At 41.8% G+C, this 144,179-nt stretch overlaps 2 protein-coding genes across 3 annotated transcripts in view; both read left to right on the forward strand.

Moving 5' to 3' along the window:
• Positions 1-10,851: 10,851 nt before the first annotated feature.
• On the forward strand, positions 10,852-60,095 carry LOC126234707 (glutathione S-transferase D5-like). The gene is made up of 6 exons (XM_049943452.1): positions 10,852-10,911; positions 35,059-35,210; positions 43,668-43,726; positions 44,936-45,074; positions 58,077-58,238; positions 59,597-60,095. The coding sequence occupies exons 2-6, from the start codon at positions 35,067-35,069 to the stop codon at positions 59,735-59,737; spliced, it is 645 nt and encodes a 214-aa protein (XP_049799409.1). The 5' UTR covers positions 10,852-10,911; positions 35,059-35,066; the 3' UTR covers positions 59,738-60,095.
• Positions 60,096-102,101: 42,006 nt separating this feature from the next.
• The window catches only part of LOC126234706 (glutathione S-transferase D5-like), a 49,895-nt gene continuing 7,817 nt past the window's right edge, over positions 102,102-144,179 (forward strand). The window contains exons 1-4 of one of the 2 annotated variants that reach the window (XM_049943451.1): positions 102,102-102,155; positions 128,603-128,754; positions 140,139-140,197; positions 141,351-141,489. In XM_049943451.1, coding sequence (XP_049799408.1) covers positions 128,611-128,754; positions 140,139-140,197; positions 141,351-141,489 — 342 coding nt within the window. In that variant the 5' untranslated portion in view covers positions 102,102-102,155; positions 128,603-128,610. Of the gene's footprint in view, positions 102,156-114,315; positions 114,365-128,602; positions 128,755-140,138; positions 140,198-141,350; positions 141,490-144,179 lie in introns of those variants that run through there. The other variant, XM_049943450.1, reaches the window with a different exon arrangement.

Genomic DNA, 144,179 nt, shown 5'->3' on the forward strand with positions numbered 1-144,179 from the left:
GGCATTTTCTTGTGGCATTCGCGACATCATTCCCCATACATCTGTGGAAAAGATATCTATTTGCGTAAGATAGCTGGCCAGCTGATTCTAGTAAGTCTGCATTACTTATCATTAGCTATTATCCGAACTAGCCGCCAGTATAATAATTGTCTTGTGATTTGTTTATTTGCCTTTTATGCCGAGAAGATTTTTGTATTTTTGGTCGGTTATCTCCATTGTTTGCTTTCATGTAATCTCTGAAACTAAGCGTTTGCCTCGATTTGCTGTTTTATATTGAAGTTTCGAGATACAATGGAGCTGGTTTCTTCTAATTCCCTCTTAAATAAATCCAAGCAACACCGTCTAGGAGTGGCATTTAGTATGAATTCAAACTGATATTTGGCTATTCTGCCGTAAAGTTCAGTGTGTTTGTAAGCCTGATAACCTGCCTGCCCATGGATGAGTGTTCAGACGTAAGCATAAAATCCTTCAAAATAGTTATTAATGGATTCCTTGGATTTTAAACACATTTCATTTAAATCCTGAAGCACCTTCCCCAGTTGTAAAATTTGTTCACATGGCCGCTGGCCGTAAATTTAGTAACGCTCTATCTATCTCAAAAACTATTGAAGTTCCTTGTAGTCAAATTCTGTTCACTTAAGATGGGACACTGTTGAGTTCGTTTCTGATAATAAATTGGTGTTGGTGTATATTTCATTTTATGGTCCAAGTACCTTATCACGCCGCAACCAGCTCTCCACCGCTTCACAGACACTTTGTGCAAAATGAAACTTGCTTACACGTGACAGCTGGTTGACTGAGACAAAACAAAAAGTTACAGAGGCACATAAAGGGAGATACCTCCCTCAACATTTGCTACTGACTGCATACTTCTTTCCAGTTTCAAGAGTTACCTGATTGACGTTACGCAAACTCACAAATTCCGCAGCAGAGCTGCAGAAAATTTTCCAGTAACTGTGACATGCACGTGATAACTCCCAGTCAAAAATGTGGCAGCAATAAGAAAGCCGTTTTGCTGGAACAGCCACTTGACAACATGACCTCAATGAGTCACGTCCCGTTCCGGTACGGAATCCCTATAATACGAGATATAACTGGGATAAAGTGATCTACTATTACAGAATATAGGTCCAGACATCAAACCATGATAAAACCACTTCAGATCCACTCGCGTAACGCAAATTGATTGGTTTTCCACAGTAATTACAAATACTGAAGAAATAATGTGAACTGTGGACTTTTTGGTGTGCTGTGTTCGTTTTTCCACTTTTTCCTGGAGACAATAGTAAAGTTAATCATTCTGAAACGAATATTAAATCTAAGAGGAAAAGTAAGAGTTATGCCTTAGGTCTCCATCACAGTCGCAAGGGTCTGTAGACTGGGAATATGCATAAGGTTTTACGCAGCACGCCAAGTTGGATTCTTCCTGAGACTATTTATAATTCTATGCATTTCTGCCGGAGGCTGGCTCTGGTTCTGAAGATGTAGGTCGAGTACTCTCCTTACAAGGTCATTCTTAGCGCTGATGGAAGAACGTTATGAGAATTAAGAAGTTCACAGTTGTATTTTACGTATAATATACCCCATAGTTGCTGTTACTATCACTATAGTAGTCGTCTAATGTTAATAGCTTCCTAGTTCTACGTATTAAATTTACTACAGATGTAAAAATAGAGCTTCTTTCCTCCGTCGATTATATCGCAATTTATGTGAGTCTTGGAGAGCATATGGAGGCCAATGAGCGTAAGAGCTACACGCGCATAATTTCGTCCCCGAACATTTCACTTTCTTTATCTCACATTCCCTCTCTACAAACACTCATTGCTAGCTATTGCTCCATATTCTGTACCCGTGGGGTCCTAAGTAAGTCATTGGCGACTCCTTTTCTTATAATCTGCTAACAGCCTGCTTTAGATATTTTGTTAATTATACACCACACTCGGAAGTCTGTTACAACCGCATATAAACTGGGTTTAAAACAGAGCGGTTTGCCTCAACTTCTCAAACAACGCTTCATGGAAGACAACGCGTTCTAGATTTCCTTCGTGGCCACAATAGCAAACGACTCTCTGCTTAACCTTGAGTCATTCAGGATGAGTGGGATAAGCACTGTGTCCTACCAAAAGATCCAAAATATGTAGCATGATTCGAAGAAAACTGAAATTGCATATTTTCAACGTTTCTCGGGTTGTCAGGAAGAGGAAGTAACCCCGTCGGCTCTGAGTGTTATCCTATCGACTCTGTCAAGTAACAAACCTCCAGTCTTTTAAGTGGAGCTTATTGGTGATCCTGAAGAATGTTTTCTCTGAGAATTTTATAGATTTTTGTTCCTTGGCCAAAATCATAATGCACTGTACCTAACAGTGACGTCTGTTAGGTACATTCAGAGAAACACGTATAGTTATATCGTTGCATTGGTTCGGAGCGTCCCACATGCACGGGACCCTGTACTCGACACACAGCTACGCTATGCCCCTCGGAGCACAGTCGGTGTGCCAATTCTTTGACTCCAAAACTGACTGTCGCTATCAATATGGCACTGTCACTAGCTTTCACAGCGCTAAGTAGCATCCTTAAATTTGTAGTTCCTGTACTTGTTATGTTGTGCATTATGTTATACGGCATGTCAAGTATAGTTCAGAACTGGGCACTGTAATTATGTTTCTAATTAATTAGTACCCTAGTGTATGTGTAGATGTTTTCTAGCTATTAAACTGTTGCCTAATTAAAGAGTCAGAATTTGTGTTAGCAATGAAGTACATTTAAACAGTAGGTAAACAATTTTGTTCGCTGCATTCGTCAGTTTCTTTCCTTCACACCACTTCATAACACACTTAGATAAACTAGTGACTATTTTGAAAAACCACGCTTGAGTTGGCGATACGATCGTCAATGTGCGTTAGACCCAGTTAAGGTCAGGGTCCCCATCCATTAAAACTGAGGATGGATTCTATTGGTAGATACACATACTGACCTCTCAGAACATTCCTTCATGACTACTTGAATACTTTCCGGTAACCGCAGCCCATTCTACTGCTAGTCCCTGCCAGTAATAACGGAAGATATAGCAGAGTGATGCTGGCAGATGTATATACCTTCTTGTCAAATTTACGAGCAACGCAAGCTAAAATAAAAAGAATAAAAATTATCAGCGGACCTTACGCTGTCGATCATAACTGACGTTGCGTATTTCCGAGAGGGTTCGTTTACTATGTCAAGTGAGTCGTCTATCCATCCATCTTGCTTTAAAGCCAGCTACGTTTATGAAGGTCCCTGTGTTCTTGGAGTCAATGATACAGGAGGCACTCATGGATCATAGCTAGAGTATTTAAAAGGGAAGCAGACGTGTGGTACTTTTTAATTTCGATGGGTTCTTAAATTCGAATTTTTTGATAATCAGCGTTCTCGCTAACTTCCACGAATCAGCTACAACGTAGTACTGGACCCTGTGGGCTTATGACATGATGACACAGAAAGTATTGATAAATGATAAAATTTAAATGACGAAAACATTTATTGGGAATAAGAAATGTAACCAATGGAGAGAAAAAAACTTATCAGTTACATATGCTGGCTGTCACAATGCTCTAGAGCCTAGACCGAAGCTGTAAGAAACGACGCCACGAAATGGGACATTTATCAGGCACCAGATGCAACCCAGTGTTTCGTTCGTAACTACTTTACATACGGTACTGTCTGATGCATGACTTCAGCGTGAATACCGTCAAGTTCGAGTACTTTCTATTTCTTTAACTCCGCCAGTACCCTTTCAACCTGCTCTTGAGAGTGAACTTTGTCCATGGTCTCCCTAATTTATGTGCGTTGATTGCAGGTAAGTCATCGTCGGAGAGGAGTTGTTACATCAGACATTCCGCTGTACCTCTGTTCCCTTGTGACATTACTGTCATTCTGAAGTAGTGCTTAAGTGTTTTGCTCCAGTTAGCCAGTTCATAGTGACCCATATACACGGATCCTGCCAACTGTTTTTAGCAGAAATTAAAAAAAAATTATTTACGACATGACTATTAACTTTTTAAAATACTCTCCATGAGCACTTGTAAATTTTTCCATCGCTTGAAACCACTTCGAAAATGGCCCAGTACTAGCTCCTTTAGCGAAGTCACTTAGTGAAAGGTTGTAAGCTGTGATAGCCTCGTTACCATATGAAATACCGTGCCCACAATTTTTTTCTTCGTCTTTGGAAATAGGAAGAAGTCACAAAGGGCTATATCAGGTGAGTGTATTGGATGCGGTAGCACTTGCACCTTATCTTTCTGTAAGAAGTCCACTACCCTGGCAGTTGTGTGTGCTGAGGTATAGTCGTAATGCAGAAGAAGGTGCCCACTTTTAGACTTCGGGTGCTATGACCTTCATGTGGTACTGACTTTCGTCAATCATTTAGTCACATATAACTCACCATTGACTGTGCAAATCGTGCCCACATTCACAGACCCATCTTGGTGACGAAAGTGGCCACCGTCTTCTTTCTGGAGATCTTTCTTCTCTAAACGGAAACTCAAAAGCACCGTCCTGAAGTCTGCGTTTCCATTTCGCGGTCATAATGGCACACCGAAGTTTCGTCACCTGTGGTGATATTGTGAGTGTCTTTGCAGGGCATTTAGTCGAGTTTTTTGAGCACAAAACGACGCCACTCCTTTCTTGTGTATTTTTCGGCTTCTGTTAGGGAATGTGGCACCCAGCTGGCACATATCTTGGTTAGGTCTAAGATCGTGAACGATGGTGTGCGCCACAGCTATTCCAATATTTAGGGTCATTGCAACGTTACAGTATACTAGATGAGGATCACCTTCTATTATTTGCCTCAGAGCATCAATGTTTTTTTGGGCCACTTCCGTTATCGGGTGACCGGCAGGCCGTTCGTCTTCAAGATACTCTCGACCCTCTGAAAATTCACAAAACTAATTTCCAGCGGTGGCCCTAGAAGGGGTGGAGCTATCAAAAACGCGTACCACAGAAGATTTGCGTTCTTCTGCACTTAACGCTTTTTTTGTAGTCATAAAACATCGCACAAAAATCGCGGCTAACAGGCTCGTCTTTCACTGCGTCTGACTCAGCACTAACTTCGTCTTCACTCCTCATTCGCAGCGTGTAGTGAAATCCAGAGTTGGGGTAACAGCCGCGCGCATTCCCCAACGTCGAAAAGCAACGTTCCTTCAATCTGAAATAATTCCATTATCGACGGACTTACGGTGCAACAGCTGCTAAAAGCTGTCGGTACAGTCGTCCTATACGAGGCTAACCAGAACTCCATCAATAAACTTTCAGTTGTTCAGGGAAAGCTACAAAGAACTGTGATATTAAAGACTCAAAGCCTCCAGCGGCTCGTTACAGAGTTAATAGCGTTCTTACAATTTATTCGGCTTGTTACGTCAGGGACACTTGGTCTGTGAATATACCTTCACAGAAGTGGAGAAGCCAGTAACGTGCAACAAACAACTCAGAGTAATGAAACACACGAGTGCCGACTATGTGGATGCGACAGGGATCGAACACCACATACATATCTTGAGGGTGCGCCGCACCCACAAAATTTTTAGTTTGATAAAAACAAAATAAAATAAATATTTCTCACTTGCCTTTATCAAAAGGTAATGAATTATTGAAGCACTGAGATGGAAGTTAAAATTTCTGACCTCTAAAACAAATGTTTGTTTCAGATGTCTTTGTGCAAAGGCAATCAAGCAACACACTGCCCCATTCCTTGCCTTTCTCTGGCCAAGTCAAAGGCAACGCCCAGTCGCACAGTACTGTCAATGGAATCCCATCTATTCCGCTTGCATTCATATTTCCTGACAACTGATACCCGCTCCATTCCCCAACAATTGTTTTAAACTATCTGCTTGCCAATACTGAGCAATTATTATTTGTTATAGACTACCACAACAGCTATTTTTTAATAATAGCGGTGTGGTTTTTAAATTTCAGTGACATTGTTTTCACGTAACCTGGAGTGTTATCGTTCTGTTGGTTGAGACAATGGCCTTGAAGGACGTGGGAGCTTACATTATGAACTGTTTGGATGTTACCGCATTAATTGCACAAAGAAGAGGAGCTACTAACGGGAGGCGTGGCGCAAAAGCTCTTCGCGAGCAACAATTTTCGCAGTTTTCAAATGTTCAGTGGCTAATGGACGAGTGTCAAAAGCCGAAACACAATATTGAGTTTTGCTTCTATACACACTTTCGAATTCGAAAAGTTTCCTAGTCGCTATGGATAAATTCGTCATATGTTTGTCATCAAGAAACCGTCAAGCACGTCACACCATTAAGGATGGAAAAACACAATTCCTTTGATTTATTACGACGAAGAATTGGACGAAGCGTTCCTTAGCGTTTCAGATCAATGCACAAAATTTTACCTGTTTTTAACTATTCCCGTTGCTGTTTCTTCGGCTGGCCGTAGTGGCCGAGCGGTTCTAGGCGCTTCAGTCTGGAACCGCGCGACCGCTACGGTTGCAGGTTCGAATCCTGCCTCGGGCATGGATGTCTGTGATGTCCTTAGGTTAGTTAGGTTTAAGAAGTTCTAAGTTCTAGGGGACTGATGACATCAGACGTTAAGTCCCATAGTGCTCAGAGCCATTTGAACCATTTGAACCTGTTTCTTCGGCTGAACGCTTATTTTTGGAGCTCATACTTATTATTACTTATTATGTGGAATTCTATGACGCAAAACAAGGTTAGTTAACCCAGCCTCCACAGTATCCAACGTCACCTATTGATGCCAATGAAATAATCAATACCTTCCACCATAGAAAGTACGCTACATGATCCGATTTCACTAGAAGTCAAGGTGAGCACAGTATGGTTTCCCAAGCACAATTCAGTCAAACAACAGATAAACTATAGGCCTATGCTTATTTATATTGACTGTCAATCATTATAATGTGTTTATTTTTCAATAAAATTTATCGGAATTAAAAATTTTTATTTATTACTTTGAATATACTGAACGAATGATCTTTCAGTTTATATTACATGGGATTTTACAACACACTCCATTTCTGTTTCTACCTACTGTAATGAAAGTTAATGATAGGTTATACATTTAAAGTTAAAGGGTCAGGATTTTTATTTTAGCAGGTGGGCCTATATCGCGTACGTGACGCCTCCGGGTCTGAAGGTTCGTCCAAGTACATTTGAAGCCGCGTTTGATCACTTTTCTGTTGCTTTTAAGTCAGCTGTGTTACCGACTGAGCTAGGGCAGTCTCAACGTAAGCTTACAGTACCGGTGCAATTTTTATTAATCACAGCAAAGATCTTAACGATAAAGGCAGTGCTCATAAAATATTATAAATGGAAGGTGATGTTTTTAAAAACATCGAGACCGCCCAGAAAACTTATACTACATTCCGCCATTGATAAGCACCCACATAAATTTTGGGAGGTCGACTCCATTGATTGCAGATGTACTACTTACTGTTAGATTCTATGAAATTCTGAGTTATTGTACGTTATGTGTTAAGTTAAACTCATAGACAAGAACATAAATACAATACAAAAACACAGCTGGTATAGAAGACAGCGCTTTTTAGTGGTACATGTGTAAATTCTTGTTACGAACGCGTGGGATATTTGAATATACAACAGATAAAGCGATCGGACTAATCCTTACTAAAGAGAAGGTTAGTGTTTCTGCCGACCCCTTCAATAGCTACCCTTTATGAGCTTAAATCACTACCATTATCATACGATTTCCTATCACAGCTGCATTACACACTTTCTAGACGCAGTACGGAAGATTCATTGTAGCTACTAGTATTGCGGTTGTATTACTCTTAAACTACAATTGTTTCATCAGCTACAACTATTTCATGTATTGTAGTTCGTCATGGCACAGGTGCTTCATACCTTTCTCAGGATTCTTTTTATTCTAACTTTTTGTATTAGAGTGCTGAATCGCGATGATATTACTGTTGTTCTAAGAATCATACTTCATTCTGGCAAGCCTGTTGGATAAAGTAGAATGGTAATTCGTACCAAAGTGCTGGTATAGGTAGGAAACAATAGATGGTATTCTTCATATTGTTTCTCTGGTCTTTTACCGCAGCGGTAATGTAATGGTGCCTAAATAATCAAAGTGTAGATGCCATGTCCATACTAAAGTTATTATTGTGGAACGGAATTAAACTATCATGAAGCAGTAGTTCGAAAAGCATAATATGTAATCAAACAAAATTATTATAGAATAAATAAACGCTTCACGTGTCAACAGTAATACAAAAGTGTATTACCTAAAAGTATGTTCTATATTGTGTAATGTTGTTCTCAGGTACAATTAAATGGTTATCACGTCTCAGAATTACAAGAATGTTCCAGATATATTTCCGTGTAATTCGTTTCAGTTCCAGGAGTGCTGGTACTGAAATTCGCAGGATGTTGTTAAGTCAGTTACCAGGTCAACTTAGTCCACCCCTGAAGAAAGTCATTCACAAGATGTGCACAATGGGGGCGCGAATTGTCGTCCATGAAGACGAATGCCTCGCCAATATGTTGCCGGTATGGTTGCACTATCGGTCGAAGAAGGGCATTCACGTATGGTACAACCGTTACGGCGCCTTCCATGCCCACCAGTGGCGTACGTCGGCCTCACATAATGCCACCCCAAAACAGCAGGGAATCGCCACCTTGCTGAACTCGCTGGACAGTGTGGTCTAAGGCTTTCAGCCTGACCAGGTTGCCTTCAAACATGTCGCCAACGATTCTCTGGTTGAAGGCATATGCGACACTGGTCGCCGGAGAGAGCGTGATGCCAATCCTGAGCGGTCCAGTCGGTGTGTTGTTGGGCCCATCTGTACCCCATTGCATGGTGTCGTTGCTGCGAAGATGGACCTCGCCATGGACGTCGGAGGTGAAGTTGCGCATCATGCAGCTTATTGCGCACGGTTTGAGTCGTAACATGACGTCCCGTGGCTGCATGAAAAGCGTTATACAACATGATAGCGTTACTCTAAGGGTTCCTCCTAGCCATAACCCGTGGGTAGCGGTCATCCATTGCTGTAGTTGCCCTTGGGCACCCTGAGCGAGGCGTGTCATCGACAGTTCCTCTCTCTCTGTATCTCCTCCATGTCCGAACATCGCTTTCGTTCATACTGAGAGAACCCTTCCTGGCACAAAGTAACAATGCGGACACGATCGGACCGCGGTATTGACTGTCTAGGCATGGATGAACTACAGAGAACACGAGCCGTGAACCTCCTTTGTAGTGGAATGGCTGGAACTCATCGGCTGTTGGACCCCCTCCGTGTAATTGGCGTTACTCATGCATGGTTGTTTACACCTTTGGACGGGTTTAGTGACATCTCTGAACAGTCAAAGTAATACAATATCCACATCTGTCCATATCTGTGATACTATATCCACAGTCAACGTCTATCTTCAGGAGTTCTGGGAACTGGGGTAATGCAAATTTTTTTTTGGTCTGTGTATGTTGCTGCAGTAATGCTAGGTAGAGGTAAATAAAAGGTGGCATGGAGAAGTACAAGGAACTTGTGCAGCCGGCGGGTGTGGCCGAGTGGTTCTAGGAGCTTCAGTCTGGAACCGTGCGACCGACCGCTACGGTCGCAGGTTCGAATCCTGCCTCGGGCATGGTTGTGTGTGATGTGCTTAGGTTAGTTAGGTTTAAGTAGTTCTAAGTTCTAGGGGACTGATGGCCTGAGATATTAATTCCCATAGTGCTCAGAGCCATTTGAACCATTTTCTTTAACTTGTGCAGAACCACAAAAACCCGGAGGTAGTGAGGAATGAAAACTTCAAATGAACGATGGAGATACATGAAATGTTCGTATGTCCGTATTAGACATGTGGATGATAAAAGAATAACCGCAAAAATCGTAGCGCGTGATGTGGCGCGTTGGTAAACACACTGGACTAGCATTAGGGAGGACGATGATTCAAATCCACTTACGGCCAACTGAATTTAGATATTCCGTGAAGTCCCTATATCGTTTCCGGCAAATTCTAGCACAGATCCTTCGACAGGGCATGACCGAACTTCTTCGCCATCCCTAATGACCTAGTAGTCGACGAGACATTAAATTCTTATTTGTTTGCCTTTTTTTTCATTATGTGTGGATATGGATACTTCCAGGAAGGTGGAAGAGAGATGGATGTGGAAAGGACTGAGCTGAAGCAGTTTCGGAGGATGCGCAGGGAAGAACCTGTCTACAATGACATCTACGAACACAAGTTCCTAGTCGAGTTCGCTGTTTTTTCTCCACGTGACCAATGCTCTACTTACACTACGCAGGAAAGTCGTAAGAATGGACGCATGATATTTTGAAAAGTATATTTAGTTTAATGAAATCAAAAAGGCGCATTGCTTAAAACAACGCTTAAAATTTCTTTTACGAAAAATCCGAAAGGCATCTGCATTGAAATTATCAGCTTTGCAGGTGGAACAGCCAGTTTTATTATTTATAGACCGACATGTAGGATATGAATCAGCTGCATATAATGACTACGCCAGTACATACTCATATGCAGGAATAGTGAAACAGGCTACAAAAGTAATTATAGAAGCAAAGTTATATAGCGCCAAGCGATGATTACAAAATTTAAAACAAGTTATCAGTGTTACAAGGTGTGAGTGTATGGGTAAAGACATGAGGTCAGCATCAAAAAAGTTGAAAGGCTGATGAGTGATAGCCGGCGGACTAAATGATTGACTGACTCACACCCATGTTTGTAATTAAAATGATCCAGTTAATGAAGCGAGTCAGTATGATTCGCCAGTATCGGTCTACTTATCGCGACAGTGCGATTGCAGTCACCGTGACGCTGCACTTCCAGCGCGATTAAGGCAGGCGGCAGCCTCCCTTCCTGGTACAGACGCCGCCGAGGCATCCGGCAAGCAGCTCTACGCCCAGCTCATCGCAGCCAGACGCCACACCTGGTATGTAATGTACCGACACTAATTTTCCTAGCTGTATCACATAAATAATTACATGTTTCAAGAGCATTAAGTAGTCACAACGCCAATTAAATCTTTTATATAAGAAACTACCTCAGCACGCGGAATTGCCCGGTTAAGTAGACTGTCGCAACACGAAAAACTAGTTACCGTAGAAAAACGAAATTTGGGAAATGCATTTGTCTAGGTAGAATATGTAAGTGATTAAAATTACGAGATCTCGGGTTAATGTAAGAGCGAGATAAGCCATTGCAAATGTTAAATGCTGGTACATTAATAACTAGCGTAGCCACCAGAATTTTGAATGTAAGCATGCAAATGTGCTTGCATTCTGTTGCACAAGTGCCGAAAGTCAGTTTGGAGGATGGAGTTCCATGCTTGTTGCACTTGGTCGGTCAACACAGGAACGATTAATGCCGTTTGTGGATGACGCTGGAGTTGTCGTCCGATAATGTCCCACGTTATCAATTACAGACGGATCTCGTAATCGAGCGTTATCCTGTTGGAGAACACCCCCTGGAATGTTGTTCATGAATAGCAGCACAACATGGCGAATCACCAGATAGACGTACAAACTTGCAGTCAGGGTGAGTGGGATAACCTCGAGAGTACTTCTGCTGTTATACGAAATCGCACCCCGGAACGTAACAGCAGGTGACCATCTAGCCAACACACAGCCATCACCAGGTTTTATCAGAAAACGCAATAGACCTTCACGCTGCCGCCAATGAGCTCGCGCTAGACACCACTGAAGTCGCAAATAGCGGTGGTTTGGGGACAAGTGGAGTGCACGCAACAGAGCCACTAGATCCGAGCTGACCTGGAAGTACCCGTTTTGCGCCAATTCGTTATCACTGTGATGCCAACTGCTGCTGAAATTGGTGCCGTAGGTGCAGTACGACACGCAGGAGCCATACGCTGAATACAATCGTGGTGCCCCGCGGCCGTGGGGCAATCATGTACAGTGGCTACATTCCTGTCAAGCCTTTCTGCAATATCGCAGAAGGAACATTCATCTTCTAGTAGTCCTATTACGAGACCTCGTTTAAATTCAGTGAGGTGTGGCGTTAAAGGCATTCTTGACCAACTTCAACTCACCACGAGCAACAGCGTTTATTTAAAGCAACCCTGATTTGCATCCTCACCTGGTTTGCAGTACTAGCGCCACTCTTGTACTATAGCCGCGAAATTTTAATAGATATAACCTTTCAGATTTAGAAACACGCCTACTAATTTTCGTTGCTGTCACACAACTCCTTCCTGGTGTTGCGAATTTTTTGCCATCAGTGTATTGATTCCACTCTTCTATCTATTAGTCCGTCTCCTTCCCCCCCCCCCCCCTCTATCATCTCCTCCTCCTCCTCCCATCTCTCTCTGCCCATTTGCTCCACCCGTCTCTGTCATTCTGCTCCTTCCCCCTCTATCCGTCTCCTCATCGAACCCTCTAAGTTAATCTCCTCCACATCTCTATCCTCTCCTCACCTCATGTAAATCCCTCTTCTTCTTTCCTCCCTCGCTCTCCATCTCCCCATTAGGAAGTTGTTGATTCTTTCGCTCACAGTGTTTCTTCCTAGATAGTAAATAATAACCAGTATGTGTACCAAGTTTGGTAGAAATCGATCCAGGTGTTCAGCCAGAACATTATGACCAAGTACCTTTCATCCGGTATGTCCACTTTTGGCAGGGAAAACAGCGGCGACACGTCGATGCATGGAAGCAATGTGGCCTTGGTAGATCGCTAGAGGAAGTTGGCAACACATCTGGGTACGCAAGTCACCATATTTCCATAAATTCCAGGGAGAGGTCGACGAGCTCTGACAGCACATTCAATCACATCCCAGATGTGTTCGACTGGGTTCAGATCTCGCACGTTTGGAGGAGGCGAGCACATCAATTGGAACCCTCCACTTTGTTCCTCAAACCACTCCATCATAAGCCTGACCTTATGACATGGCTCATTATCGTCTTGAAAAATGCCACTTCTGTCGGGAAACATGATCCTCATGAAGGAGTGCACACTGTCTGCAACCAATCATGGTGCCTCGCACGAGCTCCACTGGATGCCCGTGTGGATGTTCCCCAGAGCCGCCATGAACTTGTCTCTGTGTAGCCGTGCAGGTGACAAGAACCTGTTGGCCCGGAAGACGACGGATTCGCTCCCTTCCATTGGCGCAGTGGGAAAGCGTTGCATGGTATAATGAATCCCGAAGGAATCAGGATTCATCATAAAATTCAGCGCTCTGCCACTGCGCCAGCGTCCAGGGCCGATGGAACCGTGCCCATTTCAGTTATAGTTGCTGATGTCATGATGTTAAAATTGGCACATACATGCGTCATCGGTTGCGGATGTCCATCTTTAGGAATGTTCGGTGCCCTGTGTGTTTAGACAAACTTGTACTCTCACCAACATTAACTAACGTCTGATGTTAGTTCCGCCACAGTTCGCTGATAATACATGCATCGTGCGTGTCTGACTAGCACTCATTCCTCGTCAAGTGACTCTGCTGTCGCCTGGACGGGCTTATATTGATATTAGGTCGTTGGTCATAATATTTTGGGTGGTCAGTAGAGATCGGATTACACGCATCAAAAATGGTTCAAATGGCTCTGAGCACTATGGGACTTAACATCTATGGTCTTCAGTCCCCTAGAACTTAGAACTACTTAAACCTAACTAACCTAAGGATATCACACAACACCCAACCATACATGCATCATTAATACCTTAAAATATGCAAGCAAATGTGCATGAAAAATGCGTAAAAAGTGTCCCAAAATTCAAGATGAAATAATGAAAAAAACGTGGTAGTTACTGCGTGCATTATGTCCCAAAGTCGAATCTATGCATGTCAATTACGCGGAAGAGCACCGCCCACGCGAAAAATCCGTACATTTAGAACGCTGATACAATTTTATGAATTATTTCTGGTGAAGGTTAGGAAGGGGGCTTTCGTTGATGATTTTCCAAAAATTTGCAGAGTGGGGACGCATACCGTGTTTTAAGAATTGTACCTTCTATGCTATTGTTGTCGGTAACAAGCGGATGCAATGCGAGTCAGGACCAACTTCGAGATATAGCGCACGCGGAGGGGAAGCTCAGAAACACTGTAATATTTCTTTTAAAATACAACATACAATCATGCAGAAACGGACCGTTCTACATCAACTGAGGTAACTGGCAGTATTTGAATTTGGATGCTACGTTAGCACTCACTGTTTCTGGTAAAAGTTCACCCGTCTCATTAATAAAGCTATCAATTTGGCACTAGGGTTCAAAGCCTGGGTAATTGCTTAAAATGTTTGCAAACTTATGTTTTCTTGTGAACACCTCCGGCAGTGAAGCGTACACTAGAATAATTTTATTCGTTAACTGAACAGATTTCTTTAACGCCAAACCTTGAGTTCAAGCTTTTTAATAGTTGCAGGTATATGGGAAAAATGAGAGCTAACAGAAGAAATGTCTTTTTCAATATCGGAATCATTAAAAGCTTCCCCGCACTGGCAAACTGCAAAAGCCTCTGCAGTTTCGAACTCGTTTACTACCACTCTAATGGCCTCGAAATGTTCATTGTGAAACAACACACCTTCGACCCACGTACCCCATCGAGCCACCACTCGTTCTGGAGGTAAAGGCACATTTGGTAGTTTTTATAAGTCTCTTGATGTGAGCAGAAGCCTTTAGAAACAATTTCTTTGTGGATGAAATCAGTTTATTTGCATTCACACGTACTTATTCAGCACGGCGAAGTATTCCACGAGAAAAGCACGTCACATGAGTCAAATTGGGATAAAATACTCGGAGGGCTTTTCATGCTTTGATCATATAGGGAGCACCATCTGATATAAACACAAACACCATTTCGTCTGCTAAAGATTCTGGAATATTTTTTCTAAAGCCTTCAGTCACAAATCTGGCGATCGTAGAATGATTTACTTTTTCAAGTTCTTTGCAGGCTGCTAAATAGGAAGAAGAAGGCTCTTCTTTTAAAGCACCAACAATTAAACTTGCAATGTAATGACCACAAGTGTCTGTAGTTTGGTCAAATGAAATTCAGATAATGCTGTCCTTGAATTCATTGCACATTTCTTTCAGAACATTTACGTAAACTGTCGGTATATAATTTTTACGCAATGTTGATTCGTCTCGTATATTTTCATTTAAGTAATATTTACACAGGAAGCCTTTGAGAGTAGGGTTTGTAAGTTTGTGAAGAGGGATATTGCTTGCAATCAGGGGCGCCGACTTATAAAATAATTTTGGGAAGGGGGGGCAATCTGGGTGTCTTGCCCCGGGAAATTTTCTAAATGTCAGATGAAAAATAGTGAGTTTTAAAGTATTTTTAAGCATTTTAGAGTCATATGATCAACATTAGAGCCCCGAAAACTGGGATCCCTATAACTCGACACTCTGGGAAACTCGACAAGCCTGGCACAATTTTAGGCTTTGAAAAAAGAAACAAAACATAAACACGCAAGGTATTTTCGTAAAAAGCTAATTTAATCTACTGTAATAATCATGTTTATAGACCATTACAGAGCAGTGAATATATAGCTCTGAAAAGACTGAAATTATATTTAAATAAATCATAAACTATCATTAAAAGCATGAAACATTAAATATTGCTGTCGCACAGTAATAGTATTTTGATTAATAAGTGAAATATCTAATTTAAGCTTACTCTGAATAAGGCTCAGGGTTCATTTAATAAAAACAATGTCTCAAAGTTATTACCTCAATACAGTTAATAAAGTTAATACAGAATGAATAATACTTTCAGTCAAAAAGTATGTAAATAGCGAGTTTTAATTGGGTCTTAGACCCTAAAAATATTTAAGTATTTGAAAATAACTAATACAGTACTATAGTAATATAGTAATACAGTACTAAACTAGTAATTTGGAAACTGAAAATTTAACATTTTGTCTGTATTTAATTTTCTGTTTTATAAAGATTTTTAATGTTGCTCTAAGATGTGATTATTAGGGCTAGAGTGTCTTTAGAAAGATGCAAATGTCGACCGTCTGACTGGATTATAGAACATGAAGTCGTTATTGAGTGGTCGGATATGCAATTAATCCAAAACATCTCGGTGGGTATGAAGAACAGCCAAGTTTTTCAATCACTTCTGTCCCATTGACGATAGGAGATAGGACTTCAGACATCTAAGGGCGCTAAATGACCGTTCTGCTGTTGCTGTCATGATTGAAACTACTTGCAGAAGCTTAATGCACTTCACTACCTCACATAACATTTCTCCAACTTCTGGTTCTTGTGTAATGTACTTTCTTACATCACGCATGTTTTTTAAGACCAGTTGTTTTTTATTAGCGATATAAGCTAACATATTCAAGCGTAAGCGCAGTCTCTCAATGTCTAGGTCAGTTTTGAAAAACGCGAGTGACTTTTTCCAAATTTGTTTCACCTCTGTTTACTAAAAGCAACCGCTCTTGTTCAACTGAAATGATCTATGTGAGTCTAGCAGAAGCAAACCGCTCAGTAATGCAAGAGTGCACCGTTTCACAAACTTCAATGTAAAAAAAAAAATGGTTCAAATGGCTCTGAGCACTATGGGACTCAAATGCTGTGGTCATAAGTCCCCTAGAACTTAGAACTACGTAAACCTAACTAACCTAAGGACATCACACACATCCATGCCCGAGGCAGGATTCGAACCTGCGACCGTAGCGGTCGTGCGGTTCCAGACTGTAGCGCCTTTAACCGCTCGACCACTCCGGCCGGCTACTTCAATGTAAATAGCCTTGTAGCATTCCTTTGGGGTTTTGAAAGTGTGCAGTGAGCTGACATCATTGTTTTCCTACGTCTTTGGTATACTTCGATTCTGAGGAAAAGAACGATCATCAACCTGTGAAGGTTTCTCTTTGAAACACAATTCCCAAAAGTGTTTAAAATGATCACACTTTCCATTCAATATACAAATCAAGCTCTCATATATTTTTCCAGATCAGCAACACTTAGATAAAAAGCACTCCGTCAATCGGTATCATCCGACCGCCGTGTCATCCTCAGATGAGGAGGCGGGCAGGAGGGGTGCGAGGTCAGCACACCGCTCTCCCGGTCGTTATGAAAAATGGCAACCGCTCATGGCGGCCCGGATGGTCACCCATCTAAGTGCCGGCTACGCTCGACAGCGCTTAACTTCGGTGATCTGACGGGAACCGGTGTATCCGCTGCGGCAAGGCCGTTGCCAACACTTAGATAAGGGCATTGAATTTTATCGTTAACATCCTCTACTGGGTTCACTGAATGCAAAAAGACGTAAACCGAAAGAAGTCTTGAATTGTAACATTGACTCAAGGTAGCCTGCCTCTCTTTTGTCCTCTGCAGAAAATGTTTCAAAAAACTCTAGAAGTTCTTCAAAGTTCTCAACATTCTGAAGATACTAGAAGCTCGCATAGTCCCTCGAGTCGGGCAATGGAATGGTAGACCAGCTTGTTCGTTGGCGCTCTCACAGCGTATGCTTCCGAAAAGTCCCATCCTTTTGTTGGATTCCCTTACAGCGTTTAATAAGTCCTTGGCTAAAGCCATAATATCCCTGATAGACGTAAGATAGCAGTGATTGTCTACAACTGCCAAGCCTAAACTGCCAGCAGTGTAGTGGTTGTATATCCAAAACTAACTTTTTTAGTCCTTTGAACTTACCTCTCATATTCGAGGTACCATCATAGCACTGTCCTCTTAAGTTATCCATTGACAAATCAAAACGAGCAAAAACGTTGTTTAAAATACTATACAGAGTTAGTGATTCCATGTTGCGGGTCTCGTATAAGCCAATAAAGTCTTCGTGATGATTAAGGAATCATCGACAGTACAACACAAAATGACAGTTGTTTGTGGATCGAAGAATCACTTGTTTCGTTAACCATAATAGAAAATCAACACAAACTTTCCTAGTAGATCAATGATCTCGTTTGAATATCGTGGGACGGCCACTTATACCCCGAACGCCCTTACCAATCTTAAAACTCAGGTGTGTCATTCTTTTGGAATTCCAACAACTGAATAAAAAAACTGAGTTTACGTCTTCGTGCCCTCTAATTGCTTGTCCTTGTCGGCATACAAATTCCAAGGTAGTAAAACTTGCCTCAAGAGCTAAACGGCCTTTCTTCATATCACTATCTAACTGTTCATTCAGTTGGGAAGCCACACTTCGGTTAGTGATAGAATTTAGTTTCAGAACACCTTGTTTATGCGTAAACGTATTTTCACGAAGACGAAATTTTTCCAAAGCTTTTTTCCAGTTAGAAAACCCTACAGAAGCAAATGCATCTTCTTTTTTTATTGTAAAAGATTTGTAGCATCTGCCTGTTTGCAGGTTTTACAAAAAACTTTTTCGGTAGATGCTTCAAATTCTAGTCTTGTATGTTTGATCAACCAAGACTTCTGAAATGATCTTCCCTCACTGGACTGTCCAGGTTTCAGCTGTGAACGGTTCTCGCCTGAAGACGACGAAGCAACTGACGACACAATAATTGTTGGAGGTTGACTAGCGTGTCTTTTTGGTAACAAATTTATCCATTCCAAACATAATAAACAATACACTAAGAGACTAAAGTAAACGAATAAAATATAGTCATTTAAAAAAGTCCACTAGACACTGAAGTCGGAACTCTAAACACCTCTGCAACATGCACTGAACGAAACTATCCACACTGAATGACTGCGACAGCAGGGTGGGCTTCATATAGATGCGGCGTCGTAATGTCTCGAAGCGTCAAGGCGACGCGAGGCGGAGGGTTCCAAGTGCTTCTGCTCCAGTCTTTGTTATGTCCCCGCGGCCGTAGCGCTGGCCCGCCACCACCAGACTTTACACAAAGATTCGCACACCGGGACGAATTTTAAGTGTGCCCACAGCACCATAACACTGTCATGATTCACACCACTCATTTTGAGTTAACCTGCTTACTACAGTAATAATTATTTGTTGTAACTCATTACTGAATGTATTTTAAAAGGTAACTATCGTCAAACAAGGAAAATAAAAATTCCAACATAATTTTGTGATTTTACAAACTTAACTAATAATTTTCTTAAATTATCGAGGGGTTCCTCCCCCCGCCCCATCCAAACTAATTTTTGAGAGGCCCCCTCAGGCCCAATGGAGTCGGCGCCTGTGCTTGCAATGAATGCTTCGTGTAGATCCATGTTAAACCGACTTTTGTGGGTACCTTTGGACAAATCCCTACAAATGCAACTTGTTGTTGTCCGAAGTTGTTGTAGTGGTCCTTTATTCTGCATTCCTGCGATATGAAGACTTGTCTTGACATGCTGGTCTATTTGAAACTTTTCTCGCACTAAACGTTTTACTCGTAACCAGGATGGTCAGCTATCCACGAAATGACGTTTCTTTTTTTGGGCGACATGGCGCACAACACATTACACACTCAACGTCGTGAACACGCCCAGTTGTGTGTAAGTAAACAAAGCTAAACTGATACAATGCACGTGTGACTAAGAGCTTGTGTAGTTTAATTTAATTGTTGCCAACGCGTACGGTATGACAGCAGAGGGGATTAACAGGGGCGCGGGCATAGGAGCATTGAATGTGCCTGTTCCTATTCCTCCTTTGTAATGATTTCGCTAGTCAGTGGACTCTCGGTTAGCGTTTGCAAGCAGCTGTAGGTCGCGGTCAATCTGTGAGACATCAAAACGACATCGAGCTAGAGACCGCCCGTCTAAATTTTTAAAATATTGTAAACATAGAGCAAAAATGTGCATAGTCACTAGTTTTTAGTTAAAATATACAATTACAGGTGAAAAGGAGCCAAATAAGCAAATCCATATGCAAAATTCAAACGCACATATTACGGTCTCTGCTGATCCGTATGTATGTAACATCCTGAATCGACGAGTCGGCAGCAGTCACATAATAATGCCAGAAGTTCTATAGATTATGCTTCCGCATCAATCTTCCGACTGTTCTGATATAGTTCGCCACGAATTCCTGTCCTGTGCCAACATTTTCATCTCAGATTAGCAGTTGCAACCTACGTTGCAATTACTTTCTGGATGTATTTTAATACCTGTCTTTTTCTAGAGTATTTATTCTCTACGGTTCCTTCTAGTGCAATGGAAATTGTTCCACATATTCCTTTCCTCGCCAGTTCTGTCTAGAACGTCCTCATTTCTTACCTTATCAGTCCACCTAATTTTCAACATTCGTCTATAGCGCCTGAGCTCAAATCTTCGATTCCCTTTTGTTCAATTTTTTCACTGTCCAAGTTTTACTGTCATAAAATGCTGTGCTCGTAACATACAGTCTCAGATATTTCGTCCTCAAATTAAGATCTATGTTCGATTCTAGTAGACTTCTCTTGGCCAGGAATGACCTTTTTGCTAGTCTGACATTTACGTCTTTCCTCCTCTGTCTGTCATGGGTTATTCTGCTGCCTAGGTAGCGGAATTCCTTAACTACTTCTACATCCTGATCCCAAATTGTGATGTTAGTCTCTTTAAAGCCGGTACAGCCATTAGACTGTTGTTTATTTGCTGTGTTACATTGACACTTACACGATCATGATTTCGGCTTCGAAGTGGCATTATCAAGTGTTTTAACTGTTGTACAGTGCCTAAGATGGCATACTGTCGTATTTAAAATATACTATTAGACACATTGCCTAAGGGTCGATATTTCTGGTAAATCCTAATAGCGTCTAATAGTGTATTTGAAATACGACACTATGACATCTTAGGCACTGTATAACACTTAAAACACTTGATAATGCCACTTTGAAGGCGAAATCATGATCGTGTAAGTGTAAATGTAAACAACAGTCTTAAGGGTGTACTGACTTAAAGAGATATATTATGACTGTGGCCTGGCATTATGAAAAAATTATTAAATGTGGTGTTAGTCTTCTCGCTGTTCTCATTTCTGCTACTTCTCTTCACTCGTATTTTTTTAATTTACTTGCAGTCCATATTCCGAGCTTATTAGACCGTTCATTCCATTCAGCAGATCACGTAATTCTTCTTCACTTTCGCTGATGAAATCAGTACTATCAGCGAATCTTATCACTGATATCTTTTCGCCTTTAATTCCATTCTTGAACCTATCTTTTATTTTTGTCATTGCTTCTCAATGTGTTAACTGAACAGTAGGAGCGAAGACTACAATCCTGTGGTACACCCTCAGTCTTATTGTTCCCCCTTGGTGCTCGTACCTGTCGTATGTTACCCATGTTTTCCTATAGATTACCCATATTTTTCTCGGTATTTAGAACGTCTTGCACCATTTTACATTACCGAATGCTTTTCCAGATCGACAAATCCTATGAATGTGTCTTGATTTTTCTTCAAACTTGCTTCCGTTATCAAACGCAATGTCAGAATCGTCCCTCTTCTTAAAGCCAAGCTGATCGTCATCTGGCAGATCCTCAATTTTCATTGCCGGTCTTCTGTATATTATTCATGTTAGCAACTGGGATGCATGAGCTGTTAATCCGATAATTGTTGCAGTTTTCGGCTCTTTCTATATTTGGGATTTTGGCGGAAATGTTTTTTTCGAATGTCTGTTGTTATATCGTCCGCCTCATACATGTTACATACCAGCACGAATAGTCGTTTCGTTGCCAGTTGGCCAAATGATCTGCGATGCTGTGGTTTTCCGCTAAAAAATACTCAATGACAGCTCTCTGCTTGGTATGCACCTACTTTACACATGCCACTTTGAAGTCTACGTATAGCCCGACCACATGTCGTAACTTCATGAAACTATAAGGGCCGAAGCGAAAATATTCCTCGTGGCCCCACAACAAATTCAGAATTTTTTGAACCGAAACTGGCCGAGAAAAAAGTGTTGCATTAATTACTGAATGTCCCGCGTAATATCATCTTTTTTAAAAAAAATAGCTACCTGGTTCTCGACCAACCAGCGTCCCTCACAATACAGCCTTCACAAAAGTAAAGCTTTGTAAATGCATTGCAAATGAGCATCTGCATCGTTCCCCGAAGTACTGGGCGCGTCATTTCACGTTTCGTGTAGTTGAGTTAAGCATTATGCAATATACCTTCAACTAGTCTTACCAAGAACATTTGAAAATGCTACTGATATCTGCAAGGGAGGGTTTTGGACGCCAAGTGTTAAGCGTACGTCGCTTGTAGCGAAAAACGTTCTCAAATTGCTTTTGGGAATGGACCCATTCGTCTAAAGCCTTTGCGGACGTCTGTGATTAGTGTCAAGACAAACGTTTTGATACGGAGGCGAAGGGAAGTGATAGTGTCTGATAGATTCCGTGCGCTATGTTTCACACTATTTATTCAAGACGATATCAGGTGCCACAGACTATGAAAATATTTGTTCAAATTACAACATATTAGTATAAAGTCTTGAGGGTAGCGTCAACAAATTTTCAGTAGTTATCCTAATTACAGAACTGCATACAGATTCCCTCAAAATGGTTCAAATGGCTCTGAGCACTATGGGACTTGACATCTGAGGTCATCAGTGCCCTAGAACTTAGAACTAATTAAACCTAACTAACCTAAGGACATCACACACATCCATGCTCCAGGCAGGATTCGAACCTGCGACCAGTGCGGTCGCGCGGCTCCAAACTGAAGCGCCTAGAACCGCTCGGCCACACTGGCCGGCCACAGAATCCCTCGAATGGAGCGTTTCCAGTATGTCTTCAATTGATATCGGTTGTAGCCTATATGACTGGAATACCGTGGACTGGTCGTATGAGAGCCGATCTCAATTAGTAAGAGCTGATAGTGCGGGTTAGAGTATGGCGCAGACCCCATGAAGCCTTGGACCCAAGTTGTCAGTAACAATCTGGTGATGGCTCCATAACAGTGTGGACTGTGGTGTATGCTCTGTTTACATGTAATGAACAGGATCGTCTGGTGCAACTGCACCGATCTTTGCCTGGAAATGGTTATGTTCGGCTACTTTGAGACCATCCGCAGCCATGCATGGACTTAATGTTCCCAAACGTCGATGGAATTTTTATGGATGGCAGTGTGTCATGTCACGAATGATATGCCCACGCATATCGCCCGAATGAATCACGCCGAACATTTATGGGACGTATTCTAGAGGTCAGTTCGTGCACAATATCCATACGGGCAACATATTAGCTATTACGGACGGCTGTAGAGGCAGCATTGCTCAATATTTCTGTAGGAGGCAACTTATTGATTCCATACCGCGTCGAGTTTCTGAACCACGCTGGGCAGAAGGCGTTTGGCACAATCTTAGGAGGTGTCTCATGACATTTGTCACCTCACCCAACATCAGCACTGGCGGGCCGGCCTGGCGGTTGCTGTTCTGTACAACTCGGGCCCAGGATTCGGCACGTATCCTTCCGCCTTGGGCAGTGTAGGGACAGCCCCGCCCTCTGTATGTCCCATCAGCGTTGCTTGACACTGCAACTACAAAATTAGAATGCTACGCCGCTACCACTGAAACTGTGCCGAGTCCATAACGGCACGCATTTCATAACAAAATCATCCTGTTTTTTAGCTGGCCTGCACAGTTCCGTTTCATGCATTTAAGCTACGTGTGAAACAGATGGGCTCCTAAAATGCAGGAACCTCTTGGATGCTTTCAAGTTGTAACAAAACAACTGGAAAATATTATAACTACTGCTGTAAGACTGAGATGGACAAGAACCCACTGTAAATAATAATTAAACACACAAAACTAAGTGGAAGAGTAAAGTGAATCATCAACATACCGAGTTACAGTGAGTCACAGGTGTCATACACAGGGTGGCAGTAAAAGTGCGGCATTTGGATATCTATGGTGTTCAGTTAGTAACTAACCACTGTCCTTTAAACTTTACTTAAATGCCCGAACAGAATTTTGAAACAACTTCTAAATTGATTCATGGCCACATTTCAGTCATAGCTCTTTGATAACTATGAATCAGAAGATATACTTACACAAGCATAAACTTTCGCAAGCGTAACGCAAGCTTCATAGACGTACTTCTGAAGAAAAGTGACTGATTAATCTTAGGTTGGAATTCTGCAAGGATAATGAATTTTTCTGTGAAATGATTCTCATCTTATAGATGACGACTCGTGCAGTGCAAATGTCCTTGCAGTTTGTAGGATCGGAATCTAAAAATACAAGGCAAGTGAAGACTGATCTGAACTGTGACCGCCTCCCGAACTACAACAGCAGTACATAATATGGACCTGAACATACTATGTATTCGGGAAGCCGATGGTTCAATCCCGCGTCCGGGCATCCTGATTTAGGTTTTCCGGATTTCCCTAAATCACTCCAGGCAAATGCTGGGATGGTTCCTTTGAAAGGGCACCGGCGGCTTCCTTCACCATGCTTCCCTAGTCCGATGAGACCGATGACCTCGCTGTCTGGTCTCCTTCCCCAAACAGCCCAACCCATACTATGTAAAATAAAGCAAAGTGCATGGTGGTGTAACGCATGTGCATTACTCGTTGCATAGAGTCCGTTAAATGGAACAATGAGTCATGTGAAAACGAGTGCTAGGTCTGAATAAGCAGAGCCACTTGGTTTCATGACCACACAAAGGGAAATTTTAATAGAGTGAAAAAGAAGAATGCTGATAATTTTTATAATGGCGATACAGTTTTCGAGTACTTTGCCTACATAATACGTTTCCCAGAATGAACAACTGCAACCATTTCAATTGTTGCAGGAGAAAACCTCTGAATTTATAATTTTACCATAAGTAACGAAATAACGTGATCAGCATAACCTGCTTACTAATACTCAAGACAGAGCGGGACTGATTTATATGTGTGCTCACAGATGTCTTTATCCACGTGGGTCCATGCTTCTGAATGTATCATGAAGGAATAATAAGTTCCATCAGTATTGAAATAAACGTGCAACACGAGAAAATTCTCTGCAAGAAAAGTGATTCAAAAGTAATATGCGCTTAAAGGAACATACGTGAAGTGCACATGGAACATGCAGTGTAAGCTAGTAGCATGTAGCAATCTCAATCATGTAATTGTAGCAGCGGAGGGAAACAGTAGACTATCGTCTGTTTGGTACCAAAACTGAAACCAGACGGAATGGTGACTCTTCCAGCAGACCATGTGAGCTAGGTGGAGCAATCTGCATGTGGGTATTATATGGGGAGTTGTCTTGACGTCACGAACTTGAAGCTGATATTCGCTGTGTTAGTTGCCCCAAATATTAGCTCCTAATGGAAGTGTTTTGATAAAAATGGGACTGTTTTGATAAAAAATGCTAGCTTGCATCATTTATGGGCGCACTAATGAATCTGATAATAGTCTAAAGTATAAAGGAATCACATTCCATTCATAAGTGAACTCGTTCAAGCTGTATTTTCTTTTGTATACATGAATTTTTGTTAGTCTGTTCACTTTTAACACATTGCATTTGTTTCTGACTTTTGACATTTTCTGTCAGTTCATCTCGAAGAGAAGAAAAGACTGGAAGCCGACAGAACATTGCAAACTCTGCTCTTGACAAATTTAGGGAAGAGGGCGTAGACCGAACATCAGTTTCGTCAGTCCATATTAAGGAAAATGCTGGATAACGAAAGCAGTCTTTTTATATAACATACTCTCTTCTTGTTTTTTCGAAATATATAACTCAAAATTCATTAACGAGACGAAATGCGTCTATTATAGTATCAAAAATGCATTAAACACCAGAAAATTGTCTGAAAATGCTTTCCTGTTGTTAATTCGTGAAAGCTTTGTAACAGTTTTGTATTTAAAACAGCTGTTGCGTATATACGACAGAAATTAGGAAGGACAAGGAATCGTAAGAGGCAGTCTGACAACGTTTTGGAGCATCTAAAACGGCGGCGTCGGCCACATAGCAACACACAGCGGAAGTCTGCAGAGCCATATCATCTTATTATACCTCCATGGCAGCCTGACAGAAATAAATCTTCGGAAGGAAACAGAAGACTTGCGAGTGGTGCATTTGCTCGCTTATGAAATAAGTAAGCGGAGATAGCCGACAAATTTCAATTTATATTTGGATGCAACGGTGGCACCATTTCTTGACGCCACAAAGAATAACAAGGGATTTGAGTTTGCACCTGAATCATTCAACTCCACATTGGCGAAAGAATAAAAGCCTGTTGCGTAGTTTTGGCACGTTTATTATGTAACTATTCCTCTCGTCAAGTCGTCAAACAACGGGGTGTACGTTTAACAAAATAATCGTGTGTTTCTACAATCGAAATAACACTGTAGACGACATGTTGCAAGCCAGGGTTCGTGGAGCCGGTGAATATACACTCCTGGAAATGGAAAAAAGAACACATTGACACCGGTGTGTCAGACCCACCATACTTGCTCCGGACACTGCGAGAGGGCTGTACAAGCAATGATCACACGCACGGCACAGCGGACACACCAGGAACCGCGGTGTTGGCCGTCGAATGGCGCTAGCTGCACAGCATTTGTGCACCGCCGCCGTCTGTGTCAGCCAGTTTGCCGTGGCATACGGAGCTCCATCGCAGTCTTTAACACAGGTAGCATGCCGCGACAGCGTGGACGTGAACCGTATGTGCAGTTGACGGACTTTGAGCGAGGGCGTATAGTGGGCATGTGGGAGGCCGGGTGGACGTACCGCCGAATTGCTCAACACGTGGGGCGTGAGGTCTCCACAGTACATCGATGTTGTCGCCAGTGGTCGGCGGAAGGTGCACGTGCCCGTCGACCTGGGACCGGACCGCAGCGACGCACGGATGCACGCCAAGACCGTAGGATCCTACGCAGTGCCGTAGGGGACCGCACCGCCACTTCCCAGCAAATTAGGGACACTGTTGCTCCTGGGGTATCGGCGAGGACCATTCGCAACCGTCTCCATGAAGCTGGGCTACGGTCCCGCACACCGTTAGGCCGTCTTCCGCTCACGCCCCAACATCGTGCAGCCCGCCTCCAGTGGTGTCGCGACAGGCGTGAATGGAGGGACGAATGGAGACGTGTCGTCTTCAGCGATGAGAGTCGCTTCTGCCTTGGTGCCAATGATGGTCGTATGCGTGTTTGGCGCCGTGCAGGTGAGCGCCACAATCAGGACTGCATACGACCGAGGCACACAGGGCCAACACCCGGCATCATGGTGTGGGGAGCGATCTCCTACATTGGCCGTACACCACTTGTGATCGTCGAGGGGACACTGAATAGTGCACGGTACATCCAAACCGTCATCGAACCCATCGTTCTACCATTCCTAGACCGGCAAGGGAACTTGCTGTTCCAACAGGACAATGCACGTCCGCATGTATCCCGTGCCACCCAACGTGCTCTAGAAGGTGTAAGTCAACTACCCTGGCCAGCAAGATCTCCGGATCTGTCCCCCATTGAGCATGTTTGGGACTGGATGAAGCGTCGTCTCACGCGGTCTGCACGTCCAGCACGAACGCTGGCCCAACTGAGGCGCCAGGTGGAAATGGCATGGCAAGCCGTTCCACAGGACTACATCCAGCATCTCTACGATCGTCTCCATGGGAGAATAGCAGCCTGCATTGCTGCGAAAGGTGGATATACACTGTATTAGTGCCGACATTGTGCATGCTCTGTTGCCTGTGTCTATGTGCCTGTGGTTCTGTCAGTGTGATCATGTGATGTATCTGACCCCAGGAATGTGTCAATAAAGTTTCCCCTTCCTGGGACAATGAATTCACGGTGTTCTTATTTCAATTTACAGGGGTGTAGTTCGCTACTTCGGTTTATCTTGTAGCGTAATTTCGTGTGAGTCAGCTGCGACCGTGACTCAGCATCTTCAACGGTATAAAACAAGCTGCTGCCTCCCAGCCTGATAACAGGCGCTGGGAACTCACATTTGGTACGTTATGCACAAACAATCTCTCTCTTACCTACCGGCACTAATTCTCCATAATGCGTGACAAGAATAACATAGGCCAACGATTTTGCTGAAAATAACTTATTCTTATGTTTTAAAGGGTGGGAAATCCCAATATGATACTTAAAATATTGGATCACGCACCAGTTCTTCACAGTTTACAGTTAAATTTATTAAATTAAGCGATTTTTTAAAGACTTTAACGGATTTTAGATAGTTAAAATAATTTAAAAAGGAAGTGTAATGAATGTAGATGACGTTAGTAGCACTGCTGAAAAACATTTCCTGCCAAAAAAGGCCGATTCTATTTTTGTTCCCAGTCTCATGAATGATTTTGGTATTGAATACAAAAAGGAAGAATGGAGGCTGTTTACTGATTCATCCAAAACTAGTTTAAAGGTTGTTTTATTACACAATAGTAACATGTATGCATCTATACCTGGTGGACATTCTGTACATACGAAAAAAAGCTATGAAAACCTAGAAATAGTGCTAAATAAAATAGGCTATTCTGCTCATCGTTGGATGATATGTGACGATCTAAAAGTAACATGCATGCTCCGTGGTCAGCAACGTGGCTTTACCAAATTTCCATGTTTCTTGTGTTAATGTGACAGTAGGGCTAGGGAAAAACACTGGTGCAGAAAGATCTGGCCTGTGAGTGAGTCTTTAAAACCTGGTGAGAAGAACATTCTACTCAAAAACCTTGTAGATCCAAAAAACATTCTCCTACCTCCTCTATATATAAAGTTAGGCCTAATGAAACAGTTTGTAAAGGCTTTGTCTAAAAATGGACCATGTTTTAAGTATTTCTGCCAAAAGTTTCCACACCTTTCAGAATCTAAACTAAAAGAAGGCATCTTTGTCGGACCTGACAGAAAATTGATGTTTGATGTTAGCTTTTTATCCACAGTGACCTTAATTGAGAAATTAGCATGAGTATCATTCAAGCAAGTCGTTACAAAGTTCTTGGGACATGAAAAATACCCAGAATATGTTTCTGTCATAGCTACAATGTTAAAGAAGTTTAAAACTTTAGGATATTTAATGAGCCTGAACATTCACTTTTTGAACAGTCACCTTAATTGCTTCCCAGACAATTTGGGAGATGTTAGGGAGGAGCAAGGAGAGAATTTTCACCAGAACATTAAAGCGATCGAAAAACACTACCAAGGCCGCTGGAACACCAACATAACGGGGGACTAATGTTGGCCACTTCACTGAGAAGTTCAGCAAGCGACTAATCGTAGAAAAAGCTACACAAGAAGCTTCAAAGAAAAAAGAAAAATATAAACCAATTCCAGCTGACAAGTGAAACCTCTATTAACACATATCATTGTTTAAAGTAGCTTATTGTAAATACGAGGGTTGGAACTTTAATAGCGGCAACTATTTATTTACAGCTCGTACAAAATAAATATGTTTTTCAAAGTTTTACTGACCTTCAAAGTAGTCACCAGAATTGTGTGTAACCCACTGCCAGCAATGTGGAAGTCTTAGGATACTCTTAGCAGTTCAGCTGTGTTCACAGTTCGAATGGCACGGTCTGTTGCCTGACGAACTTGTAGCAGTTCTGAAGCAAATAGTTGAACTCACAAGGGCTTAAGTCAGGAGAGTATAGTAGATGGTATAGCACTTAGTCAAACAAATCAATAACAGCTTGCACTATATGTGCTTGAGCATTGTCCTGCAAAATGATGCTTGGTCCTGCAGAAAGTGTCATCACTTCTGTCTCTACGCTGTTCATTTTTGGAACGCAACCTATGACCAGCTTCGGAGTTTTTCTCTATATTGAGTTTCAAAGAAATTTTTCCTCCCATTTTTTATTAGGTGAATCTTAATTTCTCATTCGTAGTGATAAGTGATCTGTGCTACACTTGTGCTGTGCTATGCTGGATCTGTTTGCTACAATATTTTGTAAAATAGAACCTAACGAAGTATCAAGATTCGTACAACTGTTATAGCAGCTGATGTTGGGAAATGAAGAAACAATGAGTATTACAATCATTTCCCTACAGATTCTGTGTAAACAGGTGCAATGTGTTTTGACTATCAGATAACAGAATAACGAGCAGATCTTCACAGACGTTTACACATCCTGTAACAGATCTTAACTGTTAATTTTACTTTTCTTCTGCAACTCAAACAAAAAGGATTTGTTATGTAGTTTTACAGTTGCTGTGACTGTGGTATTTTTCTACTAAACAGACATCAGTGATACTAACACTTGTAGAATACCTTTAGTTTAAATCACACACACAATGACATTTCCATCCAGGAGCACTCAAGGCCAGATCAGAAGCGCCGGTAATGTCACTGAGAGCGATTTAGAACTACGTTTTTATCTAACTGTAGAAGAACTTTGTTAGATGTACATTGTTTCAAAATTATGTAACTTGTATTTAAAACCTTATAGTGACATGACACGCAGCATACGCTCTCGGAAAGTTAACAGTAAACTTTTAAGTGACAGACAGCACTACTTCTCTTGCAGCTCCTGCCACTATAATTGGATGAGCATCCCCATGACACATGCATGTTTACTAAATGATCCCGTGATGAAATGCGCTAGTCTTCTCCGGATTATGTCTATCTTCTCTATCAGTCATGTCTTGTGTTGTCTCAGACTGCGGATAGCATTGATGGATAAGCTGAAGAAGAATTTTGTTAGCTGCCTCGTTCGTAGGTAAATTGTATTTTCTCTGGATTTTTTCCAATGAATCACGGTCTGGCATCCTCATTTTTATTGCCGTTCCACTTCAGGTCGTTTTAGATATAAATTCGTAGGCATTTTGAGGCTTCTACTGTTTCCAGCAATAAATGAAACCCAAACGGATTTTTCCATCTATTTTGGTCCATACTTTACACTTTTTATGTTGATGTTCAACTGCCAAGCCGGCCGAAGTGGCCGTGCGGTTAAAGGCGCTGCAGTCTGGAACCGCAAGGCCGCTACGGTCGCAGGTTCGAATCCTGCCTCGGGCATGGATGTTTGTGATGTCCTTAGGTTAGTTAGGTTTAACTAGTTCTAAGTTCTAGGGGACTAATGACCTCAGCAGTTGAGTCCCATAGTGCTCAGAGCCATTTGAACCAATTTTCAACTGCCAACCCCAGCACCGACACGTGTCTCCAGCTGGCCTTCCTGGGTTTTACTGTCATTTTCTGACATTGCGATTTCTTTGCATGAACCAGGTATAGAAGTACGAAATAGGAAATTCCCTATAGGTGGTGCTAGCCGTCAGCGTAGGGCCCATAAGACCGCGTCTGCAGCGCCATCTGCTTCCTGTAACAGCTGACGACGAATGTCAATACACTGTAACGCAAGTTCCATTCATCGGTATCTGTTTCAGACCCGTACACATGTCGAGTTTTGTGCCTACGAACTACGATTTGCAGACAGCATTGGTTTTCTGATATCATTTGAAGAAAACGGCTGCAGAATCGCATAGAATGCTTGTCGAAGTTTACGGCGGACATGCTCATAGGAAAACACAGTGTTTCGAGTGGTTCAAAAAATTCAAAAGTGGTGATTTTGACGTGAGAGACGACGAGCGCAGGAAACCACCGAAAAAGTTCGAAGATAACGAATTGCAGGTCTTATTGGATGAAGATGATACTCAGACTCAGCAGGAACTCGCGAAACAACGGAATGTGACTCAGAAAGCCGTTTACCTTCGGTTGAAAGCTATGAGAAAGGTGCAGAAAGTGGGAAAATGGGCTCTGCATGAAATGAATGAAAGACAGCAAGCAAATCGAAAGAGCACTTGTGAAATGCTACTCGCCAGATACAAAAGAAAGTCTTTTCTGCATCTAATAGTGACAGGTGATGAAAAATGGATATATTTTGAGAATCCTAAGCGTCGTAAATCATGGGTGAATCGAGGCAAAGCATCGACGTCCACTGCAGGACCAAATTTCTCTGAAAAGAAGACAATGCTCTGTGTTTGGTGGGATCAGAAAGGTGACATCTATTACGAGTTGCTAAAACCTGGTGAAACCCTTAATATTAATCGCGACCAACTGCAAATGGTCGATTTAAATCGAGCATTACGTGAAAAATGACAGGAATATGGGAAAAGGCAACACAAAATTATATTGTTTCATGATAACGCCGCATCACACACAGCAAAACGGGTCAGGGAAACGATCGAGGCTTTCAGTTGGGAAATACTAGGGCGTGTGGCTTATTCTACAGGCTTTGGATTTTGAATGGAAACATGTGTAGGTTCTGTCTAAGTATTTTCTGCGTTTTGGAAAGCTTAAAACCAGTCTCTGCTGCAGTTCTTCTGAGGGATTTCCTAGGATTTCGCTGAATAATCCGAGGAACCGAGGCAACATTTCAGGAATAATTAAAATTTGCGTGGAGCTAAAATCCACCGCTATATTATGAGACACGCTTCCTGTCCGTTGGAAGCTAAGAGCCTGCTAATGGTTTTCGCATCGGGTCCTTTAGGAACATTAAATCGTGTTTGAAAACTGGATCTCGTCGCCGCGCGACTGGGTTCTAAATTGTGGTATTTTTGCAGCAGAAAAACACGTTGTTCTGTGGAATACCCGATTTCAGCCTACATTCACGTTTCCATGGTGGAACCGGTAGCTCTGAGCTGCGAAGCAGCACTTACAGGCACTACGTATTGTGATCACAGCGTCATTTGTTAGCAGGTTTTCGAACTATTTCCAAACTTCTGTGTAAAATCATTACATCTGTCATAATAGACATAGTGTTTATTGCGCTCGCCTATCGATCACATTTTTCAATGTATCTAATTTTGAAATCAGTGAGTCCTTCGCTGGACACCCTGTACACATACAGTATTCTTTCAACATCAAAGTTGTACCATACATCCTCGAATGCTTAGATGCTAGTAATATGCTGCAACCAGTTAGGGTACAATGGTACTCAGTCGTCTCACTTTACGCAACCTATTACATTTATTGCTGACATTAGCAGGTCCATTTCGTTAAAAAGTTGTATGCACAGCGCTCATTAAAACTTCCTACAATAATCTTAAGAATTAAAGTAGGTAAATACTTTGACATATATGACTAACTGCTGACAGGATGAAGGCTGGTGCTAAACTCAAATATTAAATCACATTGGTTGGGTACAGTACCTATTACCATTATGGCATAAAATATCATATAGCTTTTCCGGCAGAACCCCTCTAGCACCCACTGCGTGACCCCCCATCTACATACCACAGAGACGGTGTCACTAGTCTACTAGAGATGAAAGTATATGTTGGTGCATATTAACTTCTGATTATACACTGATGCGGTAAAACATTGTGACCACCTGCTTAATAACGTGTTGATTCACCTATGGAGCACAGTATGGATTCGAGAGGTCGTATATAGGGTTCCGGAGAAATGTGGCACCAGATGTTTACGCACAGGTCAAGCAGTTCTCATAAAGTACGGGCCGGTGGTCTGTGAGCATGGAGCTGACGCCTGTTAGCCTCCCTCATGTGTCCCATCGCGTTTAGATCAGGATAATTTGGTGTCCAAGGCATCAACAAGAGCTGACTGCCACGCTCCTCAAACAAATGTATCACGCTTCTGGCCTTGTCACACGAAGTTACCCTGCAGGCAGATGTCATCGCCATCGGAGAAGACAATAAGGTCGAAGGGACGAAGGTGATCCACAACAGTGTTCAGGTAATCTACCACTGTCATGGCGCCTTCGACTATTACTACAGGTCACCTGGGAGTGAATGTCACCTTACAGCTAATACTGTTCCTACCGACCTGTATGTTTCGAGTCGCCGGCCGGTGTGGCCGAGCGGTTCTATGCGCTTCAATCTGGAACCGCGCGACCGCTACGGTCGCAGGTTCGAATCCTGCCTCGGGCATGGATGTGTGTGTTGTCCTTAGGTTAGTTAGGTTTAAGTAGTTCTAAGTTCTAAGGGGCTGATGACCTCCCATGTTAAGTCCCATAGTGCTCAGAGCCATTTGAACCATTTTATGTTTCGAGTCGCTGTTCACGTGCAAGAAGGCGCACATAGATACCATTGACCTGCTGTAACAAAAATCTCATCTGGTAAAACGATACGTTTTCATTGATGCACGGTTGAATCTCTCTTATCACGTAACCACGGAAACGGTAACTCACCTTGTTCTTGGGTCAACACGAGAACACGAATAGGCTGTTTGCTGCGGAGTCCAATGTTCAACAATGTGTACTGTGTTCCAAACACTTGTTCCTGCACCAGCGTTGAATTCTCTTGACATATCTGCCACAGATCACACATCTGTCCTGTTTTACAAAATGTGGTAGTCTACGACCTCTACGTTCTGCGACGAGGCATGGACGCTCAACGCCTTTTCGCCTACTCGTGTTTCACCGACGTTCAAACATTTTGCATAGACGCTCACGACAGTAACACACAAACAGCTGACCAGTTTCGCGGTTTCAGAGATGATTGTTCTCAGTCGCCGGATCATAACAAAAAAATGTTCAAAATGTGTGTGAAATCTTATGGGACTTAACTGCTTTAACGTCATCAGTCCCTAAGCTTACACACTACTTATCCTAAATTATCCTAAGGACAAACACATACACCCATCCACGAGGGAGGACTCGAACCTCCGCCGAGATTAGCTGCACAGTCCATGACTGAAGCGCCACTGACCGCTCGGCAAATCCCGCGCGGCCGGATCATAACAATTTGCCGTTTGTCAAAGTAGCTTAAGTCAGTTGATCTCCCCGCTTGCAGTCCCTATTTTCGTTGAAACGAATTCCAATTCATGTCTGCTCCGCTTGCACACGTAGTTTCCTTACGCGGTGGCCAATCGTCAAAACGTTTCGGCTCATCCGTGTATTTACAAAATCGCTGTGCATCACATTTTCACATCATGAAAGTACGTTGTGCACTCTTCAGAGTCCACTCTCGTTAACTGCAAACTCTAAAAAGCGCGCCACTTAGATATAAACTTATAACAATTTTTTCCTCTTGTAATCTCCTGGAGGGCAAAAGCTTCTTTACACAGATGCGTCTTCCGCAACATTCGGGACGTCTTAGAGAAACGCATAAAAGTGAGATAAAGAAACCGCTCCCTCACAAACTGATGTCAGTACCTATGTAACCTTCAGTGTCATTGCCTTGAATATGTATCCACAATCACCGGCTGATTGTAAGGCTATTTCAAAATTAGGTGCACCACATCTGCTCGTGTAATTCGTATTTTCTTAATGAAATCATTAACATCGCAAAAATTGCTTCTATTCTTCTGTTTACTGCACAATGCGCCAAGTTCCAAATTGCTGTGGAGAACAGGCTATTTTTGCAAAAGTGAATTATTTAATGTTCAATTTATTTTTCAGAAAGCAAAATGGCTCCGCTGGTTCTTTACAACCATCCCTTGAGCCCTCCATGCCGTCTGGTACGAGTGATCGCTGGTATCATCGGTGTTGATCTCAAAATAGAGGATGTAAAGGATGTCTATAAGGACCTGAAGGCGCCTGAAATGTTGAAAGTAAACTGTGTACTACTATTTACCTAAATTACCTACTTCATTATTTATTGAGCGCAAGAATATGCTTTCACAAAAGTTCGAGGGAGAGTTTATATGGAAGAAAACTATTTTAATTGCTTCCGATGAGCAAAGGAAATTTCATGGGAAACTTCCAGGTATTCGCTTTAAGTTGTGTAGTGAATTAATGGAAAACATCTCTCTGTATGGTCTCCCAAATAGCAGTCCAATGCCACACTGCCTCCTCTCCTCGCTGGTATGCTTTAGATGAGAAAATGCTCGTAAACTCTATCATTAGCTTTGACACCAGCGGACTTCTTCCCGTGGGATCATCATAGGAATTTGGTTTTGGTTTATTCTAATTACGTGCAGATGGTGAAAGATCACATGCTTTGCGTTTTAATGACATTCAAGTTTCTCAGCCAAAAAGCAGATATATATAGATGCACTTGCTGCGTGTGTGCTGAAAGTGGACATATCACGCCATCACCACTGTAACAGTGAGTAATTACAGAATGTTTTGGTGGCTAAGTGGGCATTTGTTAGACTAAATATTCAAATGTGTGTGTTGCAATGCTGAGATGATACAAGAGCTTTTTTTCTGTTATTTTTCGGTTCTTTCACCTCTGGCAGTGTTTCGTAGATTTTGTAAACGTTTCTTTGGTTCTTGTGTACCAATGTGCACAGCTTTTATTAATTCACAGTTTAAACAGACACTGAACAACGGTCAAATTCAGAAAACCTGAACGCACTGGGTAGGCAGTAGCGAGCGAACTTTACTGTGGAAGAATAAGCCGGAAACTCCGTAAATCCTTAGGAAGTCATTATCATCACTGCAGGTAAACCTATATGGCAATCTGTAGCCCAATCCAGAGTCGAGCAGCCAGGTTCCATTGCGTCATGAGGATGACGTCAGAAATCTTCGCTTGGCAAGCACAATGTCAGTGGAGCTCTTGCCCGCTGCTTATAAAGGCATTTTGGCCTCGAAGTAGCGGGACCACGTTAGTCACTACAAGCGACCCTATCGTCAGTTGCGTGAACTGCAACCTGTTTGACTCGAATACGTCGATATCTTCTGTGGCAGAATCAATGTCGTTACCCGTGAAGAGTAGAAAACTGGGGCGTGCTTCGGAGTCAACGTAGAATGTATATCCCCCTTTAAATCGATGGGTAAGTCGATTCAGTGCTTGGAGGATGCCAAGACAAGAAACTGGGGTTCTTATTTTGAAGCCAACCTTCAGGAAAAAAACCGCAGTGCGCACTTGTTTGAAGTGTAACAGCTACTGCTGTCACTTCACTTGTTCCTACCGCGTCATCATACACAGGGTGTTCGGATATTCCTGTTACAAACTTCCTGGACTTGTAGTGAGTATATAATATTTTGAATGGGAACCCATGTCCGGAAACGTATCATTTCCGGTCTACGGCGGTTCAAGTTCAGGTATGTAACGCGTCCACGTGTGCTGAGGAAAAGAGAAAACTCTCGGTGTTGCTTGTCTTGGTATGTCATAGGGGGACAGGATCATGTGTTCTACTCCTTGTGGGGTCGAAAACAGAATTTACTTAAGGAGACTCGTGTAGAGATGGAGAAAGATCCGATGGCACGAGTTCCGGCCGCTGCGCCGCAAACAGAAGGGACCCAGGTGGCACGGAGAGTGCGTACCAGAACATGTTTCGTAGGTACAATGTCTGTGACAACGTCGGTGGTCGCCACATCGGGCCGCTGTTGAAATGTGTCAGTGCCGTTGCTTATGTACAATATGCGGTGTTTCTTTTTCGTTTCAGAATAGTGTAAGGACTTGATGTTTACGTTTTAATACAAATGTGCTTAAGTGATAAATAAGTGTTTTATTATGTTCGCTTTCGAATTATTACCTAATAATTCTGCTGAGTCGCGCCTAATTCAAATCCTCAAGCAGAAGTGGACGAGTTTAGCACCTGAACTGAAACGTCGCAGGACGTTACGTTTTCAAACGTGGGCTCCTATTCAAAATATTATTTGCACACTCCGCTCTACAAGTCCTAGAAGTTTGTAAAGGGAATTTCCGAGCACCCTGTAGGTCCCCAGACGTAAGTCTAGTAATGTCTGAACTTTAATTCCTAATCAAAAGAAATACGTTTTCACGTACTTGTTATTCACAGAAGTTCAGTAATGTAGTTTCTGAGACTTCTGTGTAAAATTAATAAGACCTATAACAACTAAGGCGACTGAAGATGGTAAGGTTACAGAATCAGTTTCTGTCTGCTTGTTAACTGAGCAGACTGCAATATACAAGATGAATACGAACTCCGTAGACAAAATTGTGGACTTGTTCAGGAGTATTATTGAATATTTTGATACATTGCAGCAGTGGCCTTCGGTAGCTCATTACAGAGTAATTGCATCTCTTTTGATTTCTTACCCCCGTATATCTTTGTGTCTGAATGGCGCTTAAAAATCTACCCTATAGCGAAAAGATCTACGCTACACGTTATGTGTCTTGTCTATAAAGTAACTTGTTCCATTCAGTCACAGTACTCTTCACTCCCAGCCTGGCATTCAGACTGCTCGGTTCTGTTTCCCTTTTTTTTTTTCAGACCGTTATAGTTGTGCATTGACAGTGATACACAGGAGTATGGATAGGTTTACTGATAAGGAGTTGGCCGATATGCACTTCGTGTGTGGGTGCACTGAATACAGTGGAAGAGCGGCAGAACGATACTGCGCTGAGCTGTTTTCAATGCGGCGGCAACTGCTACACAGTACTGACAGTTGCACGCCACAGTACTTTTGCATATTCTTAGAGTTGTTGATTTACTCTGTGTCATGTGTTGAACATTTTGGTGATTGCTATTAGAAACTTTTGAACGTACGAGGAGCGTTCAATAAGTAATGTAACACATTGGTTTCCTAAGAGCATGTTGGTTTTGTTCAGGATTTCAATAAACCGTATTATTCCTCACTCTTTTAGCTACAGAGCCCAATTTTTCAACACGACCTCCATTCAATGCGACGGCCTTACTGGAAGGGCATGTGTGCTCGCATGTTACCACTCTACTGGTCGACGCCGGATCCAAAGTTTGCTTCATGTAACCTCCCCATCGCTAACGTCCTGCTTCTCGCGTAGTGCATACTCCATTGGGCCAATCAGTTGAAAGATGGAAGGTGCAAGATTGGGGCCTTAGGGTGGATGAGTTGGGTTACTCTCTGGTATGCAGATTTGTTCGCATTTTTGTGGCGTTGAACACACTGAAGTCGTTTCTTCAGTTTCCTAAGTGTAACACAATAACTTCAGAGTTGATCGTTGCACCATGCGGAAGGACATCAAACAGAAAACCGTCGCCATGACTTTACCGACTAAGGGAGCGTCTTTGAACTTTTTTCCAGACGGGAGATGATGTGGCGCCACTCCATGGGTTGCCGTTTTCTTTCTGATTGGACATGATGAACCCATGTTCATGTGACGATTTCCGACAAAAAATGTCACTATCAGCCTAGTAACGGGCAAGCACTTTGCAAGATCCCCTCGCTTCTAAACTGATACTGTTATTACTCAGCCGCGAGTCCGTATAGGGTGATATACGTGACGTACAGTATGACTGGTCAGCATTTCCACCCGGAATTTGCGAGTGTAAGTCGGACCTTTCTTGATCCGCCTTGGTGGGTCGTGTCATCGGATTTCCTCCTACCTGTGCGCGGTGCAGCTCTCGTAAATGTCGTCCCCTGCAGATTCTTCATTGGCGCATTGGATGTCTCTGTCGGTGGAAGCTAATTATCTGAAATTGCTGTCGATCAACTTTGGGGTATTTATTTACTCGAAATTAACATTCAGAATGCCGTAATATCACTTTTATTCCTATTAGATCAATAGTGAAACACTCATGTCACAAACTACTCGTAACCGAGAGCATGGCTACCATCGAACAAGACAGGAAGAGCTCTTAACGCCGACTGCCGACTTCGGCGCGCAGTCCGTATCTCTTACTAGTTTCGCCATAGTTCGTGGATTTCCAATCAAGTTCGTACTTACTAAGATATGCATTTGTTAATGAACGGGTGTGAATTTTAACGAGGCAAAATTATGATAAATAGTTTTAAACATCCAGAGGCTCCTCCTAGTATTCTTGTGGTCATAAATGACTCTAATTATTAAATATAAATAAACAAAATCGGTGACCTTGGCGCCAAGATGGCGGTACTTCCGTCATGTATATTTCCCAGGCTAACGCTTGTTGCTACGGTCCAGCGCCGAACCCCACCCCACTACGCGCGACATATGATCGCTTCGTCACCTAGCCAGCCAGAGTGGGAAATGCTCTCTAATTCATGGGCGGTTACGGACTTCAGCACTTCCTAACTATCGTGAATACATCAATGAAAAACAATAATTTATTAAAACTGGTAAAAATGTCTTCCTCACGTAAGAGGCACCTTAGAAGTTCCGCACAGATGGTCCTTCGTGCTCCATATAGTTTTCTGCTAGGTGGCGAGGTACGCGGTGGGTACACACTTCCAGAACACCAGCTGGCGCACGAGTGCGTCAGCACTACCAACAGAGATGTCCAGCTGGGCAGCGAGGTGTTTGGTTGCGATCCGTCGACCACGTTCCTACATTGGATGAGTCACAGCTGTGTGCGACCGACCGGCACGCGGGAGGTTGGACAAGTTTGCACGACCTTGCGATGATGACATTCGCCTTGCCCGACGACTCACCGTGCTTTTGTTCACTCCCCGGTTTCCACAGATATTCTGCAAGTACCGATGAATATCTGCGATGCTCTGGTTTTGCACCAAACGAAACTCAATGACAGCTGTCTGCCTGGAACGCACCTCCGTTATAGGCGGCATTCCGAAGGCCAACGCATAGCACATCCACTATCGGAAAGTCATGGTACAGTAGTAGCCGAAGCACGAATATTCCACGATGTCCCACAACAAATTCCAAATTTGCAATCGAAATTGGCCGAGAAAGAAATGCGTTGCGTTACTTACTGAAAACCTCTCCGTTTTCACTGAGACAAAGGTAATTTGAGCAACAAGCCGTATAAATATTAATTAAATTATTGTTCTGTAAGGTTCCATCGGATACCACGGGGTCCTTATAACAAAATTAGCAGAAAACGTCCCTGAACCGTCTCCAAAATTGTGTGAATGGCGTTTGCGTTCAGCCTGCATTACGACCAGTTTCTGTTATCATGCTCGTGTTGTGAGTGATGATATTAACAGTTTCTGCAGGGAACGTAGTAAGTACTTGCTATCTGGTAAACCGATATGTCAGTACGTACACTACTGGCCATTAAAATTGCTACACCAAGAAGAAATTCAGATGATAAACGGGTATTCATTGGACAAATATATTATACTAGAACTGACATGTGATTACATTTTCACGCAATTTGGATGCATAGATCCTGAGAAATCAGCACCTAGAACAACCACCTCTGGCCGTAATAACGGCCTTGATACGCCTGGGCATTGAGTCAAAAACAGCTTGGATGGCGTGTACAGGTACATCTGCCCATGCAGCTTCAACACGATACCACAGTTCATCAAGAGCAGGAACGGGCGTATTGTGATGAGCCAGTTGCTCGGCCACCATTGACCAGACGTTTTCAATTGGTGAGAGATCTGGAGAATGTGCTGGCCAGGGCACCAGTCGAACATTTTCTGTATCCAGAAAGGCCCGTACAGGACCTGCAACATATGGTCGTGCATTATCCTGCTGAAATGTAGGGTTTCGCAGGGATCGAATGAAGGGTAGAGCCACGGGTCGTAACACATCTGAGATGTAACGTCCACTGTTAAAAGTGGCGTCAATGCGAACAAGAGGTGACCGAGACGTGTAATCAATGGCAACCCATACCATCACGCCGGGTGATACGCCAGTATGGCGATGACCAATATACGCTTCCAATGTGTGTTCACCGCGATGTCGCCAAACACGGATGCGATCATAATGATGCTGTAAACTGAACCTGGACTCATCCGAAAAAATTTACGTTTTGCCATTCGTGCACCTAGGTCCGTCGTTGAGTACACCATTACAGGCGCTCCTGTCTGTGATGAAGCATCAAGGGTAACCGCAGCCGTGGTCTCAGAGCTGATAGTCCATGCTGCTGCAAACGTCGTCGAACTGTGCGTGCAGATGGTTGTTGTCTTGCAAACGTCCCCATCTGTTGACTCAGGGATCGAGACGTGGCTGCACGATCTGTTACAGCCATGCGGATAAGATGCCTGTCATCTCGACTGCTAGTGATACGAGGCAGTTGGTATCCAGCACGGCGTTTCGTATTACCCTCCTGGAACCACCGATTCCATATTCTGCTAAGTCATTGGATCTCGACCAACGCGAGCAGCAATGTCGCGATACGATAAACCGCAATCGCCATAGGCTACAACCCAACCTTTATCAAAGTCGGAAACGTGATGGTACGCATTTCTCCTCCTTACACGAGGCATCACAACAACGTTTCACCAGGCAACGCCGGTCAACTGCTGTTTGTGCATGAGACATCGGTAGGAAACTTTCCTCATGTCAGTATGTTGTAGGTGTCGTTACCGGCGCCAACCTTATGTGAATGCCCTGAAAAGCTAATCATTTGCATATCACAGCATCTTCTTCCTGTCGGTCAAATTTCGCGTCTGTAGCACGTCATCTTCGTGGTGTAGCAATTTTAATGGCCAGTAGTGTATTTTGATCTTGATGGAGTAGTTGCAGTGTTAATGTAAACAGTGAGATGTTTTGTAATAATAGCTCTGAATATCGCTGTACCTCTCTAAAACCGGGAATGATATACTGCAGTGCTGCCATCCAAACGCTAAAAGATTATTCACAGTATTATAGCTTATTCATCAGAGACATCATTTGTAACGTAATCTGCCTCATTCTCTAATTCAAGTTATGTAGATAACAGTATTAATAATGTTCGACATTGCAGGTTCACATGAGCTATATCGTCTTCTTTGTATAATCATATTGTCCAGGTGTAATTTACGCTAACCATTGAAATTCATTACCTGAAAACTTTGACCAAATTTCTAGCAATGAAAGCACATTCACTGTCAGCTCTCCATGCACATGAACAAAAGAAAGAAATTTTGAAAAAACTTGTAGCTGAATTTAAGAAATTATACAAGCCCATTTTAAATCATCAAGTAGAGTCCATCCAAATACTCATTTCTCTTTAACTGCCGGAAACTATCGTTCTCGAAAATTTGGGATACATGTTCATGACTCTAGTACTGTTCTCTATAAACCACGTATTTTTCCCTAGAAAGCTCACTTTGTCGACTAAGAGGTTAGTAGGAACAACTGAAAATATTCTCTGGCCTCACAAGCACTACCTTTGCATATACGAGGAACTGTCCAGACAAAGTGGTAACAAACGTCCCTCTCGTTCAACATTGCTGACCGCAAGTCTGCAGTGTTGGCACTGCGTATTCTCTTTTCAAATATTACACAAGAAAAAAGAAATAACGAATAACAATTTGAAATATAAAACACACAATGGCCTTACACCAGGAATGAAACATCTCGATTCACATTTGGTCCTATTTAAACAATTCTCGAACTAAGACCTCCGAGAGGTCGGTCACCCTGACTTAACTTGTAACTCACCTTCACCATGTACCTACTAGTAAGTCATTTTTCTAGCAGACATTTCCCATGTTTTAACGTCCAGTGTTGATGATTGACAACTGCAGTAATTAGAAGGTAACCAAAGAATGAGGTGAATAATCTATAGCGGGAATACGGCTCTTGCTTGAATTTTTGTTGTTCAGTGGCAGTGAATTGTTGAGGCAATTATTGCTCAGTAAGACAAAAATTTTCTGTTACAATCCTAGTTAGCCGATGACAGCCGAGGCACACACGTTACTGACCACACCATTTGATCCTGACAGCAGTGACTTCACTGTACGGCATACCAATCACCTGCTGCCCATGCAAGACCCATCGCGTATGTTCATATGGGGATGAAATGTGGTACACATCTAACTCCGATTATAAGGACATCATAAAATGCTATAAAAGGTAGCAGTTAGTGCAACAGCACTGCGAATCCCACACAAATGACTTCATGTTCAACGCCTACATCGAAGTACAACTTTCTTCTGAACAAGACTGTTTGTTACCTTTAATTTCGTTCATCTTTGATGTATCCACGCATTGTAGCAAATGATTGAAATATGTGCAAAGAAGTACATATGGTAGCGTCCACATGTCAAAATAACATTCTCATCATTACTGAAAGTCACACTTCTTGAATTTGTAAACGAAAATAGGCGGTAGTTATTTTTATAATGAAACATTCGACTTGTTTTCATATTTTGAAGTCATTAGTAATATGGATATTATATGAATAACTAAACTGACTTCTAACTTTCTTAGTTCAAATTTCCCTTTCTTTATTGTTTTAGATACTACAAACACTAACACTGAATAACCTTTTTGATGTGTTATGTTTTCTCGATCTTTTCAGAAAAATCCCCAACATACAGTTCCTATACTGGAAGACAATGGCCTGTACATTAGTGAAAGGTAAGCATTAATTATGAGTTACAAGTATGCATTAGATCTCTACTCACCATTAGCTAATGACTGATCCAGATGCAGAAACACCTTAAACACTGTTATGGAAACGAAACAGATGTGGATGAAAAGTAATGCTGAATTTCAAACTGTGTTGAGATATTATTTACATTCCAATAGCGATGTTAGAGTCTTTATTCAGTCTGATAAGTAATTTTCAAGAAATCCCGTGTGGCTGTTAGAAATCGCGACATTTATCTGACGATCGGAGAGTAAATTACATTCACTTACTATAATATGATAAAATGAACCCTTTATCAGAGAACTGGTGGAGTAGGTACTAGCTCTTTGGTTTTAATAATCCTGAAAACCTAGCAATAAGCTTAGTAAGTTTTTTCCAAGTTCTCAAAAAGAAAAGCATCATAAGCAAAATACACTATGCACTAGATAGAAAGATAAGTGATAATAAATTAAACAAAACTCGTATCTTAATTTTGGTTTCGTTCTACTTCGCCAATTAAAAAAAACTCCATTTCACCTGAAACAAATAAAGGAACATGGAGTTACCACGTATATTAAATTTTAACATTAAATTAAATTTGAGTAAATTAAAGTTGCGCTAAACATTTAACGTGTACACATGTGTAATTGTCTACATGGCGGTATTCTCATGTTATGATGACAATGAATTCCATGTGCTAATTTCAGAGGTAAAACAATCTGTAGAAGCGTGGTTATAACATTTTGATTATATTAACGAAATTGTTACACTGTTATTAGTTAAAGCTTGGACATCGTGAATAATTTAGGAAGTAAAGTGGCGCAACCAGTAGATCAATTACCGGAAACTAAGTAAATGTAACATTTCATTATTTTTGTTGCGTGACGCTACTGCTGGTTTCCTAGTGAGGCATGTAATGATCCAATGGCCGCAGTACATTTATCTGTATTAGTTGGTTGCAACATTGTCTACTATCGTGATGGCATTGTAGCTGTTGCAGCATTTTCCGTAATCGTACTCTACTACCAAGCCAAAGTTTCCTGCAGAAACAATTTTCACTACAATCTGGGCCTTCAGAAAGCCCATCAGAAAACGTTTCAGTTCAAGCTCTCAGCAGGTTTCCACAAATCCATATTAAACTATCTCACAATGTGTTAGAATGTACAGTGATATGTCTGAGCTTGTATGTCACTAATATTTTGCTGCCTTGTTGACAGCCGCGCCATTGCCATGTACCTCGTCTCGAAGTATGCGAAGGATGACTCACTTTACCCGAAGGATATAAACAAACGTGTTCTCGTCGACCAGAGGTTATTTTTTGATCAAGACTTGTCCCACAGAATGTCGAATGTTTTAGTAAGTATTATGTCATTAATCTTCCTAAAAATGGATTCTCTTTATTAGCTTAACACACACACACACACACACACAGACACGCTTTGCCTCTGTCAGAAACTGCACCTTTTTTTATATTCTATATGATATGGTTCACATTTTCGTTCTGGTTTTACCTTTGTGCTTGATTATTTCTGCTTGCGAGGAAATTAGAACTATACTGTTTGATATTAGGGTTTATGTCCATAAGGTTTGCTTCCTTTACGGTTACTCGTCGCGATATCCACATAGTGTTAGAATGAGAAGTCTCTTCACTCACCAATCTTCGTTTGAAGATGCCAACCAGCTTGCTTGCACACTAAGTTCATGAGCACACGAGGGGGTATCAGGATGTTTATAATCGGAATGTCCTTGATCACTTCCAACGACATATGGGTCTTTGGAATCTGCAAGTATCAGTGACTCCTCAACCTTTGTATTTTTTACAGAAGGCATCTAAGGCAAGGAACACGTGACTTTTAGCTGTCACTAATTGTAACTCTATTTACCAGCAGTAAGTCCACAGTAATCGTGATCGGGATTACATTAAAAATTACTGTCTATAGATGAGTAATGTCGGTGAACAAATCCTCAAATCATAGATTTAAAATATCAGTGCCTAATAATGAACAATCCCAGGCTCACCATATCTGTCAAACATCAACGATTAACTGAGGCACAAGTTCGGAAAAACATTCGCACTTAGGTATGTTATGCCATAGTCTAGGAAACATTACCAGAACCTGAACGTAAATTTGAACTAAAACTGATGCCGGGGCCATTTTGTAATCCTTGCAACCATTTCCAAGTTTTTTTGTGAAGAAGATAATAAGACGGACGAAAATATGGAAACACCTAAAACACATTACTATTCCCAATACTGTGTAGGAAAAGAGTTGGCACTCAAAACAACTTCCAGTCGTCTTGGAATCGATAAATAGAGGTTCCGTCTGGTTTTCAAATTCCAATGGAATCGTATACCATTCTCCCTGCAAAATAGTGGCAAGCTTAGGTAACAATAATGGAGGTGGATAGTGATCAGGCGCCATTCTCTCCCAAGCAGATCACAAAGGCTCAATAATATTCAGATCTGGTGACTGTAGCGGCCAGGGAAGATGCAGCAGTTCATCCTCGTGCTCACACAACCAGTCCTGAGCGATGCGAACTGTCTCAACAGCGGCCCTGTCGTCTTGGGACACAGCACAACCATTGGAGAACAAAAACTCTACCATAGGATAGCCTTTAACATCCAGAACTGTCTCATAATCCTTGGCAGTAATGCGATCTTGCAGAGAACGCTTGGGGCTCATGGAATACCGCGATGTGGTTGCCCAGATCATCAACGACTCCCCACCATGTTTCACTCTTGGGACGTAAACGCGGCCAGAATTTGGATACCGTGTGCAACGGGACCAATCCGACCAAATTACATTCCTGCACTGCTCAATATTCCAGGATTTATGACTTTCGCCCCATGTTTTCCTCTTACGAGCATTTGCATCACTAATGAGTGGTTTTGGAATTCCAGCTCTCCCTTCAACTCTCTGCTTTGGAACAGACCTTCCAGTTTGTTTGGTGACGAGAGGATTTGTGAGTGCGACATTCAGCTCTGCACCGACTTTTGCAGCTGTCGTCTTTTTTTTTTCTTACAATCCTCTTCAATGACCATGCGCCACTGTCACCCAACAACACTTTCGTCCGAGTTGTGACTTAGCCAATAATGTTTTTCCGCTTTCCATGTATGCGATACAAATCGTCTATATGATCCCTTTGAAAACACCGAACACTTCGGCTATCTTGGTTATGGAAGCACCCACCGTACGAGCACCAACAATTTGATATCGTTCGAATTCACTTGGCTCAGACGTAATGCACTCACAACTACACATTACACCGTTCTGACCATGACTGACACTTGTAAAGTGTTGAGGACATTCTAAAACTGCCGTTCGTGGTCAAATACAACAGCGAAATTTGCAGGTTTGGATAACATTTGCATTTATCTTCTAGCATGCATTTCTCGCTGTGTGCCCATACAGTCTTAAGCCTTTCCGGCCTAATAAATGTGTCACAAGGGCTTGCAACTGGGTGACGAGACGCGAACGAGCCACCGAGCCAGGTTTTCGCATAAAGTCAGGGACGTGCACTGGCAGTATCCACTGGAAAACTCACCTGAAGATGAGTGAATGGTTGTCAGCCTGAATATCGTGGGAAGGTGTCGACATCGTCGGAATAGAACCCCGAAACATCAAGAAATAATAAACGAATTGGCAATGACGGAAAGGGTGACACCCCTCAACAGATTGTATCAGGATCCTGCTACGACTAGACTGAAAGTTAGCTATATCCAAGCGCAAAACATCAAGATGCATTTTCTCGGTCGCATTCTGCGCCACACTCCATTGGGCCTGAGGGGGCCCGAACGCCTTCTAAAATTCGTTTGGGGGAGCGGAGCCCCTCACCCCCCACCCCCCAATAATTTAAGAAAATTATTAGTTATATTAAGGTTTGTAAAATCACAAAATTATGTTGGAATTTTTATTTTTCTTCTTTGATGATAGTTACCTTATGAAATAAATTCAATAATGTGTTAAAACAAATTATTATGGTAGTAAGCAGGTTAACTGAAAACGAGTGGTGTGAATCATGACAGTGTTACAGTGCAGCGCGAGCACTTAGAATTTGTCCTGGTGTGCGAATCTTCGGGTAAAGTCTGGCGCCGGCGGGCCAGCGCTGCGGCCGCGGCGACATCCAAAGGACTGGAGCAGAAGCGCCTGGAACCCTCTGCCTCACGTCACCTTGATGCTGGAGACATTACGACGCCGCGGCTATATAAAACCCAACCTCCTGTCGTAGTCATTCAGTGTGGATACTTTCGTTCAGTGCATGTTGCAGACGTTTTTACTGTTCCGACTTTAGTGCCCAGTGGAGTATTTCGTTTGACTTTATTTTTTTGCTTTACTTTAGTCTCTTAGTGTAATGTGAATTAAATTTGCAATGAATAAATTTGTTAGGAAAAAGGCGTGCTTGGAAGTTGATGATACTGCAAGTCAACCTCCAACAATAATTGTGTCGTCAGTTGCTTCGTCGTCTTCAGGCGAGAACTGTTCACAGCCGAAACCTGGACAATCCGGTAAGGGGAGGTCATTTCTGAAGTATTGATTGATCAAGTATACTTGGCTATAATATGAAGCATCTACCGAAAATGATTTTTGCAAAACTTGCAAAGAGGCAGATGCTAAAAATCTGTTACAATTTTCTTCAAAAATAGAAGTTGCATTTACTTCCGTAGGGTTTTCTAACTGGAAATATGCTCTGGGAAAATTCCGTCTTCATGAAAATATGTTTACACATAAAGAAGGTGTTCTGAAACTAAATTCTATCACTAACCAAAGTGTGGCCTCCCAATTGAATGAATAGTTAGATAGTGATATGAAGAAAGGCCGATTAGTTCTGGAGACAATTTTTACTACCGTCGAATTTCTATGCCGACAAGGACTAGCAATTAGAGGGGACGAAGATTTAAACTCAAATATTTTTCAATTGTTGGAAATCCAAAAGAATCACATATCTAAGTTTAAAGATTGGTTAGGGCGTTCGGGGTATAAGTGGACGTCCCACGACATTGAAATCAAGATCATTAATCTATTAGAAAAGTCTGTGTTGAGAAAGGTATTGGCTTCAATCAAGAAGTCTGTACATTTTTCTATTATGGTTGATGAAACAAGTGACTCTTCGATTCACGAATAAGAGTCATTTTGTATTCGTACTGCTGATGATTCCATAATCATCAACAAATACTTTATTGGTTTAAACGAGACCCCCAACACTGAACCACAAACACTGTTTAGTATTTTAAAAGACGTTTTTGCTTGTCTTGATTTGTCAAGTGCTGTGATGGTGCCTCGAATATGAGAGGTAAGTTCAAAGGACTAAAAAAGTTAGTTTTGTATCTACAACCAAAAGCACCTTATGTGATATGCACCACTGACAGTTTAGACTTGGCAGTTGTAAACAGTCTCCGCCATCTTAGGTCTAAGACGGATATTATGGCTTGAGCCAAGGACTTAATAAACACCGTAAGGGAATCCAACAAAAGGATGGGTCTTTTTAGAAGCATACGCTGTCAGAGTGCCAACGACCAAGCTGGTCTACCATTCCATTGCCCGACTCGAGGGACTAGGCGAGCTTCTAGTATCTTGAGAATATTGAAAAACTTTGAAGAACTTCTAGAGTTTTTTGGAACATTTTCTGCAGAGGACAAAAGAGAGGCAGGCTACCTTGAACCAATGTTACAAATAAAGACTTATTTCGGTTTACATCTTTATTGCCATGCACTGAACGCGGTAGAGGATGTCAATGAAAAATTTCAGTGCCCTCATGTGTTGCTGATCTGGGAAAAATATATGAGGGCTTGATTTGTATATTGAATGGAAGGCGTGATAGTTTTGAACACTTTTGGGCATTGTGTTTAAAAGAAAAACCTTCACAAGTTGGTGGTCCTTCGCTTCCTCGGAAACGAAGTACGAGTATACCAAAGAAGTATGAAAACAACGAAGCCATCTCACCACACACTTTCAAAACCCCAAAGGAATACTACAAAACTATTTACATTGAAGTTTCTGAAATGGTGCAATCTTGCATTACTGAGCGGTTTGCTTCAACTAGACTCACACAGGTCATTACAGTTGAACAAGAGTGCTTGGCTTTTAGTAAACAGAGCTGAGACAAATTTGGAAAAATCAGCTGAGTTTTTCAGTAATGAACTAGACATTGAGAGACTGCGCTTACACTTGAATATGTGAGACTATATCGCTAATAAAAAACAACTGGTCGTAAAAAACATGCGCGATGTAAGAAAGTAGATTATACGAGAGCCTCCAGTTGGAGAAATAGTGTGTGAAGTAGTGAAGCTCTTTAAGCTTCTCCAAGTAGTTCCAATCACGACAGCAACAGCAGAATGATCATTTAGCTCCCTTAGATGTCTGAACTCATGTCTCCGATCAACAATGAGACATAAGCGATTGAACAATTTGGCTATTTTTCATGCCCACCGAGATGTTTTGGATGAATCTGATATTCGGCCAATCATCAACGACTTCATATTCAGTAATCCAATCAGATGGTCGACATTTGCACTTTCTTAAAGACACTCTGGCCCTAATAATGGCATTTAGAGCAATATTAAAAATCTTAATACAATAGAGAATTAAATACAGTTTCGAAATATTAGTACTAGTTTAGTATTGTATTAGTTGTTTTCAACTACTTAAATATTTTTAGGGTGTAAGACCCAATTAAAACTCGATATTTACACAATTTTTGACTGAAAGTATTAGGCATACTTTATTGACTGTATCAAAGCATTAACTTTGAGATACTGTTTTTATTTAATGAACCCTGAGCCTCATTCAGAGTAAGCTTAAATTAGCTATTTCACTTATTAATCAAAGTGCTATTACTGTGCGACCGCAATATTTTGTGTTTTATTCTTTTAATGATAGTTCAGGATTTATTTACATATAATTTCAGTCTTTCCAGAGCTATATATTCACTGCTTTGTAATAGTCTGTAATCATGATTATTACTGTAAATTTAATTAACTTTTTACGAAAATACCGTGCGTGTTTATGTTTTGTGTTGTGGTTGGCAGGAGAGCCAACCCCGTGTTACTATAGGAGGCCGAAATGCACGCGTTTTAGCTCACGCAGGCTGGCGTGAGGTCTGGAACAGGACAAGGAAATTAGAATTTAGAAAAACGGACGTAGCTGGTGGAATACTTCACTTAAATCCATTAATGATGAACGTCGCTCTTGACGGTACATGATTCACAATATCAATAGTAACTGAATATGGCGCCTTGCTAGGTCGTAGCAAAATGACGTAGCTGAAGGCTATGCTAAACTATCGTCTCGGCAAATGAGAACGTAAGTAGGCAGTGAACCATCGCTAGCAAAGTCGGCTGTACAACTGGGGCGAGTGCTAGGAAGTCTCTCTAGGCCTGCCGTGTGGTGGCGCTCGGTCTGCAATCACTGATAGTGGCGACACGCGGGTCCAGCGTATACTACCGGACCGCGGCCGATTTAAAGGCTACCACCTAGCAAGTGTGGTGTCTGGCGGTGACACCACATTCCTCCCCCTCAAATCGGCGTACGGTTGTGTTATAAGGCTTCCGCCCGGTGTGGGGAGGACCCCATGTTGACGTATGCGACGAGGTGGGGAGCCGAACAACAGGCGAGGCTGTGCCACCCGCACCCTGCCATTCGGACCGCGGGGAGCTAGGAAACGCCTGAAAACCTGCTCCAGGGTGCACGCCAACATGCGGTGTATGAGCCCGTAGAGAGACAGGAGGGGTCGAAGGGTCGACCTCCATCGGGCCGGGGCACCCGACGGGCGAAGACGACACATGGTCCGGAGCGGGAAAGAGTTCCATGTCGGAGGACAACTGGTCCCGGGAAGCGATCGGCGGCGCGTGACCCAGGGAGGCGCCCGGCGGCTGCAGCGAAGCGTCCACTGCGGGCGTCGCCGGCGGGAGAACAGGCGGCGGCGGCTGCGCGTCGCCATGGGGCAAAATGGAAGGCAGCGTCGGTAACACCTGGGGCTGAGGCGAGCCAGTAGATGGGTCCCCAGGGCGCTGACCGGACGGCACCGTCGCTGAAAGCAGACGGGGAGCGGCAGATCCTGTGCGACGACAGAGGCGCAGCTGATTGAGATGCCGACGGACCTCACCAGAGGCCCCCAAAACCAGATACATAGCGCGGCCGAGGCAGCGAAGAATGCTCCCTTAGAACCAACGCCGTGAACCTCGATAGTGGCGATAGTAGACAACGTCGCCTGGAGCAAAAGCAGGCATCTGCCGCTGCACAGGAACCTGATGAGGCGGATGTAGCAAAGACATCAAGATTCGATGATGACGACCGTGGAGAAACTCAGCCGGCGAGCGACCATCTCGGGGCTGAGAGCGATACGAGGACAAAAAGAGCAATAACGCGTCCTCCCGAGAATGCGACTCTTTCAACTTCAACATCTGTGACTTGAAAGTCCTGACCAATCGTTCAGAGGCGCCGTTTGCCTGTGGCGAAAACGGCGCGGACGTCAGATGTTGAATACCATTGGCCTTGCAGAATGACTGAAATTCTGCGGACATGAATTGTGGGCCATTGTCGGAAACAATAGTCTGTGGAAGACCTTCAATGCATAAGATAGCAGATAACGCTTGGATGGTGACAGATGACGTCGTGGAAGACATCCGGACAACAAAAGGAAAATTACTGAATGAAACTACCACAACCAACCATCGAGCATTCCAGAATGGACCAGCAAAATCGATGTGTAAGCGTTGCCAAGGGGAACTGGCTTTTGGCCATGCAAAGAATTTCCGCGGTGGTGCTGATTGTTGTTCGGCACACACCATGCAAGAAGAGCACATATTCGTAATCGCGGCATCGATTCCGAACCAAGTACAGTGCTATACCCCAATGTCCTTGGTGGAGAAGCTGTAAGACAGAGGACTGTAACGAACGTGGGACCACGACCCTGGACTGATCATTATCAGAACGCAAAAGCAAAACACCACGTCGAACAAAAAGTCTCTCTTGTGAGCAAGGGACCGATGACCGTAGCAGTCTGGTCCCTTTAATCCCACAAACCAACCTTGTGAGCAAAAAATCGACGAACCAACGGGTCCCCGATTCGTGACTTTGACAAGGGCCATTGCGTAGCAACAAAAAGCAGAACGGTAGCAAGGACGGAGTCGGCAGCTGTGGCTGTAGCTACACGACGAAAATCAATCGTAAACGATTCGACCACGTCATCGGTTTCTGCATCAATGAACATGCAAGCAAGTTCGGAGGAATCGAATGCCGTATCCTCAGCAACAGGCAAGCGGAACAATGCATCGGCGTTTCCGTGCTTAGCAGTGGACCGATACAAGATATCGTAGCGGTACTGCGAGAGGAAAATAGACCAGCGAATGAATTTCTGCGCTGTACGTGGAGGTACAGGCTTGGTCGGATGAAAAAGCGATGTCAAAGGTTTGTGGTCTGTGATTATGGTAAAGTGACGACCATAAACCATGAAACTTTGTAACACCAAATACGAGAGCCAATGCTTCTTTCTCGATCTGTGAATAATTTCTTTGCGCAGACGAGAGCAATATAGACGCAAAGGCAATAGGGCGATCGTGCGATCGATCTTTGTGCGCAAGCACAGCACCGATCCCGAAATCCGATGCACCCATCATCAACAAAATGGGCTTCTGGGGATCGAATGGCGTAAGGCAAGTATTGGAAAGCAACGCCGATTTCAACTGGCGAAAGGCGCGTTCACATTCCGTCGTCCAGACGAACGGAACACCTTTACGGCGTAAGCGATGAAGCGGAGCTGAAATGGAAGAGGCATGTGGCACATATCTTTATAGTAATTTATTTTTCCGAGCACACTCTGTAGCTGCTTCAAATTCTGCGGCGAAGGCAAGTCTTGTATGGCACGAAGGTGCGTGGGACTGGGATCTATGCCTTGAGCATTGAGTACATGTCCCAGGTATGGCAAATCACGAGCAAAAAACACACATTTGTCCTTCCGCAAGCGAAGACCATTTTGTCGCAAGACCTGAAATAATGTCCTGAGATTGGCCAAATGTTCTTCTTCCGTCTTTCCGGAGATCACAATATCGTCCAGATAATTTGCTGCAGTAGGGACCGACGCACAAACAGTTTGTAGATATTGCTGAAACAATACAGGGGCGGTTGCACATCCGAATGGCAGTCGTTTGAATTGATAAAACCCAAGATGCGTCTTAACCACCAAAACGCGCTGGGATTCTTCGTCCACCAGTATTTGCAAGTACGCATCTGCGAGGTCCAACTTCGAAAAATACTTACCCAGGCACAGTTTGTCAAAAAGATCTTCTGGGCGGGGTAAAGGAAAAGTTGCAATCACTAGTTGTGGATTCACTGTTGCCTTGAAGTCCACACAAAGTCTCAATTTTCCGGAAGGTTTTGGCAAAATTACTAAGGGTGATGCCCAGAGAGAAACCTGCACACGTTCAATTTCACCTTGTGATTCCAAATCGTGTAATGTTTTTGCGACCTCATCATGCAATGCGTGGGGAACATTGCGCGCTCTGAAAAATTTCGGTTGCGCGTTTACTTTCAGTTCCAAATGTGCTTTATAGTTCTTAGCGCAACCAAGGCCCAGTGCAAAAATGTCTGCAAATTCTTCACATAGACGAGAAACACCGTCGGAAGGCACAGTCTGGTTCACTGATAGGACCTGATTTACTATAGACAAGCTGAACAACTGAAATAAATCGAAACCAAACAAGTTCGCTGCAGAAGAAAAAACGAAGGACGTAAAATGACACAAGTTTTGTTTGTCCTTTGTATGTTGCAAGAAGGCTGCACTGTCCTAACACAGGGATGTCTTGACCTGAATAACTGGTTAACTTAACATTTGCGGCACGCAACAGAGGTGTGCCCAGCTGTTTGTACGTGTCTAGATTGATCAGTGAAACTGCAGCTCCGGTATCGAGCTGGAATGGTATCACTTTGCCGTTAATGTCCAAGTCCACAAAAAGTTTACTGTCCTGCTGACGACAAGAGCGACTGTCTCGTGCAACGTGAACTGACACTGGTACATAATCACTTGCGACTTGACGGGATTTCCGGCGATGTCGATGCACAACATTTGTGGGACGAACACAGTCACTGTTAGAGAGAGTGGCATTGAGCAGAGTGGAATGAACCACATGAATTTCCATGGGCGAAGTTTCACGAGCATGAGTATCCTTGGTTCGAATCCGGCGCGAAGCAGAGGGCCTGGAATGGTTGTGAGTTTCCGATCTGAGCTTTTATGGCAAACACTCTGAACATGTCCTTTTTTATTACAGAAAAAGCAAATAGCTTGGCGTGACGGGCAATTCCCACGCGAATGTCTAGTAGCGCACTGCGGGCATGATTTTAGCACTGCATTTGCTTGCCGGCACGGCACACGTGGCTGAGAGCCTGGCGGCAGCGGCGCGGCCGGGCACGAGGACTGTTTACTGTTCCGTGCAGCTCGCCCGGCGGGCCGGTTAACCTAACACATGGGTGGCAAAGTTTCAAATGATTCCTGAGCAAAGTAAAGTGTGTCCTGCCGATTCAATATGTCCATCACTTGTTGAAGGGAGGGATTGACTAGTTTCAAAATCTGTTCCCTTATACGAACATCAGAAACGTTCTGTGCAATTGCATCACGTACCATAGTATCTGAATAAGGGAGTCCATATTGACACTCAAAAGCACAATCCCTAGTAAGGTCTTGCAAGGTTGCAACCCACTCCCGATTAGTCTGACCTGCTGTACGTTTTGTACAAAAGAAGGTATACCGTTTGGCAACTACATTGACTGATACTTTGAAATTGCATTTAATGCAGACAAAATTTCGTCGTAGGACAGAGTTGCTACGTCGCGTCGGGGAAATAATTTGACTATCACACGGTACGTATTCACGCCAACCGATGATAAGAGATAAGGCTGCCGCTCATTACCTTGAATTCTGTAGGCGGCGAGATAGAATCCAAATTGGCGTGACCACTCCGTCCACCTTTCCAGTGGAGCATCAAAAGGTCGAAAAGTTGGTGCAACAGCGTTGTGGCTGCGTTAGCGGTGGAGGGGCGGCTGCCGCATCGTTTTGCATCGCACGTTGACCCTGGATGAGCTGTCCAAGGGCATCCAGTAAGGCCTGCGTCTGCTGATTCTGTAAGCGATAAAAATCGGACGTACATCTGGAGATTGTGGCGAAGCCATTACACAAGTAAATCAGGGCAGTTTGGAAAAGAACGCGGTTTTGCCTCGTCGCCAATGTTGTGGTTGGCAGGAGAGCCAACACCGTGTTACTAGAGGAGGCCGAAATGCACGTGTTTTAGCTCACACAGGCTGGCGTGAGGTATGGAACAGGACAAGGAAATTAGAATTTAGAAAAACGGACGTAGCTGGTGGAATACTTAACTTTAATCCATTAATGATGAACGTCGCTCTTGACGGTACATGATTCACAATATCAATAATAACTGAATATGGCGCCTTGCTAGGTCGTAGCAAATGACATAGCTGAAGGCTATGCTAACTATCGTCTCGGCAAATAGCGTAATTTGTTAGTGAACCATCGCTAGCAAAGTCGACTGTACAACTGGGGCGAGTGCTAGGAAGTCTCTCTAGACCTGCCGTGTGGCGGCGCTCGGTCTGCAATCACTGATAGTGGCGACACGCGGGTCCAACGTATACTAACGGACCGCGGCCGATTTAAAGGCTACCATCTAGCAAGTGTGGTGTCTGGCGGTGACACCACATTTTGTTTCTTTTTTCAAAACCAAAAAATGTGTCAGGCTTGTCTAGTTCCCTCACCCAATAGTATCGAGTTTCATGGGTTCTAATGTTGATCATATGATACTGAAATGCTTAAAAATAAAACTCCCTATTTTTCATCTAAAATTTAGAAAATTTCCGGGGCAAGACGCCCAATATGATCACCCCCCCCCCCTCCCAAATATTTTTTATCAGTCAGCGCCCATAACTGTGGCTCTACTATATGTTGAACATAATACACTCTTTTAAGGAGGGCTCCCGTTGCTATCACTTTAAGAACAGTTGGATACTGAAATGTAAGTTGCATAACAAATACATCTTTCAAAAATATCTGCCAATAGCACTAGCGGAGGAATAATACGAGACTGCACATAAAATTTCTCACAATAATTTCTTAATGTTCTCACAATGAAATTTTCACTCTGCAGCGGAGTGTGCGCTGATATGAAACTTCCTGGCAGATTAAAACTGTGTGCCAGACCGAGACTCGAACTCAGGACCTTTGCCTTTCGCGGGAAAGTGCTCTACCATCTGAGCTACCGAAGCACGACTCACGTCCGGTACTCACAGCTTTACTTCTGCCAGTATCTCGTCTCCTACCTTCCAAACTTTACAGAAGCTCTCCTGCAAAACTTGCCCGCGAAAGGCAAAGGTCTCGAGTTTGAGTCTCGGTCGGGCACACAGTTTTAATCTGCCAGGAAGTTTCTTAATATTCTGTCTGGGAAGAGAACCAATGAATAATTATTTTAATTTTAATTTTATAAATTCTCTTCCTTTTACATAAACATTTTGCATGACGTTTCTTTTCCATCATGCACTGATCCACATTTGTTAACTATCCTTACACCCTTAACCAGGGCGAAGAAGAGAACAACAGCGCGTTTGAGGAAGAGTTCATTTTTAAGTGCTCTATGTTACGGTCGATGTAGAAGAAGAGTACCTCAGCTTCACTTTACAAGGCGGAAATATTCTCTAGAAGACGATTTTGTTTCCTAATTGAGCAGAATGGTAAAGAAGCGGACTATGGCGAGAGAGGGGAAGACTTTATTTGACTTCTGATTGGAACATCCTGGGTCACGGTAAAGATCCTAGTTTGAGCTTAGATACTGAATGGAAATCATCAGCAATGGTGGCCGAAGAAATATGGTGTATAAGAAGTCACCACCTCGTCAGTGAGAACGGAGGGGTTTTTCTTGGTGTGTGTGACTACCTCTGAAAAAGGAAGAATCAGCATGATCAACGGAATGAGAATGTACAAAGCAATGACAATGATTTCATTAAACATATAAATGTCTTTTTCAAATTATGTCCACAACTTGTACAAATAATATTGTTATATAAGAAACACCACACTGCTGCCAACATTTTGTGAAACTAATATCGACTGACTCGTTATTTGGTAAACTTCAGGATTTTAAAGTGATGTGTATACCAAGTCGATAATATTACACTGTGCCGTATGTTTATTTAATGCTGTGAGGATAAGTGAGCATTGAGCATAGCATTTAGCTCAAGACACAACTTTGTTATCTGGTCTGTATAGAGTAATGCCTTTGATGATTTGCGCTTTTGTATTCCATCTTCCTACTAGTTCGTAGCAGTTGTTGACGTTTGCATTGATTTAATTTCCTGCTTACAGATGCCAATATTTCAAGGCAAACAAGCGGAACCCAGCAACATTGAGAAAGCGAACGACAGTCTGGAAACTTTGAACCGAATGCTGGATGGCAAACAGTGGCTGGCCGGAGATCGGGTCACTATTGCTGATTACGCCGTCGCTAATAGCCTGTCAGCATTGGAGGTAACGTGAAGCTGTCACACTTACTATTGGAAAGTTAAGAAAATATGAGTCATAAAATTGTTAATTGTGGTGCAGAAAAGATTATTTTGGCGACTTACTGGAGACATCTATTTTTATTTTCGTTATCTCACCACTCTACATAAAAGGAAAATGTCCTGATTGACTGACTGACTTATCACCTCCCAGTCCAAACAGCCACCGATAGAATCTTGAAATTTGAAGAAGGTGTTGATCTCATACTACAGGAATCGTTTAACAAGGGATTTTTCCGAATTCCGCGCTTAAGAAATAGGGAACGAAAAGATACTGAAAATATGACTCTATTATGGGAATTTTTAATCTCGAACTACGAAAATTGGTACTTGGTTTCTCAGTTAGAATTAAAGAAATAAATGTTTCAGCATTTTCTGGAGTTTAGCCCCTTTGGGATGAAATAGTGGGTGAAAGTGTTTTTAAATAAATCACTATTAAAGGACTATGAAATACTTATTAGAGTTACATCTATTAAAATTGATTTTTGATTTCTTGGTTAGTAACAGAAAATATGTGTTTCAAAGTTTTTGGAAATTCTTCCCCTAACGGCGTAAAAGGTGGGATGAAAATTTATATGGAAGTATTTCAGTATGAAAGATTTCTAAAATTTTATATTTTGCGTCGGAGTTTGAAACAAAATGGTACGTGTTTGTGTTTTTGGAAATTCAATCTCTAAGGCGGATGAAATGGGAATGAAACTGTTTATGAAAATATTCCGTTACCAGCTAAATCTACAAAAAATGGGGTTTGGCTTCTGATGATATATGTGATAGGGGATGATAGTTTCTATGGCAATATCATCATAAGAAGTCAGAAGGCGGGACTGACAAATACGTTCGACTCCAGCTGCCAGAGTCTCGTTTTGGTTGGAAGTATATTCCGAAAAGACAATGCTCCAGTAGACTTAATTAGCGTGCAAAGTTTAGATGTTGCTATCTGTAAACAATATGAAATTTCGATTACATAAAATAAAAAAAACAAATAAGAAACAAAAATACTGCGCAACAGACCATACAGTCTAATCGAGCGAAGCAGCATGCGCTAACCTAGTAAAAGATAATTTATGTCTCATCAGGCAATGTATTACATCATATTTAGCTCTTCTTACCGTTAACAGATAAAAAATTAGCTTTCTCAACATTGTAAATCTTAACAAAGGCTCTGAAGTATTATGTTGAAATTTGAGCTAAATCATCTGCGAAGGTGTACTGACACCATCAGATACAACGCATGAAAACACAGAAACAAAAATTAGCTGATTTATATGACCCATAAGATTATTTTCAGCAATTATTTAATGTCTGATGTCGGTATCTCTTTTTCAGTTTCGTCCAGACAGTGGAGTTGATGCTACGAAGCAGCCTAACGTTATGCAATGGCTTTCCCGTGTTGAAAATTCTCACACAAAATACGGAGATGTCGCCAAAGAATATCGAGAAGCCTTGAAGAAACTGATGCAGAAGTAAATACGTATAATATGAACGAAAATTGTATAGGTGTGAAAATAGTAAAAATGTCAAGATTTCTAATCAAATGAAGTCATTACTTCATTACCATGCGTCATTACAACGAAACAGAGACCCTCATCCTTTCCTTGTTTCTGTCATCTAAGGGATCGTTCAAAACGCAGTGTGACAAGTTCTTTGTGCCATTAAAGACAGATACATTCACGCAGGACCGGGTTCTCTTTCTTCATTGTAAAAATTCCATGTATAAGTGTTTGCTACAGCGAAGGGCTGAAATGCTTATCTCTGCTTGATTTCGATACTGATCTTTGTTTCCTGTTCCATTCTTGTTAGCCTTTGCCATAGTATTTTTAACGATGTTGAACATGTGGGTAATATAAAGATATATACTCGAAACTACGTACAACAGATAGTAAAATGCATGTTATTTCATGTTTTCCTACGACCAAGAAAGTCACAACAGTCTTTTTTGTTACACATTCACTATTGTTCTGTTATCTGTCATAGTCTTGTGCCATCAAAGTTTTCATCGACGACACAAAGCAGAACCATGGTGCAATACTTTTCATACAGTGAGAACCATCAACAGGGACAACATATCGGTCTTTAATTGTAAAATATCGCTTGACCTGCTCGAATGGAAAAGCGTTAGCTTCCAATACACTACAAGTCAATTCGGCTTGAAACAATTCTTCACGATCCACTGATATAACGAGTATCTTCTCCACACGATATTTAGGCACTAGGGCGGAAATAGTGCACTATAAGTTCTCCTGCAACTGATAGGTATCATAGTATTAGTTGAAATATCAGAAGACAGGAAAGAAAGTTTAGTGACATACAGAACGAAAAACTGCAGTACAGGTCCCTCTGTATTACGACCCCATGTAAAGTTATAAAACAAAATCCAAGTTTCACTTATGAGGAATTGATTACTACTATAGAAATGTATAAATCAAAAGAAACGAATGTGCTGCTCGTAAAACTGGTTCCGATCTTTGACAGTATTAAGTCATCATAGATGTTACTCTCTGTACAAAATAGCTGCTTGTACTGTACGCGTAACAGCACTATGCTTCTGACTGGGTGAATGTGCAAATAATGTTGACAACTTGTTTGACAGTAGTTGGTTCAAGCCAGCCCCAGGTTGCTCAGTTGCAGACGCGTAGTGCTCATGACTAGAAATAGAAGCCAGGAGGATCGAAACTACAGTGACACTGTGTTATATGGTGTGCTTGTTGACGCGATTATATTACAGCTGTTGTTGCTTCTTTCCAAAAAGAGATATTTGCCAGCCGATTTCCTAATGGCAATGGCAGTGCTAATTTTCCAAGTATTAAGGCACCACTTCTGAGCAGACTACACTGACGGAAGAAAATCACAACACCAAAAAGCATTTAATGTAGAGTAATGAAAATTCGGGAACACATTTCTCGAGGTAACATTTTTAAGTGATTAACATTGTAACACTACAGGTTAATGTTTGCGGGAGATAAGTCAATGCAAATGTGAAATGCTGGTACATTAATAAACGGTGCAACCACCGGACTGTTGAATGAAAGCGTGCAAACGTGCATGCATTGCGTTGTACAGGTGCGGGATATCAGTTGTGTGATGGAGTTCCAAGCCTGTTATACTTGCTCGCTCAGTACAGGGACGGTCAACGCTCGTTTTGGATGACGCTGGAGTTGTCCTCCAAGGATGTCCCATATGTGCTCGATTGGAGACATATCTGGTGATCGAGCAGGCCATGGTAACATGTCGACGCTCTGTAGAGTATGTTGGAATTGTATTCAGGAATGGCAGCACAGCGGGTCGAATCACCAGATTGGCTTACAAATTTGCAGGCAGGCTGTATTCGTAAACCACGAGAGTACTCCTGCTGCATACGAAATCGCACTCCAGACCATAACTCCAGGTGTAGATCCTGTATGTTTAGCACGCTGACAGGTTGGCTGCAGGCCCTCAACTGGCCTACTTCTAACCAACACACGGCCATCACTGACATCACAGAACCAGCTTTCATCAGAAAACACAACAGACCTCCACCCTGCCCTCCAATGAGCTCTCGCTAGACAACACTGAAGCCGCAAATATAGGCGGTTAGGAATCAATTGAATGCACGCTACAGGGCGTTTAGCTAAGAGTTGACTTCGAAGTAACCTGTTTGTAACAGTTAGTTGTGTCACTGTGGTGCCAACTACAGCTCATTTTACTGTTGCAGCTGCAGTACGGAGTGCCCGAGCCATACCTCAAAGCCGGCCGGTGTGGCCGAGCGGTTCTAGGCACTTCAGTCTGGAACCACGCGAACGCTACGGTCGCAGGTTCGAATCCTGCCTCGGGCATGGATGTGTGTGATGTCCTTAGGTTAGTTAGGTTTAATTAGTTCTAAGTTCTAGGGGACTGATGATATCAGATGTTAAGTCCCATAGTGCTCAGAGCCAGCCATACCCCAAAACTGCTGGTCTTCCCTTTCGGCATTGCCACGTGATACTCCAGAGCCTGGTCTTCTTGCGACTGTACATTCTCGTAACCACCAGTGCCGCTAATCATGCACAGCGGCTACATTCCTGCCAAGTCTTTCTACAGTATGGCAGAAGGAAGTCCTTTTACATTACCTCGCTCAAACTCAGTAAGTTGTTGATAATGGTGTCCTTGTCGCCTTAAAGTCCATTGCCCAAAGGTTACTAACACTAACGTCCGTTACAGAGTGTATTTGAAGCAAACCTGACATGCATGCTCATATTGGTGCTACTGGCGCCACTGTTAGATTGAAATTTCAATAGACATAATCTTTCAGACGTTTGTTTACGACACACAACTCCTTCCTGGTGTTGACATTTAGTGTATTAAAAACGGAACCTTGAAACTTGTAAAGGAGACTGACGGCAATCTTTATTTCAGTTTAGTGCTGATTCAGACACATTGATTTTGCAGAGAGTAGTTGATATTTGTTTACTAATTTGGGTGGTAATGAAATTAAGAATCAGTTATGCTTTTATCTCTGAAACAAAATTAGTGACCTTACAAAACTAAATGTGATTCCGACGGTTCATTACAAGTCTAGAAAAACGTAAGATATTGTCAAGTATTTCTGATGCGTACTTCTGGAAATAATGGTATATGTAGGACGAAAAAATCGCCTCGATAACTGAGCGGTCAGCGTGTCTGACTGCCATGTGAAAGACCCGAGTTCATATCCGGAATGCTGTCAGGGATTTATCGTGACTGGATGAGTGGGACGTCATACTAGCTGAAGAGCTACTTGAGTGAACAGTAGTGGTTCCAAGACGTCGAAAGGTGACAACGGCCGAGAGATTTGTGTGCTCACGCCGTTGTCTGTCCTTAAACTATTATCTTTGTTTCTATTTCCCGGGCTGTCTCTTTCATAAGTCACACACAAACTGACAACTAAATCAGTGACACTACTAACTCAAAAATGTGTGGGTGCTTGAGAGAAATCTAATACAGTAGAGAATTTCCTACGCTCAGGCCATACTCTATTGAGCCGAGTCCATATGCAAGACGTACGTCAATGTCATCCAACTTTTTTTCAGCCATTATTAGAAGTCGTAGGCGTTGCAGAACATTTTCATTCAGAACATTCTATAACTAACTCACTTCAACTCCCATTCCAATACCTCAGTTTTCCATATAAGAAATAGCACCATGATACTCCTTACGACGCGTTTGACCTCAGTATTTTCAAACTGATTATACAGATTCTAGATTATTGCCATTCTCTATTTTCATGTAAGTACTGTAAAGATAATGAACTTTAAATTTCAGCTTCTTCTTGACGAACTTACGTGTTCTCGTTTTAATCATTAGGCGCATATGTGGCTCGTTCGTCTCCGTATCACTAGTATCGTTAATACTCTAGGTACTACCTTCTTTTATAATTCTTAAACCATATGTTACGAATGATTAAACTGTGCTCTGTGCAAAATTGTACACAGTGGCATCTCTCTATCCGCTAACCTTGTTCTCCTACTATTGTTCCTTCTCTTCCTTTTCCTAATACCGCATTCCAGTTCCCCATTACAGTTACATAGGGTGTCACACATAAAACTGGTACGCCTCACGCTCGAGAGCCAAGTGACAATGAACTAACTAAAAAGAATAGATAATATTGAAATGTCCCCTTAGAAAAATTTATGAATGACTGTGCTAATAAACTTCTTACATTATTTTATTTTCAAACATCTGAGCAGAACTGAACGTACTCAGACATTTCGCTCTTTACCTATTCTGATACACAATATTTTTAGCGCAACGCAATCTGCCTTTCAAAAATCCCTACAAAAGAATGGCCCTGACTAACAATAACCTATACCTTTCACGAATCGCTTACCTCACAAAAATCTTCGTTACTCAAACTACTGAAAAACAGCGAGCGCTACTACTGCCAGCTAAATAAAAGATTCAAACTACTGAAGGCACTAACTTCTGATAGGCATAGTTAGCAAATGAAAGATTTTGATAGAGAACAAACAATGTATTTACCTTAATAGTGTTCAAAAGTCATAATACTGTATATGTAGCAGTTCATGACATCCAGTCTTACAAATTTACTGTCTCTGATGGACACACGTCCAGATCGTCCGCTCTCAAAATTCCGCCATCTATCTCCCCACATCCACCACTGCTGGAGGCTCAACTCCAACTGCGCAACGCTACGCGCTGTTAACAGCCAACTGCCCAACACTACAATGGCGAATATTACTCCAACAATGCAAACCAACCACAGCCTTCACACAGCACAGTCAGTGATTTTCATATAGAGCGCTACATGGCGTTACCAACATAAAAACCTAAACAGCCTACTTACAATACTAATGCTGGGCATCGCTGACTTTCGCGTGATGACGTTACCAGCAACATGCTGTAATTCTGCGGGCGTGATGTTTTTAGTTTCTCTAATAATGTCTCGTTTAAGATCGTCTGCGGTGCGGGGATTGTCAGCATACTCTTTGCCTTTTAGTGTGCCACATAAATAAAGATCACAGGATGTTAAGTCCGGAGACGTTGGGGTCAGTGTCGTGTACTGACAAGTCAGTCTTTTGGGAAGACGTTGATGATGCGGGCCTGACTTGGGTCGGATGTGTGAGCCGTTGCTCCATCTTATTGGAATACAGTGTACTGCTTCTCTGCAACTGTGAATTCTGCATAGAAAGATTAAAAGACTTCTAGAGAGACGGCACTATTTAGGTTGTACTTGAAAAATATGGGGCCAATAATCCGCATGTTGAAAAACGACACCAAACACTTATCATCTCTGAGTGGAGAGTTTCTTCATGCAGAATATGTGGGTTGTCCTGCGGCCGGTATCTGCAATTCTGGGAGTTTACATAACCTGAAAAATGAAATCTGGCCTCATCTGACATGAAGTATAGCAAGGCGCCCGAGTAACCGTTAGCAATTGATGTTAACAGTCAGTTACAATAAAACTCTTTTTTTCCTGGTCCTCAAATTCCAACTGTTGTACGACACTCTTACGGCAAGCTTTTAATTTCATATTTTCTAGCACACGATAACATGACGTACGAGATACACCAACCTGCTGCGACAATCTCCTTAACGACCTGCGTGGACTTCTTGTGACGTCTATGTGAATTCCGTTTATTTTCACGGGTCCTCCCTGTCGGTCGCCCATTCGTCTGCACATTCTGAACGGATCCTATAGCCCTCCAGTTCTTGTACAGCTCTTGAATAGTGCCGGCCGTGGGGAGTTTCCTACCAGGACACTTCGCTTTTCCTTCCTTAATGGAGCCTGTCTTTATGTAGCACTTCACACTATTAATATCGTTCGCTGTTCTAATTCAAAGTGCACCATTTCCATAACAACTAAAGAATACGAGCTTCTCGCAACTTACGCGCGCACACAAAACTATACTCAACTTTCCGATAAAATCAGTGCGACCAACTTCTGAGACATGTTGCCACTTCACATGCAACTCGACTTGAGATGATTAACCGGTACGTGAGGCGTACCGTTTTTATGTGGTATACCTGGTATTTATGTCTCTATTATCAATCTTGGCTTCGATAAATTGGTCAGTATTCATGGCAGATCGCTATTTTCATATCAATTTTTGGATGTACTCCTGCATTACTTCTGTATAATTTTTTGCTGACCAGGAGTACCGTTCTGCTTCTGTCACATTTCACTGATTCCCACTATAAGTTCATACTAACGATTTCTCTTTTCGATTCTCTTACCTACCCCTTCCCGTTAAGACACTTCGACTTGTAGGGCATCAGTTTCGTTTTTCGTGGTGACAATATCCTCCTTAGGAGTCCCCGTCTGGAGATCCCAAAGGGGCGCTATTTTATCCCGAACATTTTGACTCAACAGGATACCATCATCATTAAGCCATACAGTAGAGCTGCATATTCACGGGAAGTATAAGGCAGCAGTTTGTTTGCTTTCATCTGTTTGCTGTACCGACAGAGCAAGGACGTGCCGGTTAATGCTACAATGCCAGGTAAGTCTGTTAACCAGACTATTACTGCTGCACCTCTTGAAAAGACTGCTGCCTGTATTCAGGAGACTGATGTTAACCTGGTCTCTCCATAGCCTTTCTGCACCTATGTTATGACTGCCTGCCTCGTTGAGCCACGGTAGACACTGCACCGAAGAACTGAAATCGTTACCATGGAAAATCAACAAGCTTCTGCATCTACATGTTAATTAAAGCATCCCTTAGCTACTCGATATGTTTTCGGCTCTCCAGCTGTGCAAGGTACAATGATCAGTAGTAGCTCTTTTTCTACAGAAGTTACACTAGTACAGACAAAGACTTAAAGTGGTCTTAATATACTTCTCTGTGATTCTTACGAGCAAAGCAAGCTATCACTACTACTGTGGCTCTGAATTAGTTACGGGAGTCGTACAATATTTCAGTAACGTATTAATACGCTGACCTAAAGTAGAGTGGCTATTCCTGCAACTGGTAAGAATGAGACAATCCAATGCTCTCGCCCCACCCTGTCTGTAATGTTCTGATACCAAGAGTTCACTACCTTGTCACAAGTACTTAATTCCTTAGTACACAGAGTGGTCGCAACAACACCTTCCTGACCAAATTTAGCATGAAGTACGAAGCTCTTGTGACAGGACAGGCTTAAGACAGAATGCTCCAAATCTGATTAAATAAATCCCTGAAATCGTCTTGTGGCTAGCTTTCTGTTATACTAGACTGAGATGAGCAAGCCAACACACTCACACTGTTGCAGTCACTCCTGCAAAGCAAAAGATACAAATGTATACGTACACAGATAATAAGATACTATACCAGAAAGTCTGTTGTAATGTTGATTACTCATACCTAACTGATTGCTATTATAATGGATATCAGGAAATGTATCTCAATTACGTATGACGCAATTGTTGTGCAAAGGACAAGCGAACGGAAATGCTCTATGGATTTGTATTAGCTGTTCGGTGTTGCGTGATATTCAGATTGTACGTAATAGCAAAATGTTGACTATCGTAAATTTCGATCGCGTATGGATGTGCAGAGTCAAGTTATTGTGGTACCAGAAACGCACTTGGTGCACTGAATGGCTACAGCACATCTGTATGAATTCTAAAATCAAGGTTTCTGTTACGTGACAGTAATCTTTTGCTATCTTTCACACTAAGTAAGGCCTGCGGTGAATGGCTTCAGTGCACAAGCATAATATCTGAAATCAACGCTGCTGTCAATCCACAGTAGCACAAATCCCCAAAAGCTTACATAAACTTTATTACAGTGAATTACTGAGAGTTAGAACTGCGAGAGAGAGAGAATTCTAGCGACGCTAATGTATTTTATGAGATGTGGAATACTATTAATTATTTTATTAAGTAAATACTAACAGTGCTACCTTGTCTTTGTTTACTTTAATTTGACAGTTTGTCTAAATTCTGCTTTTCACATTACATAACAATGGTGATTGCGGCTGAATGATAATTCCTGAATCGCAGATATGGCTCACCAAGAAATGCGCCGCGGTGGAGGACGCTCTTGGCTGTTGTTGCGATGGCTGCTGGACCACAGCAGAATAGCGGTGGCAAGCTGGTTAATTAGAAAATTAATTACCAAAATTTCAAATCAACTTCCAGCGGTTGCTCCTTCACATACTCTGTGATCGGACATACACCGTAAAAAGTTCTGTTTCCGAGTGGGATGTGGAACGGGATATTTTAAACTGATCGGATTAGGCGCTTCAGGTTCTCTCTTACACTGGAGGAGGGTTTCACACTTTCAGCATATTTTATGCTATAGCCACTATAGAAATAACAAGAATTTTAATATGAAAAACAGTTATAAAAATAGCAGTCATAGAACTGAAAACCATTTTTAATGTACGAAGAGACAAAGTGAATAAATAGTACTGACTAAGAACTAAGGAAGTTAATACTAGCAGTACTACTACTAATACTACTACAGCTGCTGCTGCCCATAACACAATAATAATAATAATAATAATAATACGAGGGTCATTCAATAATTAAAGAGACAATTTGAACAGGGGAAAAACTGTTAGTTAGTAGGGCAAGTTTGGTACGTTTATGGCTTCAAGTTGGCATCACTGGGATGAATCCTGATCAGCTGATGTATCAACACTGTTTTGTTTATAGCCTCAAACATACATTTCAAGATGGCGAGTCCACTTGAAACGTCCACAGTAGTTGCACAACGTTTTGTTATTCGGTTTTTAGTAGCTGAAGGCGAGAAACCAGTGAATATATACTGTTGAACGTCTAAAGTTTATGGTGAACGTAGTACGAATCGTGCAAATTTTTCTGGCTGACCAGTTGCAGTTTCAACTCAGTCACTTGAAAGTCGAATTGATGACATTATTCGTTCCGACCACCGTGTGACTGTGGAAATGATAGCTGATAAGTGTCAATTTAGTACTGGTAAGCCCACCTGGATAGCCGCGAGGTCTAACGTGCTGCTTCCAGAGCGGGAATGTGTGCCGGTCCCTTGCACGAATCCGCCCGGTGGATTAGTGTCGAGGTCCGATGTGCCGGCCAGCCTGTGGATGGTTTTTAAGGCGTTTTTCCATCTACCACGGTGAATGCGGGCTGGTTCCCCTTATTCCACCTCAGTTACACTGTGTCTTTGATTGCTGTGCAAACACCGTTTCCACGCACGTGTACACCATGAGTACTCTACCACGCAAAAACATCTGGGGTTACACTCGTCTGTCGTCTGGTATGAGACTGGATGGTAGGGAGGGGGGGGCGGGGGGGGGGGGTCCACTGTGGGCCGAACCGCACAATAACCCTGGGTTGGTGTGGGGCAGTGGTGGGAGGGATGGACTGCTGTGGCCTGTTGTGGGGCTGTGAAACACTGATGGCTACGACGGAACGGAGACTCTCTGTCGCTTCTAGGTCCTCGATTTAATACAATACAATAGTTCTGGTACAGTTCACAACATTTTCAGTAACAACCTGAAGTACCGCAAAACATGTGCAAGAGGGGTCCCAAAGGAATTGATGCGACTACAACAGGAAACAGGGTTGAGAGTGTGCACAGAGCTAAAGGAACGTGTTTTGGGATGGTGAAGGTTCAATTTTTTTGTTATTATCTCGAACAGCAGCATACAATCAACAGCCAAAATACCCGGATTTGCTTTTGAACAAGGTGAAGCCAACCATGAAACGTCGTGGATCTCAGAGGAGTGGTGTGATTCTCCAGCAAGACAATGCACGTCCTCATATTGCTCAACTAACAAGTGAAACCATTGCCAAAATGGGCTGGGAAGTACTTTCTCATCCCCCTTACAGTCTTGATTTAGCACCTAGTGATTTCCATTTGTTTGGTGCACTGAAGGAGGCATTACGTGGGAAGAGGTTCCGAGACAAAGAGGACGTGAAAAAGTTTCTGGGAAATTGTTTCAAACAACAAGACAAAAGAGTTCTTTGCAGCCAGAATGAAGAAGCTAATAGCCCGTCGGAAGAAATGCATAAATGTTCAAGAGGATTATGTTGGAAAGTTGAAAAAGTACTGTTTCGTAAAAATAAACGCGTTTTCCGCCAGAACAATTTCTCTCTTTACTTATTGAATGACCCTCACAGTAACTATAATAAAGACAATGACAGTAATAATAGTATTGCTGGTGCAGATACAAAAAGTATTTATTGGCATACAAAAGTAATATTTTCTGGTATATCGAGTTATGGGCAAGTAAAATTTAAGTATACTGCAATGAGGAAGATCTGGTTGCAAAGAAGAACGTAATAGACTAATCAGTGGGTACAGGGACAGATGTAGACATGATTGTTGCTTCAGTAGATAAGGCATTAACCGTCTTTTGATACAGGAGTTGTTATTCTCTGTTAGCTTCCTTCAGGAGTCACAGTGTATTTGCTTTTATTAACGTCACTGCATCTGGTGATAGGTTGTCCGATGTGTATTTTCTGTCGTCTTCTTCCCAGCGTCTTCTGCGATGATATTGAAATAAATCTTTTCGCTTGTACGTCTTCTTAGGTCTTCCCCACTTGCGCTTACCTCTTCTGCTTAGATTATGAAACTTCCCCTTAGAAAAATTTATACAGGACTGTGCTTAAACTGACACACAATATTTTTTTAGCGCAACGCAATCTGACTTTCAATAATCCCTACAAAAGAATGGGCCCCTGACTAACATTAAACTATACCTTTCACAAATCACTTACCTCACAAAAATCTTGGTTACTCCCACTACTGCAATACATCGAGCGCCACTACTGCCAGCTAAATAAAAGATTCAAACTACTGAAGGCACTAACTACTGATAGGCATAGTTAGCAAATGAAAGATTTTGATAGAGAACAACCAATGTACACTCCTGGAAATTGAAATAAGAACACCGTGAATTCATTGTCCCAGGAAGGGGAAACTTTATTGACACATTCCTGGGGTCAGATACATCACATTATCACACTGACAGAACCACAGGCACATAGACACAGGCAACAGAGCATGCACAATGTCGGCACTAGTACAGTGTATATCCACCTTTCGCAGCGATGCAGGCTGCTATTCTCCCATGGAGACGATCGTAGAGATGCTAGATGTAGTCCTGTGGAACGGCTTGCCATGCCATTTCCACCTGGCGCCTCAGTTGGACCAGCGTTCGTGCTGGACGTGCAGACCGCGTGAGACGACGCTTCATCCAGTCCCAAACATGCTCAATGGGGGACAGATCCGGAGATCTTGCTGGCCAGGGTAGTTGACTTACACCTTCTAGAGCACGTTGGGTGGCACGGGATACATGCGGACGTGCATTTTCCTGTTGGAACAGCAAGTTCCCGTGCCGGTCTAGGAATGGTAGAACGATGGGTTCGATGACGGTGTGGATGTACCGTGCACTATTCAGTGTCCCCTCGACGATCACCAGTGGTGTACGGCCAGTGTAGGAGATCGCTCCCCACACCATGATGCCGGGTGTTGGCCCTGTGTGCCTCGGTCGTATGCAGTCCTGATTGTGGCGCTCACCTGCACGGCGCCAAACACGCATACGACCATCATTGGCACCAAGGCAGAAGCGACTCTCATCGCTGAAGACGACACGTCTCCATTCGTCCCTCCATTCACGCCTGTCGCGACACCACTGGAGGTGGGCTGCACGATGTTGGGGCCTGAGCGGAAGACGGCCTAACGGTGTGCGGGACCATAGCCCAGCTTCATGGAGACGGTTGCGAATGGTCCTCGCCGATACCCCAGGAGCAACAGTGTCCCTAATTTGCTGGGAAGTGGCGGTGCGGTCCCCTACGGCACTGCGTAGGATCGTACGGTCTTGGCGTGCATCCGTGCGTCGCTGCGGTCCGGTCCCAGGTCGACGGGCACGTGCACCTTCCGCCGACCACTGGCGACAACATCGATGTTCTGTGGAGACCTCACGCCCCACGTGTTGAGCAATTCGGCGGTACGTCCACCCGGCCTCCCGCATGCCCACTATACGCCCTCGCTCAAAGTCCGTCAACTGCACATACGGTTCACGTCCACGCTGTCGCGGCATGCTACCAGTGTTAAAGACTGCGATGGAGCTCCGTATGCCACGGAAAACTGGCTGACACTGACGGCGGCGGTGCACAAATGCTGCGCAGCTAGCGCCATTCGACGGCCAACACCGCGGTTCCTGGTGTGTCCGCTGTGCCGTGCGTGTGATCATTGCTTGTACAGCCCTCTCGCAGTGTCCGGAGCAAGTATGGTGGGTCTGACACACCGGTGTCAATGTGTTCTTTTTTCCATTTCCAGGAGTGTATTTACCTCAATAGTCATAATATATATAGCAGTTCATGACAAATTTCAAAACTCTGCCATCTCTCTCCCCACATTCACCACTGCTGGCGGCTCACCTCCAACTGCGCAACGCTACGCGCTGTTCACAGCCAGCTGCCTAACACTACAATGGCGAGTATTACAACAATGCAAAGCAGCCACAGACTGCACACAGCACAGCCAGTGATTTTCATACAGAGGTGGCGTTACCAATAAAAAAACCTAAACAACCTACTTACATAGCCCCCATGCTACCCACAAAAAATTTTACAAATTTTTTTTTTGGGCACTGGCCAATACATATTTGTTAAAATTTTTTCACAATTACAATAACAAAGAAATCAAATGCACACACTTATTGATACAATGTTGGTCAAAGGCTAAAATTTTCTCACAGTCCATAAAGATGGTCCTGATCGTTGATCACAATAAAATTGCCGTGTTTTTCTCAAAGTCTGAGCAGTAAAAGACAATGCACACAGACGTAGTGGATTTCCATGCAGTGTTGAAGAAGTAGTGTTGTCCTTCCAACAGAAAGACAGTGCTGACTCGACATGCAGACAGGTAATGGGCCACAACAGAGTAAACCCACAGCAGAGTCAGTCGACGTTTTTAAAGAATATTGGTAGTTAGGTCATCACAGAGCAGACCCACTGTAGTCCTGGTAGAGATTACGGTACTGGTGGGCCACCAGAGGTGCAAACCCACTGCAGTCCTTGTAGAAATTGGTGGGCCATCAAAGATGCAGACCCACTGTAGTCCTGGTAGAGATGGCCAGCAGCCATCTGTTGTGGCTGTGCAGGTGCACAATCACCATTGAAGAGTCTTGTAGATAATATAGCAAGTCCATAAACCACCACTTGTGCACTCACAAAGTTTTTGGAATTGTCCTTAGAACCAGCAATGCTGTTATCCAGTCCCTTGCTGAATTATTAACACACGTGCAAACACTAACAGTCCCTACTTCTCACATAATGTCCATATACTATGACCAACAGAAACGTGTGCAGTGAAATGTAACTTACAAGTTAATAATATGATGAACTGGTGTCAATTACAATTTTATAACATAAGAATACAATAACAAAGGTACAAAATACATCATTAAAAACATAATAATACAGATAACATTTGTAGTACAAGCATTACAAAATAATAGAAATAAACATATACATCAGTGTTACAGGAATTATGAGATAAGTAAATACATAAAAGATCAGAATAACTTTCGAAACATCAACTTTACACATAAGCATTAAAACAAAACAGAATAAATAATGTCTAAGCATATTTACAAGGTAAATAACATATTATTAATGCCAATTATATTTGAGGATAACAGTATTCCTCATCATAGTGAATGTAGCTTAGTATTAGAAGAAGAAAAAAAATTCTTTGAAACTACACAGAGACAGGAAGAAAACAAATACACAAGGGTACACAAACATATAGCGGAATAATACAAAAGGAAAGGACAGGGTTTGTTTTACTGCAGTATTTTGCCAACAAAACTTTCTTTACTTCTTGGAGATCTCCCTTCATTCATCATTATTCCCAAAAAGTCCTATCTATACCTCTTTTCTGTATTCTAACCATATTTCTTTAAAAATAATTATGGCTCATTGTACAATACTCATTTTGGCCCAAATCGTTTTCATATAACTTTCAATGCATTCTTTCCCTATTCTCCATAGTTAGGTTCTTATATAGTCTACCCCTCTTAAGCTAACTTAAATCTACTGAGCTCAGATGCTAAACTAAGGGACGAGGCAATGCAGCAGCACAAAACAATTAACACAAACAGCAATGACAAAATGTTCAAATTCGCAAAGCAAGCAGCAATATTACAAGCAATATAAGGCAATGAGCAGCAAACAAGAAAAATAAATCAGTAGTAAAATGGCTTAGAAGAGTAACACGAATTAAAATTCAGTAGCAATATGCCTGGCAAACAGCAGCAGCAAAATAAAAAAAAAAACATATATCTAAACATGACATAGCTCAAGCAGAAAAAATATTACACTAAAAACTGGCCATGTCTAATACCTATGTCACATCTTAACACTAGAGTGATGCATCACAATTTATTCTAGGAAAGAAATTACCAAGTACTTGAAAAGAAAATTATGAATGCAGTTCCTGTGAAGGTAAATGTCTTTTTTGCTCCCTCATTTTTTTGAAAAAAATTATTATTTACTCGATCTGTAGACAGAAAATATTTATATTAATACATCTATAAAATTTTATTTTAACCAATGCTGCAGTGCAGCTTGAAACTAGATATTAAACAAAATGAGTAAACAAATACATAAAGCAAGCCATATGGCATGTCTCTCAATTAGCAAGACAATAGCCGTGAAATGTTTCTCATCGTTTCATTAGGCATTTTAGTAAATATCATAAATTAAGAGCTTCGCAGTGTAATCATATGTTTTCAAGTTCGACCGTGTCGTTTTTGCGATGCTCTCTACAAAGGAACGTCAATAGCGAGGATAATGGCCTCCCTTTTTTTTTTACCACCTAATGGCTTTTTCTCAAGGCGGCTGGCACACCTGGCCGCTCAGCTGGGTGCCCACGACGCATTATGTGCAGGTGGTCACTGAACTTTCTTACCGAAATATTTACGACACCAGTTTCCGCTGCAGTGACAGTCTCATATAAATATATTTCACAGGTCAAGAATTTGGGTTACAAATCTGTAGAAACAAAATCCTATAAATATAACAGCGTCCAAAAAAATTTTCGTCGGCATTGTGATACATTCACGCATTTACACACATTTCATAACTCTTAAAGTACGATTCTTGGTTTCCAACATCGTTTTCCACACTCATTATTCCTTACCTTATTCGTCGACACTTCTACAATATTTCATCGCAACAGATATGTATCATAATCAAATAACTCATATAGCATCAGCTTACTGATCATAAACATACCACAACAGCATAATACACATAGTCATCGTAATAATATCATAACACCTCAGTCAAACCTCAAAAACGTCGTAGCTTTCTGCAATAATTTCAAACCCAAAAAAGTTCTCTGCTCATGTCAAAAGTGTCATCTGCCTCAAACGTACTTTAAAATCATGATCCCATACCAAATACATCATTCAAAGCTCTCATAGTATCACAATGGTTCCGAAAAAATATGAACAGTTCACAAAGTACAGACAAAATACAATTTCATAAGTGTGAAGTTATCCAACTGTGAAATTGCGTAAACATGTGTCACTGATGTAGTAAAAAAAATGTTTGTTTCTCTGTTAAATAATCAGGTAGCTGTGTAATTCTGTGTTGGAGAAATATGGTACCGATGTGTAAAGTTGTATAAGCAAATACCATATTAGCTAGGGCTCCTTGTGCTTGCCAAACACATGGTACACAAAGTAGGTGTGTACCCCCCTGAGGATTAATGTAATTATACCCTCAGGTGTTACAGATTACAGCAATGGAATGAAATGTATCACGGAAAACCCTTGTATCATTGCACCTCAAATATCTTTAAAAAAAATGTTTTAAGTGCGAAATTAATCACTGAAATACGTGTACTGTAGCGCTAAACTGTGCGTCATGTTGTAAGATAATCTCTGTGGAAGTCTTGTATTTATCGTCCTCCGAAAGCTAAGTTCTGCAGAAGTCAATGTACTTACCTCATGATAAACAAAAGTGAAATGCTTTGTGTATAGATATCGTAGTTATTACGCTTATTGTTGTGATGAAGAAAGTACTGTACTGTAACGTATTGTTGTGCCACGAAAAAGGCTGTCTCATTGTTGCTATACCACAAGAGTTACTACTAAAACATGTTTTTCTTTCCAGAAGAATTCAGAAAACTGTGCAGATATAAAACAGATACACCGCAAAAGCAACATTGTAAATTGTCACTCATTAGTAGCGTCGTGATAAAATCGTGTAGCTGTCACATAAACTAACCTCTGTGTCATCTGGTATCTCTCAGAAAGCACTTTAATTTCAGAATGTATTTTCAAATAAACCAAAATATTGCATTAAAATCTCATTAACAGTACTGGTAAATGTTCTAAGTATGTGAGCCTTATAGTCGTTACGTAATCGTGCAACAAACAAGCAAGAATGTACACACACAATAACACTGTGTCGTCTGTTCACTATAACAATGCATTCGTAATTTCTGTTTAAATAAGTTCTCTTGGTTCTTGACTGGATGTTTAACTTCAAACATTGTTGCATGTTAACAGTTTCTTAAGTCTGACAAAGCATACTAGAAATGTGAAGTGAAAAGTTTTATGGCAAAGACAAAGTTAAAAAGCAGATTATCTTTCAATAAACGGTTATACATGTGAAATGTGGTGTAAAACTTTACTCTTCCTAGTACGCAGACTTTCAACTGAAAAGCAATTGTCATGTTTTATACGTCGGTAAGGAATGCTAAATCTTTTCTCAAGGTTGGCGTCTGTGTTATTTTTCTCTGAGCCAGCCCGCGCACGTGGCAGCCTGCTGTGCGAGTCATTGTCTGTCTCTTTGTTGGCGCGCGCCGTTATTGGGATTAGGAGAAGGCCCTGCCCTGTTTGAAGCTCGCCAGTTCTGATGGAATTCAGGTCTGTCGTTTTGTTGGTAGTTTACATAGTTTCTTGTTTGTCGGTCATGTGGTGGAGAATTTCTCCCGGAATCGTAACTGCACGCTGAACTGTTGCGTCTGAAGTTATTTTGACTTCCTTGATAATAATTGTTTTGGTTTCCATATTGTCTGTTTCTATGATTATCTCTGTCATATTCATAATTACGGAAGCGCGATCTTTCTCTGTAACTATAACTCTGCCAGTGGTTGTCATACGGGTGGTGTCTGTTTTGGTCACGATTTACGTTGTAAGAATAGCCTTGTCGTGTCGTTATTATTTCTTTCATCATGGAACTGCGACGGATGTGACCTGTAATTGTTGTATTCCTGTTTTCGCATCCGGCGACTCTCTGTATCAATTTCTAATTCTTGTAAAAGTCCCTGAAAAGCTTCAATGTCGTCTTTGCAACGTCCTGCTAAAATAATATTTCTTAAATGTTCAGGCAATTTCATTAAGCAAATGCGGATGAGTTCTGAAGGGCTGTATGGGTTTGAAAGATATTGATTCTGATGCAACATGTCTTCAAAATATTTCACAAGACTGGAAAATTCCGATTGTTCGAAATGTTTCATCATTATGATGCTATGTTTTACTCGGTCTTGTGTAGCTTGAGACCAATTTGCTGAGAGGAAGGCATGATAAAATTCTCCTTCACTGTGACAATCGTGAATGACCGATGGCATTCTTACAGCTGGTTCATTCTCTAAGTAGCCACACATAAATTCTAATCTGTGTTCTAACGACCAGTTGGGAGGAAAACAATGAGAGAATTGATGGAGCCATGCTTGTGGATGAATGTCGTTGCCAGAATTCTTAAATGTTTTGAATTTACGTGTAGTAATGAACAGCTTATAGTCAAAATCATCATGTCGGCAAGTCGCATGTCGGTCATTGTTACGTCGTTTCGGCGGTTCCATCTCAAAATTCGGTGTACCTTGCCAATTTCTTTCATAATTTCCGAAGTGCCCTGTGTTGTTATTTTGTGTCTGATCCGTATTTCCATGTCCCTCTTCCCATACTGGAGCGCGAGTGTCCTCTGAAATATTATGTAATTCTTGTATTACTTGTGCCAAATGATCTTGTACTTCCCGGATTTCTCTTTTGTACTGTGTATTGATTTGATTTTGATTTTGTTTGAATTTTCTAATTTGTTCATACTCTTTTGTGTCAGTGAAGGCTACAGGTCTTGTGTCATTCAGATCATCATCTACCTTGGTAGATAAGTTAGTGACCTGATCCGAAAGTTCGGCTACTTTCTCCGATAGTGAACACATTTCCTCAGTGTGTTTTTCTGAACCAAGTTTCAGAGAGTCCAGTTGTGTTGAAATCGAATCTACTGTGTCCTTCAAGTTTTCCTGAGTTTTTGCAAGTTGCATAACCGAATCGGTAGATGCAACTGAGTCAAATTTAGCTTGCAAGGTCTCATGATTTTCATGAACAGTAGTTTGCAGTTCTTTTATGGCTGCTTCGTGATTCTGTAGTGCATTTTCATGACGCGAAAAAATAGGTTGGAAATGCTCACAAATTTGTGTTTTTACGTCATTACAGACTTTTTGACATTTCGATTCAATGTGATGTAACTCAGTAGTTAAATCCTCACGTGTTTGTTCAAGAGTTTGCTCCAATGAGTCTAACTTTTGAAGATTTTGTTCCATTGCGTCTAACTTTTTAAGATTTTGTTCCATTGTGTCTAACTTTTGAAGCTTTTGCTGTGTTTGTCTCTGATTTTGTTCCATTGTGTCTAACTTTTGAAGCTTTTGCTGTGTTTGTCCCATTTGTTGTATTAATTGTAATAACAATGCATTGGTGTCTGAAACATGTTCCTCAGTGCTTTTCGACAGTGAATTTGCACCGGAAACATTCACATTTTGACAAGCAGAAAATGTGTCTTGACTTATTTGAGAAAACGGTGAGGATCCAAAACCTGAATCTACAGTATTTGCGAGATCGTGTCGTGTCATTTCGGCTTCCTGAGGCGAGCTATTGCCGACCGATCGATCGATAATGCTTCCCTGTTCACTACTTGTTTCATTGTCTACGCCATTATTTGACGCCCGCTCCATTTCCCTATGCACAGTTACCAAATTACTACTTTGAATGTCTGTTAATTCATTACACAGTGGTGCTGATAAGCTACGCTCGTCGTCACTATTATTTCTCAGTTTACTTTGTAGCCTAGTGTTACGTTTTTCACACGCCATTATTGTCACAATATTTCACACGATAACACAGAAAAGCACAATTTGAAGATCAAAAACAAGAGAACACATTAACATAACACTGAAAATAATATCTAGTTAATTGCAGCTGCGAAATACTTGGTGCAAATCTACATGCATGCCACAACTGTTTTACAGTACAACAATGAAAGACTGCAACTACAAAGGAAATTCTCTACAATTACGCGCTAGCAATAAACAAAAGCTACACTAATTACACAAACTACAAGAAAAAAATCAGAAGATTCCAGTGAGGTATCCTCGGCTAAGGGTCGACATATGAAACTTCCCCTTGGAAAAATTTATACAGGACTGTGCTTAAACTGACACACAATATTTTTTTAGCGCAACGCAATCTGACTTTCAATAATCCCTACAAAAGAATGGGCCCCTGACTAACATTAAACTATACCTTTCACAAATCACTTACCTCACAAAAATCTTGGTTAATCCCACTACTGCAATACATCGAGCGCCACTACTGCCAGCTAAATAAAAGATTCAAACTACTGAAGGCACTAACTACTGATAGGCATAGTTAGCAAATGAAAGATTTTCATAGAGAACAACCAATGTATTTACCTCAATAGTCATAATATATATAGCAGTTCATGACAAATTTCAAAACTCCGCCATCTCTCTCCCCACATCCACCACTGCTGGCGGCTCACCTCCAACTGCGCAACGCTACGCGCTGTTCACAGCCAGCTGCCTAACACTACAATGGCGAGTATTACAACAATGCAAAGCAGCCACAGACTGCACACAGCACAGCCAGTGATTTTCATACAGAGGTGGCGTTACCAATAAAAAAACCTAAACAGCCTACCTACAAGATTTTCGGAAAAAAATTAACTGCTTACCGAAATGTTGATAAATTATTGCAACAATAGTGAAGCAATCGTTTTCCAGAAGGTTCTACGTTCCACTCGTCTCTGCTTGAAAGTATAGTGTTCTGCATTTCAATACACTTGCATCGAGGTCTTCCACTCCTCTCCTCCTTCCAGCGCTGCTAAAACGGTTTTTCTTCCCATAAACTAATTAACCTTCCACAATTTAACTCTTAATTCAAACACCTGCGAATGCCACCACGAACTACCCGCTCATCAATTGCCACTTCCGCACTCACAATACTTTCAAAAATGGTTCAAATGGCTCTGAGCACTATGGGACTCAACTGCTGAGGTCATTAGTCCCCTAGAACTTAGAACTAGTTAAACCTAACTAACCTAAGGACATCACAAACATCCACGCCCGAAGCAGGATTCGAACCTGCGACCGTAGCGGTCTTGCGGTTCCAGACTGCAGCGCCTTTAACCGCACGGCCACTTCGGCCGGCACAATATTTTCTTACATAGATGTTTCCCACTGGGCTCAAACTTCAAAAAGGGAACAAAAAATGTGGCTATATAAAATTTTGCAATATATTTCTAGGAAATATTAAATTGGTGGCGTGGCTGTTGCGTAATCGTTGAAGAGACTGAAATATACCCTTTAAAGACTCCAATAAATTCTCTAAATTACGTCATTAAAAGAATAAACGGTTGAAATACTTTATATCTGGAATTTGTGGATACTTTGTTACTGCTACTATCAAAATGTGTTTATGTCTATTGTAGCTTGCGAGTACGTTTAGTTTTTTCTCCTACCATCTATCTCCGCCATACATACAGGGTGTCCCAGGGGGAAAGATCACTCAAAGCACATAAGTCTAGTAAATATGGGCTCTAAAATGCATACGTTAAGAGCTGTCAGCTCTTCTTGATCTTCGATAATGTGAAACAAATCTGCTCTGCTGCAAGCTCTTTGATATCCATATTTTAGGAGACTGTACTGTGGACCAAAATAAGAAAAAAAAAATATGGGCTCTAACGAACATACCTCAAGAGCTATAAGCACTTGCTCAGTGAAAGAGATGTTTCACAGTGGTGAAGATGAACAAGTGCGTATAGCTCTTAAGGTAAGGTATGCATTTTAGAGTCCATGTTTACTACTTTGCTTCGAAGGATAGGTTGTGTCAGGTCTCTGAATATTGTCCACCTCCTGGTTAGCCCCGTATACAGTGTGTTAACTGATATGTAGGAAACTTCTTGGAAATCGATAGAGGACATAAAAAGAAGAAAAAAATTTCAACTACATGTACAGTCATCTTTTTGTTTTCTTGGTTACAGAGGCTTTTTTCTTATTGCACATTTCCTTTGTTTCCAGTTTAATGGTTTCAGATTTCTATCTTGGGTGTAGCCCTCTAATGGATAAATGAAATGCTCCAAATCTCTACCATTAGCTCAAACAGAAGCTTCTAAACGCCGCATTATGGATTGTGGTGCTCGCTTCCTTATTCCACGTGCCTGCTGTATGTGCTGAAACCCTTCTAGAACGTGCCGCTGAAGAATATCAACATTCGAAACAGATCTTGAAAACTCTGTGTCGTTTAAGTGTCCCAAAAATAAAAATCCGGTATACTGCTCAGGGGATGGAGCAGGCCAAGATATTGCTGCCCCACGATCTAACTGGTCTTGTTTGGAGAGCAAAATAACGTAGTGCCTCATCATGCAAGAGTCACATCTTCTGACGCAAGTGTACTGGAACGTCTTTCAGCAATAACATTAAATGTTTCCTTAAAAATTCTCTGCATGATGCTCGAGTCAATCTTCCATTGAAAATGAAAGATCCAATTGCTCTGTCTTATATTATGCCAGGCTATATATTAATGCTAAACTGATGTTGATGTCTTGTGTCCAAAACTGTAAAACGATTCTCATCCACCTATACAAGGGAGTTGTCAAAATTTTGCACTTCATTCTTGATAAACTTTGCTTCATCAGTGAACAATATGGTACATAGAAAATATTGGTCCTGAGGGTATATCCCCAGCAACCAAGTACAAAATGTTTTTTCTGGATCGAGACTGTTTCCAACAGTCCTTGCACATTCTAATTTAGGGATAGCAGGAAAAGGTGTGAACGGGGCCTAATCAGTTACCGTTGGTTGCAGAGTAAACACATACACTTTATTTAAGGAAATAATTTTTTAAAAACAATCATTAAAAAATAATTGACTGTAACCAAGCTACATTGACGACTGAAGGCCTTATTACGAAGGTATTCAAAATTATTTGTCAGTTGAAGGCCACAAGCAATACTTCAGAACAATTAGCGGCTGAATGCCTGAATTACAAGTGAGGAAGACAATTACATGTTAAAAATACCAAAACAATTTTTTAAAACAATCATTTAAAAAATTGACTATAACACAAGCTACACTGATGGCTGAAGGCCTTATTATGAAAGAATTCTCATTATTTGTCGACTGAAGGCCACAAGCAGTACTTCAGAACAATTAAAGACTGAAGGCCTGAATTACAAATTTTGTCGGCTGAAGGCCACAAGCAGTAGGAATAATTTAAACAAAATATTATTTTTAAGCAACTGACATAATCAGACGAAATAAGAAGGGAGTGATCCACCTGAGGATCGACCTGAGAAAAGTCCCTACAGCTGCGTAAGTGGTGAGACAGGCAGGCGAGAGTTATGCTCACCTAACAGGATGGCAACTCAAATTAGAGAAAGTTTAAACGCCGATCAATGCTCTTACCAAATCCACCTAACATGTGATAACTAGTACAACTACGGAGAATGAAGTGACAGACAGCACTGCGTCTTCAGAATCCAGTGTTTAAAACATCTAAAGACATAAGGAACCACTACAACTAAGATAGACAAAGGAAGCCACAATCCACACCGCAATCAAGGAGGCTGTCAAACTACACGTCATGCTGGACAGCATCGGCAAGAGGAGGAAAATACGCAAAATACGCTTACCTCCAGGGCAGGTAACTGGGGCGTTAGCGGCCATTAGGCAGTAAAATACCACTGGTTGCACTTCACCAATAATAACACAAAATTCAAAAAGTAATAACAGGCAGTAGAAGATGACTAATAGATTCTGCCAACTCGACACGCTCCACTTGTTGCTGTTCGTCTCACGGCGACCATCAGGCAGCAACGCACGAACAAATGGTGTGATCACAAGATAGTGGAGGTTTCACAACTGCATTAATGTTCACTTAACTCAACGTCCTGGGTCTGGTGGACAACGAGGTTGTGGCCCTCCCAACAACAGCCGCTCCATCCGGCAATGCCTGCGTGCCGCCAGTGGTCCCGGCATGTCCTCGCACTGCCAGACTCTCTCTGCTGCTCCGTCTCAACCGAACTGCTGACACCCCGACCTGGAAAGGACTTCACGTCCTTCGAAAGATAGTACGGGTACTACATATCGATAAACATTGTGCTGCCACTCGTAGGCAGACAACGCTAACAAATGTAGTGGCGCCAGCAAACAGAAGAAGAAAACGAGACGCCACTATCCCTATTACATGATGCCAACCTACCAACAGCACCAACACGAGCCGAACATGGCTGACATATGGATAAAGAAGTTGATCTCGTAACAGTTTCCACACTATCACATGACTCACAGTCTCAGTTTCTGCTATTTCTCTGTTACTGCTGCCTTTGTGCTCAAAATGATGAAGTACCGGACCTTCTAAACCAAGCGTTCTATCAATATTTTCTTCTTTTCCACAATGAAAGGACCTTTAGTCAAAAGAGCCTGTCTCCACAATACGTTCATCTATTCTTGGAAAGGAATTAATATTTGGTAAATGTCTGTTAGGAGATATTCCAGCATACAAACATCTGGCTTCAGACGCATTCAGTTTGATGTCCGCTATGTGCTGATTATAATACATTTTAACCAGAAACGTAGAGTAGATAATGGTGGGGGAGGACATTGCACACATACTAAACATTAGTCGAATAACAGTAAACTTCCACAACTGATTAGTGTGCAGAATATTAAAGCATTTATTTATTTACTAATACCATGACAACTAAAATAAATATAAGAAGGCTTTGACTTAACACTTCCCAAAACAAACAATATGAGTAACAAAAGAAAGTCTGTAACTAAGAACTTAAAAAAGCAATTACCATCTTATACATGAACTTTGAAATCCTCTATCCATTCCAGAGTGTTGTCTAACATGTCTTTTAATACCTTGTATAATAAATACAGCGTGATATCTGCAACGCAATTATGCTCAGACAATAAAATTTATCAAAAATTATCTATAATCTGTTATGCCCTACACATGTATTGAGGCAAAAAACGTTACACATGCAAATTTTGAAACTTACTGTCGTCGTAGCGATCCTGTTATGAGTCTTGTGACATAGATTTTGAGGCTCTTTGTGCTGTGCGCCCGCGTTTAATTTCGCGTAATAGTGTTTTTAGAAACGTTAATAAAATCATTATGGCTCAGTACCATTCCACTCAACACCAGCTCCCTACCGCATTTCACTTTTATGATTTGTCTGATTGCGCCTTTTTAATTCTGGCGTCAACTGCGTACGTTCAGCTCATTATGAAAAACAATTCAACGCAATGTGATAGTTACCCATTATGCTGTGTAGCTAGGCAAGATCAAAAAACTTCTAAGATTCCTGCCTACTGGTAAGCTGGGCAACTGTAACTCAAGAACTTAGTAAGACACCTTACTTCCCTGCAAACACAACAACTTATGTTTTATATACCCTATCCAGAATGTCATTTTGTTATAAGCAGAGTGGGCAACAGGAACTCGGAAAAATTCTCCCCCCCCCCCCCCCCTCCACCACACACACAAAAAGTCGTTAAGCAATAGCATGAGAATGTTCAGAAAAGGCGGATCCCAATCGTAGAAGGACAATTCTTTTAATTTTTTGATGTATGACCAGTCGTTGCCCCTGTTGTCGGGTACACTAAGTGAGGAAATTCGAGTGATCTATTTCTCTGGGAATGGTATAAAGTTTCATGTGTGTAAATTCGTTGTGTAACTCTATGGGTACTACAGAAATGGGTAATGAGCACCCCATGTTCCTAGACAACTGCAGAAAATCTTCCCTAATGTAGGGGACTGCTGCTCTGCTCTCTGTGGGGGCTCAGTGCCATTACAATCCAAATGGTCTGTTTCATCTGAATTAGTCTCACCATCCTGTGTTAGAGCATTGTGAGTTAATCTACATGAACAGATGTACGCGCAAGGTGCACCGAGTAACTACGAGTAGATTTTTGTACTTCACAAATCATTTTAAAAATTAAGTCATCTTCACAACAGTATCCATCGGATCTAACGCCCTTGATCCATGAATCTTGCATCAAAGTACCCACAAGTATTAAACTTCACCTTTTAGCGGCCTTATGGAATAGGAAAATATCACATGGGGCCAGATGTTGTGAACAGGAGGGGTGAACGTAACTCGGTTTTTACTAATAAGCTCCAAACACTCGACATTGTTATCACCACTATGCTGATGATTTATTCCATACTCCCTAAAGAAATCGTTTTTGCGCTAGTTAGTATCTGGATAGATATCATACTTAGGGAAATAAAATTATGGCAAGCTATTCCATTCATGGCGATACATGTTTTTCACATGGTTCCAATGTTGCATTGTTTCTCGTTTGTGTTAATACCGTTTATGCAGCAGAAAACATAAATTTATTTGAGCAGTTCTTATGCTGTGTTTGCACAAAAGACCAGTAACTCTGTTTATTTATTATTTATTTAGTTCTCTGTTGCATTTGCACCTTTTAAAATCAGACGCAACTGCAATGGAAAACTAAATAAAAAGTACATCAGTCTGTACTTTTTCACGTTATTCTATCTCGTTTGTAGCTGCAAAGCCAGCAGTCACCTGAAATATAACAAAATAAAACTGTGCCAAGCGCGCCTTGGTGCTAGGTAATCGGTTATGGAGTCAGCGCAGAATACTGTGGCCACTAAATGCGCAGATGACAGGACGCGTGTGCAGAGCGCAGTAGTGGTGGGGGTTGCCACAAGGCGCTGTAGGGGAAATGGAGAATGCTGGAGAAGTGCCGTTCTAAACTGAAGCCTGCATCACATTTTTTGTAAATATTAAACGGGGCCCCTCCACGCCCAGACTTGCATGGTGATCATTCAGAAACGTCTGTCACTTCTGCTTTGGTTAATATCCAAAAAAGAATTCTGCCGAAAATGCAGCGATTTATTTTCGCCTGGTTTGCTATCCGTTTATAACTTTCAGAGGAGAGTCATGACTGTCGAATGTTGAGTAAACCTATCCATTTCTCCTGTTTCCATGCTGAAAGTTGCTTCTTTTGCTAAAACACAGCAGAGTTTACAAAGTCTCACCTCACTCACATGATGAGCAGATGCAATTGTGAGAAAATTCTGAAACAGTGCTTTATTGAGTTTATTACGAGAGGAACTGAGAAAAAGTAAAGTGAGCATCTTATGAGAAAGCACATCCTCGATATAAAGTAAATGTGTAATGTCTTCACTTGTGTTGCTCTAGATCCCATAACATTTCTCGTTTCATCAGATATCGAGGCCCTTAAAAATCACATTCTTTCATTGACAAAATCAGTGGGTAGTGGAATAATACGGTAGATAATGAAATTATGCATAATAACCATATGGTATAACACTCTTCTCTTTGCGTGCTATTATTTGCCAAAAACTCATTTCGGTATCTCAAACCATTTATGAAATATGAGGAATGTTGTGAATATTTCATTCTGGATTTCTCGCTGGCGCGGTGCGATCGCAAATGAGTGCTACGTCAGTTCAATGTTCTCGAAAAGGTGACGGATGGAGGCCTCCACCAAAGTCTAAAAAAATACGTTAGCAAAATATCATACACAGAAACATCTTATGTAATATATAACAAAAGCAAACTCATACCAACACCTATTTTTCAATACGAACATTTTCGAATTTCGCGCAGTGTCTTACTTCCACGCAAATAATAAAACTACTGTGACCATTAGTGAAATGTTGTGCACATAATAATGAACCTGACATATAAAGCTACAAGCAAAGCTCCAGGGCAGCAGCGGATGCAATATAGGGGCGTGTTCCTGTCAGGAGGGTGGTGACTTACTGACTGCAGCATCTACAGCTGGAGGACCGGGTTTACCGAGGACATGTCAACACTCTGCTGGGTTGAACATAGCTGGGACGTGGCGTGGCCTGTAGAGTGTTACGGACGCCATCAGATCGGTTGAAGTTTTAATTGTCAGCTACGATACCATTGGAGGAAGAGAGCCTGCTTGGGGATCTGTTGTGCTCCTATGTTGTGGACTATATAGTGAGGCCCTGTGTAATGGGAGTAATTTTTTGCTTTCCTGATGTGTGACACACTGCATACTGTTTCCTTTCAGGTCTAGTTGATAACAGTGCCCGTTCTTCCGATTTCCTGCTGAGAGCAAGGGCGCACGATTGTACTTTTCCACCAAGCTGTGTCCGGCCGATTTTTCTGGACACTTATTCGCAGTTTGTGGCAATTGTGGATTATAATTACGTTTTCTTTGCCTACTTCTACACACTATTGTGTAGCCTGGCTATGTTGTTTGTGCACGCAAGAACGCAGTGCCTGTCAAGTCCGTCTGGTGTATTATCTATTCAGTGACCTTGCGGATTTTTGTAATTTATTACAACAGTATGTAACGCATTTGCTATGAAGTTACTGTAAGCTATTTGTACTCAATGTTTACCAAGCATTAATTTGTTCACTGACGTTTCTATTTCATTAGAATAGTGTTTCAAGCTTTCAACAATTGCCAAAACTGTTTTATTCCTTGGAGTTTCTATAGCCTACTACTAGAATAGTATTTCATTCTGCATATGTGATTGTGTTACAGGACAGATTAGCCATTATTTAATGCCTTATATAGCGAAACTAGTGCCAAACCTAGAAAGGGGCCCTATTGTATCCTTTGGTTGGTCTTGTGGCATTCGCGAAATTGTTCTGTAAACTCCTCATGCATCTGTGGTCCTGTATTGGCATGACAGATGGCTGGCTGATTCTAGTAAGTCAGCATTACTTGTCATTATCTATTATCCGAACAAGTTACCACTGTAATAATTATCTTGTGGTTTGTTGATTTGCCGTTTCTATAAACAAGGTTTAAGTATATTCGGTGGAAGCGTTTGCTTCGATTTGGTTTTCTTTATTTCAATTATATATGATTCAATGTAGCCAATTTTTTTCTAAATCCATTTTAAATAAATCCAAGCAAAACCGTCTGTATGGCATTTAGAATGAATACAAGCCGATGATTTTGCCATTCCACCGCAAAGCTCAGTGTGTTTATAAGCCTGGTAACCTAGCTTCCCGTGGATGAGTGTCACGCATAAGCATAAGATCCTTCAAAATAGTTACTAACGTATTCCTTGGATTTTAACCAAATTTCATGTAAATCCTGAATTTCCTTCAGCAGTTGTGAAATTTGTTCACATGGCCGCTGGCCATTAATCAGTTGCACTTCAGTGTCTTATATGCTAGTCTTAAATGCTATTGAAGTTTCTTGTAGTGAAATTCTGTTCACTTCACATTGAACATTATTACCAAAAACTGTTGTTTATGGCTTATGTGTCGCGTTCCTCAAATTTGTGTGTAAAACTTGAAATGGTATCGGCGTGGTAGACATGTATCATTGGGCCTAAAACCATTTATGCTAGTATTCTGTATAGTTATTTCCTTGATCAGCTGATTTCTTTAACTGTAATTTTCTGTTAGTAGCGTTTGCTGCTACTGCTTCATACTTTGAATTATTTTGGCTTCGCCGTGGTAAAGAATTACCAACTGGCCTTACGCTTTTGTGCAGTTGCTAAATATAGTCATTTGCTTGATCAACTGATGTTCTTGACCTTTGATTGTCTGTTAGTACTGTCAGCTGCAACTACTTAATACATGGTAGACATTCATCACTGGGTCTTAAGCCATTTGTGCAGATGTTAACTGAAGTGTTGGCAGAAGAGCCAACACCGTGTTGCTAGAGGAGGCCGAAATGCACGCTTTTAAGCTCACGCAGATTGTCGTGAGGTCTGGAACAGTTATAGGAGTTGAGTCTAATAAAAAAGGTACGTAGCTGGTAGAATACTTAACTTTAATCCATAATTGGTGTACATCGCTCTTGACGGTACATGTTTTATAAGATAAATATCAATTGAATACGGCGCCTTGCTAGGTCGTAGCAAATGTAGCTGAAGGCTATGCTAACTATCGTCTCGGCAAATGAGAGCGTATCGGTCAGTGTAGCTTCGCTAGCAAAGTCGGCTGTACAACTGGGGGCGAGTGCCAGGACGTCTCTCTAGACCTGCCGTGTGGTGGCGCTCGGTCTGCAATTACTGACAGTGGCGACACGCGGGTCCGGCGTATACTAATGGACCGCGGCCGATTTATAAGCTACCACCTAGCAAGTGTGGTGTCTGGCGGTGACACCACATTAATTATAGTCATTTACTTGATCATGTGATCTTTTTGACCTATAATTACCTATTAACAAGCAAAGCCGTATGGCAGCTAATAATTTGATTGTAACTGCTAAGTTCTCAGAATTATTTTGATAATTTAATTTTGGCCTGCCAATGTGGGCCGATCTTTCTTGTTTTTCTAATTATCATCTTAGTCCTATGCATTTCAAGGATTGTATTTAATTGTATATTTCCTGACTACAAAGAGTTTGTTTCTGATAGTAATTGCTATTCATGTATACTTTATTTTGTGGTCCCAGTACCTTACCACTCCCCAAACAGCTCTATACCGCTTCACAACTCTTTGGGCAAACTGAAACTTGCTTACACATGACAGCTGGTCGACTGAGACAAAACAGGAAGTTACAGAGGCACATAAAGGGAGATCCCTCCCTCAGCATTTGCAACTGACTACATACCTCTTTCAGTTTGAAGAGTTACCTATTCGACATTCCGCAAACACACAAGCCCTGCAGCAGAGCTGTAGAAAATTTTGAAGTATATGCATCTGATAACTAGTAGAAAAATCTGTGGGGGCGATAAGAAAGCTGTTTTGGTGGAACAGTCACTTGACAACACTATCTCAATGAGTCACGTCTCGTTCCGGTACGGAATCCCTTTGATACGACAAATAACTTAAAGTGATCTAATGTAATAGAATATTGCTCCTAACGTCAGCCCATGATGCAACCACTTCAGATCCACTCGCGTAACGACGAACCGATTGATGTTCCACAGTAATTATGAATACCGAAGAAATAATGTGAGTTGCAGAAGTTTTTCGTGCAATGTGTTCGTTTTTTCGCTTTTTCCTGGAGACAATAGCCAAGTTAATCATTTTGAAACGAATATTAAATTTAAGAGGAAAAGTAAGAGATGTTCCTTAGGTCTCCATCACAGCCATATGGGACTGTGACCTGGGAATGTACATCGAGTTTTACGCCGCACGGCATTTTGGATTCTTCCTGAGACTGCTTATAATTCTATGCATTCCTGCCAGTGGATGGTTCTGGTTCTGAAAATCTAAAGGGAGTACTCTCCTTACAAGATCATTCTTACCACTAATGGAGAAACATTATGACAATTTATAAAGTCGCAATCGTATTTTACGTATAATATAACCCGTAGCTACTGTTACTGTCACTATAATAGGCGTCTAATGTTAATAGATGCTCTATTCGAAGTGTTAGATTTGCTCCAGATGTAGGACCAGAACTTCTTTCTCCGTCGATTAAATAGCATTATTATGTGAATCTTGCGGAGCATAAGGGGGGCGATGAGCGTAGGAGCTACAAGCGCGTTATGTCGTCCCTGAACATTTCACTTCTTTTATCTCAGTTCACTCTTTACGCACACTCATTGCTTGATCGTGCTCTCTATTTTGTAACCATGACGTCCACGGAAGTCTTTGGCGGTCTCTTTTTTTGTACTTCGCTAACAGTCTATTTTAGATATTCTGTTCGCTTCGTGTTAGTTATACACCACATTTGGAAGTCTGTTACAACCGCATACAGATTGGGTGTAAACAGAACAGTTTGCCTAAACTTGTCAAACAACGCTTCTTGGAAGACAACACGTTCTAGATTTCCGTCGTCGTCACAGTAGCAAACGACCCTCTCCATAATCTTGAGTCATTCAGGATGAGTGGGATCAGCACTGTGTCCTACCAGAAGATTCAAAAGAGGTAGCATGATTCGACGAGAACTGAAATAGCAAATATTCAACGTTTCACGGGTTGTCAGGAAGATATAGTAGCCCCGTCGGCTCTGAGTGTTATCCTATCGACTCTGTCAAGTAACAGACCTCCTGTCTTTAACTGGAGTTTATTGGTGATCCGGACGCCTGTTTTCTCTGAGAATTTTCTAGATTTTTGTTACTTGGCCAAAATGATACCGCGCTAAACCTAACAGAGTTGCCTGTCGGGTGCATTCCGAGAACCATGTATAATTAGTTCAGGGGATTAACTCGGAGCGTCCCACATGCACATGCCTCTGTACTCGACTCACAGCTACTCTATGCACCTCGGAGCACAGTCGGTGTGCCAATTCTATGGCTCTAAAACTGACTGTCGATATCAATATGACACTGTCATTAGCTTTCACAACGTTAAGTAGCATCCTCAATTTGTAATTTAATGTGTGTGAAACCTTATGGGACTTAACTGATAAGGTCATCAGTCCCTAAGCTTACACACTACTTAACGTAAATTATCCTAAGGACAAACACACACACACACACCCATGCCCGAGGGAGGACTCGAATCTCCACAGATACCAGCCACACAGTCCATGACTGCAGCGCCTCAGACGGCTCGGCTAATCCCGCTCTGTTTAAATTTGTAGTTCCTGTACTTGTTATGTTATGCATTATGTCACACAGCATGTTCACTACAGTTCAGAAGCGGTCGCTGTAATTAAGTTTCTAATTAATTAGTACCCTTGTGCATGTGTAGGTGTTTCTAGCTATGAAATTGCTACCTAATTTTAGACTTAGATATTGTGTTACTGATGAAGATCGTTTAAGCAATAGGCAAAAAGCCGCATTTGTCAATTTCTTTCCTTCACGCCACTTCCTAGTCCACTTAGATAAACTAATTACTTTATTCTCAAAAAACCCCCTTGAGTTGGTGAAAACCACTAGAATAAGATCGTCAATACGCACTAGACCCAGTTAAAATGAGTGTCCCCATCCATTAAACATGAGGATGGATTCTATTGAGAGATATACATATCTGAGAACATTCCTTCATTATTTTTTTCAATGCTTTTTGGTAACCCGCAGGCCCCTCTACTGCTAGCCCCTTCCAGTAATAACGGAAGCTATAGCAGACTGACGCTTGTCGATGTATATACTTTATTGTCATAACTGACGTTGTGTGTTTCCAAGAGGGTTAGTTTACTCTCAAGTGAGTCATCATACAGGAGGCACTCCTTTACCATACTGGAAGTTATGAAAATAAATAATAAAAATTATTGTCTGAAGTACTCTGTTTCTGACTGTAAGCCTGAGCTGTGATAACAAGCAAACTCATAACGTGAAAAACAAGCTGCACAGTGATAACAAAACGAGACGTATTTCATACTGTAAGAGTTAGCAATGTGACTGCAAGAATTTTGAACACTATAAACTGCCTGAATAATTAACTTGGCCTTGAAACCTAGAGTAATTAGTTTTGAAAAATTTGATCACAAAAACTGTCATTCAATAACGTAAGTTGGCCCTGATTGAATAAATAAAACAAACAAAATATTTTTTCCTTTCCTCTAATCTGCGCAAATCAGGATAACGCGTTGCAGTACTGCTCTGTCTTGGGCGCCGCTTTGCTAAAGCTGCAAATTACTGTATGTGCAGAGACACTCGAGAGGTCCAATGAGTTCTCTGTTAATTGCTGATCAAACTGTTTCTCGAACACACTTGGTTGGATAATCCATTAAAAAGAATTGTCAGAGAAAAACTGGTAAGAAAATGAAATATGCGCAAAAATTACAACACTGTTTTCTTTTGTGTAATGAGAAAAATTGCTTAAATCAGATTTTAAATTTAATGAAAGTCTCAACATCCACACAATACCCTTTCCTATCTCTAATATGTAACGAATGTCATTACAATTACCACGTTTGTTCGATGGCGCAGCAGTAGTAAAAGATAATAACATCATTATTGTATTTACCTGACATTCCACTAGATTTCTTACTTCACAAATCAGTTATCATGTTGATTGAACAAAAGATAAATTTTAATTTGAATCATAATATTGCCATAGCTTCCTCAGTAACACTGGTTAACATTATCAAACTGTAACACAGTTGTACTTCGACTCAACTCGCTTCCAAAGCTAAACATTGCTTTCTCTGCGGCCTCGCGCAGCTCAAAGATGTTAAACTTCTGCGATACAGCTTACAACATCGCTGCCCGCCCACAATAGATTCAGATACCAAAGATTCACATACCAAAATTATACATGACATTTATCAATAGCTAAGGTATTTACAAGGGAAGCACCATGTAGGGCTTTCATTCCGACGGGGTTCATTAATTCGGATTTTTTGATAATTAGCGCCCTCGACAACCTCCACGATTCAGGTACGACGTCCTCCTGGACCCTGCGGGTTTATGACATCATGGCACAGAAACTATTCGTAAATAATAAAATTTGTTACGAATAAGAAATGTAATCTAGGGAAGGAAAAAACTTATCATTTACACATCCTTACTTTCACCATGCGCTAGAGCGAAGCTGTAAGAAACCGCACCACGAAGTGGGACGTTTCACAGGCAGCAGCTCAAACCCAGTGTTTCATGCGTAACTACTTTAAGTAAGGTACGGTCTGCGACGTTATTTGCCGCATGACTTCAGTGTGGATACCGTCAAGTTCGAGTACTTTCTATTTCTTTAACTTGGCCAGTGCCATCGCAACCTGCTCTTGAGCATGAACTTTGTCCATTGCCTCCCTGATTTATGTGGGTTCGCCGCAGGTTAAGTGATTGTCAGGGATGAGTTGTTACATCAGACATCCTGTCGTGCACCTCTATTCCCTTGTGAAATTACTGTCATTCTGAGATAGTGCTTAAGTGTTTTGCTCAGCTCAACCAGTTCATAGTGTCCCACATATGAGGATTCGGCCTACAGTTTTTAGCAGAAATTGATAAACAATTATATTTACACTATCACTGTTAATTTTTCAAAATACTCTCCATGAGCACTTGTAAGTTTTTCCATCCCTTGAAACCACGTCGAAAATGGCTCAGTCCTAGCCTCTTTAGGGAAGTCATTTAGTTAAATGTTGGTAGCTGTGATAGCCTCGTTATAATATGAAATACCGTGTTCACGAATTTTTTCTACGTGTTTGGGAACGGGAATAAGACACAAAAAGCCACATCAGGTGAGTATTTTGGATGCGGTAGCACTTGCACCTTATCTTTCTGCAAGACGTCCACTACTCTGGTAGCCGCGTGTGCTGACGTATTGTCGTAATGCAGAAGGTGCCCACTTTTAGACTTAGAGTGCTATTACATCTATGTGGTGCCGACTTTCGCCAAACCTTTAGTCACATATCACTCACCATTGACTGTACAAATTGCGTCCAAGGTCACAGACCCATCTTGGTGAAGAAAGTGGCCACCAACTTCTTTCCTGAGGTCCTAGTTCTCTAAACTAAAACTCGAAAACACCATACTGAAGTCTGCTTTTTCATTTCGTGGTCATAATGGTTCACCGATGATTCGTCACCTGTGACGATATTGTGAGTATCTTTGTGCTGCAATTTGTCGAATTTTTCAAGAATAAAACGACGCCAGTTCCTTCTTAGGCTACTGTTAGGAAATGTGGCACCCAGCGGACACACACCTTGGTTAAGTCTAAGATCGTAAACGATGGTGTGCGTGACAGTCGTTCCAATGTTTAGGGTCAGTGCGATGTCACAAAATGCGATTCAAAATGGTTCAAATGGCTCTGAGCACTATGCGACTTAATTTCTGAGGTCATCAGTCGTCTAGAACTTAGAACTAATTAAACCTAACTAACCTAAGGACATCACACACATCCATGTCCGAGGCAGGATTCGAACCTGCGACCGTAGCGGTCGCTCGGTTTCAGACTGTAATGCCTAGAACCGCACGACCACTGCGGCTGGCACAAAATGCGAGATGAGGATCAGCTCCTATCATTTTCCTCGGAGCATTAATTTTTTTTTCTTTTTTTTTTTTTGGGCCGCTGCCGTTGTTGGGCGACTGGGAGGCCGTTCGCCTTGAAGAGGCTCCCAACCCTCTGAAAATTCAAAAAATCTATTTCCAGCGGTGGTCCTAGAAAGGGCAGACTCATCAAAAACGCGTACCAGAGAAGAGTTGCATTCTCCTGCATTTAACATCTTTTTTTGGTCATCACACATCTCACGAAAATCGTGGCTAACAGACCCATCTTGTACTGCGTCTGACTCAGGAGTACCATCGCCTTCACTCACCGATCGCAGCATGATGTGAAATCCAGAGGTGGGGCTACCTGCGCGCGCATATCCCTACGTCGAAAAGCAACGCTCCTTCAATCTGAAATAATTCCATTATTGACAGACTTCCGGTGCAACAGCTGCTAAAAGTTTTGGTACGGTAGTCGCATACAAAGATAACCAGAACTTTATCAACAGACTTTCAGAATTTGTTCAGGGGAAACTACTAAGTACCGTAATATTAAAGACCCACGGCCTCCAGCGGTTCGTTACAGAGTTAATAATTTATTCCGCTTGTTACCTCAGTGACCCTTGGTCTGTGAATATACCTTCACAGAAGTGGAGAAGCCAGTAATATGCAACAAACAACACAGAGAAATGCAACACACGAGTGCCGACTACATTGGTACGACGGGGATCAAAAATGGTTCAAATAGCTCTGAGCACTATGGGACTTAACATCTGAGGTCATCAATCCCCTAGAACTTAGAACTACTTAAACCTAACTAACCTAAGGACATGACAGACATTCATGCCCGAGACAGGATTCGAACCTGCGACCGTAGTGGTCGCGAGGTTCCAGACTGAAGCGTCTAGAACCACTCGGCCATTGCGGCCGGCCAACGGGGATCGAGCACCCACATACATAATCTTCAGGGTGCGCGACACCTACAAAATTTTTAGTATGATAAAAACAAAATAAAATAGATATTTCTCACTTGCCTTTATCGAAAAGCAATGAGCTATTAAAATAGTGAGATGGAAGTTAAAATTTCTGACCTCTAAAACATATCTGTCTCGTCCAGATGTCTTTGTTTAAAGGCAACAAAGCAACACGCACCCCCGTTCCTGTCCTTTCTCTGGTCAAGTCAAAGGCATCCTCCAGAATAAAAGTTGCAAAGTACTGTGAACAGAATCCCATTTTGCCGCCAGCTTTCGTGTTTCCTGACAAGTGTTACTCACTCCATTCGTCAACAATTGTTTTAAAATATCATCTTGCCAATATTGAGCAATAATTTGTTACAGAGTACCTCAACAGTTATTTTTTTTGAACATAACAAAAAAAATGGTTCAAATGGCTCTGAGAACTATGGGACTTAACTGCTGAGGTCATCAGTCCCCTAGAACTTAGAACTACTTAAACCTAACCTAACCTAAGGACATCACACACATCCATGCCCGAGGCAGGATTCGAACCTGCCACCGTAGCGGTCGCGCGGTTCCAGACTGTAGCGCCTAGAACCGCTCGGCCACAACGGCCGGCTTTGAACATAACAGCGCTGTTGTTTAAAATTGCAGTGAAATTGTTTTCACGTAATCTGGATTGTTATCGTTTTATTTGCGAGGTAATGGCCTTGAAGGACGCGGGAGCTTATATTGTAAACTGTGTGGGTGTTACCGCATTGATAGATGGTAGAAAGATGAGGGTCTACTGACGGGAGGCGTGGCACAAAAGCTCATCGCCGAGCAAACATTTTCGCAGTTTTCAAACGTTGCGCGGTTACTGGACGAGTGTGAAAAGCTGAAACACAATACTGAGTTTTGCTTCTATACGCACTTTTGAATTCGAACAGTTTCCTAGTCGCTATGGATAAATTCGTCATATGTTTGTCATCATCATCACAGGCTGATATTATTATCATCGACAAGAGTGAAAAGAATGCACAACCAGAAAGTAAGGAACCCGAGAAAGTGTCTTATGCCAGTACCTGTAGTACATGACCAAGAACTGTCAAGAAACCGTCAAGCACGTCACACCATTAAGGGTGGAAAAACACATTTTCTTGGATTTAGTACGGCTAAGAATTGAACAAAGTGTTCTGTAGGGTTTCAGATTAATGCACAAAATTTTACCTGTTTTTGACTATTCCTGTTGTTGTTTCTTCCGCTGAACGCTTATTTATGGAGTCCATACTTATAAAGAACTATCTATGGAATTCTATGACGCATCACTGTGTTAGTGAACTCAGCCTCCACAGTACCTAATTTCATCTACTGATGCCAATGAAATAGTCAATAGCTTCCATCATAGAAAGTACGCCACATGGTCTAATTTAACTAGAGGTCAAGTTGAGCACAGTATGGTTTCCTAAGTTCAAATCAGTCAAACAAAAGGTAGAACTATAGGCCTATGCTTATTGATATTGACTGTCAGTCATTATAATGCGTTCAGTTTTCAATAACATTTATCGGTATTCCGGCCTTGGTGGCCGAGCGGTTCTAGGCGCTACAGTCTGGAACCGCGCGACCGCTACGGTCGCAGGTTCGAATCCTGGCTCGGGCATGGATGTGTGTGATGTCCTTAGGTTAGTTAGGTTTAAGTAGTTCTGAAGTTCTAGGGGACTGATGACCTCAGAAGTTCCATAGTGCTCAGAGCCATTTGAACCATTTATCGGTATTAATAATTTTTATTTTATACTTTGAACATAGTAACTAGATTGGACTGTACAAATCACAGTATTAAATTTCTGTTTCTACCTGCTGTAATGAAAGTTGATTTAGTTAATGTTAGGTTATTCATTTTATGTTGGGGGGAGGGGCGGGTCAGGATTTTTATTTTTGGAGACGGGCCCGTATCGCATACGTGACGCGTCTGGGTCTGACGGTGCGTCCAAGTACATCTGAAGCCGAGTTCTTCTGTTGCTTTTAAGTCAGCTGTGTTACCGACTGAGCTAAGGCAGTCTCAAGGAATGCTTATAGTACCTGTGTAATTTTCTTTATCATAGCGGAGATCTTTATGACGAAGGCAATGTTCTTTGGCTCTGAGCACTATGTGACTTAACTTCTGAGGTCATCAGTCGCCGAGAACTTAGAACTAATTAAACCTAACTAACCTAAGGACATCACACACATCCATGCCCGAGGCAGGATTCGCACCTGCGACCGTAGCGGTCGCTCGATTCCAGACTGCAGCGCCTAGAACCGCACGGCCACTCCGGCCGGCTGGCAATGTTCTTTAAATCTTTTTAAAAACATCGAGACTCCCCAGAAGAATTAGACCTTATTCCGCCATTGATAAGCTCCCACAGAAATTTTTGAATTCGGCGCCACTGACTGCAGATATACTAGTATCCGAATTTATGAAGTTCTGAGTAATTGCACGTTATGTGTTTGGTTGAACTCATAGACAAGAACCTACACTGAAGCGCCAAAGAACCTGGTATAGGAATGCGTATTCAAATACAGAAATATGTAAACAGGCAGAATATGGCGCAGCAGTCGGGAACGCCTGCATAACACAAGTGACTGACGCAGTTGTTAGATCGGTTACTGCTGCTACAACGGCAGGTGATCAAGATTGAACGGGGTGTTATAGTCGGCGCACGACCATTTCAAGAGTGTACCGTGAATATCAGGAGACCTGTAAAACATCACATCTCCGAACCTCGCTGCGCCAGGACAAAGATCCTGCAAGAACGGGACCAACGACAACTGAAGAAAATCATTCAACCTGACAGATGTGCAACCCTTCCGTAAATTGCTGCAGTTTTCAATGCTGGGCCATCAAGTGTCAGCGTGCGAACCATTCAACGAAACACCATCGATGTGGGCTTTCGGAGCCGAGGACCCACTCGTGTACCCTTGATGACAGCACAATACTAAGCTTTACACCTCACCTGCGCCCGTCAATGCCGACATTGGGCTGTTGATGACTGGACAAATGTTGCATGGTCGGAAGAGTCTCGTTTCAAGTTGCATCAGGCGGATAGCCAACTACATGAAGCTGTGGACCCTGCGTACCAATAGGGGACTGCTCAAGCTGTTGGAGGGTCTGTAATGGCGTGTGCAGTTGGAGTGATACGGGACCCCTGATACGTCCAGATACGACTCTGACAGGTGACACGTACGTAAGCATCCTGTGTGATCGCCTGTATCCATTCATGTCCATTGTGCATTCCGAAAGACTTGGGCAATTCCAACAGGACAATACGACACACCACACGTCCAGAATTGCTACAGAGTAGCTCAGGAACACTGTTCTGGGTTTAAACACTTACGCTAGCCACCAGACTCCCCAGACATGAACATTGTTGAGCATATCTTGGATGCCTTGCAACGTGCTGTTGAGAAGAGATCTCCACCCCCTCCTACTCTTACTGATTTATGGACAGCCCTGCAGGATTTATGGTGACAGTTCCCTCCAGCACTACTTCAAACATTAGTTGAGTCCATGCCACGTCGTGTTGCGGAACTTCTGCCTGCTCGCTGGGACCCTACACGATATTAGGTAGGTGTACCAGTTTCTTTGGCTTTTTAGTGTAAATACAATACGAAAACACAACGGTGTAGAAGACAATGCATTTTAGTGGTACAAGTGCAAATTCGTGTTAGAACATGTGGAGTATTTGAATATACAACAGTTAAAGTGATGAGACTAATCCTTAACTAAACCGCAGATTAGTGCTTCTCCCGACCCCTTTAATTGTTACTCTCTATGATGTTCCAATCCCAGTTGCATCACACATTTCTCAGACATAGTACGGAAGATTCAGTGTAGCTGGTATTGTGGTTGTATTACTCTTCAAATACAATTGCTTCATTAGCTACAACTGTTTCATGTATTGCTGTACGTCATGACATATCTTTCTCAGGACTTTTTACTGTAACTTTTTGTATTAGCGTGTTGTATCGCGATGAAATTGTTGTCCTAAGAATCATACTTCACATTGGCAAGCCTTTTGGACAAAGTAGAATGGTAGTTCGCACCAAAGTGATAGCATATAGTGGAAACGATATTGTTTCCCTCGTCTTTTTCAGTCTGGTAATGTAATGGGGCCTAAATAATCAAGATGTAGGTGCCATGTCCTCACTATAGTTATTATTGAGGAACAAAATTAATAGTTAGAAAAGTATTAACTGTAAGCAAACAAAATGATTAACATATAAATAAACGCTTCGAGTTTCAACAATATTACAAAAATGTTTACTTAAAAGTAGTACAGGTGCAATAAAATGGTTGTGACGTCTCAGAATTACAGGAGTGTTTTAGAAATATTCCCGTGTAATTCGTTTCAGTTCCAGCCTTGTTGGTAGTGAAATTCGCAGGACTTTCTTAAGTCAGTTACCAAGTCATCTTATTCCACTTACTCCCAGTCCAATAACTGATCCAGGAGAGGAATAATACGGGCTGTGCATATTCTGTGGAAGAAGTGGTCGAATGCTAACATACTCTAACAAAGGCCCAGGAATATGTCTGAGTTTTTGCGCTTCACAGGCGTTAGCAGTAACCGACATATGGGGATAGCCAAAAGACACAGCCACATAATTCCGGCATTACGCTACTACGATTCTCTTCAGTGTTTGGAAGACATTCCAGCCTGCCTGCTTCACAGTAATTAATTTTAACCCGTAGTTTCTGATCCTTTCTGGCGGATATTCGTGGATCATGTTAAGAACCGTTCGTCTTGCGATAGTGTATCTTCTTTCGTTCCTGTAGTTCGTCAGTTACGGCCTGGGTAAGATATCCCTGAGATAATAAATATATCTGGATCACAGCACTGTGTATAACTGTGATGTGACTCAGAAAACTGATGAAGTATGAAATGGACCATCTGAATTATGCTGCTGCAAATATATGGTAACGTTGGATAAAGGTAAGTAAAAGGTGAAATGGAGAAGTACAAGGAGCTTGTGAAGGTCCACAGTAATGGAGGTGGTAAGGAATGAAAACATTAAATGAACGTTGGAAATACATTTCCTACAGGCATATTCATATATGTGGATGGTGAAAGAATACCTACAAAAATCGTAGTGCGTGATGTGGTGCTGTGGTTAACACACTGGACTCGCATTCGGGATGACGACGCTTCAAATCCGCCTCCGGCCAACTGAATTCAGACATTCCGTGATTTCCCTAAATCGTTTTCGGCAAATGCTGACATACATCCTTCGACAGGGCATGACCGAGCTTCTTCTCCGTCTCTAATGACCTCGTTGTCAACGGGACGTTTAACTCAAATATCTTTCCCTTTTTTTTTTTTTGAAAACGTTGGGATGTGGGTACTTCCAGGAAGGGGGAAGAGAGATGGATGCAGGAAGGACTGAACTGAAGGAATTTCAGAGGCTGCGCAGGAAAGACAGCTGGCGAATCTGCATACGACGACATCTAGGAGCAAATTGTGTGTTTCTTTACAGTAACGAAACAGTCTCTTGTGTGCTGCAACAAAGTTATTTGTAATTAGAAACATTGAGGTCTTTATTATTCAGTTGATGAGGAGATAGAGTACAGTTTTACTTTTACAAAACATTAATAACAGATTTAAAGCAGATCACATCTTAATTTGTATGTAAAGTGCTATGGTACTTTTCAAAATTTACATTCACATATCCTGACGAGGTTCGCTGGTTTTTCTCCATGTGACCACAGGTCTATACTATGCAGGAAGGTCGTAAGAATGAACACAGAATATTTTAAAAGGTATAATTAGTTTAATGTGATGAAAAATGCGCATTGCTTAAAAGAACGCTGAAAATCTATTTAGAAAAAAGCTGAAACGCGTCTGCATTAAAATTATCTGCTTTGCAGGTAGAAAAGTCAGTTCTACTAATTGTAAACCGACATCTAGTATATAAATCAGCTGCAGATAATGGCTACGCCAGTACATAGTAATCTGCAGGAATAGTGAAACTGGTAGTGAAAGTAAGTATAGAAGCAAAGTTATATAGCGCCATGCATTACAAAATCTAAAACAAGTGATCAATGTTGCATGGTGTGAGTGTCGTAGTTGAATAGATAAAATCAGCATCAAAAAAGTTGAAAGCCTGATGAGTGATAAACGGCAGACTAAATGATCCACTGTCTCACATCCTTCTTTGCAGTTAAAATGATCCAGTTAGTGGGGAGACAATGTAGGAACTAAACGTGAAGCGAATCAGTACGATTCACCAGTATCTGTCTTCCTATCGCGTCATTGTGCTGGCAACTGCAGTCACCGTGACGCAGCACTTCCAGCGCTATTAAGGCAGGAGGTAGCCTCCCATCCCGATATAGACGCCGAGGCATCCGGCAAACAGCTCCACGCCCAGCTCATCGCAGCCAGACGCCAAACCTGGTATGTAATGCACCGACACTAACTCTCCTAACTGTACCACATAAATAATTACGTGTTTCTAGAGCAGTAACTAGTCACAAAGTCAATTAAATCTTTTATATAAGAAACTTCCAGCACCCGTAATTGCCCGGTTACGTAGACTGTCGCAACACGAAAAACTAATTAACACGTCGGCACTACACATATCATTTTGGGTTATAATAGCTATACGTGGGAGAGCGTTATCCTGTTGGAGAACACCCCCTGGAATGTTGTTCATGAACAGCAGCACAACAAGGCCAATGACCAGATAGACGTACAAACTTGCAGTCAGGGTGCGTGGGATAACCGCGAGAGTGCTCCTGCTGTCATACGATATCGCTTCCCAGAACGTAACACCATGTGCAAGTGCAGTGTGTGTGGCACGCATACAGATTGGTTGCAGGCCCTCTCTACTGTCATTTTTCTAGCCAACCCACAGCCATCACTGGCACCGAGGCAGAACCATCTTTCACCAGAAAACGCAACATACCTCCACCCTGCCAGCCAACGAGCTCTCGCTTGACACAAGTCGCAAATGGCGGTGATTTGGGTTCAAGTGGAATGCACGCTACAGAGCTGTCACTGAAGTACCCGTTTTGCAACTGTCCGTTGTGTCACTATGATGCCAACTGCTGCTGAAATTGGTGCTGCAGATGCCCCGTGGCCGTCTGGAGCCCCGTCTTCTTGCGAGCACAGTTTTGTATCAACGGCTGCCGGCAATCATGTACATTGACTACATTCCTGTCAAGTCTTTATGCAGTATCGCAGAAGAAACATTCATATTCTCGTAGCCCTATTGTAAGACCTCGTTTAAACTCAGTGAGGTGTTGATGACTGCTTCTTCGTCGCGCTAAAGGCATTCTCGACTAATATCAACTCACCACGTACAACAGCATGTATTTAAAACAATCCTGATTTGCATCCTTACCTGATCTGCACTACTAGCGCCATTCTTATACCACCAGCGCGAAATTTTAATAGATATAACCTTTCTAATGTAGAAACACGCCTACCGACTTTTGACTATGTCTCACAACTCCTTGATGTTGTGATTTTTTGCCGTCAGTGTATTTATTCCAAACATCTTTCTAGATAGTAAATGCTAAGTAGTATATGTACCAAGTTTGGCTGAAATAGATCCAGGGGTTCAGCCAGAACTTTATGACCACCAACCTTACAGCTGCTATGTCTACGTTTGGCGAGGAAAATAGCGGCAACGAGTCGTGTCATCGAAGTAATGACGCGTTGGTAGGTCGCTGGAGGGAGTTGGCACCACATCTAGGCATACAATCACCTTATTCCCGTAAATACCGCATAGGGGTGGAGGAGCTCTGACGTCACTTTCAATCACATTCCAGATGTGTTCGACTGGATTCAGACCCAGAGATTTGGGGGGTGGGGGTGCGGGGGGGTAGGAGGGGAGCACGTCAATTGGAACTCTCCACTGTGTTCCTCGAACCACTCCATCACATTCCTGGCCTTGTGACATGACGCATTATCTTCTTGAAAAAAGCCACTTCTGTCGGGAAACATGATCTTCATGAAGGGGTGTATGTGGTCTGCAATCAGTGCCTTGCATGAGCTCCACTGGATGTTCACTCGGATGTTTCCCAGAGCATAAAGGAGCCGTCAGCTCAAATGCTTCGATTCTCTTTTGTTCCTATTTTCTCACAGTCCAAGTTTTACTGCCACAAAATGCTGTGTACATCCTGTGAACTTACTTCCTGAAATTAAGACCTATGTTAGATACTACCAGACTTCTGTTGGCCAGGATTGACCTTTCTGCGAGTGCTAGTCTGATTGTTATGTCCTCCTTGCTCTGTCCGCCATGGGTTTTTCTGCTGCCTAGGTAGCAGAATTCCTTAACTTCGTCTACTTCCTCATCGCCAGTTATGATGTTAGGTTTCTCGCTGTTCTCATTTCTGCTGCTCCTCTTTACTTTCGTCGTTTCTGATTTCCTTACAATTCATATTCCGTAATCATTAGACTGTTCATTCCATTCAGCAGAACCTGTAATTCTTCTTCAATTTCGCTGAGGATAGCAGTGTCATCAGCGGGTCTCACCACTGATGTCTTTTCACCTTTAATATTAATTCCATTCTTGAACCTTTCTTTTATGTCTGTCATTGCTTCTTCGATGTATAGACTGATGAGCCGATGCGAAGAATACAATCCTGTCGAACATCCCCAGTCTTACTGTTCTCTCTCGGTGCTCGTATATATCATACTTGTATACTACCCATCTTTTCAGCGACAGCTACGGTCGCAGGTTCGAATCCTGCCTCGGGCATGGATGTGTGTGATGTCCTTAGGTTAGTTAGGTTTAAGTAGTTCTAAGTTCTAGGCGACTTATGATCTCGGAAGTTAAGTCGCATAGTGCTCAGAGCCATTTGAACCTACCCATCTTTTCCTGTATCGTACCCCTATTTTTCTCAGAATTTCGAATATCATACACAATTTTACATTATCGAATGCTTTTCCAGATCGACAAATCCTATGAACATATCTTGATTTTTCTTCAGTCTTGCTTCCGTTACCTGACGCAACGTCAGAACTGTCCCTCTGCTGCCTTCACTTTTCCTAAAGCCAAAGTGATCGTCATCTAACAGAGCCTCAATTTTCATTTCCAGTCTTCTGTATATTTTTCTTGTCAGCAACTGGGATGTATGTGCTAATAAGCCGCTAATTCTTGCAGTTTACGACTTTTTCTATCTTCGGGATTTTCGCGGTAATGTTTTTTCGAATGTCTGTTATATCGCCCGTCTCATACATTCTATAAACGAGCATGAACAGTCGTTTCGTTGCCACTTCCCCGAATGATTTTAGAAATTCCGATGCAGTGTTACCTATCCCTTCTGTTTCAGTCTTATTTGATCTTAAGTCTTCCAAATCTCTTTTAAATTCTCGTTGATCCTATTATTGGATCCTTTATCTCTTCCCTGTCGACTCCTGTTTCTTCCTCACCTTTGATATTTGTTGTCTAGTGATTTTGGTCTGGAGTCCACAACCACAGCAACTAACGTAGACTCGGCTTACTCACATATAGGTCTTCGTCTCTATAGTGTGTGGCAGTGGTTGCATTTAAAGCATGTAAAGAGTCTTAACACGAGGATTTACTTTCATGTTATCAACCATGTCGTATGTATCGTGAACGGTAATGGTCCTTATAACACTCCATAGGGATGCTCCCTAAGCCGCTTCATCACTGTCCTCTTAACGGACAAATTTTGCTGTTTTTATTAAATACGCAACATTCTCAGCGTACTAAATTTTAAGACAAACGTAATAATAGAAAAGTGATCCAATACTCTGACTTATAAAAACTTTTCAGTCGGCGCTGGTGTTGATTAGAATTCAAAGACGGCAGTATCAGCAACCTACTTCTGCAAACGGTCTTTGTACTTCTTTACAGTACTCGTACTTGTCGCTATACTGCGAAAAAATGTGCCTTTCACAAGCACGCGGGTCTGTTATTAGTTTTCTTCTTTAGATACGCGGTTAAATACTTTCCTTGATCTATTAACTTCTTGAATCGTGAGTGGCTGAGCTCTCCGCTCCTCCACACATATAACTACAGCCTGTACTGAAGTAATGCAACTTCCAGCTCAAAAACTGTAATTAATGCTCAGTGAAATGAGTTTCATCATTGTGGAATTAATACGAGTACTGACGTGGTCTATGGAATGCACAATGGGTAAACTACACAACGAAAATTAAGTGAGTTTATTGCTGACTTTTCCATGTCTACGTATGGAGGATTACAAAGATAGAAGTGGACCGAAAGGTATTTAGTCAATGTACAGGTCGACTGATGGATGTAAAGATGTTTTCAGGAAGATGTTGAAACAGTGTGTTCTTCGCATTCATTCTTGGCACTAGTTCATGAGGTATTCGCCGAGGCAGGGAGACTCAAGAAAGGCAGTGAAATCTCCTGGCCTGCAAAATCACCTAAGGTTCGACGTGTCTTTCACAGTTTGGCAAATCGAGCTCAACACCTCATCGAAGTCAACAGTGAATTTTTCAAACGTCTTTTGTAAAAAGACAGTTCTCGAGTTCACTAAATGTGTTAGCTCACTTCTTGTCAGGCTTATTGAACTGTCAGACGAATAAACATTTCACGAGCCTTTTTCATTTTGGTCGCCTTGCATCTTATACACTAGTAACTAACCTGAGTTACGTTGAAGTGAATGCTACGCGCCATACATCTACATCCCTACCGTAGAGTTGAACTACATTTGTTTTCCATTCGCTGACAGAAAATGGAAGGAACAGATTGCTCATATGTACGTCAGATATTGTCAGCGCAGGCTTGCCGGATGAACCTCGGGACATTTTGATTAATAAGTCGCATCTGCTTTACACAGCAAAATACCGAGACTTCGCCGCTGTTCGGAGATGAGCATTGCTGTCTGCTTCTACAGTGCCGTCGTTTTCGTAATCCCCTCGTCCACTCCCCTCCCGGACAAATTTCTGCGGACACCGCTGGTGACGAGGAATGCAAGCTAACCGTCTAGTAGGCAACGTCAAACGCAACAAATACGTTATTGTCTTTTCAGTGGTGTTTGTTACTAGTTTCTAACTGTAGGCGTTATCACTGAGATAATGCTGATCTCTTTCCCCTGTTTTTCTAATAATCCAACATTTCTGAGCATTCTATGTCCTCTTATTCCCAAACAATGTAGAGGCGGCACTTGATTCCAGAGCGCATTGTTCAGTTGCTCTCGTAGTGTGCTCTTGTTCCATGCTAGTACATTGCTGTCTGTCCTCTTACCATCGTGGAATGCACAGGCAAAATATGTCTGAAAAAAAGGAAACTTTCGGACATGTATTATCGAATCAGAAAAGCATAAGGAAGGAAAATTAATTACAGGTTAAGGGTAAGACAGCTCAAAGAATATGGAAGTTTTGTTGCGTCGCCTTTTATTAGCAGCGATAAACCTTTTGAAGACGTTATTACTGCAAACAGAATTGTTGTGAACGTAAGTAGTAACCTCCCCACATGTACAACTGTCTCTTCAATAAATGAACCATTCATGTTTCAGATAATAACTTGCTTTTATTTATTTGTTTCTACGAATCAGAATTACAATAAACCATATTATTGCGATATTCTTCAACAAAACCTCCGTTCAATGCAACAGCCTTACGACACCTTACTGACAGGGCATGTATGACTGCATGGTACTAGTCTACTGATCGACGTCGGACCCAACGTCCTGCTGCATCAGCACTCCATCATCCACGTACTGCGTTCCGCAGAGTGCATCCTTCATTGGGCCAAACAGTGGAAGTCGGAAGGTGCAAGATCCTGGCTATAGGAGGAAGAACAGGCACACAAGTTTGCGTACCCTAACTAGCAGAAATGTGTGTAAATTACTAAGGGACCAAACTGCTGAGGTCATCGGTCCCTAGACTTACACACTACATAAACTAACATGCTAATAACAAAACACACATCCATGCCCGAAGGAGGACTCGAACCTCCAGCTAGAGGGGACGCGCAGTTAATACCATGGCGCCTCTAACAGCGCGGCCACTTCGCGCGGCTCTGCTGGTTATAAAAAATTGTATATTTGAGTTTGATGAATCCTGGAGAATGTTATTGTCATCATGTCTGGTGCCAACAGTGAGGTACGGAGGAGGCGATGTTACAAAATGAAGCTATAGTTAGGGTGTGCTCCACTTACTGCAGTTAAGAAAGCACAGAATGCAGAATCCGTGACATGGCGCCAATTAGTAGACTAGTGCCACAACTACCAACATAAACGTCCAGTTGGACAGCGAGGCGTTTGGCTGCGATTCATCGACCACCTCGAATGAGACAGCTCACACGTTACAACACTGCAGGAGTCACGTCTGCGTGCAGCCGGTGAGAACACGGGAGATCGGGCAAGTTTGCGTGACCTTGATGTGATGACGGCAGACACCTCGCACAACCACTCACCGAGCTTTTGTTCACTGCCAGCTTTCTGCAGAGATTCTGCAAGCGCGTATGATTATCTGCGATGCTCTGGTTTTCTGCCAAAAAAAAAACTCAATGACAGCTCTCTACTTGGAACGCACCTGCTTTGCAGATGCCATTTTGAAGTCTATATATAGCTCGACCACATGTCGTAACTTCATGAAACTATAAGAGCCGAAGGGGAAATATTCCTCGAAGCCCCACGACAAATTCCGAATTATTTCCACCGAAACTGGCCGAGTAAAAAGTGTTGCATTACTTACTGAACGCCTTCGTAAAATCATCTTTTAAAAAAAAGACGAATAAAAAAGTGTCGACTACATAGTTCGCGACTAACCAGCTCCCCATACAGTACAGCCTTCACAAAAGTATAGCTTTGTCCTCGCATTGTAAGTGAGCGTCTGCATCTGCCCCCTAAGTACTGTATGCATCATTTCACGTTTCGTATAATTCAGTTAAACATTATGCAATTTACCTTAAAATGGTCTTACCAAGAACGCAAAAAAAAGGCAACTAATACCGGCAACGGAGGGTTTTGGGCGCCAAGTGTTAAGCGTACATCGCTCGTAGCGAAAAAAAGTCCTCAAACCGGCTCTAGGAATGCACCCATTTGCCTCAAGCCTTAGTGACACGGCAAACGTTTGGTTTTGGAGAGGTAGGGATGAGATAGAGTTGGACAGATTCCGTGTGCTATGTTTCACAGAATTTATATCGAATATATTTCCAAAACACATACTAAATATCAGGCGCCACAAAGAAAGAAACATTTGCTCAAATTACAACATATTAACATAAAGTCTTGAGAATAGTGTTAACAAATTTTCAGTTTGCGCTCGGCAATAGTTATCGTTTTAACAGAACTGCGTAATAACTCCATCAACCGGAGCGTTTCTAGGAGCTACACTACAACTGGTGCTGTGGTGGAATCTTCACACATTCGTCAATGCTTCCACATTGACCGTGAAGTACGTTGAGGCGACAGAAGTCATGGGATAGCGAAATGTACGTATACAGATGATGGTAGTATCCCGGACATAAGATATAAAAGGTCAGTGCGCTTGCAGAGCTGTCACTTGATCCCTTTGAAAAAGTTTCTGACGTGATTATGGGAATTGACAGACTTTGAACGTGGAATGGTAGTAGGAGCTAGACGCATGAGACATTCCAATTTTGTAAATCGTTACGCAGTTCAGTACTCAGATGAATAGTGTCCAGAGTATGCCTAGACTATCAGATTTCAGGCATTACCTCTCACCACCGACAACGCAGTGGCCGAAGGTCTTCACTTAATGACCGAGAGAAGCGGCTTTTGCGTAGAGTATAAGACCGACGCGAATACCTTGGATTACACCACGACAACGCCTGCAGAGCCTCTCCTGGGCTCGTGACCATATCGGTTGGACTTTATTTTACAGGTCCATCTTGATCATACAAACTTTTACACTTAACTATCACCGGTTTCGGCTACTGCCATCTTCAGATCATAAAATATTCTGATGTAGTACCAACGTCAAACTAAACATGTAGGTACATAATGAACACTTACTATGTGCGTACATGTTTAGTTTGATACTACATCCAAATATTTTATAACCTGAAGATGGCAGTAGCCGAAACCGGTAATACTTAAGTGTAAAAGTTTGTATGATTAAGACGAAGCTGTACAATAAAGTGCCAAAAATATGATCACGGACTCATTTTCAGAATTTATGTCTTCAGTTGTGTCCTATACGACTGTAATACCGTGGACTGGTCTTATGAGTTCAAGTGTGGCGCACGCCCCATGAAGCCGTGGGCCCAAGTTGTCAATAATGTACTGTGCAAGCTGGTGGTGGCTACATAATGGCGTGCGCTGTGGTGTGGGCTGTTTTTACATGGAATGGACTCGGTCCTCTGGTGAAATTGAACCGATCTTTGACTGGAAATGTTTATGTTCGGCTACTTTGAGACCATCTACAGCCATGCATGGACTTCATGATCCCAAACAACGACGGAATTTTTATGGGTGACAATGTGCGATATCACTGGCCCACAATTGTTCGCGATTGGTTTGAAGAACATTCTGAACAATTCGAGCGAATGATTCGGCCACGCATATCGCTCGACGGGAATCACGCCGAGAATTTATGCGACGTAATCCAGAGGTCAGTTCGTGCACAAAATCCGTACCAGCAACACATGCGCAGTTGTGTACGGCTATAGAGACAGCATGGCTCATTATTTCTGTAGGTGACTTCCAGCAACTTATTGATTCGATACCGCGTCGAGTTTCTGAACCACGCTGGGCAGAAGGCGTTTGGCACAATATTAGGAGTAGCCCCTTGACATTTGTCACCTCACCCAAATTCACCACGGGCAAGGTCCCAGAACTCGGCGCTTATCTTTCCGCCTCGGTCGGTGCAGGGACAGCCCCGCCCCCTGTATGTCCCAGCAGCGTTGCTTGACATTACAACTACGAAATTCAAATGCTACGCCGCTACCATTGAAATGGTGCCGTTTCCATAACGGCACGCATTTCATAACAATATCGTTCTGCTTTTCAGCGGGCCTGTACACTCCCGTTTCTTACATTAAGGTTACGTTTGAAACAGATAAGGAGTCCCTTATACAGGGTCCCTAAAATACAGGAAGCCATCAGCGTCTGCAGTGACCACTTGGATTCTTTCAAGTTGTAACATGATAACTGAGAAATGTAACAACTATTGCTGTAAGACTGAGGTTTACAAAAACCACATGTAAATAATAGTTAAACACACAAAACTAAGTGGAACAGTAAAGTAAATCATCAAAAAACCGCGTTACAGTGAGACACAGGTGTAATAACAGGCTGGCATTAAAACTGCGGCACATGGATCTTGTTGGTGTTCAGTTCGAAAGCAACCATTGTTTCTCAAACGTTACATAAAAGCCCAAGAGAAATTCTGCAACAATTTGTAAGCTGATTCGTTTCCAATTTTCAGTCATAACTCTTTGATAACTCTGATGCAGAAGATATATTGACACATGCCTAAAATTTCGCAAGCGTAACGTAAGTTTCATACACGTGCTTCTGAAGAAAAGTGACTGATTAATCTTAGCTTGGAATTCTGCATGGATAATGATTTTTTTTTTTTTGTGCAACGATTCTCATCTTATAGACGACGACTGATCTGAACTGTGACTGCCAGCCGAACTACAACAGCAGTACATAATGTGGACCTGAAAACACTATGTAAAATAAAGCATAGTGCATGCTGGTGCAAAGCATATGCACTACTCTTTGCAAAGGATCCGTTAGATGGGACAACGAGTCATGTGAAAACCATTGCTGGGTCTGAAGTAAAGCCACTCGGATTCATGATCAAACAGAAATTTTAATGTAGTGCAAAAGACAAGTGCTGGTAATTTTAATAATGGCGATATAATACTCGAGTACTTTGCTTTCGTGATAGGTTGCCCGGAATGGACAACCGCAACCATCTCAAAAGTGGTCGAAAAATCCACTGAACTCCTAATTTTACCATAAGAACGTGATCAGCATAACCTGCTTACTAATACTCAAGTGAGAGCGGGACTGATTTGTATGTGTGCTTACAGATGTCTACGTCCACGTGCGTCCATGCTTCTGAACGTACCAGGAAGGAATAATAAGTACCATTAGTATTTAAATAAACATACAACACGAGAGATTTCTCTGCAATAAAAGTGATTCAAAAGTAATATGCGCTTAAAGGAACGTAGGTGAAGTACACATGGAATATGCAGTGTAAGCTAGGAGCACGTAGCAATCTCATTTATGTTATTGCAGCATCGGAGGTTACCGACTGTTTGGTGGCAAAACTGAAACCAGACAGAATGGTGTTTCTTCCAGCAGGACATGTACTCTCTAACTGAAATTCGCATTAAGGTCACTGGCTGGCTTGCGCAGGTCAAAGTCCTTGAGCCCCATGATGATTTCACACACAGATAATGTCGCATGTGAGCCGGCCGAAGTGGCCGTGCAGTTCTAGGCGCTGCAGTCTGGAACCGCGAGACTGCTACGTTCGCAGGTTCGAATCCTGCCTCGGGCATGGATGTGTGTGATGTCCTTAGGTTAGTTAGGTTTAAGTAGTTCTAAGTTCTAGGGGACTGATGACCTCAGAAGTTGAGTCCCATAGTGCTCAGAGCCATTTTGTCGTATGTGAGCTAGGTGGAGCAAACTGCATGTGCGTATAAAATGGGGAGTTGTCTTGACGTCACAAACTTGAAGTTGATATTCGCTGTGTTAGCTGCCCCAAACATTAGCTCCTGGTAGAAGTGTTTTGATAAAAATGGAAGTTTTTTGATAAAAAATGCCAGCTTGCATCATTTATGGCTGCGCTAATGAATCTGATAATAGTCTAAAGCAGGGCTTCCCAACCTTTTCAGCTGGCGGACCCCTTCTTCAGTCGAAAATCCATGGCAGACCCCTACTCAGTAGAGAGCAAAGTAACTTTAAATTTCAGAGCGAAACCCATGGCAACTGAAAGCTTCTTAATGCAAGTGCCATGTTCCCAATGACGCACCCTCCCCCTCCCCTCCCCACCCCCCCTCCACCCCCACCCCCACCCGTTGTATCAATAGTCTTTGGTTTAGAGATGAGTGAAAACAACTTGAAGGTCAAAAATCGACTTATGAAATAGGTAGTGCACTGACAAAGCAAGTTTAACATTTAATGATTCCTGGGGCCGCATACGTGCCAGCGAGCGGTGTTATTGGTCGACAAAGCTCGCTCCGCGCATGCGTAACAGGTTTCAGCGCATCTAGTGCAGTGAGCTGGCGCACAAACGACCCCCGTATTATTGCGAAACAGTCGATCAGAGAAGCCGCATTCTCCGGCACTAAACTGTGTATGCGTTCTCACTAAGGAACCGCAAAGGCTGCTTGGGAATACGACCTGAAGTAAAAGTACCCATGTCTTTCAAACGAAAAAAAAAAATTGTGATGAATTTGATTTTCGCATTTTTATTCAATAATTTTACTCATTATTTTACACGATTTGGTGAAAGGTGGCAGCGGACCCCCTAGAAAGAGCCGGCGGACCCCTAAGGGGTCCTCGGACCACACGTTGGGAAGCCCTGGTCTAAAGTATAAAGGAATCACATTCCATTCGTAAGCGAACTCGTTCAAGCTCTAATTTCTTTTGTATAAATGAATTTTTGTTGCTCTGTTCACTTGTATTATAGCGCTTTTATATCTGCCGTTTGACTTTAGACTTTCTGTCAGTCCAACTCAAAAAGGTGGCTAGGATGATGTGAAGGAAAGATTGGAAACCAACAGAACACTGCAAAATACGCTTTTAAAAATTTCGGGAAGAGGGCGTATATCAAACATCAGTTTCGTCAGTCCATATTAAGGAAAATGCTGGATTACGAAAGCAGTGTCTGCATATCACACACTCTCTTCTTCGTTATTAGAAATATGTAAACCAAAATTCATTAACGACACGAAATGTCAAAAATGCGTTTAACACCAAAGAAGTGTCTAAAAATGCCTTCCTGCTGTCGTGTTATTCGCGAAAGCATTGTAATATTTTCCATTTAAAACAACGGTTGCGTATATACGACAAAAATGAAGAGGGATAAGCAATCGTAAACAGCAGTCTGGCAATCTCTCGGAGCATCTAAAACGGCATCGCCGGCTACATAGCAACGCACGGCGTTAGTCTGCAGAGCCATCTCATTAGATCTCCGTGGCAGCCTGACAAAAATAATACACTTGGGAAGGAAACGGAAGACTTGCGAGTGGCGCATTTGTTCGCTTATGAAATAAGTAGGCGGAGATAGCAGACAAGTTTCAGTTTATCTCTTGACGTAGCGGTTGCAACATTTCTTGGCGCCACAAAGATAACAAGGGATTTGAGTTTGCACCTGAATCATGCAGCTCTAAATTGGCGGAAGAATAAACGCCTGTTGTGTAGTTTTGGCAGGTTTGTTAAGTAACTATTCTTTCGCCAAATGACCTTCAAACAACGGAGTGAACGTTTAACAAAATAATCGTTGTTTCTTTACAATCGAAATAATACAGTAGTTGTTGCAATCTAAGGTTCGTGGAGCCGGTGAATATAGTTCGCTACTTCGGTTTATCTTGTTGCGTCATTTTGTCTGAGTCAGCGGCGACCGTGACTCAGCATCTTCAACGGTATAAAACAAGCTGCTGCCTCGCAGCCTAATAACAGGCGCCGGAAATTCCACAACGCACAACACTCCACAGCCAGACGCCACATCTGGTACGTTATGCACAACAGTCTCTCTCTTACCTATCGACACGAATTCTCCATTTTGCCTGACAAGAATAATTAGGGTCTTCAAGAGCTGTAACCTGTCACAAATTTGCTTCATTTCAGTTCATTTCATCCACCGAGACTACAGTATTTCTGTTCTCCTATGTATTCCTCGCTCTGCGTAATATTTTTTCTGCCCAGATAATCTGTTCATCTGGAAAAAATTCCTTGTGTCCAGATCACTAGATGAGATCAGGAAACAGAAATAACTCACGAGTCGAAATTGGAAGATCAGGCTGGAGCTCGATCTCCTGACATCAGGTCACGTCTGAACAGGCACAATGTTCTCATCTCAGACGTGCCTCCTTCTCCTTTTTGTATAATGTGTCCAATAGCGTTGCCTAATGAGAGCATCTTAGTTTTTATGCGTTTCCAAATATTTAGTTGAGATGTCTTCTGTGCCCCTCTCCCAAAAACAACCGTGTTTTTATTTTCCACAGCGACAAAACGATTTTCACATTAGTGTCGTAAATTTTCACGATCGCCAACCCACTTCGAAATTCTTCTGCAAGTAATTGTGTATCCACTTTTCATCATCAGTCATATGATATAGTCATAATTCATACGAATTATAGTTCAGCTTTAACAAATTCTTGAATGAAGTCAACAACCTTGACAATAGTTGCAAATTCTAGTTCCTCTCATAGAGATTTTTACTAATGATAATGTGTGCCTGTGCATATGAGATGACTACAACTTCACCATACGAACAAACTTGCTACAAGGAATTTCTGATATGAAACGGTGATTTTTATGGAGTCATTTCTTCAGAAACAATCATAACAGAGGATCTACAACAGTGTTCCTATATCCACATTTATATTCATTTATACTATCACACAGATATCAGGACGTTTGATTAGTGATGGCCGGCCGAAGTGGCCGTGCGGTTAAAGGCGCTGCAGTCTGGAACCGCAAGACCGCTACGGTCGCAGGTTCGAATCCTGCCTCGGGCATGGATGTTTGTGATGTCCTTAGGTTAGTTAGGTTTAACTAGTTCTAAGTTCTAGGGGACTAATGACCTCAGCAGTTGAGTCCCACAGTGCTCAGAGCCATTTGAACCATTTTGATTAGTGATGTTTGTATCAAGTGCAGATACCACTTTTGTAACTAAAACGTATTCATAATTAATTACATTTGTACGGAACGTGCCTTCCCGACGTACTAAGGCAGGCACTAACTAATAAATGCACGTTGCACCTCTTTCAAGGGAATCACACTTATTAAGTGGGATATAACTTCATTTACCATATGTATGGCTATCCTCTTATTTAAGTTTCCGTTTATTTTAATGACGAATTTTATAATGACTGAGCTTCGCATAGTATGTATGACAGCAGTCAGACGTGTTTTCGTGTCCCTATCTTTGCAACTATTTGAGTGGCATTTCGTTTTAGAGCAACGCAATGCGTTTTATTTGCATTTAACCGTCCTCGGTGCCTCGAATATGTGGCATGAATGAAAGTGTACAAATAGTTATATGAAACTCAGTTCTGAAGCTGTTACGTGGTACATTTTGGAGTTTGTATCAATGTTAAGTTTCAAACAAATTTTTCCTTAAGTTAATGCAAATTTCTCATTCGTAGTGATAAGTGATCTGTGCTACACTTGTGCTGTGCTATGCTGGATCTGTTTGCTACAATATTTTGTAAAACAGAACCTAGAGATCAAGGTTAGGATTCGTACAACTGTTATAGCAGCTGATGTTAGGAAATGAGGAAGAAACAACGAGTATTACAATCATTTCCCTACAGATTCTGTGTAAACGGGTGCAGTGTGTTTTGACTATATGATGTCAGAATAACGAGCAGATTTTCATTGACGTTTACACATCCTGTAACAGATCTTGACTGTTAATTTTAATTTTCCCCTGCAACCGAAATAAAAACCATTTGTTACGTAGTTTTATCACTTGCCTTGACCGTACTATTTCTCTAGAAAGCAGATATCAGTGATGCCAACACTCGTAGAATACTTTCAGTTTAAATCACACACAGTGGCATTTTCCATCCAGCAGCATTCGAAGATAGGTAAGTAGCCCCTGGAATGTCACTGAGAGCGATTTAGAACTACGTTTTTATCTGACTGTGGAAGAACTTTTTTGGATGTACGTTCTTTTAAAATTATCTAACTTGTCTTTAGAAAGCTTATAGTGACATGATACGCAGCATACGCTCCTGGAAAGTTTTACGTGACAAACAACACTACTTCTCTTCCAGCTCCTGTCACTATAATTGCATGAGCATCCCCGTCACGCTCTCACGTTTACTAAGTGATCCCGTGATGGGACGCGCTACTCTGCTTCGGATCATGTCTGTCTCCTCTATCAGTCTTGTTTTGTACGGTCTCATACCGCCGATAACATTGATGTAAGAGTTGAAAAAAAATTTTGTTAGTTACCTCGTTCGTAGGTAAATTATATTTTCTCCGCTGGCACCCGCGTTTTATGTCGCCGTTCCGCTTCAGGCCGTTCCGTGCAAAAATACGTAGGCACTTTGAGGCCGCTGCTGTTTCCAGCAATGAATCAATTGGGTAATCGGAGTCAAATGGATTTTTCCATCTATTTTGGTCCATACTTTACATTTTTATATTGGCTTTCAAGTGCCAGCCCGAGCACCGAACCTTGATCCTCAGCTGGTCTTCCTAGTTTTTCCTGCCATTTTCTGACATTGCGACTTCCTTACATGTAAGAGCACCATCTGTCAACAGCGGCCGGCCGATGTGGCCGAGCGGTTCTAGGGGCTTCAGTCTGGAGCCGCGTGACCGCTACGCTCGCAGGTTCAAATCCTGCCTCGGGCATGGATGTGTGTGATGTCGTTAGGTTTAAATAGTTCCAAGTTCTAGGGGATTGATGACCTCAGATGTTAAGTCCCATAGCGCTCAGAGCCATTTGAACCATTTGTTAACAAATGGTTCAAATGACTCTGAGCACTATGGGTTTCAACTTCTGAGGTCATTAGTCCCCTAGAACTTAGAACTACTTAAACCTAACTAACCTAAGGACATCACACACATCCATGCCCGAGGCAGGATTCGAACCTGCGACCGTAGCGGTCTCGTGGTTCCGGACTGTAGCGCCTAGAACCGCACGGCCACTCCGGCCGGCATTTGTTAACAGCGACATGGAACTTGCAATGTATGTCTTGTACAGTAAGGGTGCTATAACAGAACCATGGGGCACACCCAAAGCTGTTTCCACGTCTGTGGATTTATTTTCGTTTAGACAGACTTGCCTACCCCCATGTGGAAAAATTATGATGGTTTTGTTAACTTCGTAAAAGTCTCAGTGTAATCATTTTTAGGGAACAAGTAAAAGTACAAAAGAGGAGCTACACTGGGAACGCTGTAGAGATTTCAGTTACAGTGGTGTCAATTTGCATCCAAATACTCATAAAGCAGGTTGTAACAAAAGTTTGTTCGCTTAACTGCATGATCTGTTTCAGAGCGTTAGAGCTCAAGCGAATCACGAGGCCAACAAGCAACTTCCGGCTTGTTGACCACTGTGAAGCGCTCCGCAGGCTCCTCGTAGCTCCCTTTCACGTGGGACGGAGTAATCATGACGTTCCATACTGACTGGCCGACCGCTATGCAAGTATGATTGGTTTTAATTAATTGTTAGTACCTGAGGATGGGGCTCTAATGATCTGAAACAGGTCTCCCCATTAAACGAATAAATTTGTATTACAACGGAAGCGGATTCTTACTTTCCAAATGTGTTAAATCAGTTGTGGATGACCTCCACATCAAATCCTTCATGTACAAATAATTTTTTTGTCACTTCGTAACACTGTTGTAGTTAGAATTTCATCTGCTGCATTTAACTCGGGCATGGTCCAAGGTTTATTCGAAGTGAACGTAGCATTATGTTGGCAGTTACATAGGGCTTGTAGTTTATGTCACTTGCGAAGAAAGTGAGTTATATATAAAGCCATATTTCTTTTCCTGAAACACTTAACATGTTCACTGTGTAAAGGAAATACTTTGCGAACATTAATTTAAAACCGGTAACATGTTCAGTATAACGCTTTCATACTGCAGCGGAGCGTGCCCAGACAGTAAACATCCTGGCAGATTAAAACTGGGTGCCGGACCGAGACTTGACGTCGGGACCTTTTCCTTTCGCGAGCAAGTGCTCTACTGACTGAGCTATGGAAGTTCGACTCATTCACTATTTTCTTTCAAATATTTAAATTAGTAGCTGTAATATATTCCTATTCTTCTCTATAATCAAATGCTCCACGACAGAGAAAACTCGTAAAAAACTATTTACATTAATAAATATATAGTTTAAATCTGGTTTCGCAGGATAGAGCAGATCAGGTTATGGTTGTGGAGGGGGTCATAATCAGTTACTGTCAGTTGCACAAAACACACAAACTTTTATTTTCCTAAGAACCACTTAATTATACATTGCCTTAAAAGGATCAAAATAAAACAATATTGCTGAAGGCCTAGTTAAGAAAACTTGAGATACCTCCTGTGCTGAAGGTCCAAAACCACACCAAAAACAAGAACGGCTCAAGGCCTGAACACAAGTTATAAAAAATTGCTTTAAAGAATACACACGCCTGAAGGCCTTACTTAAAAGAATATTTCACATAAGAGCTCGGCTGAAGGCCACACACTGGACACTGAACAACTCAGGACTTAAGGCCCGAACAACAGAATTTCAGATAGAACAAACTTTCAAAATTTAGTTTTTAAACAAATCAATCTTAAAATTTTAATTCGAGTCAGCTGAAGGCCTTATTTTAAAATTAAGACAAACTTAATAGACGACTGGAGGCCTCGCACAGTACTTCAGACTAAAATGAAAATCACAATCTAAAACTAACGAGAAAGTGGTGCTCAGAAGTGTTCCAAGGGTCGGCCGGAGGAGGTAGCTCTAACCTAAGGGGAGGTGAGACACGTAGCCAAGTTAAATAATTGGATGGCAACCCGAATGGCTGAAGGACCGACCAACAACCTAATCAATTCCCTTCTGCCTGACCAATGGCATGACAACGAAAAGTATCAGCCGAGGTCGAAGATACCAGCAGCACTACACCTTCAAAACTGGCGCCTAACAACAGCCAAGGCACAATAACCACTCTAAGAAAAAAATATGAACCAACAATTAAAGGCTGCACACCCTGCCGGACAGCATCAACACGGTGAGGAAAAACACACTGCTGGAAAACTACACTAACGACCGGGACAGGTAACTGGAGCGTTAATGGCCACAAGGCAGAAAATACTGCTGATGCACTTCACTGATAAGTAGTAACTAATTTAATAGTTAAAGACCATACAGTAAGATGGCTGCAGAATTTCCCCGACTGCAACACACCATACATTGCCACTAAACGGAACGGCCCAGGAAGCAGCAACTGGCGATGAACGAAGAGATGTCACAGCAGTTGAGGTTTCATAACAGGTTAACTGATCACTAAACTTCAGTGCCCAGGTTTGGTGGGCAACGAACTTTGTAGCTTTCGCAGCTAGTGCCTCCCAATCTGACCACGCGTGCACGCCACCAGCGGTCCAGGGCTGACCGCGCATCACGGAGACTTCCTCACTGTTCTGTCCCAACTGACTGACTGCCACACACACACCACCACACAGAAATACAGTGGGCACACCAAAGATGCTAAAGCAGTACTAGTATTGATAAGCGCTGCTTCTGCCACTGACCAAGACAAGTCAGCAACTCATTATGGCAGTAACTCAGGGAGAAATAAGACGCCACTCGGTGTGACAAAATGACCATTAGTCTCTCTACAGACCGTACTACTTTACATATAATTCCACCACGATACTGTCTAAACATATGGACACAGCCACTATAAAAATTCCTACACCAGTTCTTTAGCAATTGGTGTGCTAAAATATGTCATGAGGTGCTCGTGGCATAAGATGTGTGAAATGTAAAGGAAACTCCCAGGCTGTCTTAATGAATGACTCTTGATTTCATGCCAACCGGAGTGGCCAAGTGGTTCTTGGCGCTACAGTCTGGAACCGCGCGACCATTACGGTCACAGGTTCGAATCCTGCCTCGGACATGGATGTGTGTGATGTCCTTAGGTTATTTAGTTTAAGTAGTTCTAAGTTCTAGGGGCCTGATGACCTCAGAACTTAAGTCCCATAGTGCTCAGAGCCATTTGATTTTTTTTTCTTGATTTAGTGAACATGAGAAACTTTTATTTGTGTAAAAATGCCTCTTTGCTCACACATCAGTCTTGTTACGTTACTAACGGAAAAAAATCGCAACACAAAAAAAGGAAGTCGGTAGGCGTGTTTCTAAAGGTACATCTGAGAGATATGATGTCTATTCAAATTTCACACCATTACGTAACAGTGTCGCTAGTAGTGTCGCTATGAGGACGTAAATCAGGTTTGCTTTAAATACACGCTGTAACGATCGTGACCGTTAGTTACCTTTAGATAGACTTGGTTAGTTAATGTTAGTCAAGACTGCATGTAAGGCGAAAAAGACCCTTTTGTCAACACTACGCTGAATTTGAACGAGGTCGTGTAATAGGGCTAGGAGATGCTGGATGTTCCCTCTGTGATATTGCAGAAAGACTTGGCTGGAATGTAGCCACTCTATATGATTGCTGCCAGCGGTGTTGACGAGAATTTACAGGTAAAAGAAGACCGTGCTCCGCATGGTTGCATGGCTACCGAGAGGAACGACTATCATGTTCGGCGTAAGGCGCATCGTACTGTATCTGCAGCAGCAATTTGAGCAGTAGCTGACGACAGCACAGTGACATAACGAACTGTTATAAATCGGTTACTTTAAGGACAGCTCCGAGCCAAACGTCCTAAAGCGTGTATTATACCGACCCCATACCATCGCCATACGCGTCGTCATTGGGGTCAGGCGAGATCTTTGGGAGACAGGGTGGATGTCTGTTGTGTTTTCTGATGTAAGCTGGTTCTGCCTCGGTGCCAGTGATGGCAGTGTGTTGGTTAGAAGGAGCGTACTTGAGGGCCTGCAATCAATGTGTCTGCGTCCTAAGACACTGGAACTACACCTGGAGTTACCGTCTGGGGGTGCGATTTCGTATGACAGCAGAAGCACTCTCGTGCTTTTCCAACCCACTCTGATTTCAAATTTGTACGTCGGTCTGGTGACTCGGCCTGTTTTGGTGGTATTCATGAACAACTTTCAAGGGGATGTTGTCCAATAGGATACCGCTCGTCCATATATCGCAGCTGTAGCACATTATTCTCTCCAGAGTGTCGACATGTTACCATGGCCTGCTCGGTCACCAGATCTGTACGAATCGAGCACATATGGGACATCATCGGACGAAAACACCAGCGTCATCCACAAACAGTATGAACAGTCCCTGTATTGACCAATCAGTTGCTACAGATATGGAACTCCATCCCACAAACTGACATCCGGCGCCTGTATAACACAATTCATGCACGTCTTCATGCTTGCATGCAAAAATCTGGTATTTAATCACTTAAATATGTTACCTAGACTTAGGTATTCCCAAAATTTCATTATTCGAAATTAACATTTCTTTGGCATTGCGATTTTTCTTCCGTCAGTGTGCTTTTTATCATACGAATTCATATTAACTGTAGGGAATGTCGCAAGGTTTGTAATAGTTATCAGTTTTATTTATTTAGGAAATTATGATGGCCAGATTGGGGCCATCAGGCCTTATTTTAGAGCAAATACCGCAAACATTTCTGAGCAAACGTATATGTTTTTGCGTAAGTATTATTCTAAGTTCCAACTTATCCTAACATCAGTTCAGTAGCCGAATCACGAACATCGATGTTGCTCTTTCCATTTCGTTACTGCCATCATGTTCGGCCGTCGTCTCGATCTCTGTAAGAACAAATTACGTAATTTCGTACTATACTATATTAATAAATATCCTCCTGTTTACCAATGAATGAATAAGTTATCATTTAACTGGATTCTTATTTCATTTACAGTTATAACCAGGGGTGTGTGTTACGAATGATATGATGTAATATTGTAAGGAACACAGTTGCAATTAAAAGTTTTTCTCTACACTACACCATAGAGTATAAAATCCATGTGAACGTTAAGGTACACCGGATGGAACTGATGTCTTCATCATACGTGTACAATTTCTCCTGAAGTCACGCGTCCAGCCGGCCGAAGTGGCCGTGCGGTTAAAGGCGCTGCAGTCTGGAACCGCAAGACCGCTACGGTCGCAGGTTCGAATCCTGCCTCGGGCATGGATGTTTGTGATGTCCTTAGGTTAGTTAGGTTTAACTAGTTCTAAGTTCTAGGGGACTAATGACCTCAGCAGTTAAGTCCCATAATGCTCAGAGCCATTTGAACCATTTTTGAACCACGCGTCCAGTAATGTGGATTCGTACACGCATTTCATAGACATCTTAATAATGCTTTGCTTGAGACTTTGAAGAAGTAAGTGCAATGGCATTTCGATTGTTGGCATCAGTGTCACAACTTTGATGCTGCTAATTCTTTTATTATAGGAAAAGAATGGACAGCCGCCTTTTTCGGTTTAGTACCGCACTTCATCTAGTAGCTGAGCCTCCTTTGTAATAAATTACGCTGCGCCGGTATTGCGAAGTGGCTTCATAGTAAGCCAAAGTGAAACTGCCCCGAAAAACATTGAATTTGTAGCTATGGCACGCATCAAATTAGCAATTAATCTAACATAAAATATTTTTAGGAATAACGTTCTTCAGATTTTACTTTCTTCTGTACTATGTTTAGATTTCGTTTATGCTTAAGAAAACCGTAATATTGTTCGCACATATCAAATTTCCACATTTTAGCTTCTGTTGCTATAGTTTCCAATTGTAACTACATCAAAATAAACAAAATGGTTTTAGAAATCTGAGCAATCCATAACTAATGACACATACTCACGCATATAATTTGTAACTGAAAATTGTTTGGAATTTGTACTAATTCAACGGACTGACTGGCAGGACAGTCCCATAAATATAAAATATATGATAAATGTACACTATAATACGTGACTCGATATTTTTGAATACACAAAGAGCCACCTACTGCCATGGTAACTATAGGGAGGCCTTTGTGATATTTAGAAAAAGTATTTTTCCATTCTCTGGTTCTGTCGATTTGCGTCGGCAGAAGCAGCGGTTTCCCACCATTGCTGTTACCAATAAATAAATGTGTGGAAATAGAGCAAATAAATTCAATACTACTGTTTTATCCACAGCGCAAAAATTTAAACAAATAACGTAATAATGATGTCACGAAACAATGACGGCATGATGTGGCCAACGTACAGTACACAGTATTCAGTGCTCAGTTTCTACTGACTGCACACCACCAAAGAGCATCGTATATCGTAGACAAGAGCATCAAATAAAGCTTTGTTTGTATCCGTTCTCGCAAGCGGGCTTTGTCAGCTTTATGGAAAAGTTATTCATTTCCATTCAGCTTCGCTTTCAGTAAAGTGCAGTATGGTAAGACGCTTGATTGTTTTCCTGTCTGCTTGCCAGTTCAACGTGAAATATGTCAAAACAGAGAAAAATTGCAGCTTAATCACTTCACAGTGACAAGATGAGGAACTATATTTCTCAAAATGCATTCGTATTTTTTATTTCCACTTGTAAATTTTGAGAAAAAGTTTCTGCCATGAAAACACACAGATTAATATTTTTAAGTACAGTTTCACTTTTTATTTTATTTTATTTTGTTTTTGTTTTTGTAACTGGTAAACAATTACGGAAATTTCAGGTTCAATCCTACTCGCTATGTACTATAATAGTCAACATCTTAGAACAGTAACTTTTCTCAAAAAGTTGCGACGATAATTCATCTGGAACTTCTGCATTCTAACTAGAATATTTCTGCTCCAAATTTAATTTTAAATATAAAGAACAGCCAGGATTTACGTTCCTAATTAAGTCGTTAATACAAAGAGTAAAAAATATAAGTTTTTAGGCAATTAGCTCTCATAAAAACAAGACATGACACAGATCACTTACCTTCTCCTTCAACGTGAGGACAAAACGAAACCAAATACCTAATAGGGAGTATTTTACTCTGGCAGATTTGCGGTCTCCACTGAAAACAGATAAGACCTTATTCGTTATTTGCATTATTTACTGATCTTAGCTGGTCCACGTCTAATACACGGTGTTCAGCGAAGGAGTCTCTGATTTCAAAATTAAATATTTCGAAAACAAAGGTTGACAGAAGAGTGCAGCAAATGATATGTTTATTGCGAAAACTGTTAGAATTTTATACAAAAGTTATACATAAGTTTGTAAATAGATGGAGAAGTCCTGACGGATGGCGTTGTATGCTGTGCAAGCTCTTACAGTATCAGCGTACATAATTAAAATCGTCCTCTGCAGAGAGTCTATGCCATCACATCACAGTCTTTTCGAAATATCCATCGCTCGCAGTATGGAGGTGACGACACCAAACAACGAAGTTTGCCATCACATCCTGCAGTGTAGCAACGGAAATGGCTTTAGATGACACACAGATCGTCGATTGAAGCTCGTCCATCGTGGTGGGATGGTTCCGGCAGACAGCGTCTTTCAATGTGCCCCACTAAAAGTGGTGAGTATGGAGGCCAATCTATCCCTGCCCCAGTAAATTAGCAGCAATCCATCGCAATGGCTTCCTTCCCGAAGCACACACCAAGAAGGTGCGATGTGATCGCCCCATCTCGAATGAACCTCTCTGTGCCCGATCGATCCTCCAGTTATAAATGGTTCAAATGGCTCTGAGCACTATGGGACTCAACTGCTGTGGTCATCAGTCCCCTAGAACTTAGAACTACATAAACCTAACTAACCTAAGGACATCACACACACCCATGCCCGAGGCAGGATTCGAACCTGCGACCGTAGCAGCAGCGCGGCTCCGGACTAGAGCGCCCAGAACCGCACGGCCACCGTGGCCGGCCCTCCAGTTACAGCTGTGTGACGAAAAACTATTCCGAAACTGCAACGTAACGTTCACTAGTGATTTCTCATGAAAAAAGGGCCTATATTGCATCTGATGCATACCGCAGCCCAAACAGAAACTTTGAGAGAATGTAGTGGTTTCCCTTCACACAAATTGTGATTTTCGGAAACACAGACTCGCCAGTTCTTTTTATTCACGACTCCGTTCAGGAGGAAGTGTGCATCATCTGCGAAACATATGCAGTCAACATTAATTCCTTCATTATCAATCACTGAGAGAATCTGGTTCGCAAAGTCAGCCCTCTGCCGCATAGCTCGTACAGGTATGGCCTATTGGCTTTGAATTTTGACTGGAAACGTGTAGGCTCTGTCTCAGTATTTTCTGCATGTTGGAAAGCTGCAAATCAGTCTTTGCTGCAGTTCTTCGGACGGATTTTCTCGGATTTGCTGAATAATTCCAGAAACGGTGGCGACATTTCAGGAGTGACTACAACTGGCCTCGAGCCAACATTCCCCTCTATATTATAAGCAACGCTTTCTGTCCGTTGGAATTTGGCTAAGTGCCTGCGAATGGTTTTGTCATCGGGTTCTTATGGTACATTAAAACTGGGCCTCGTTACGGCACGACTGTGTTCTAAACTGTAGTATTCCAGCACCAGAGCCGGCCTCTGTGGCCCAGCGGTTCTAGGCGCTTCAGTCTGGAACCGCGCGACCGCTACGGTCGCAGGTTCGAGTCCTGCCTCGGACATTGGTGTGTGTGATGATCTTAGGTTAGTTAGGTTTAAGTAGTTCTAAGTTCTAGGGGACTGATGACCTCACATTTTAAGTCCCATAGTACTCAAAGCCATTTGAACCATTTGAACCAGCACCAGAAAAACACGTTGTCCAGTGGGATGTCCGATTTGAACCTACATTCACGTTTCGATGGTGAACCGGTAGCTCTGAGCTGCGGCGCAGCACTTACAGGCACTACGTATTGTGATCACAGCGTCATTTGTTAGCAGGTTTCAAACTATTTCGAAACGTTTGTGTAAAATTGTTACACCTTTCATAATACCCATACCGTTTGTTGCGCTCGCCTATCGATCACATTTTTCGGTCTATTTAATTTTGAAATCAGGGATTCCTTCGCTAGACACCCTGTACACATAGAGTATTCTTTCAACATCAAAGTTATATCATACATCCTCTAATGCTTACATGCTGGTAATATACTTCAACCAGTTAGGGCACAACAGTACTCAGTCATCTCACTTTACGCAGCCTATTCCATTTCTTGTTGACATTAGCAGGTCCATTTCGTTAAAAAGTTGTATGCACAGCGCTCATTAAAATTGCCTACAATAATTTTAACAATTAAAGTAGGTAAATACTTTGACATATATGAATAACTGCTGACAGCATGAGGGCTGATGCTGAACTCAAATATTAAATCACATTGGCTAGGTACAGTACCTGTTACCATTATGGCCTAAAATACCATATAGTTTTTCGGCAGAGCCCCTCTAGCACCTACTGCGTGACCCCACATCTGCATACCACAGAGACGGTGACACTTGTCTACTACAGATGAAAGTATATGGTGGTGCAGATTAACTTCTGATCATACACTGATGCTCCAAAACATTGAGACCACCTGGTTAATAACGTGTTGATTCGCCTACGGAGGCGGAGCACAATATGGATTCGAGAGGTCCTGGGTAGGGTTTCGGAGGAATATGGCACCAGATGCTTACGCACAGGTCAAGGAGTACTCAGATAGTACGGGTCGGTGGTCTGTGAGCATGGAGCTGACGCCTGTTAGCCTCCCTGATGTGTCCCATCGGGTGTAGGGCAGGAGAATTTGGTGTCCAAGGTATCAACAAGAGTTCACTGTCATGCTTCTCAAACCAATGTAGCGCGCTTCTGGCACTGTGACACGAAGTTACCCAGCTGGCGGATGCCATCGCCTTCGGAGAAGACAACAAGCTTGAGGGTACGCAGGTGGTCCACAACAGAGTTGATGTAATTTACAGCTGTCATGGTACCTTCGATTACTACCACAGGTCACATGGAACCCAGATGAATGTCAACCCGCAGCTAATGCTTTTCCTACCGGCCTGTGTCAATGGCGCTGTGTATGTTCGGAATCGCTGTTCACGTGCATTAAGGCGTATCCAGATACGACCATAGACCTTCCGTAACAAAAAGCGTAACTCATCTCTTCAAACGATATGTTTTCAGTGATGCACGGTCGAATCTCTATTATCCCGTGACCACGAAAATCGTAACTGACCATGTTTTTGGGTCAACATGAGAAAACGTATAGGCTGTCTGCTGCTGACTCCACTGTTCAAAAATGTGCATTCTACTCCAAGCACTTTTTCCTGCACCATGATTGATTCCTCTTGTCTTATCTGCTACAGATCACGTATCTGTCCTGCTTTTCATGATGGGGAAGTTTATGACCTTCACGTTCTGTGACGAGGTATGTACGCTCAATGCCTTTTCGCCTACTCCAGTTTCACGGACCTTCATCCACTTTCCATAGACGCTCACGACAGTAGCACACAAACAGTTGACCAGTTTCTCCGTTTCCAAGATGCTTGTTTTCAGTCGCCGGGTCATAACAGTTTGCCGTTTGTCAAAGTCCCTTAACTCGATTTCCCCGTTCGCAGCCCGTATTGTCGTTGTAAGGAATCCCAGTTCATATCAGCTCCGTTTGCATACGTATCGTAGATTCCTTACCGAGTTAAGTGTCCGCAAGACCAGACACGCGGTGGCCAGTCGTCATAACGTTTCAGCTCATGTGTGTTTTTAGAAAATCACTGTGCATCGCATTTTCACATCATGAAAGTAAATTGTGCACGCTTCAGAGTCTACTCTAATTAGCCACATACACTAAAAAGAACGTCAATGAGGTATGGACTTATAACAATATTTTCATTTTGTATTCTCCTGGAGGGCAAAAGCTTCTTAACACAGGTGTGTGAGAGAAAGAAACTGCTCCCTTACAAAGTGATGTTAGTATCCAAGTAACCTTCAGTGTCATTGTCTTTTTACAGAATTTAAGACAGGTGATACTGTGACGTAAATCAAACTGAAAATGTCCGGCTGATTATAACGCTAGTTCAAAATAAGCTGCACCACTTCTACTCTTATATTTCGTATTTTCTTAACAAAGTCAGAAAACGTACTTGTGTTCTCCTGTTTATTGAACAATGCGTCAAGCCCAAACTGGTGTGAAGAAAAGGCTACTTTTGCGAAAGTTAATCATTTAATGTTCAATTTATTTTTCAGAAATCAAAATGGCTCCGCTGATTCTTTACAACCATCCCTTGAGCCCTCCATGCCGTCTGGTACGACTGGTCGCCGGTATCATCGGTGTTGATCTCAAAATAGAGGATGTAAAGGACGTCTATAAGGACTTGAAGACGCCTGAAATGTTGAAGGTAATATGTGAGTTACTGTTTACCTAAACTACCTTATTCATTGTCGGCCGCTGTGACCGAGCGGCTCTAGGCGCTTCAGTCTGGAACCGTGTGACCGCTAGGGTCCCAGGTTCGAATCCTGCATCGTGCATGGATGTGTGTGATGTCCTTCGGTTAGTTAGGTTTAAGTAGTTCTATGTTCTAGGGGACTGATGACCTCCGATGTTAAGTCCCATTGTGCTCAGAGCCATTTGAACCACTTGAACCGAATTCATTACTTATAGGGCGCACATAAATGCTTCTACAAATTTTGATGGATGAAAGTTCATATAGATGGACACTATGTAAATTACTTCGGATGACAAAAGGAAATTTCATACGAAATATCCAGAAATTCGCTTTAAGTTGCTTACAGAATTAATGGAAAACCATCTATCTCTATGGTCTCCCAAATAGGACGCCAACGCCTCACCGCTACGCCACATCGATCGGATGCTTTGCATGAGACAGTGCTCAAAAAACTAAGTTATCATTCCAGGGTGCCGTAAACGCCACCATTAGCTTTGACATCAGTGGACTTCTTTTCGTGGGGCAATCAGAGGAATTTGATTTTGGTATATTCTAACCGCGTGCAGATGATGGTGGAAGATCACGTGGTTTGCCAAAAAGCAGAAATCAGTAGATGTACTTACTGACTGGTTGCTGAAAGTGGATGTCATGCCTTCACCACTGTAACAGTGAACAATAACAGAGACTCTCGGTATCTAAGGGGGCAAAGGTTATATAACACTGCAACAGCATTTACGTAGCTTATGAAATCAAATACCAAATTTGGTTTATTGCGTACTATGCCCCAACAGAACAAATAGTCCTGTCACGGAAAAGCCACGTATAACACTTCTTTCTGCTACTGCTATACCATAACCTTAAAGTTGAAGGCAGGTAGTGAAATAAAACTATCTTGTTAAAGCAATTATGGTATAAAGTAACAGAGCAGTGTTACCCTCGGAGAGGAATTTTGTTATGTTGACCGTATTGTACCTAACGGAGGTGGCTTATCGGAAGTGAAAGTCAGAATTACGTGAATATTTGAACAGTAACAAACAATATTTTTGCCTAGCTATACTGTTTAAAGAATAAGGAAAACGGTCACCAGCCTAATTAGGCAAGAGAAAGATTAACGTTCTCGTTTAAGAAAGTAGGTATGAGTAACTTTAACGGACAAACACAACCTAGACTTGGCCACACGCGAGTGCGATGACCTCTGACACATACATATGTTTACGGTAAGATTGAAGCTAACAGCTAGAGCAGCACAAACTATTTGCAAAAATATAACAGATACCGAAACACACTATTACTTTCAGGGCTTGTTCAAACTGAACGGTCTTTATAACATTACTATTAACATTCACTGCAGAATCATTAATTGGACATAGGTTCAGTATCATTGTTCAAACATTTTCCTATCTGGCATGAAATAATAAATGTAGTTTACTGCAAAATTATGAACTGGTCACAGGTTAAGTATCTCTCAACTAAATACTATTCTGTTTAGAATGAAAGTTAAATGGAATTCACTAACAGGTTACTTCTCACTATCTTTTGAATAAAGAAATCATGATTTTCGTAAATAGTGGTCTTCCCGTTACTTTTTACCTAGCATTAGCACAATAGACAAACTGTGGATCCTGTTATACTATTAATATGCACTTCCAATACACAAGAGAGACAAACACTTAGCAATCATGAACATATAATTTTCTACTGTTGCAGTTTTCCACTTTTACTACAGTGAAACACAATGTTGACAAAATTGCAAGAAACTGACTCACCTTTTAGAATTTATTACAGGTAGCACTATGATCGTTAACTAAGCAAAACTTTATAAGCCTCAGTCTCAAGAGCTTTTAATCTTTAAAAGAAACTGCAAATTGTCTTTATTACCACAGTCTTCTATTTGCAAAATAGGAGGCTTTGAAACTTCACAAAACTTTAAATTAGACTGTTTCCATCCCTGGGAGGCTTTCACAAGACTACATTTACTACCTCCCACAATTTCATTAAATCCACGGTAAATCTGAATACTCCCTTCTTACCAAAGATCAAACAACATTATTTAATGTTCTGAGGCTTTCATTTTTTCCACTAACTAGGACACTCAGTAATCATAGTTTAAATGGAGAGGAACCTGAGAGGTGTTGTGATAGGGAAAAAATCAAGGTAGGTACATGAATTCAGTTATAAGTTACGTTATATTTGTGCACACTAAAACATCCAATAAGCTGATCCTTCACTGTACATTATTGTAGCATTCCGATACAGTGATTGCGCAATGTGGTGGCAACTGCATGTTGGTAGGTTGATTTGTAGGCAGAATTGCTGGACTCTGTCCCTGCTTGGTGGCGATGATGGATACCAATTCCAGAATCGTTCCAGCTATTTATCCATCCATCCGAGGCATTGGAAAGTGGCAGAAAAGCCTCTCTCGGAACCAGCACAATATACAATTTTAACATGGCAATGCACAGTTTGGTAGCTCGTCCCCAACTGACTCTTGTTCCACGTTTTCTACCTAGGCCAACCACAATTTGCTCGCGCTATCCAGTTCCGTTCCCGAGGGGAACCACACTATCTCTTACAAACAAGATAACTAAGAATGATATTTTCACTCTGCAGTGGAGTGTGCGCTGATATGAAACTTCCTGGCAGATTAAAACTGTGTGCCCGACCGAGACTCGAACTCGGGACCTTTGCCTTTCGCGGGCAAGTGCTCTACCATCTGAGCTACCGAAGCACGACTCACGCCCGGTACTCACAGCTTTACTTCTGCCATTACCTCGTCTCCTACCTTCCAAACTTTACAGAAGCTCTCCTGGGAACCTTGCAGAACTAGCACTCCTGAAAGAAAGGATATAGCGGAGACATGGCTTAGCCACAGCCTGGTGGATGTTTCCAGAATGAGATTTTCACTCTGCAGCGGAGTGTGCGCTGATATGAAACTTCCTGGCAGATTAAAACTGTGTGCCCGACCGAGACTCGAACTCGGGATCTTTGCCTTTCGCGGGCAAGTGCTCTACCATCTGAGCTACCGAAGCACGACTCACGCCCGGTACTCACAGCTTTACTTCTGCCAGTATCTCGTCTCCTATCTTCCAAAGGGGACGAGATACTGGCAGAAGTAAAGCTGTGAGTACCGGCCGTGAGTCGTGCTTCGGTAGCTCAGATGGTAGAGCACTTGCCCGCGAAAGGCAAAGGTCCCGAGTTCGAGTCTCGGTCAGGCACACCGTTTTAATCTGCCAGGAAGTTTCAAGATAACTAAGAATTCTGAGGGAAGGTCAGCAGTTTATATTACAGCAAACAAACACATTAAATAAAACAGAACATTTTCACATACTGACATTTCTACAAAAAATTATTCACACAGAAATTACAATTATACACAGTAAGTTTTGTTCCCTCCAAATGGGACAAAGAATTTAAATGACAGATATACTACATTGCATAGAATCAAACCACGACATCAAAGTTTTAACAAAGAAAGGAGTATACAGTTTTATGTTATCGATTGAAACACATTTACAGATGCTCAATGTTATAACACTAAACCAAAGCAAAAGGCAAAATAAATCCGTACAGCATTAGAGCCATGGTGTTACAGTTAGACTTGATATCCATACCTGTGTGTTTCAATGCTGAAATAGAACAAGGAAATTTTTTCTCTTATTTCTCGCTTCTTTCTTCTCTGACAATGATTTGTATATTTTGTAAACGTTTGTTTGGTTCTTGTGTACCAATGTGCACAATTTTTATTTAGTCACAATTTAAACAACCACAGAACAAAGGACAAATTCGGAAAACCTGAACGCGCTATCTGTGCGGCAGCGAGCAAACTTTATTTTGGAAGTATAATACCAGGAAGGCCGTTAGTCCTGGCGAAGTAGTTACCAGCATAGCAAGTAAAAGTCCGTGTAGCAATCCGAAGACCAATCCAGTAGCGAGCAGCCAGGATCCAGTGCTTGACGAGGACGACTTCAACAGTATTCACTTGGCAAACACCATGTAAGTTGAGCTCTTGCCCGCTCCTTATAAAGGCATTTTGACCTCTAAGTAGCAGAACCAAGTGAGTCACTGCAAGCGCCCCTATAGTCACTTGCCGTGCACTGCAGCCTCTTTGACTAGAAAACATCGGTATCTTCTGTGGCGGAATCGACGTCGTTATCCGAACGAGATACAAGGGTATATGTGAAAAATGGAAAACTGCGCCATGCTTCGCAGTCAAATCAGAACGTACACCCACATTTAAATCTATGGGCAAGTCGAGTCAAAGGTTGGAAGATGACGACATACCGCCTTCAACAAGACCACATCTAAAAAGGCACTGGGGATTTTGAAGCCAACCTTCAGGAAAAGAAACAGCAGTACTTACTTGTTTGAAATGTAACTGTTACAACTTCACTTTTTCCTACAGCATCACCATATGCAAGGTGTTCCGAAATTCCCGTTCGCAAACTTTTAGGACTTGTAGAGGGGAGTGAGTACAAAATACGAGGGTTATTCAATAATTAAAGAGACAAATTGGTTTGGAGAAAAAAGAGTTTATCTTTACAAAACAATACTTTTCCTACATTACAACATAATCCCGTTGAACATTTATGCACACGTTCCAAAGGGCTACAAGCTTTTTTATTCTGGCTGCAAAAAACTCTTTATCATGATGTTTGAAACAATTTCCAAAAAACTTTTTCACGTCCTCGTTGTCCTGGAACCTCTTCTCACATAATGCCTCTTCAGTGCACCAAAGAAATGGAAATCACTAGGTGCTAAATCAGGGCTGTAAGGGGGATGTGGCAGTACTTCCCAGCCCATTTTGTCGATTGTTTCACGGGTTAGTTGAGCAATATGAGGACGTGCGTTGTCTTGCTGGAGAATCTCTCTCTCAGGGCTAGCGTCACCTTGTTTAAAAGTAAATCCGAGTAGTATTGGCTGTTCACTGTAAGCTGCTGTTCAAGATAATTACAAAAAAATTGGACCTTTAGCATCCCAAAACATCGTCAACATGACTTTTCCTGCTGATGCTTGGGTTTTGAATTTTTTCTTGACAGTTGAGTTGGTGTGCTTCCACATCAAGCTTTATCGTTTTGATTCTGGCTCATAATAGTGAACCCAAGTTTCATAACAAGTTAATATTGTGTTGAGGAAATTCTCAACTTCTCTTTCATAACGTTCGTTTAGCTCTGTGCACACTGTCAATCTTGTTTCTTTGTGTAGCCGCGTCAACTCCTTTGGGATCCACCTTGCACTTGTTTTTCGGTACTTCAGCTTGTTACAGATAATGTTATGAAGTGTACCATTACTAACTTGAAGCTTATTAACTACCATTTCCACAGTCACACGGCGGTCAGCACGAATAATGCCATCAATTTGACTTTCAAGTGAGGGAGTTGAAGCTGCTGCTGGTCGGCCAGAACGGTGTTCGGCAGTCACTGAGTCGCGACAATTTTTTATTTGCATGATTCATACAACCTTCACCATAAACTTTAGACATTCAACAGTATATATTCACTGGTTTCTCGCCTTCAAGAAATAAAAAACGAATAACAGAACGTTGTTCAACTAATGTGGACGTTTCAAGCGGACTCGCCATCTTGAAATGTACTTTTGAGGTTATAAACAAAACAGTGTTGATACATCAGCTGATCAGGGCTCATCCCAGTGATACCAACTTAAAGCCATAAAAGTATCAAACTTGCCCTACAAACAGTTTTTCCCCCAGACAATTTGTCTCTTTAATTATTGAATGGCCCTCGTATTTTCAACAGGAACCCATGTTGGGAAACGTACCGTTTCCGTTCTACGACGGTTTCAATTGTATGTGTAACGCGTCCACGTCTGCTGAGGGAAAGAAAAAACTTTCAGAGGCTTGTGCTGGTATACAATAGGGTAGACCCGATGACGTGTACTACTTCTTGTGGGTCGAAAGCAAAGTTTACTATATGAGACTCCTGTAGAGACAGAGAAAGAGCTGCTGTAACGAGTTCTGGCCGCTGCGCTGGAAACTGAAGGATGGTTTAGAGAGTGTGTACCAGAACATGCTTCGTAGGTACAGTGTCTGTAACAACGTAGGTGGTCGCCATATCGTGTCGCTGTTGTAATACATCAGTACTATTCTGTACGTACAAGATATTGGGCTCTTTTTTGATTCCGAATAGCGTAAATACGTAATGTTTATGTGTTAATACAATTGTGCTTAGGTGATAGATGTTTTGTTATGTTTCTTTTCGAATTATTACCTAATAATTGTAAAGCGTCATGCCTAATTCAGATCCTAATGCAGAAGTGGATGAGTTAGGCATCTAACTGAAAACGTTGTAGAACAGAAACGGTACGTTTGCGGACATGGGTTCCTATTCAAAATATTATGCACTGACTCCCCTCAGAAGGTACTAGAAGTTTGTAACGGAAATTTCCGAACACCCTGTAGGTTCACAGAGAAAAATCTCGTAATGTTTGACCTTCACTTCCTGATCAAAAGGAATACGTTTTCATATACTTGTCACTGAGAGAAGTTCTCCGATCTCTGTGTAAAATTAATAACAACTATAACAATCGTAACTAAGGTGACTTAAGATCGTCAGGTTACAGAACCACTGTTACTGTCTGCTTGTTAATCGAGTAGACTGCATGAATCCAAACTCCATAGATACAATGCGGGAGTTGTTCAGGAATATTTGCTGAATATTTTAATACGATTCAGCAGTGGCCTTCGGTAGCTCATTACAGAGTAATTGCACCGCGTTTGATTTCTTACCTCCATATGTATGAGTATCTAATTGGCGCTTAATATATCTAACTTACAGTGAAAATATCTACGGTAGTGTGTCTGTGTCTTGTCTATAGAGTAACTTGTTCCGTTCGCTCACGGCACTTTACTCTTTGCCCTCAGGTTTGCATTCAGACTGCTTGGTACTGTCTCTGCGTTTTTTTTTTCCGACTGTTATAGTTGTACGTTAACAGTGATATACAGGAGTATGGATAGATTTACTGATGAAAAATTGGCCATTGTGTAGCTCGTGTGTGGTTTCACTGAATGCAGTGGAAGAGCAGCAGAATGATACTGTGCTGAGCTCTTGTCAAAGCGGCGGCAACTTCAACACAAAACTGACAGTTGCACGTTACAGTAATTTTGCCTATTCTGAGAGTAGTTGCATTACTCTGTGTTTTGTGTTGAATATTTTGGTGATTGCTATCAGAAACTTTTTAACGTAAGAGGGACTTTCAATAAGTAATGTAACACATCTTTTTTTCTGAGAGCATGTTGGTTTTTGTTCCGGGTCATAATACACCATTAATTCCCCACTGTTTTTGTTACATAACCCTATTTTCAACATAATCTTCGTTCAGTGCGAAGGCCTTACGTCACTTTATCGAGAGGGTATGTATGCTCACATGGTACCACTCTATTGATAGACGCCAGAGCCAAAGTCTCGCTGCATCAATAGCTTTCCCATCACCAACGTCCTGCTTCCAGCGCAGTGCATCCTTCAATGGACCAAACAGAGGGGATTCGGAAGGTGCGAGATCCGGACCATAGGGTGGATGAGGAAGAAGAGTCCATTGCAGTTTTGTGAGCTCCTCTCGGGTACACAGACTTGTGTGAGGCTTTGCATTGTCATGGCTAAGGAGAAGTTGGTCTACATTTTTGTGGCGACACACGCACTGAAGTCGTGTCTTCAAATTCCTGAGGGTAACACAATACGCTTCCGAGATGATCGTTGCACCATGAGGCAGGACATCAAACAGAAGCCCGTCGCCATTACTGCCGGCTGAGAGTGCGACTTTGAACTTTTTATTCGGACGAGAGGTGGTGTGGCGCCACTCCACGGGTTGCCGTTTTTTTTCCGGTTCAAAGTTATGAACCCATGTTTCATCACCTGTGACAATGTCCGACAAAAAAATTGTTACGATTGGCCTAGTAACGGGCCACCGATTCCGCAAAGATTGTCCTTTGTGCTCTTTAAGGTCTTCTGTTTGGTAGCGAGGAACCCAGCGGGCACACAGCTTTAAGTACCCCAACTGGTGGACGAGTGTGTCAGCACTACCAACGGAGATGTCCAGTTCTTCAGCTAGGAGTTTGGTTGTGATCCGTTGGTCATCTCGAATTAAAGTATCAGCACGTTCCAACATTGCAGCAGTTACAGCTGTGTGCGGCAGGCTGGTGCGCGAGAGATCGGACTGGTTTGCACGACCTTATTGTGATGATGAAAGTTGCTTTGGTCAACGACTCACTGTGCTTTTGTTCCCTAACAGGTCCTAGTAGACATTCTGCAATCATTGATAAATATCTGTGATGCTCTGGTTTTCCAACAAACGAAACTCAATGACAGCTCTCTGCTGGCAACGCACCTACTTTACAGATGCCATTTTGAAGTCTAGGTATAGCGCGACCAAATATTGTAACTTCATGAAGCTATAGGGCCCGAAGCGAAAATATTCCTCGATGCACCACAACCAATCCCGAATTATTTCAACCTAAACTGGCCGAGAAAAAACGTGTTCCATCACTTACTGAGCCCCCTAGTAATATCATATTGAAAACGAAAGGGATATACAACAATGTCAACTACCTCTTTCTCGATTAACCAGCACCCCATACAATATAGCCTTCACAAAAGTATAGCTTTGTGCATGCATTGCAAGTGAGCATCTGCGTCGGTCCCCTAAGTACTGTGTGCATCAATTCACGTTTCTTGTAGTTAGTTAAGCATTGTACAATATAACTCAGTGACAGCTGTCTGCTTGGAACGCACCTCAGTTACAGACTCCATAATGAAGGCCATGTATAGCGCCGCCACTGTGGGAACGTCTTGAACCTATAGTGGCTGAAGCGGGAATATTCCACGGAGTCCCACAACAAATTCCGATTTTTCCAACCGAAATTGACCGGGGAGAAAACGTGTTGCGTTACTTAATGAACGCCTCTCGCGTTTCCAGAGACAAAGGATATTTTGGTAACAAACCGAAGAAATAATAATTAAATTAGTGCTCTGTAACGATCTATCGGATACCACGGGGTCCTTATAAGAAAATACTCAGATTACGTCCCTGAATCATTTCCAACGTTTTGCGAGTGTTGCTCGCGTTCAGACTGCATTACTGCCAGTTTCGGATAGTCACACCCATCTTGTGAGTAATGATATTCCCTGCTCAATTTGTGCAAGGAATGTAATAAGTACTAGCTATCTGGTAAACCGACGTGTCGATACGTACTTTGACCTTGATGGGGAAATTGCAGTGTAGATGTAAATAGTGAGACAGTTGCAACGATAGATCTGAATATTGCTGTACCTCTCCATCCAGACGGTAAAAAGATTATTCAAAATATTAAAACTTTTTCATCAGAGAAATCATCTGAAACTCAGACTGTCTCTTCCACTAGTCACAGTTATGAATATAACAGTATTAATGCTATTCAGCAATGCTGGTTCAAATAAATGATTTCGACTTCTCCTCAACAACCGTATTGTCCAGCTGGAATTTACTCTAACTATCGAAATTCATTACCCGAAAACCGGTTTGCACTCATCGTAAGAAATTTGGTCTGAGTCACCGTTTGTAGTCCATGCATATGGACAAGTGAAAGAACATTTGAAAAAAGAAAAAATGTAGTTGAATTGAAGAAATAATACAAGCTCATTTTAAATAAGCAAGAACAGTTCATCTAACTTCTCAAATATCTTAACTGACGCAAACTATCGTTCTCAAAAATTTGAAATATATACTTGTTTAGTAAATAAAACCGTGTTTCCCTGTTGCCACTTAATTTACTTTTTCCCAGATACGTTTCGCCTTTTTCGTGATCTTTTTATTTGAGATATAAGTTCATTAGTCTAGTATCGTTCTCTATAAAATTACATGCTTTTTTCCATAAAATGCTCACTTTGTGGACTAACACGTGAGTGGGCTCAGTTGAAAGTATTATCTGGCCTCACAAGCACTACCGTCGCCTATTGGATAGAGTGGTAATAACCATCCCTTTCCTTCAATATTACTGACCGCATTTCTGCAGAGTTGGCACCGTGCATGACCTTTTCAAATACAACACAAGAAAAAAGAAGTAACAAATAACAATTTGAAATGTATATCACATAACTGCCTTAATCCACGACTGAAACAGCTCGCTTCAAATCTGATCCTATACAAACAGTCCTCTATCTACAACGCTCGAGAGGTCGGTCACCCTGACTTAACTTCTAACTCACCATCACCATGTACCAACAACTAATTCGTCTTTCTAGCAGACCTTTCTCATGTTATAACGTCCAATGATGATGATTCTACGACTATGTTGATTACTGCGCGCATTAAGTAGCAGGTACACAACGTATGAAGTGCATAGTCCATAGCCGGGTGTGGCTCTTGCTTGAATTTTTGTTGTTTACTGGCAGTGAATTGCTGAGGGAATTGTTGCTCAGTAACACATATATTTGAGTTGGCAGTTGATGGTTACAGTGCTGACACCTACGTTTTCAGATTATCTGCGTATACAGTTATGCTGGCTACTGATGCGTTACATATAGGCATCGTATCAACCTATTCTGCATCAATTACAGCTTGAAGATGGCGCATTGAAGCGCCGAAACTGTTTTCAACAAAATAAATAACATCATAAGAACGGCTGCAGCCGTTTTATTTTCTCACAGTAGCAGACGGCCGTAGTCCCAAAGACCTCCTGCCAAAAGGATGGACATACAAAAACATATACTGCATTTCCTGTTACAATTCCAGTCAGCCGATGAGAACCGAGGCATACACGTTATTTACCACACCATATGATCCTCACAGTGGTGACTTCATTCACATTTAGGTATTCACAGCGTGCCAGTCATCCGCTGCCCGTGAGAGACTCGACGCATGAGGGCATATGGAGCTCAGATGACAAGGACGTCATAAAATGTGATAGAAGATAGCATTTAGTCCAACCGCACTGCGGGTTTCACACAAATGACTTCATGTTCGACTGCTGCATCGTAGTACCACTTTCTCCTTAACAAGACTGTTACCTTTAATTCTGTTCATGTTTGATGTAAGTATTGTAGCGAACGATGGAAATACGAGCAAAGAAGTCCATGTGTGTGATAGCGTATGTATGTCAAAATAACGTTCTATCATAACGAAAGTCACGCTTTTTGTAATGTATAGGAAAATAGGAGGCTGTTATTTTTTTACTGAAACATCTGACAGGTTTTTATATTTTGCAATAATGAGTAACATGAATATTATATGATAGCTTAACTGACAGCAACTTTCTTAGTTTAAATTTCGGTCTATTTATTGTTTTAGATAATACAAACACTAACAGTTAACAACATTTTTGATGTGTTATGTTTTCTCGATCTTTTCAGAAAAATCCCCAACATACAGTTCCTATACTGGAAGACCATGGCCTGTACATTAGTGAAAGGTAAGCATTAGATCTCTACTCACCATTATCTAGTGAAAACGAAACAGAGATTGACGAAAAGTAATGCTGAATTCCAAAGTATGCTGAGATATTATTTAACTTTCCAATAATTATGTTAGAGACAGAGTCTTTGTTTAGTCTGGTAACTACATTGCAATAAATCATCTACGGCTGTTAGAGATTGCGACATCTATCAGAGTTATTTTCTGACGAGCAGAGAGTAAATTACATTCACAGACTAGAATATGATAAAATGAAAACATTATCGGAAAATTGATGGATTAGGTAATAGATCTTTGGTTTCAATAATTCTGAAAACCTAGCAATAAGCTTAGTATTTTTTCCCGAGTTCTCAAAAAGGAGAGCCTTATAAGCAAAGTACACTATGCACTAGATCGAAAGGTAGGTGATAATAAATTAAAAAATCCCATACCTTAACTTTGGTTTCGTTCTACTATTTCAATAAAAAAAAGCTATTTCCGTTTCATCTGAAACAACTAAAGGAACATGGAGATGCCACGTATGTTAAATGTTAACATTAAATTAAATTTGAGTAAATAATAGTTAGGTTAAACATTTAATGTGTACACTTGTGCAATTGTCTACATGACGGTAGCCTCACTGTTCTGATGACAATGAATTCTAAGTGCTAATTTCAGAGCTGAAACAAGCTGCAGAAGCGTGGTTATAATGTTATGATTCTAGTTTTAGGCATTAATGAAATTATTACAGAGTCGCTAGTTAAATCTTAGATATCGGAAATAACTCAGGAAGTAAAGTGGCGCAACCAGTAGATCAATTACCGGAAACTCAGTAAATGTAACGTTGAAATCATTTCATTGTGTGACACTACTACTGGTTTCCAACTGAGGCAGTTAATGATCAAGTGGCCGCAGTACATTGGTTGGAATATCGTTAACTGTCGTGATGACATTGTAACTGTTGCAGTGTTTTCTGTAGTCGAACACTACTATTACGCCAAAGTTTTCTGCATAAACAAGTTTCAATACATTCTGGACTTTCAGATATCGCATCAGAAAACGTTTCACTTCGAGCTCTCTGCAGGTATCCACAAACCATAGTAAACGATTTCACATGTACAGTGATATGTCTAAGCTTGTATGACACTAGTATTTTGGTGCCTTGTTGACAGCCGCGCCATTGCCATGTACCTCGTCTCAAAGTATGCGAAGGATGATTCTCTCTACCCGAAGGATATAAACAAACGTGTTCTCGTCGACCAGAGGTTATTTTTTGATCAAGACTTGTTCCAGAGAATTGTGAATGTTTTCGTAAGTATAATATGAAGACAGTGGCTGAGCTTGAATATTGCATGATTATTCAGTTTTCCCGTCTTTTATGTTTTCTTCTTCTTTCTCTCTTCCCAAAACCTCTTCATTCTTTGACTGTGTTCGTGTTTCCTTTGTTCTGTCCATGTTTTCCCCGGTCTCTTCCTTTCTTTTACTTCAGATTTCGTGTTCATAATTTCGTTTCTGCATTTGTCTCGTTCATCTATCATTTCTTTATTGGCTCCTACTTGGTTTACCTCTTCTTCTATTTCATGAAAACATTTGCCTTTTTTTTTTTTTTTTTTTTTGATTGAGCTGTTGACTACATCAAAAATCCTCTTTGTGAGTCTGGTGTTGTTCATTCTGTGTATGTGCCCAAAGAATGTTAACCAACGTTGTCTAATTATGTCTGTGAGTCTGTCTGTATGTTCGTACAGTTCTTAGGTTGAGCTATTCATCCACACACCACCTCCATGTACTCCTCCAAAAAAATTTCGAAGGATATTACGTTCTATCTTTTCTGTCTCTGTGATTCCAGATGTCCCGACTGAGGTCGTTTCTCATGCAAAGAAGGCTTCTGGCAATACAACTGTATTGTAGTGCCTGAGTTTCGCCTGTCTTGAGATGCTTCTTTTACTGTAGCGCGTCCACGTAAGTTTGTACACTCTGAAGCTTTTCTGTTTGTTCTGTATTGTATGCCTTGTTTGATCCTCCTATTTGTACGTGTTCTACAAAATACTTGAATTTTTGCACTCTATTAACCAATCCGTATATGATGTGCATGACTTGCGCATTGTTGTTCTTTCTTTCTATTTATTGTGTTTTCTCATATGATATCTGTAACCCCGTGTTAGCAGAGACTTCTTGTAAATATTCCAGGGCTTCTTGCGCTTCTTCTCTATTGTTGCTGAGTATTGCCAAGTCATCTCAAATGCTAGGCGTTTTATAATTGTCCAGTTCGCTCGTGTTCTTCCTAGCTGAATTCCTTTTACTTTTTCTTCCCACTGCTTGATAATTTTGTCCAGAACTATGTTGAATAGAAGTGGTGAGAGACCATCTCCTTGTCTAACCCCTGTATGTATCTCAAATGTCTCTGAGATTTCTCTCATAAATTTTATTTCGCATGTGGTGTCTGTGAGCGTCTGTTCTCTCAGTGCCCTAGTTTTTCTGTCTATTAAGTATTTTTCTAGTGTGTCAAAGAGTACCTGCCTGTCAATGGAGTCATAGGCCTTCTTAAAGTCCACAAATGTAACTACAGTGTTGTTTGCTAGTCCGACCTTCAAGAGTGTTCACTGGTTCCAAATTTATTCAATAAAGGATCTTTCCTTTCTGAACCCTGCCTGGTATTCATCCATCTTTGTATCGACTTGTGGTTCCAGTCTGTTCAGTAACACCTTGGACAGAATTTTATAAGTAACCGGTAACAATGAGATCCCTCTGTAATTATCAGACTTTGTCTCCCTTCTTGTGGAGTCGGTGAATCAGTGCGCATTTCCATTCCCATGGAATTTTCGCTTTACTCCATATTTCCAAGAGATTTTTGTGAATTTTCTTTGTAATATTTTGGTCTGCGAGTTGCCAGATCTCAGCGATAATGCCATCTGTCCCTGGGGCTCTGTTGTTCTTTTAGTTGTCTTATAAACACCTCTACCTCTGTGATTGTAGGCGGCTTCGAGTATGGGTTTGGAAGTGTTTTCGTGAAGTGTAATGTTTCTTTGAGCTTTTCACAGTTGAGGAGTGTATCAAAGTATCCTTTAAGAATATTGCAATTTTCTTTAGTGTTTGTTTCTAGAGATCCATTTGTTCTTCTGAAGGAGATATTTTGAGGCTGATAATCCATTATATTTTCCCTGAATATTCTGTACAAATTTCTCGTATTATTTTTCTTGAAGTCTTCCTCGATTTCATTTAGTCTATTTTTGTCGTATGCCCTTTTCACTACTCTAATATCTTTCGAGGATCGCTTTTGGACTTTGTGGAAATCCTGTCATGTTTCTGTTGTTCTGTTGCTGCTAAGCTTCTTCCATGCTTTTCGTTCAAATGCCTGATCACAAGTTGCATTCCACCATCTATGTTTGCGTTTCCTGTGAGGCTGACCCCAACGCATTTCCTTCTGAATTGTCTTCGCCAGGTCTGTCCAATTCTCTGTTGTATTCTGATTAATTTCTTCAATAATTTCGTCTTTGTTTATTTTTATTTGTTCTGGATATGGTCTTATAATTTTGTTCTGTGTTGTCTTTCTATTCCTTAGAATTGGCCTAATCTTTACTTGTAGCAAGTGATGGTCAGACTCGAAGACTGCTTTGCGAGTTCTCACATTTACAATTTCACTTGTATTTTTACTTGTTGTGGCTATATGGTCTATTTGAAATTCTCCCCACATGTTTTTGGGCGTTTTCCATGTTATGAGTTTTCATCTTGGTTTCTGAAATTGTGTCGACATAATTTTTAAGTTAAAATGTTGACAGTACTTTATGAAATGCTTCCCATTCTTGTTTGTGCCTTTGTGTGCTGTATGTGGGCCTGTGATTAGCTTGTACTTCTTCTCTTTGCCCATTTGTGCATTGAAATCTCCTAGCACAATTTTGACGTGTCTTTCTGGTATTTTCGTTGTCATTTCTTCCATGTCTTCCCAAAAGTCGTTGACTTCTTGTGGTCTCTTCCTATTGTGATCATTTGTAGGTGCATGTGCG

This window comes from Schistocerca nitens, chromosome 2 (assembly GCF_023898315.1).
Source record: "Schistocerca nitens isolate TAMUIC-IGC-003100 chromosome 2, iqSchNite1.1, whole genome shotgun sequence".
NCBI classification, from domain to species: domain Eukaryota; kingdom Metazoa; phylum Arthropoda; class Insecta; order Orthoptera; family Acrididae; genus Schistocerca; species Schistocerca nitens.

Excerpts from the sequence above, each read along its gene's own strand:
- LOC126234707 (XM_049943452.1), top strand. The coding sequence starts at position 35,067 with ATGGCTCCGCTGGTTCTTTACAACCATCCCTTGAGCCCTCCATGCCGT. Across the intron at positions 35,211-43,667 it reads AGGCGCCTGAAATGTTGAAA|AAAAATCCCCAACATACAGT; the intron begins GTAAACTGTGTA and ends CGATCTTTTCAG. Across the intron at positions 45,075-58,076 it reads ACAGAATGTCGAATGTTTTA|ATGCCAATATTTCAAGGCAA; the intron begins GTAAGTATTATG and ends TCCTGCTTACAG.